This window comes from Melospiza georgiana, chromosome 15 (assembly GCF_028018845.1).
Source record: "Melospiza georgiana isolate bMelGeo1 chromosome 15, bMelGeo1.pri, whole genome shotgun sequence".
NCBI lineage: Eukaryota > Metazoa > Chordata > Aves > Passeriformes > Passerellidae > Melospiza > Melospiza georgiana.
Window position 1 is genome coordinate 2028229 of NC_080444.1, and position 113927 is coordinate 2142155.

Consider the following 113927-nt stretch of genomic DNA (forward strand, 5'->3'; position numbering starts at 1 on the left):
CCAGCCAGGCTGCACAGGCAATTAACAGCCCGGAACAGACACGAGATGCTGCTCAGAATTCATGGACAGCATTAATAAGATGATTTATGAGTGTGATTTCTGCCCAGAGAAAATGTGCAGGTGTTCGGTGCTGTCTGCCTGTCCTCTCTTCCTGTCTTCTTCTCCCACCCCACCACTGGAGGGAAAAAAATACTTTTCCAACCAACCAGAAACACTCAGAAAACCCCACATTTTTCTTTTGAAAGTGTCACTTTTAACAACTCTTTTCAGTCCTTAGGGCAGCGCAGAGGAAGAACCAAACCAGCTCCAGAATTTCAGTCAAACTCCCCCAAATGTGAACACAGAGGACAAACTGCCCATGCTAAAAAAACTAATCTGCAGCTTGGGCTGATTCTGCCACCCTTAAATCTCTGCCAGTGGGAGAAACCTGTGGGAAGAGGGATCATTTGGGCTGGAACACCAAAAACACCTTGAAAATATCTTCAAATATATTGAAGAACTGCAGCATCAGGTGGGGAAGTGCTAAACCAGAGGGTGAGGGCTTGCAAAAAGTCTCATGTGGAGGACTTTTTGCAAGAAACCAAAAAAATGCTTCTGAACATGAGCATGGCTGGGTTTGGGAAAGGATTACATGTGCAGCACCCAGGAATGAGCTCAGAAATGCCCTCTTGCCCTGTGCTGCTGACATCTGGCACAGCTGGAAGGATTCCTGCACTGCTGGCTGGGGTTTTCTCACATGGATTTTGTGTTGCCTGTGCCAGGACCTGGTTATGGTGTTTGGACAGCCTGGCCTGGGGGTCTCACACCCTGCAGGGACACAGGGGACAGGGATGGCATCAGTGCAGGCAGGGCTGGAGCTCTGTCTGTCCCACACACAGGACAAGGAGGATCTTCAGGCAGAGCTGGGGTGGATCTGGGTGGCTCTGCCCCCTCCCCTGAGCCCCAGGGAGCAGCCAGGCCATTGTCACCTCCCAGAGGGCACAGAGGTGTGTCTGAAACCTTTCTGGGGAATTGCCAAGCCCTGAATTAACCAAGCTGCTGGCTAATTAATATTACAGAGTGAACATCCAAAGTGCAATGTTTGTAGTGCCGCTGATGCCTGGCTTTAAATCCCAGGTGATGCAGAGGTCTGTGTGTCCCTTCCCAAAACATCACACAGAGCATTTGATGGTTTTAATGCCAATCTCGTTTTTTAGGAGCATTTTTTCTTGAAGGGCAGAGAGGCACAAACACCTGAGCCTGCCAGGGCCAGGGAGCCCCAAAAAAGCTCCAGGTGTGATTGTGGATGGAAGCTCTGGGACAGCTTGGACTTTTCTTGAAGGTGATTCTTTCAACGAGCATCTGGGAGCTGGAAATACTCTGCCAGGTTTTTGGGACATTTTTTTAAAGCAAGGATAGGGAAAGATGACAACCAGCCCAAGGTTTTAGTGAATGATGTGTCAGGGAACTCATCGCTAAAATGAGATGTTCTGAACGAGGCAGCCCGTGCTGGGTTTTGCTGGAATTATCCTTCAGGATGGAGTGTGGAACCCCCCCTGTCCCTGTGCCCCGGGCTGCGCTCTGGGATCTGGATTTGGGGCAAAACCCGCGTGGTTCGGGTCCGTGCGGGGCAGAGCGATGGCTCCGGCTGCACCGCCGGGGGGGTCCCCTAGGTGTCCCCATTCCAACGGGATTCCAGCTGGCTTTCCATGTCCCCATTCCAACGGGATTGCCAGCCGGTTTATGTCTCCATTCCAACGGGATTCCAGCCGGTTTATGTCCCCATTCCAACGGGATTCCAGCCGGTTTATGTCCCCATTCCATTCGGGATTCCAGCTGGCTTTCCATGTCCCCATTCCAACGGGATTCCAGCCGGTTTATGTCCCCATTCCAACGGGATTCCAGCCGGTTTATGTCCCCATTGCATTCGGGATTCCAGCCGGTTTATGTCCCCATTCCAACGGGATTCCAGCCGGTTTATGTCCCCATTGCATTCGGGATTCCAGCCGGTTTATGTCCCCATTCCAACGGGATTCCAGCCGGTTTATGTCCCCAGTCCATTCGGGATTCCAGCCGGCTCTCCAGAGGCTTTGAGCCGCCTCCATGGGGAGGATGCGATGTCCCAGCGGACACGGCCTGGTCCCATCCCCGAAGCAGCGGCGGTGCGGGGTCCCCGCAGTTCCCGCAGTTCCCGGCGGCTGGAATCGCCGGCTCCGGCTGCTATCCCGGGTCAGGGGGAGCAGCATCGCGGCTCTGCTGCCCAGGCACGGCGGGATTCGGGTTTTTCGTGCGAGGCCGGGCCGGGCCGGGGCCATGGCTCCTTCCCTGCCTGGCTGGGCCGGGGTTTGCTTTCCTCGGCTCGGGATTGCGATCCCCTGGCTGGCTCCGCGGAGGGGCCGAGCCGAGCCGGGCCGTACCCGGGCTGAACCGTGCCACGATGACAGGGCAGAGCCTATCACAGCTGAGCCGTGCCGGTCAGGACGGACCTTGACCCGGCTGGGCAGTGCCGGGCCAGGGCAGAGCCGCGCCCAGGATGAACCGCGACAGTCTGGGCCGTGCCCTGTCTGTGACGTGCCCAGACCGAGCCGAGCCGTGCGGGGCGGTGCCGTGTCTGGACCGTGCCCTGTCTGTGCCGTGCCATTCCTGGACCGAGCCGTGCCGTGCCCTGTCTGTACCGTGCCATACCCGGGCCGAGCCGGGCCGTGCGGGGCCTTGCCCTGTCTCTGCCATACCCGGACCGTGCCCTGTCTGTCCCGTGCCATACCCGGGCCGAGCCGAGCCGTGCGGGGCCGTGCAGTGTCTCCGCCATACCCGGACCGTGCCCTGTCTGTCCCGTGTCATACCCGGGCCGGGCCGTGCAGTGTCTCTGCCATACCCAGACCGTGCCCTGTCTGTCCCGTGCCATACCCGGGCCGGGCCGGGCCGTGCGGGGCGGTGCCGGCCGGGCGGGCGGAGGGCTCTGCCGGCCAATGGCTCGGTCGCGGGCAGCCCAGCCCAGCCCAGCAGGTGGAGCGGCTCCGGCTCCATGTGCGCGGCTGGAGGCGGCCCCGGTGCCGGTCCCGCCTCGCCGCTCCCCGGGCGCGCAGCGAGCGAGCGGCTCCGTCCTGCCGGGGCGGCGGCTCCGGGGCCGCTCTCCGCGATGGCTTTCGCCAATTTCCGCCGCATCCTGCGCCTCTCCGCCTTCGAGAAGCGCCGCTCCAGGGAATACGAGCACGTCCGCCGCGACCTGGACCCCGGCGAGGTGTGGGAGGTGGTGGGCGAGCTGGGCGATGGAGCCTTCGGCAAAGTCTTCAAGGTGAGAGCTCCGAGGGCTCCGGGAGCAGCCGCGGGGCCGCCGCCCGGGCTCGGGGCGGCTCCGGCACGGCGGGGCCGGCTCCGCATCCCGTTAGCCGGGATGGGCACGGCACGGCTGGGCTGGGATCGCAGCGCTCCGGGGAGGAAGGGGAAAGGAGGGCGAAAAGCTTCCTGCTTTTTTTATTTCTTGCCTTTTTTTACTTTTTTTTTTTTTTTTTTTTTTTTTTTTTTACTTATTTTTTGTGGGGTTTGGGGTGTTTTTCTGTTTTTCGGTTTTTTTTTTTTTTTCTGTTTGTTTCTCTTTTCTGGGGTTTTGTTTTCGGTTTTTTGTTTCGTTTTGGTTATTTTTGTTTTGTTTTTGTTGTTGTTGTTTTTGAGGGTTTTTTATTTTATTTTTGCGGGGGGGGGGGGGGGTGTTTTTTTTTTTTTGTCGCCCCGAATCGCCCGGTTTTCAGAGCGATGCTTTTGTGAGCAGCCCCCGGCGCTCCCTGCCAAGCCCGCCGGTGCAATGAATGGAGGGAGGGAGGTTTCTTGGAAGTCGGCGCTTCCAGGGCTGTCTCCAAGTGTTTCCCGAGTCCTCGTCGCTCACAGGGGAGGAAAAGCTCCGCTGCCGGCAGGAAAAGCTCGGGAGGGCCGAAGGAGCCGGCTCCGTGCTGTGAATGTTTAACCCCGGCTTTAGGGACGGGGGCTTGGAGGAGCAAAGATCCCCCGAACTTTGCTCTCCAAAGCAGCGCTGTCCCTGCTGTGTGCTGGCAGGGGACGGGTCTGGGGTGCAGGACCCTGAACACACCTGTGTGACAGGAGCCGCTCGGAATGGGGATGGGAATGGGAATGGGAACCGCCTCTCGGGCAGCCGGGGCTGGATGGCCTCCTTAGATCACCTGAGAAGGCATTGCCTTTGGAAAAATGAGAAATAAACAGGGCAGGAAGGGAGGCAGGTGACTGCGGGTCAGGACAGGGGGATTTCGTGTTTGTTTCTCGTCTCTGTCACGGTATTTGACAGAAACTCTAAAAAACTGAGTGCTAAATACCCATTTTTAGTGAAGGATCCTATCTTCTAATAAAACACAGTTCCTAAAAATGGTATTTAAATCCCTTCTCCATTTATCCTTCCGAAAGCAGCATCAGTAGAAATTCTGTTGCCATTCTGCTCTGTGAGGTGCATTGGAGACACATTTATGTGTAGCAACACTCACTCATGGATGATTCCGTGCTTTTATTTGCTCAAGTTTCTCAAACAGTGACAGGAGCCAGGTAAACAGTGTAAAATAACTTCAGTGGCCTCTGAGAGAAAGGAAAATTTAAATAATTATTTAAATGCTTTCTATTTAAAACATGTACAATGTACCCAAAGTAGGTGACTTAGAGAATAAAGCTGCTTTAGAGGTGGCTGGTTTGGTTTTTAGCCTGAATGCCTCAGTTATTAACCCCAGCCTCACAAGAAAAGCATTGTCAGAGTAACTTTATTACTGTAGGTAAAGAATGTCAGCCTGTCAGGCAATAACAGCTCATCCCCAGCTCTTTTCATCCCCATTTTGACACAAATGAGAATGAAAATGTCCCAGTGGACACCGTGTGTTTACAACCAGAAGTTGTAAACCTTCTGGAATATTCAGGCAAATTTTTGCTTTTGGGGAGTTTTAACCCTGTCAGGCAGGGTGGGGTTTAACATCGTGCCAGAAATCAAAGGGTTACTTTATTGTATTTAGCAACATTTTACTTCACCATTGCTTTGATGTTTTCTCCACCTGTTCTCCATTCCATCTGGCAAAAGGTCATGGCTAGATTTGGAATTCTCATCCAAGAGTTTGTTCATTTAAAAACCCCAAGTTATTTGGGGGTGCTGTGCTATAAATCTTTATTTTATAATGATTAACAATCCTTATAAATCCTTATTTTAGGATTATTAACTGGAGACATATTTTCCCTTCACCAAAAGTGTTTGTTTTTGTTGTCTCCTTTTGCTTTTTTATATCTGGGGTGGGGATGAGTGTAAGGTGGGATGTGAAAGAAGGGGTTTGCCCTCTTGTGCTGCTCAGATGCCAAAAAATCAGCTTAAAACTCACCACAAAATCAGCTGAATAGCTCACCAAAAATTGCAGAATAACCCCCCAAAAATTGCAGAATAACCCACCAAAACCACAGCAGCTGAACAACCCCCCTGTGCTCCAGGAGAGCGGTGGCACCCAAATTCAGAGAACAACTTGAATCATTCTCTTGACCCTAAAATCAATTTAATTTTCTCACTGAAGGCACTGCCTGGAGCGAGGCTGAGTGTCTACAGGGCCCCGAGGTTTCCAGGATGTTGGAGTGAGTTCCTGCCCATTTTCCAGCCCTTTTCCACGCCCGGAAGCGTGGGGAGGTGACGGGATCCTGAGCTGCATCCTGCCCCGTGTGCCATCTGCTGTGTCCCCTTGGAAAGGGCTGAGCAGGGCTTTGTTCTCTGGGCACTCAGACCTGGCACAGGCCGAGGTGTGGAGAGATGGAAACGCGGGCTGGGTTTGGGAGGATTTGGGTTTATGGGGCTGGGTGTGAGCAGAGCTCGGGGATTTGGGGTATTCCTGCCCTGTGGGATCCTGTCTGGAGCTCAGACAAAGCTGAGCTGGCTTCTCACAGTGTTTCCAAAAGTAGGACAGGCTGCATTTAAATACTCATTAATTAAAAAGAATGAAATTTATAGTGGAGTCTGGATCCTACACAGCAGACCTAAAAAACCTGCGGCCAGCAGAAACTGGGCCTGGGATTTCCCTGTTTTTATAGAAAGTCTTTTTGCAGCAGAAGAGGATCTGCCTGCGTGAGGAACCAGTTGAACAGAGGGCAATGAAGCTGAAAAGTACAAGGGGGTGGGGAGGAAATGTTCCTTTCTAGCTCCTATTCTGTGAATGCCGTGGCCTTGGCAGGGCCAGGGGTGCACTGAGGACAGGGTGGCAGCCCAAAGGTGACCAAGCTTTGGCACCACCTCATCCCAAGCTTGTTAAATGGATGATCCTAAATCCAATAGTCAGGATCTGTGGTCAGTGGGAAGGCTCCAGCCCACCCAGGGTTGGGGTCTGTAAAGTTCCTCAGACTTCCCAAGCTGCCTTAGAAGAAAAACAGAGTTACTTTCCTGGAAAGACACCTAAAATACTGTTTATAAACCCAGAGGATCTGTGCTGCCACTTCAGAAAAGAAAAAAGCAGAGTTATTTTCCTGGAAAAACGTCTAAGATAGCACCCATAAACCCTGAGGATCTGCGTTGCCACTTCAGGAAAGAAAAGAAAAAGGCAGAGTTATTCTCCTGGAAAAACACCTAAAATACTGCTTATAAACCCAGAGAATCTGTGTTGCCACTTTGGAAAAGACAAGAAAAGAGAAAAAAGCAGAGTTATTCTGGGAAAACACCTAAGATAGCACCCATAAACCCAGAGGATGTGTGCTGCCGCTACAGAGCTGTCATCCTTGGAGGCACAAGTGGCAGTGGCAACCCCTGGGCTCTCGGGGAAGATGCTCAGGGTGGAACCAGCAGTGCAGGAGCCCCTGCATCCCCTCTCAGCCCTGCAAACTGAGCATTCCCTGCCCTGTTAATGCCCCCAGGAAGGGATGCCCATGTGGGCATGGGCAGCTCCTGGCTTGCAGGGGCTCCTCTGGCTGCTGGGGCACGGCCTGAGCCCCCCTGCTTTTCCCTGGGGATTGTTTTGGTTCCAGAGCCCCCTGCTTTTCCCTGGGGATTGTTTCCCCTGCCTTTCCCTGGGATTGTTTCCCCTGCCTTTCTCCTGGGGATTGTTTTGGTTCCAGAGCCCCCTACCTTTCTCCTGGGGATTGTTCTGGGGTTAGAGCCCCCTGCCTTTCTCCTGGGGATTGTTTCCCCTGCCTTTCTCCTGGGGATTGTTTCCCCTGCCTTTCTCCTGGGGATTGTTTCCCCCTGTGTCTCTCCCAGGGATTGTTTTGGTGCTCCTGAGAAGCGCTATCTGCCCTGCCCAGGGCTGCCCATGGGAACAGTGGCTCCGATAAGGCAGGGTGGGGACAGGCTGCCCTGGGGGGGGTTATTCACTGCATCCCTGCAAATCGCCTGCACACAGCTCCATCCCCGCTCAGCAGCGCCTCTTTTGTGCCCTGGGTGTCCTCTCCCCTCCAAAAAAAGGCGAGTTTTGGGTTATCTGATGTGCTGAGGGCTATCGGTGCTGTGCATGCTGCGGGCTGGAAATGTGGCTTTGAAAAAGGGGTCATGAAAGGCTGATTGTTGGGTGGCGCAGCTGCTGCAGCAGCACTGGGGCTGTTTGTGGGCACCAGGGTGGCCCTGGCACCACAGACGCCCCTGCTCATCACCCCAGCCTGCCCCACTCGTGGTTGGCTCAGTGATGCAGGCTCAGCTCTTGGTTTGATCCACAGAGGAGCAGGGTTAGGTGGGATTTTGGGAAGGGATTGTTCCCAGAGCAGCTGTGGCTGTCCCTGGATCCCTGGCAGTGCCCAAGGGACACCTGGCTAGGGCTTGGAGCCACCTGGGACAGTGCAAGGTGTCCCTGCCCAGGGCAACAAAATGAGCTTTAAGGTCCCTTCCAGCCCAAATCGTTCTCTGATTCTGCACTTTAATTCCTGGAAAGGGTGTCACAGAGATGTTAATCAGAGAGTTAACTTTGAGAAAGAAAAGGGAAGGAAAACAGAAACAGGGGAAGTTTGAGCTGATTGGCCATAGAAATGTAAGATCAGATCGTGATCTTGTCCTTTAGAACTGCTGAAGGGTTTGCTTAAAATGTTTTTGCTCGGTAAGGAGGAATGGGAAGGTTTAACAATGTTAAACCTGGCTGAGCTTTAAACCTGATTTTTCACTTGCAGCTGATGGGAACGTGGGATGCTGTGTCCCTGCTGCAGCCCTGTGCTCTGTGCCTGTCTCTGTGTGACAGGGGACAGGGACAGCTCTCCATGGCCTAAATATTTGGGCAATGACTTCAGTGGCACAGCCCAGATCCTGGCAGTGCTGCTGCCAGGAGAGCTCAGATCAGCCTTTCACCCTCAGCACGTGGCAGTCGCTGCCCAGAAAAACTCCTCCCTGATTTTGTAAATGTTTTGTCTCCTGAGAATCCAGTTTCCCTGGACAAGAGGTTCTTGTTCTGTCCGTGGGGTGCTCCTGTAGATGTGGGGCTCTCAGGTGTCTGGGTGTCCCCAGGGGCTCTGGGGGTGGCCGTGCTGTGTCCCCATGCCCTGGCACTGCCAGCCTGAGTGCACAGGGAGCAGAGATGGAGCAGGGCACGCTGTGCTCCCGTGGGAAAGGAGGGGGCAGCTCCCCAAGGGCAGGCTCTGGATGTGCCACCCCGGGCTGGGGCTGGACGGGGCAGCGTGTCCCTGGCACAGAGCACAGCCAGGGCTCTGTTCCTGCTGCAGCTGCTGCCTCTGCTTCTCTCTGGCTGGGGAAAAGCCCCTCGGTGCCACCTCCCTCCCAGGCAGCACAGGGACCTCGTGTGACTGTGCTCGCAGGGCTGTGAGGATGGGGGACGAGACGAGGATCTCACTCCACGTTTCAGAAGGCTGATTTATTATTTTATGATATATATTACATTAAAACTATGCTAAAAGAATAGAAGAAAAGGTTTCATCAGAAGGCTGGCTAAGAATAGAATAGCAAAGAATGATCACAAAAGTTTGTGGCTTGTACTCTCTGTCTGAGCCAGCTGACTGTAATTGGCCATTAATTAGAAACAACCACATGAGACCAATCCCAGATGCACCTGTTGCATTCCACAGCAGCAGATAATCATTGTTTGCATTTTGTTCCTGAGGCCTCCCAGCTTCTCAGGAGGAAAAATCCTGAGGAAAGGATTTTTCATAAAAGATATCTGTGACGACCTTGCTGGCATTTCTCACCTCCTGTCCCCAGGGCTCCTGTCTTGATTTGCTCTCTGTGGTGTCTGGAGAGGTGGCACAGGCAGAGAAAGAGGAGGCTGTGCCCATCACCTGCTCTTGGTTTTCCCCACAGCTGGCTCTGCTGCTCCTGCCCTGTATTCCTCCTGCCAAGGGCAGTGCCAGCAGTGCTGGGCAGCGCTGGGGACAGGGAAGAGCTGAGTGTTGTATTGCCCTGCCAGGACCTTGCTGAGCTGGTGCTTTCCAGCCCAGTGAGGGAGGGCTGCCAGGGCCAGCCCTGCCAGGGCCAGCCCAAACCCCTTCCCTGGGTGTCTCAGCCATCCAGCCCCTGCTCCCACAGCCCTCTGTGCACCAAGCTTGGAGCAGGGAGTTGCTAGGAAACTCAGAACTGCCTGAAAGGCTTTTCCCCTCTATTTTTTAGTTATTTTCCCAATGTTGTGGTGTTGTCTGCATGCAGACAGGGCCAGGAATGCTCCCTTGGAGCACAGTGCTCTTCCAGGACTGGTGATTTGAAGGATGCTTGGGCCTCTCAACTATCAGGCATGAGAAAATTCACTTTGATTTGAGAAATGAGGGGTTAGCTGCTGAATGATTGATTATGTTTATGGCATTTGGATGGAAGGGGAAAACTGGAAATTCCTTTTTGATGCACAGAAGGTTGTAGGTGCAACAGGAAACATTTGATAAATAATGTTTACTAATTTGTTCTAATGAACAATAAATATTGCAGAATCACTGCAATCAGAACCTTTTGTCCATGCTGTAAATCCATCCATTTTCATTAGAATAAATTCAGAGCAAAATTGGGCATTGTCACTCTTTAATTTTAGGCTGAAGATGCTGGGTCGGGGTGGAACTTCCCTCTCCCCAAACCTTGCCTGTTTATTTGCACGGCCCAGGAGCTGTGCTGCTTTCTGTGGGTGTTCCAGCAGCCCCAGCCCCCTGTCTGTGCCTCTGTGGCCTTTGGGTGCAAGCTCTGGAACATCACGTGCAGCTCTCTGGGCTTCTCCTCTCTGCCCCCTTTGCTGAGGGCCAGCAGAGGTGTTTGTGCTGAGCTTTGGTCACACTTTTGTTTGGCAGAGCTGCCCAGGGGCTGTGGCTGGAGCTGAGCTCTTTGCTGGGGCTGCTTTACTGCCCTCAGCTTCTCTAACCAAAGGAAGGCATTTCTGCTTTTCAGTGTTTTTTTTATTTAACGGTTTTTGGGGTGTTTCATAAGCCACTTCCCCTTCCCTCTTGCTGAAATGTTGCCACAGCTGCCGGAGCAGCAGGGCTGGGCCTGGGCTGTGCTGGGCCTGGGCCTGGGCCCGGGCTGGGGCTGTGCTGCTGTGCCCTGCCCAGGAGTCACCAACTACTCTTTGGTGGCACCTGGGCATGAATCCAGCATTTCAACAAAACCCCAAATAGGATTCTTTATGGTTCTAGGGTGCCTGATAGGCTTGGAAGCCATGGAATGGTTTGGGATGGAAGGGACCTTAAAGCTCATCTCATTCCACCCCTGCCATGGCAGGGACACCTCCCACTGTCCCAGGTGGCTCCAAGCCCATCCAGCCTGGCCTGGGGCACTGCCAGGGATCCAGGGGCAGCCACAGCTGTGCCAGGGCCTGCACAATTCCTTCCCCAAATCCCATCCATCCCTGCTCTGTCAGTGTGAAGCCATTCTCTGTTTCCATCACTCCCATTCCTGGGGAACACTCTCTCTATTTTTAATTTTTTTTCTGCCCTTCAGGCACTGGAAGGCCCCAATGAGATCACCCCAAAGCTTCACTCCTCCAGGTAGAACAGCCCCAGCTTTCCCAGCCTGTCTCCATTCCTGCTCCATTGATTATCTGACAGCACCACGAGCACTGACTCAAGCCTGGCCATTCTGTGTTTGTTTATTGATACAGGGAGGTTCATGAGGAGGCAATTAATCAGGGGCAATTAACCATGATGTAATCCCTGGGAATCACATGAGGGATCAGGAGTGGGGTGGGACAGGCCCAGCTATCACCCCACAGTTGAGCATCCCTGGTTTCTCCAGGTTCCTCCTGGGGCTCCAGCCTGGTGACATCTGCAGCATCAGCTCTCCTGGCATGGGGACAAGGAGGGGAGGAAGAGCTGACACAGAAATTTGGTGGCATGGCACCTGTGGGGATGACCCCGTGGCCTGGGGTGCAAAGGAGCTGAATGAGGCCCTTGGGGAGCTCTCAGTTCTGCTTTTTGTGCCAGTGAGAGTTCAGGGAGGGTTTTCCTCTGCCTCACCTAGAAACTGGCCGTGCTGAACCCTCCAGCCTTCCCCTCGTGGGTTCTTGCAGGGCTTAAAATAGTTCCTGTGTTTGTCACGCTGGGATTTCACAATAGCTGCGGGGTGAGTCACAGGCAGAGGCCAAAGAGCCACTTCTGTCACCTGGGCAGGCACCTCTCAGCCCTGGGATCCACAAAAACCAGCAGAGCTTTCCCTCTGAGGAGCAATCCTGCTCATCCCCTGTCTCCTGGTGTTCCAGGGGTTGGGCAGCACCCCCTGTGCCCCAGGGCTCTCAGGGAAATCCTTTCCCTGGTTCCTGCTGGATTCCTGTGTGGCTCTCTGCTGTCTCTCAGTTTACTGAGTAACTTTTATGTGACGTTTGTGGAATGCACAAATTCCAGCCCTGCTCCTGTCCCCGTTCCCACTTCTGTCACCTGGGCAGGCACCTCTCACCCCTCAGATCCACAAAAACCCAGCAGAGCTTTCCCTTTGATGGGAAATCCTGCTCATCCCCTGTCTCCTGGCATCCCAGGGGTTGGGCAGCACCCTCTGTGCACCCTCTGTGTCTCCCTCTCAGGGACATGCTTTCCCCTGTTTCCTGCTCCTCTCTCTCAGTTTACTGAGTAACTTTTATGTGACATTTGTGGAATGCACATTCCAGCCCTGCTCCTGCACTGACCTGTCACCATTGACTTGCTCAGGGGCTGCTGGTGGCCACGAGGGGATTTTGGGGTTGAAATGACTGTAATGAACCCCCTGGAGTTGAGCAGCGCCTCCTGGGCACTGTGCTGGCAGCTCTCTGCTTGGGTTTCTTATTTTTGGCGCTAATTAGCACCCTAAGGACAAATTATCTGTGGGTTTGAAATGTCCAGGAGTGGAGGAGCTGAAGATGGAACTGGCATCCAGCAGCCTCAAGCTGCACCAAGGCTTGGATATTAGGTTGGACAGGTTGGATATTAGGAAAAAGTTTTTACAGAAAGGGTGATAAAGTTCTGGAATGTTCTGCCCGGGGAGGTGGTGGAGTCACCATCCCTGGGTGTGTTTAACAAAGCCTGGATGTGGCACTGGGTGCCAGGGTTTGGGTGAGGTGCTGGGGCTGGGTTGGACTGGATGGTCTTGAAGGTCCCTTCCAACCCGGTGATTCTGTGAATTCTGTGTGTGATTGTGTGAATTCTGTGTGTAGTTCTGTGTGATTCTCTGTAAATTCTGTGTGTGATTCCACGTGTGATTCTCTGATTCTGTGTAATTCTGTGCGTGGATTCTGTGTGTGAATTCTGTGAGTGATTCTGTAAATTCTCTATGTGCATTCTGTGAATTCTGTGTGTGGATTTTGTGTGTGATTCTGTGAATTCTGTGTGTGATCCTCTGTGAATTCTGTGTGTGATCCTCTGTGAATTCTGTGTGATTCTATGAATTCTGAGAATTCTGTGAGTGATTCTGTGAATTCTGTGTGTGATTCTCTGTGAATTATGTGTGTGATTCTATGAATTCTGAGAATTCTGTGAGTGATTCTGTGAATTCTGTGTGATTCTCTGAATTGTGTGTGAGTTCTGTGTGTGATTCTGTGCATTCTGTGTTTGATTCTGTGTGATTCTGTGAATTCTGTGAGTGATTCTGTGTGTGATTCTGTGCATTCTGTGAGTGATGCTGTGAGTGATTCTGTGAATTCTCTGTGACTCTGTGCATTCTGTAACCCCTGTCCATCCCAGCTCACACGATGCAGAGATGCAGAGGTGCCTCTGCCCTGGCCCCTGCCCCAGGCGGGCACAGGGGGCTCCCAGCTGCTCCCCAGGGGTGCAGCCATAGCAGCGAGCCAGGCTGGGCTGTGGTCCCCCCCCCAACCCAATGTGCAGCCCCTGGCCCGGCCCAGCCCCCTGCCCTGCTCCCGGCTCTCCCCAGCATCCTGCAGGGCTGGGCTGGCAGGGCCCCTCCGCGGGGAGCAGAGCTCCAGGGGAAGCCCCACCTCTTCTCACAATATTTACTTCCCCTGCTTGGAGCTCTCCCAGCTCTGCGAGTGCGGAGCGAACACAGTGGGGCACTTCTGGCTGCTGTTTGGAAGGGCTGAGCTTCTCCCCGTGCCCCTTCCACGTTTCCCCCTGCCCTGCCCTCTGTGTGAGAGCCTCTGCTGCTGGCTGGGTGAGAACCCAGCTGGGCTGAGCTAAAGAAACCCCCTAATTTCTCCCGAAAGCAGCAGGATCTGCTGGCCTGAGCGTGGGCAGGGAGCCCAGATGGAAATGGATTTGTCCCCTGTGTGAGGACAGGGCTGTCCCTGCCAGCTCCTGGAATGCAGCAACGCTTCAAAACACAGCACAGATCCCTCGTGTTCCTCCCTCTGCTGAATGATTTGCCCGATATTCCTTCCTGCCTGCCCAGCTGTCCCTTGGTGCGTGTGGCAGTGTCACCCAAGCTGTGTGAAGCTGTTCAGGGGGGTTTGTGGTGTTTGCAGCAGGGATTCATCCTCCTGTGAGCTCCCCTGAGGGTTTTCCAAACACAGAGATGGAAACTGCAGAGTGGGGAGAAGGGTCACGAGCAGAGCTTTGTGACGGTGTTCACAGGGGTCTGAGGATGAGGGGAGAGATGAGGATCTGACTCCATGTTTCAGAAGGCTGATTTATTATTTTATGATATACATTACATTAAAACTATACTAAAAGAATAGAAGAAAGGATTTCATCAGAAGGCTGGGTAAGAATAGGATAGCAAAGAATGATAACAAAGGTTTGTTATCATTCCAAGCCAGCTGACTGTGATTGGCCATTAATTAGAAACAACCAAGATGGGCCAATCCCAGATGCACCTGTTGCATTCCACAGCAGCAGATAATCAATGTTTGCATTTTGTTCCTGAGGCCTCTCAGCTTCTCAGGAGGAAAAATCCTAAGGAAAGGGTTTTTCATAAAAGTTGTATGTGACAGAGCTTGGCTGGCTCCTCCAGGGGTTCCATCCACAGTGGGAATTGTTGCCCTGGGGGAGAGGGGAGGAAAAGATGGGAGGAGGTGGAATTGTGGGGAGCAGTGGGTGAGCTGCTGACTCAATGAGCTGCTGGGAATGTCTGGATGCTCCTGAGTCAGCAGCTCCTGTCTCACCCCTCTGCCACGGGTGACACATCTCCTGCTGCAGCTGGGCTGTGGATTTTACAAATTTTACACAATCACTTAGGTTGGAAAAGGCTTTCAGCATCATCAGATCCAGGCTGTGCCCCATCCCCACCAAGTGCCACCTCCAGAAATTCCTGGGAAACTCCATTGATGGGCTCTCCAAACCTCCCTGGGCAGTTCCAGTGCCTGAGCCCCTTTTCCATGGGGAAATTCCTGCTGTGCCCACCCTGAGCCTGCCCTGAGCCCCCTTTCCATGGGGAAATTCCTGCTGTGCCCACCCTGAGCCTGCCCTGAGCCCCCTTTCCATGGGGAAATTCCTGCTGTGCCCACCCTGAGCCCCCTTTCCATGGGGAAATTCCTGCTGTGCCCACCCTGAGCCTGCCCTGAGCCCCCTTTCCATGGGGAAATTCCTGCTGTGCCCACCCTGAGCCTGCCCTGAGCCCCCTTTCCATGGGGAAATTCCTGCTGTGCCCACCCTGAACTCCCCTGGCCCAGCCTGAGCTGTTCCCTCTCCTCCTGTCCCTGTCCCTGGGAGCACGGTGCCATCCCCACCTGGCTGCACTCTCAGATAGATCTTGGTTGGATTATCTGCATGTTCAGGATTTCTAGTAATTCACCTGTGGTATCATCAGAGAACTTCTGCACTTTGAGGTTTCCTTGCTTCCTTTTTTCTCCCCATGCTACAGACAACAGGGTGCATCTCCTTCCCTCAAGGCTTCCCTCTCCCTGTGATGGGAAGTGGTTTGGCTTTGGAGCCCGGAGGGAGGAAGGAGGACCCGGGCACTCTGTGGGCAGCTTTGGGAAGCAGAAATGGCCCTGCAAGTTCCCTCCTGGTGAGATGGCTGGGGCCAGCCAAGCTGAGCAGGAACTGGAGCTCTTTAATTTACAGGAACCATCCATGGAATGGGCAGTGTTAAAAGCCCCCTACACTTTAGAGCATTTTGTGGCAGATATTTCTGAGTTGCTGTGCACATTTCAATCCTAATGCTTGGCTTGCTGGGCTGTGAGCGCACACAGACAGCTCAGCTTGCCATCACCATAAAATAAAATAATTGGACTCAATAAATGGAAGTTTTCTTCAACATCAATAAAAAGGGAGTTTTCAACATAGCAGAGGGCAACTTTTTATATTGATAAATTAATTTATCAACATATTGTAATAAATTAATATTTATAACAATAAATATTAATTTATGGTGATAAATATTTATTATTAAATTTATCACATTTATCACATATATTGTGATAAATGTGATAAATGTTAAAATACCAGTGATAAATGTTAAAAACCCACAACCCAAAGCTGCTCCAGGGTGGAGTGCCCATCCCTGGAGGAGTCCAGGGAGCAGATTCCAGAGCTCAGCAATTTGCTGCTCCTCACTTTCTCTGCACTCACCCCGATTTCCCTTCCAGGCCAAGAACAAGGAGACGGGAGCTCTGGCAGCTGCCAAGGTCATCGAGACCAAGAGTGAGGATGAGCTGGAGGATTACATGGTGGAGATTGAGATCCTGGCCACCTGTGACCACCCCCACATCGTCAAACTGCTGGGAGCCTTCTACTGGGATGGCAAACTCTGGGTAAGGCTGGGCTGGCACATCCTGCCCCTGGCATGGTGAACAAACCCCTGTCTGGAGCTGCTTGAGCATCAGAAATGAGTCAGGAGCTCACTCTGTGCTCAGGGCCTGGATTTTCCCTGATGTCCTCATCACCAAACTCTCTTCTTGCTAAAGCTGCTGGTAAAAACCCAAGGGAGGGCCAAGGGATTTCACAGGGAACTCGGAGTTGGGTTTTTTTCCCACCATGAAGAGTTTGTAAAGGGAGAAAAAGCATCACCAGTAAGTTCCCCTCTCTTTTAAAGCACCAGCTGGAAGGGAGACTCTTCCAAGTGATTTTCAGGATTTGGGGCTGATTTGGGGCTCAGCCCCTGCAAAGCAGAGGCACCTGATAGCCAGAGCTGCATTGTGGAGGGGCAGGAACATAAAATGCAGTGGAGTGGGTTGGTGCAGGGGCTGGAACAGCAGGTTCCTGCAGCTCTCTCCCCTAGCCCAGCAGGTTTATAGATGGTTTTTGATTTCCCCTGCCTGCTGTTCTCTCAGAGTGGTGAAAGCTTCAGAGGAAGCCGTGTGTGAGAGGCAGCAGAGGAAGCTGAGTGTGAAACGCTCCTTCCTGTGCTCTGTGCAGGGCATGGAGGGGCTGGGGGAGTGAGCCCTTGGGTGCTCAGCTCTGTGCCTGGGTGAGGATTGTGGAAATCAGGTGAACAGGAGCATTTCCAAACCCATCTCCTCAGTTCATCTGCTCCTCCTTGAACCACAGGAAGTCAGGAGAGTGGCAGAGGGTGCATTCAGCAGCTCTGCTGCTTCTTCCTTCCTGTTTTTAACGTCTCAGATACCTCTGTGGCCTCCCTGGGTAGATTTAACAGAGTTAAAGAGGAGATCTCAGCTTGTGGGGCTTGCCTGGTGTGAGCTGGGCTGTTGGAGCTGCCAGTCCCTGCCTGTGGTGCCAATCCCAGCCTGGCTCCAGCAGTGCAGGAGGGGGATGTTTCATTGGGCTGGTTCAGCAGCACCTTCTGCACTGTCAGCACGTGTTTTCTTGGTTAAAAATCCATGGCTGAAGACCCTGAGCCCTGTGGAACACCCAGCTTGCAGTGCTGGAGTGTTTCTGCTCTCTCTTCTGCTCTCGAGGGAGCTGAGCTGTCCCGTTGGTATTTTGGATGGATTCTGAGCCCTGGCTATGTTAAGAGCAAGGTAAATATGTACTCTGTGAGGAAGGGAAGGACAAACATCCCTCCTAGGACTGGGATTTGGATGGATTGCAAGTGCAGCAGGATTAATCTGGGCTGAAGTAAAAAGGCAAACACAGCCTGAGCCGGGGTGAGAGATGAGGCTGCTCCAGCTGCCACCCTCTCTGGCTTCACCTCCCTGCCCTGCTCTGAAATGTCAGCCCCATCCCTGCCACGGGGAGCTTTGCCTTCCCTCCTTCCTTCATTCCTGGAGGAACAGGGATCGCAGAGTTCCTTTGTGACCTGCCAAGATTAAACTCTGCCACAGGAGCCTCCTGTCTGGGGCTCCCCACCAGGGCAGGCTCTGGGCTTCTGTCAAACCCTCCCTGCAGCCCCAGCATTGTTCTGGGAGCAGGATCCTTCTCTTTATCTCGTTTTTGGAGCAGCATTTGCATTTCAGTGCTCAGGCTGGTTTTATTAATGCTCCAGTGTTTCCCTGGCTTGGAGGGGAGTCATTAAGCCAGGCTGGTTTATTTCTGCAGGGCTTTTAGTCCCCACCAGATTTTCCCTGAAGTCAGAACCTTCCTCTGCTTGGTGACCAGTGCTGCTGGGGAAAATCTGCATCCAAACATAAAGAGCAGCTTTTATTGCTCTGCCCACATCCCTTCCTCGTTGCTGTCTGTGCAGTTGTTTGGAACAGCATTTTCCTGCAGCATTTGCATGCTGGATTCTCAGATAAAACCTCTGGGGGTGCCTGTCTGGTCAGGAACCCTCTGTGGCTCCCTTGCTCCTCACAGCCCAGCGTGGAAAGGGAATATTCCAAGTGAGCAGCTCCAGATGTGCCCAAGCTCCTGGGCGGCAGCAGCTTGAATAATTCACAGTGCCACAAGCTCTTCCTAAATCACTGTGGCTGTTCTTTCCTTGGGGAAATGTGTGAGGAGCCCTCTGCTCCCCCTCTGAGCTGGGTCAGGTCCCCCTGGCTCTGCCAGGCTCCTCTTTGTGCTCCAGCAGCCAGGAGGGGAGATGAAATGAAATATTTATGGAGCAAAAGACCTTTCTGTGCAAGGGGAAATGGCTCATCCTCCTGCAGCTGCTCAGAAATCCTCAGCACTGAAAGGAAAGCACAAACCAGAGAGTTTCTCTGGGTTTTATGCCTGGTTTTTAAGTGTAAAAGGAGGAAAACCCCAATTCTTGTGTGGGATGGAGCACAGCCCACTGTGAGCAAGGGTTGGGAGAGCACCAGTGAGTTCCCAGGGATAAATCTGGTGGGATAACAGCATCCAGCATGAACTTTCTTGGCATTTAAATCCTCAGCAGAGAGGCTATGCCCTGCCAGCAGCTCCTATCTCGTTCCATCCCCCTCCACCTCCTTTCCTTTGCTCGTGGCAGAGGCCAAGGAGTCTTGTGCTGCTTGAAAACAGCCCAGGGGAGCTGCAGAACTGCCCTGGTGGGAGCTTTCAGGATTTTATTTTATTTTTATTACAAGCCCCGTGGCATTTCATGTTCTTTTGCATAAATCCTGGCTGCTGGAAATGGGGGCACTGAATGAAAGCTGAGATTCTCATGCTTGCTTTTAAAGAGTTGGTTTGAGTCCTTGTGGCTGGGACACATTTTAAATTCTCTTTTCCTGCACTGTGATGCAGGACTTGGAAACACAGAAGCAAATCCCCCTCACCCAATATAACACAGCTTTTAAAATGGACTTTTTAAAGTTATTTGTGGCTTAGGAACGGGGCTGAGAGGGGGTTTGCTTGCTTTGAACAGGATTTTCCCTGATAATTATTACAGCATGGGAAAGGAGCACAACAACAGCTCTTGTGTTTTGTGTCCCTCTCGAGGGCTGCGTGGTTGGGAGTCTTTTTTTCCCCCTTCCAAAACAACAACAAAAAGCCAGGCTGAGAGCTGGGAGGAAGGGAGGAACTTCTGATGTGCTGCTGCTGCTGCAGCATTCTGCAGTTCCCAGTGTCTCCTCCCGCAGCCAGAGCACTGATAACACACAGGGGAGGAGAATTCTGTTTGTGTGACCTCTCCTGCAGGAAACCTCTGCTCCCAGGGCATGGTGGCTGTGCCCAGCCAGCCCAGCAGCAAACCCAGGAGCCTGAGATGCTGCAGCACTGAGGCTGCAGGAACCGCTAGAAAGTCAAGGTATCTCTAGAAATTCCAGGTATCTCTAGAAATTCCAGGTATCTCTGGAAATTCAAGACATCTCTCAAAATTCAAACATCTCTAGAAATTCAATGGTATCAAAACATCATTTGGCCCCAGGTGTTGAAGCTCTGTGCTGGTGGTGGGACAGCTTTTCCAGGGAAGCCCCGGGGAGTTGTCTCCCCCTTTCCTGCTTCTCCCTGCCCCAAGGTTGCCATGGCAAAAGGGTTTTTGAATAAACAGCATTTTCCTGGAGATCAAAGCAGGGGTTGCTGCTCCGTGCAGGTAACCCTGCCTGCCTGGGCCTTTTGGGGAATGGCTCATTTAACCAGCTCAGGGTTTCTCCTGTGTGGGTACAGACTCCCACAGCTGGCACAGACACTCCAGCTCTGTGCTGCTCTTTGTGCTCACATTAAGAAAGCCCTTTGCATTTGCTGTGGGCAGGCCCTGACCTGCCCAGCCAGGCACTTTTGGGATTGCTCCCCCTTTGATATGGATGTTGACTGGAGATTTGGGCATTCTTGAAAATCCTGTAGCATAAAGAAATGCTCATTATCCCATGCACTCGACTGCTGGGCTATGTAAAGCATCTGCAGCCTCTGAGGCTGGCAATACCTTTGCTTTAAAACAAGCAGAAAAGGGAGCTGGTAGCAGGCTCAGATTCCCCTCAGTTTTCCTTAGCAGAGGGAGGTTATCACAACTTGCAGGGATGTCTTGCAGGGTGAGCAGCCTGAGCTTGGCTGAATGCCCGTGGGGATGTGTTTGTGTGAATGCTGCACCAGAGCAAGGCTCTCCAAGCTGCTCCTCTCCATTCCCCGAGGAATCTCGTGGCTCTTTGTGTCCCTTTAAAGCTCCACTTGGCAGCAGAGCTGCAGCCCTTCCTACTTGGCCTCCTGCTCCTGGAGCTTTGTACCAAACTTCCCCCAGAAGTTGTTGAACTTTGTTGTTTGAGCTGGCGGGACTCGAGCACAGCCCAGGGAAAGCCCAGGAAAACAAAGAGATCCCAAACTCTGCTGAACAGCTCACCAGAGGAGCAGCAATCCCTCCCCTTCCTCAGGAACATAAATCCCAGTCCCTGTGGGATCTGGCAGGGCTGGGGAGCTGCTGCAGGATCAGCCCCGCTGGGAACAGCAGCACTGAGGGGGTGGGGTTGGCTGGACCGGTTTCCAAATTCCTACCAGTCCAGAATTCGGGCAGAACTGCAAAACACCCCCAGGAGCTCCAGCAGGGTGGGTAGGAGAGGAGCAGGTGTGGGCAGAGAGCAGCAGGGCACTGCCTGGCCCTGGGAATGCAGCAGGGACATCACAGTGTCCCCTCCCTGGCCTCAGGGGCAGCTCCTCAGCTCGGCCAGAGCTGCAAAGTGGAAAAAGTGATGCAGCCCAGTGGGGTTTTGGCGCTTTGCTGCATTTCCTGGGTCAGCAGTTTGCTGCTCAGAGCAGCACAGTTGAAGTGGGTGATCACTCCTGCTCCAGCTTTGGGGCTGTGTCTCTGCCAGCTGGGATGAGATGGGTCAGATCTCTGGTGGCATCTCCTTCCCTTCTCTCTGCCTGGCCATTCCCAAAGGTCTGGAGGGAATGAATGCTCTGGGTCAGATCTCTGGTGACATCTCCTTCCCTTCTCTCTGCCTGGCCATTCCCAAAGGTCTGGAGGAAATGAATGCTCTGGGTCAGATCTCTGGTGGCATCTCCTTCCCTTCTCTCTGCCTGGCCATTCCCAAAGGTCTGGAGGTGTAAATCTTCTTCTGTTGGAAATCTGGGCAGCAAGTTCCCCCTCTGTGCTGTGAACGTGAGCTTCAGCATTCAGCCTCCTGGCAAGTGACCCTAAATCCTATTCTGGGTAAAACTAGGGGGTTTCCCTTAAAACAGAGAGAAACCCGATGATTTTTAGCAACCCCCAAAATGATTTATGTATCAGGCAAATTGCCACAGCCCAGGTGAGTTCAGGAGTGCTCCTGCAGGTACCAACAGGACAGCCTAAAGGAGAACAGAAACCTTTGTCTGCCACCCTTTGCACAGGATAACGTTGCATGAAGAGGTTATTGAGGTAATAATTCCTTGTGATTGCACAGCCTTGTCATCTGCACACCCTGGAAGGCTTCAGAAAAGGCCTGGTGTCATTATCCTGGCTCTGAGAGTGAAGGCACAGACAGGGATTTGCCTAAAGTTTCCCCAAGGGTAAATGGCACTTGGGAATGAGTGCTGGGTGCTCGGTCCCAGTGCAGGGCTGGAACGTGAGGCTGGAGCTTCATGAAAAGAAAAGCAGAGCAGACAAGAAGCCTTGTAGGCAAATCAGCTTTCAAAGCACCTGAAAACTTTGTTTAGGACTGAATTGCAATGAGCCACGTTCCCACTTGGCTGGATCTCCCAGGGAATGCTAAGGAGCAGGGTTTGCATAGACAGGAATATTCATGAACTCCCTGTGGATAGGAGACAGTGCCTTGAAACCCAGCTTCAGCAAGGAGGGATAGCTTGCAGGTTTAAACTTTATTCTGTGTCAGATATAGCCTGAAAGTTGTCATTTGCAGGGAGGGAGGGATGTCCTTTTGCAGACCTCGTGGCCTGGAGTGATCCATTGACTTCAAAGCCCTCACTGGAACTGTTCAACAGCAACACTCAGGGTTGTGTGATGGATCCAGGCACCCTGTGCTGGAAATTGGGCATGATTAGGAAAAGTAGTTGTTGTTTCTAAAAAGCCCTGGAACCGTTAGACAGCAACACTCAGGTTGTGTGGTGGATCCAGGCACCCTGTGCTGGAAATTGGGCATGATTAGGAAAAGTAGTTGTTGTTTCTAAAAAGCCCTGGAACTGTTAACCAGCAACACTCAGGTTGTGTGGTGGATCCAGGCACCTCGTGCTGGAAATTGAGGTTGATTAGGACAAGGGGTTGTTTCTAAAAAGCCCTGGAATTGTTAACCAGCAAGACTCAGGTTGTGTGGTGGATCCATGCACGTCATGCTGGGAATTTGGGGATGATTAGGACAAGGGCTTGTTGTTTCTAGGGAGATGCCAAGCAGGAATGGAAAACTCCTCAAGCCCTTTGCCAGCCCTTCAGTGCATTGTTCTCCTCCTGGCCAGGTGAGGCTCTGGGGCTGTGCTGGAACTGCTGAATCCATAAAAGCCACCAGGAAACTTGTGCTGGGTCAAACTCCAGCTCTGCCAGTGAGCTTTGCCCTCTGAGATGCCTCATCTCCCTCAGATGCTGACACAGGGCACTTGGGGCATCTTCCCACTGGAGCAGCAACTTCTTCCTTTTTGCTATTTATATCTGAAACGATTCTTGGAGTTTTGCTTCCCATCCCGTAACAAAGTGAACTTAGTGGCCTCCAAATGCTGATAACTTGGTGAGAAAAGGGATCCCACTCACAGCCCTCCGAGCAGCACAAGGAGCTTTTTGCAACATCAAAACCATTTGGTTGAACTCAAAGGAGTTTCAATTTGTGCTGCCAACATTGCAGTAGGGATGGGAATGTTTCTGCCATCTGTGGGGGGCAGTCCAAGGAAACATTTTGTCATCTTGCAGTGATTTAAATGTGCAGAACTCATCCCTAGTTTCCTTCAGATCAGCAGGGAGCCCTGCACTTTGCCAGGAATATTGACTTTGTTCTCCATAAAGTTTTCTTACTCTGAAACTCCCTAAACTTTGTGTCCCTTGTTTCCTGCCCTGCATCGTCTTCCCCCCACCCTTTATGGGGACAACATTTTTTCATTTCTGATTTCAAATATTTTTCTCTGTAGGTTATTTTGTCCAGAAAAGGGGGGCAGAAAAGGTTTATTATATTTAAAGTCTGTGAATGGTGTCCTTGTCCGTGAGGGAAAATTGGCAAGCTTGGAGCCTTCTCTTACAGAGAGGGAATTATTTCACTTCCACCTACAGCATATTTGCCATGTCAGGCCAGCTTTTGACATTTGTGCTGCTCTGGGGCAGCCAAGAGGCTTTTGGCGGCTTCTGGATTGTTCTGTGCCCTCTCTGTGGCTGCTGAGGGCTGGCTGCAGCTGGAGCTGGTGGCTTTTGCAGATCACAGTGGCCTTTGGGTGTTGTCCCCTTTTGTCTTGGTGCTGCTCTCGTCTCGTGGTGTCGCAGACATCTTTTATGAAAAATCCTTCTTTTAGGATTTTTCCTTCTGAGAAGCTGAGAGGCCTCAGGAACAAAATGTAAACATTGATTATCTGCTGCTGTGGAATGCAACAGGTGCATCTGGGATTGATCCATGTTGGTTGTTTCTAATTAATGGCCAATCACAGTCAGCTGGCTGGGACAGAGAATCTGAGACAGAGCCTTTGTTATCATTCTTTGCTATTCTATTCTTAGCCAGCCTTCTGATGAAATCCTTTCTTCTATTCTTTTAGTACAGTTTTAATGTAATATATATCATAAAATAATAAATCAGCCTTCTGAAACATGGAGTCAGATCCTCGTCTCTCCCCTCAACCTGAGACCCCTGTGAACACCGTCACATCATGGGGCTCCAGGAATGAGCCTGGGATGGATTTTGTGGTTCAGCCCCCAGCAGAGAGCAGGAGCAGCTCAGCCTGGCTCTGGGTGAGCCTGTCTGGTGGAGCAGTGATTTCCACCTGGGTGATTTCCAGATTGGAGCAGGGCTTGGCAAAGGAGTGTCCCAGCTGGCCCCAGCCCTGCTGCACTGCAGGGACACCACAGGGACACCCCAGTGCTCCCTGGCATGCAGAGGAAGGAGCCAGATGTGCCCACAGGGGTGCCCAGCAGGGCTTTCCTGGCACCACCACCCACTTACAGGAAAAGCAGCCAGGAATCCTTCACATTCAGCAGAAACACAGCAAAGGGAGAAGGGAAAGAGCCCGAGGAGCTGGGGGGCCCTGGCTGCTGCAGCTGTGCTGGTGCTGCACACAGGGGTGAGCTGTGGGTGTGAGGGTGGCAGTGAGAGGGGCACAGAACAGGTACAGGCACTGCCAGCTGCAAACCCCTCTGCTCCTGGAGCTTTGGGCCAATTCCCTGCTCTGGATGCTGAGAAGGTGTGCCAGGTGTGATGGGTGGCAGTGAGAGGGGCACAGAGCAGAAACAGGCACTGCCAGCTGCAAACCCCCTCTGCTCCTGGAGCTCTGTGCCAGCTCCACATCTGGATGGAGAGAAGGTGGCCCAGGTGTGATGGGTGGCAGGAGGGAACCTGCAGCTCTCTCTGCAAGTGCAGCACGGTTTCCTTTATCAGGTTTGGTTTCTCTTATCTCCGCAGCCCTGTGTGGCAGCACAAGTCTGTGCTTGGGGTGCTTTCCACTGTGGGTGACAAGGACACCTCAGAGCCGGCCCAGAAACGTGGCAGGGCCACGCGGGTGCAGCAGGATGCTGTGGCTTCCACACAAACACAGAGGGCCCCACTGCTGCAGCCTGGGAGGAAATGGTGAGGGCTGGAGCTGTGCTCAGCTCCTGGGCCAGGCTGGGGGGGTCTGGGGGCATGGCAGGGCCCTGTGCCCACTGGGGGCTGCAGGTCTTGTCACAGTGTCACAGAATCACCTGAGGGTACCCTGAGCTGGAAGGGACCCACCAGGATCACCAAAGTCCAGCTCTGACCCTGCACTGGGACCCCAAGTTAAAACTAACTTGTTAAGACAGATAAAACCCAAAATCTGAGATGTCCCCAGAGCCAGCCTGGACAATCCCAACCCCTGCAATCTCCCACCATGTGAGAGAAGGTGGGGCAGATGGGATGGGTGGCAACCTGACAGCTTTTCCTTCCCCAGCTCTCTCTCCATGTGCTCCAACCCTCCCATTTCCCCCTCCTGCCCACACAACGATCCCACAAAGGATGGGCAGAGGGGTCTGAACCCTTTCCATGACCTCCTGAAGGCAATTAAGGAATCTTAATGAGATTCCTGACTTGCTGCAGGGCTGCACTGCAGACCCAGCACAGCATTTCCCCATAACCCCATGTGTGTTCACAGATATTCAGAACACCAACGGGGAACAAATCCCCCCCCACAGGGATGGCTTTTGCTTTCCACCCCCTGGCCCCTCCTGCCTGCCAGGGAAGGTTTGTGGGCACTGCCCTCGGGTGAGTAAGAGCCAAACCCTGCTGGGGCCAGCAGCTGTCCCACCCTTGGCCACTGGGCACTGTTTGGTGCCATTATCTCTCCAGATAAGCTTTGCGTGTGTGGTTTTGCTCTTTGTTTTAGCCATGGAGAAAGTTCCAGACATGCCCAGAAGGCAGGAGCTGTCCTGCCCATGGTGGCAGGAGTGAGCTGGGGCTCGGTGCCACCTCGGGGGCACCTGGGCACGAGAGGCTGCTCCTTGGTTTTTGTCACCCAAAATGCCTCCAGATCCTGCTGTGGTGAGCACAGGGTCAAGATGAGCCATGGGAAAAATCGAGGTGACCACCATTTAACTTGAGTGGATTTTCTCTTATGAATTTCAGTTTAACGTTGCCCGTTGCAAAGGCTTTTTGGAAAGGAAAGCTTTTGTGGTGTCTGCATGCAGAGCTCTGTGTTTTTGTTTTGTTTCACATGTTTTATTGAAACCGTCACAAAGGTTTTCACAGGTAGTGACCGCAAGTTCCTTTCTATTTCAGCCCAAATCTGTTCTGTGTGTGCAGCCAGGGCATCCCCTGGAGCTGGGATTGAATGAGCCCAGGGGGTTCTGAGCCCCTTGGCTGGGGCTGATTTGGGGCTGGGGGCTCTGTCTGTGCCTGTCACTCAGATAACTCAGAAATTGAGCTAAATGTGATTTTCGGGGTGGTTTTATGGACTGGAAGCCAAAACATGGATGGTGGATTTGTAGGAGCTTTGATGTGGCACAGGAACCCTGTGTCCCCCCAGCTGCCTGGGCTGAGGAAGTGCCTGGATTTCCTGGGACAATGATTTCCTCCGCACAAAAATCCTGGAAGCCCCTGGGTTTGTTGTGCACAGGAAATCATTAGGAACAGGATGTTTGCTGCCTGCACACCCACAGGGCCCCGAGCAGCATCAGGAGGAGGAGCTGTGGGTGCTCCCAGCCCTCACACAGCTGCTGCTGTCACCTCCATGGCAGAGCCCTCTCCGGGCTGGCCCTGCTCCTGAAGGAAGTGTGGACGATCTGGGACATTGCCAGCTCTGTTTGTTTAAATTGCATTTTGGGGCTGAAACCAGCTCGTTGTTTTTTTAGCTGCTCTGGCCACACCCACAATTATTCTTTGGCATCTCTGCTCTTGTTGAAAATGCACATTTGGGAGTTGAAAGTGCATATTTGGGAGTTGCAAATGCCCATTTGGGAGTTGAAAATGCCCATTTGGGAGTTGAAAATGCCCATTTGGAAGTCTCCCAGTGCCCAGCTGCATTCTGCTGTGCCTGGACGCGCACGCAGGGTCACGCTGCTCCAGAGGGACTGGTGCTGCTCATTTCCTCATTGCCAGCTGCAAACCTGGCTGGAATTTTGTGAGGTTTGCTCTGAGCAGCCCAGGAAGGGCTGGTGGCCACTGCTGGTTTATCCTGCTCTGATGAATGTGGTGAGGAACACCACGAAAACAATGGGTGGGAATTCTGCTCCTGGGGATGTTTGGGGTGGCAGTGGGGCAGTTCTGTGCCTGGGGACAATTCCTGCCTTTCCATGTGCTCAGGAAGCTGCTGGTGCTCTGGTTCAAGGCATTAAACAACAACCAAGTGTTGGTATGTCCCATTGATGCTCTGCTGGCCCCATCTCTCCTGTCAGGATTCACCTGCATGGGTGGTCATTGGTTCTCCTGCTTTGGAAGGGGTTCTGCTGTCTTATTCCCAAATATTTCTCCTCACCTGCCTGTTTCATCCCTGGCCCTGGTTATTCTCCTCCGGTGGTGCCTCTGTCACCCCTGGCCAGGCTTGTCCCCTCAGTTTGTCCCTCTCTGGCTCCTTGGCCCTGGGCTGATTGTCCAAAGCAGTTCCAGCTTTGCTGCAGCCCTGTCCTGCTCCTGCTCCCCATTGTCCCCAGGCAGGGGATCTCAGGGGTGGGATGTGGCTCTCCTGGAGCTGCAGGATCAATCCATGAGAAATGGAGCCTGAACCTTCTTCCCTGAGCTCCTGGGTCTGTGTTTGGAGCTGCTCTGAGTGATGTGACCCCCGTGGATGGGTTTAGAGAGCTGAGCTGTAAACAGTGCTCAGGGCTGTCCTCAGAGTCACCTCTGGCATTTCAGCACTCTGTGTCACCTCCACGAGGAGCAGAGCTGCTTGGAGAGGTGAAGCACCTCTTGTAATCCCTGGCTGCTTGAAATTGTAATCAGTTGGTCTGAGCAGCCCCAGAGGGGAGCAGGGAATGGCTGAGCCTGTGCAGAGCTCAGGGGAGAGGATCTGCATCCCTGAGGTGCTGGGGACAACTCATGGCAAGCAGATGTGTGGCACTGGCAGGGCTCTGCACGTCCCTGGGGAAAAGGCAGCATCTGGGGAATGTGCTCTCCCTGTTTACTGACACGCTTTCCCCTCAAACTGCTCCAAATCCGAGAGCAACGAACTGCTGAGCAATGTGGGGAAATAAAAACAGCTAAAAGCCCTTCCCTAAAGGCACGAGAGCCCTCCCCATCCCTCCCTTGGCAGGGAAAGCCCTTTCTGAAGCCTCTGAGCCACGTCAGCTCGCAGCTATGGCAGTCATCCCACCCTGCTGGCAGCGCTGCCCTCCGAGCCAGGGGAGGGATGGCAACGGGGGCAGCCCCGAACCCTGAGGCTGTGCTGGGGTGGGCACCGGGCACGGGGTGCTGGGGGTGCCCCAGCCCCGGGAGGGTCCCTGGGAGCCGGGCAGGGGGTGGCACCTGGGCAGGGGGTGGCACCTGACAGAGGGTGGCACCTGGGCAGAGGGTGGCACCTGACAGAGGGTGGCACCTGGCAGAAGGTGGCACCTGGCAGAGGGTGGCACCTGCCCCCGGGGCTGGGAGCTCCTCGCAGTGCCCAAGGGGAGCTCTCACAGCTGGGCAGGGAATCAGGGAATCCAACCCAGCTCTGCTCCTCTGATCTCCCCTTGCCCAGTGGGACCCAGCCTGGCTTTAACCCTCTCTTTGCCCCCCCAGATCATGATCGAGTTCTGCCCGGGCGGGGCCGTGGATGCCACCATGCTGGGTGAGTGCAGCTGTGCCCAATCATAATATAATATAATATAATATAATATAATATAATATAATATAATATAATATAATATAATATAATATAATATAATATAATATAATATAATATAATATAATATAATATAATATAATATAATATAATATACTTTTCAATATATTATTTTAATATATAATATATTATAATATATTAAATATATATTATATATATTTATATTATATATTATATAAATTAATATATTATATTATTATCATCATATTAATATAAATTAATATCTGGTATTATTATATATAGCTGTATTAATGTATTGATACATTAAATCTATATTATAATATATATTGAATATATATATTATATATTCAATATAATATGATATGCTATTATATAATATAATATTATATGCTATAATATGCTATAATATGATATAATATAATATAATATAATATAATATAATATAATATAATATATTCAGATTAAGAATGAATCTGACTCCATGTTCCTCTGAGAACATGAAGTCAGATTAATTCCTTCCAGCCATGGGGGACCCCGGAACATACCACACCTGAGTGTGGTGGCATTGAGGGATGCTCTCTGCTCCTCAGCAGGGAGGTCACTCCTGTCCCTGTGAGCAGCAGAAATGGAATCACTGAATCACAGAGCATTCCCAGCAGCTCCAGGAGGTGGAAATCCTGCTGCAAGTGCTGGTTTAGGAATAAATCACCTTTACAAGCTGATTTCCATCATCCCCCGCTGCTCTGGCACAGGGACAGTGTCTTTGCCACGCCCTGCTGGGTGACCTGGCCCTTCCTGCTGCTCAGGTGAGCATCCCCTGATCCCTGTCCTGTGTGACCCCCTGTCCCTCCCTGCAGAGCTGGACAGGGCCCTGACTGAGCCCCAGATCCAGGTGATCTGCCGCCAGATGTTGGAAGCTCTGCACTACCTGCACAGCAAGAGGATCATCCACAGGGACCTGAAGGCTGGCAACGTGCTCCTCACCCAGGATGGGGACATCAAGCTGGGTGAGTCAGTGCCTGGCACCTCCCCAGGGACAGCTGGAGCTGGATCTGTCAGGTTTGGATGTCCCTGAGTGTCACTGTCATATTTTCTGAAAAATCCCTTCACCAGGATTTCTGCTCCTGGGAAGCTGAGAAGCCTCAGAGAAAAATGAAAACAATAATTATCTGATTTGCTTCTCCTGTGTTTTGCTGCTTTGGAGTGTTGTTGGACATTGTTTACCAACAGGTGGTTGTTTCATTGTTTTCACGTGAATTGTTTTGACTCAATGACCAATCACAGCCAGCTGTGTTGGGACTCTGGAAGGGTTTTCATTATCATTCTTTGTAGCCTTCTGTCTGTATCCTCTCTCTATTCTTTAGTATAGTTTAGTATAGTAATATCATATCATATCATATACTATACTATAATATAATGTAATGTAATATAATATAATATAATATAATATAATATAATATAATATAATATAATATAATATAATATAATATAATATAATATAATATAATATAATATAATATAATATAATACATTTTAATATAATATTATATAATATATTTTTAATATAATGCAATATATTAGCCTTCTAAGAAAATGGAGTCAGATTCATTCCTTCCTGCCACAGGGACCCCAGAAAATACCACCCCTGAGTGTTGGTGTTGGGATTGAGGGATGCTCTCTGCTGCCCAGCAGGAGCAGCAGCACAAGGAGGGGAAGGTTTTGTTCCAGGGAAAGGCAAATGGAGCTGCAGCCCCCAGGGCACAGCCAGCTCAGCCCCCCGATGGATTTTTCCTCCCTGAATTTATTTAATCCCTCTCTGAACCCGATTTCTGTGGGTTTTGGCCTGCTGAGCATCCTGAGCAGGGGGTGCCAGCTGGCAGGGCTGGGAGCTGGAGGAATTCCTCTTATCTGCACAGCAGCCTTGGTGGTGACAGGGGCAGCCTTGCCAGAGGGTTCCTTTGCCAGCTCTGGAGTTCAGCTGGCACCCAACGAGTGCTGCTGAGGGAGGAGAGGCTGGGTTTGTGTGCAGGACAGGCAGGGACACCCTGAGCTCGGGCTGGGGATGGGTGACAGCTCCTCCAGCTGCCCCCAGGGCTGTCCCAGAGAGCAAACCCACTGTGTGGGCTCTGAACCCCCTCCAGGTCTGACCAACTTAACCTGGGCTGAGCTCACAAGGGACAAATCAGGGACAGAAGGAATGGAACAGCAATTTGGTTTTTCTGCTCTAAAATCAGGCTTTTTGCTAGGAAATAGGTCCTGAAATCTGCTGTGGATGAATGTAGCACATTGGTTTTTCTGCTCTAAAAATCAGGCTTTTTGCAAGGAAATAAATCCTGAAATCTGCTATGGAGGTATGGAATAGCACATTGGTTTTTCTGCTCTAAAATCAGGCTTTTTGCTAGGAAATAATCCTGAAATCTGCTATGGAGGAATGAAACAGCAATTCAGTTTTTCTGCTCTAAAATCAGACTTTTTGCTAGGAAATAATCCTGAAATCTGCCATGGAGCTGCTTTTTTCCATTTCCTCACAGACATGTAGGGTTTGGCAGGAGGGGGTTGTGCCTGTTTTATAGCACATGGGAGAGGAAAATCCCGGGGGTCATGTTCCCCAAACCGGGTTGAGTTCCTGATGCTCAGCTCAGAGGACACAGCCCATGGCATCAGTGTGTGCTGTTTGCTCTCCAGTCTGTGTCTCAGCCAAGTGTGCTAACTCAGAAGGCTTTTCCAGCTTCCCTCCAGCCTCTAATGTTACTGCTCTTTGCAGCTGACTTTGGAGTGTCTGCCAAGAACATGAAAACCCTGCAGAAGCGAGACTCCTTCATCGGGACCCCTTACTGGTGAGTGCCCTGCTCGTGGAGGGCTTCACTCCTGAAAATCAGCTTTGCTCTGGAGCTCTGGGGGGTGTTGGGCCACTCTGCTTTAGGGTGGGAGGATCTGAATGAGGATTCTTGGCCGTTTTCTTGCACATTTCAAGGGTTTTCCTTGAGCAGGGCTGTGAGAGCTCTGTGTGCTGCAGAGGGGTCACAGCGCTCCAGGCTTGCAGCGAGGGTCACACGAGTGTGCTCTCCCCATCCCGGGGGTGACATGGGCTTTGAAGCCACTCCAAGCGCATGGGAACGAGGCCCTGCCCCAGAAACACAACCTCTAAATCACCCAGCTTGCTGGAGGAGTGGAACTGCCGGGATTAATTGATGCTCTGAGGCAACATCCGCGCCAGATGTCAACGGCCTGGGGGTTTTCTGTGGAGCAAGGAGGGGGCTGCACCCCGTGGAAAAGATGCTGAAACCCAGGGCTGGGGGGGAAAGCTGTGTTTCCTGCAGCTCTGGGAGGAACAGCTGTGTTTCCTGCAGCCCTGTGGGTTATTTGTGGGCGTGGGTTATTTGTGGGTTATTTAACTGCTGCTGCCCTGCCCCTCACAGGATGGCCCCGGAGGTGGTGATGTGTGAGACCATGAAGGACACTCCCTACGACTACAAGGCTGACATCTGGTCCCTGGGCATCACCCTGATCGAGATGGCCCAGATTGAGCCGCCCCACCACGAGCTGAACCCCATGAGGGTCCTGCTGAAGATCGCCAAGTCCGACCCGCCCACGCTCAGCTGCCCCTCCAAATGGTGAGGGGGCACCTCCCAGCTCTCACACGGAGAAAAACCAGTTGGTTTTAGCAGTTTTCTTGCATTTGGGTGGGGGTTTAGCTGTTTTCCAGTTCCAGCTGTGTGCAGGGGGCTGGGAAGGCAGTGCTGGCTGAGGGCTGGATGCTCACACTGTGCTCACAGGGTCCAGGCAGCACAGGGAGAGCTGCTGCTCACCCACAGAGCCCCCAGAACCAGAGAGCTCCTGCTCACCCACAGACCACCCCAAAAAACAGGGGTGACCCCTTGGCTGTTCTCAGAGCAACCCGTGTGTATGAAAGGCAGATTTTTCTCTAAAGCTGGAGATGACCGTGAGCTCCAGAATTGCTTTCCCTGAAGTCTGGAAAGCCACTTCTGCATGTAAAAGAAAATTACCCAGTTAATTTAAAGAAAACAAGCCACTAATTTTCATTTATTTATTTATTTATTTTATTAATTTACTTATTTCTAAATTATAAAAGCTGCAGCAGGTCAGCCAGCAGCCGATGTCTGGCAGAGCCCTGGAGTCACAGCCCTGTCACAGCACTGTTACAGTCATTGTCACAGGCAGCAGCCAGGGTGGGAGCTGCCTCTGGAGCTGCCCAGGAGTGACACCTCTGCTGCTCAGAGCTGCACTTTGCAGGCTGAGGGTGCCCTCCTATGGGGCTCCTGCTCCTTCACAGCCACTCGTGCCCACTGGATGGCTCCTTGTCCCCAGGCAGCTCCTGCTACCATGGGCTCCTTTGGGGACAGCTGCCGTGTCCTGCCTGTGCCTGGGGCTCAGTCCCCACCATCTGCTGCCAGCACAGGAAAAGGCAAAACCTGGTCCCTGCCCTGGCCCTGGTGCTGCTTCTCATACAAATAATCAGAATTACTGAGCACAGGGTTTCCCATGGGAGCAAAATGCTGATTGTGGCCAGTTGCAAGCTGGGGCAGAACCTGCTGAGGGATCAAGCTGATCCCTCTGCTATTTGGGGCCTTTCCTGTGCTGGGTTTCTCACCACCAGCTGTGTTTGAAGGTCCCTGGAGTTCAGAGATTTCCTGAAGAAGGCGCTGGACAAGAACCCAGAGACCCGGCCCAGTGCTGCCCAGCTGCTGGAGGTAGGGCCAGACCAGAGACCCCAGACTGGATTCTGATTATTTCTGTCTTGTTTAGAAAGTTAACAGCACTTTTCAGCCATTAAAACTCTCCAAAAAGGATCAGCAATGTTTTCCCCCTTTGGAGCAACCTGCAGAGCCCCTGTGGACACCATGTGGAGCAGAAGCAGCTCCTGTAAACACCCCTGTGGCAGCCAGCTTGGGCTGTACCTGGTTAGCCCTGATTGAAACTCAATTCCTTTCCTCCTGTCCCTTCCCAAAATCGCAGCAAAAACTGGAAGCTGCTGTGAGCAGTGTGTTCCCACTGTGAGCACTGAGTGATCCCAGTGCTGTGGGCACTGACTGATTCCAGCCCCATTCCAATTTAACCTCCCCCAGGCTCTCTTTGTCCCAGGGATCCTGCCCTGCTCCTGGTGACATTCTGTGGGCAGATGTCCCTTGTCTAAATCCCACTGCTGCTTTTTTGGTGGGGGGAATTGCTGCCATAAAGCAGCTTTGGGGAGCGCCTGAGGTTCAGTGTGCCCTGAACCTCACCCCAGTTCTCTCCTGTGAATTCCTCTGGGGGTAAATCCCAGTGACACTGCAAGGAACTACCCCCTCAGGTCTCTGAAAGCCCAAAGTCCTCCTTGGGCTCACAGGGTGTGACTTGGGCCAGCTGACACTGTCCCTGTGCTTGGTTTTCAGCATCCCTTTGTCAGCAAGGTCACCAGCAACAGGGCCCTGCGGGAGCTGGTGGCCGAGGCCAAGGCTGAGGTGATGGAGGAGATCGAGGACAGCCGGGATGAAGCAGAGGAGGATGACTCCTCCGAGTCTGCCTCGGTGAGCAGCTGGGGCTGTGCTGGGGGAAAGAACCTGGTGCTTTCTTCACCTTCCAAAAACTGGTTTGGGTCACATCAGGTGGAGGGGAAGTGGTTGATTAGCCAGGGAGGGGCTGGGTTGTGGTGGCTGCCAAGGGCATGGGGAAATAATGGTGCTCAGTGCCCACTCACAGGAGGGGCTCTGAAAAGTGGTTAACAAACAAAAGGAAAAGGGAAAATAAAAAGGGAAGTAAGCCCTGATGCAGGCTGGAGAAACTGGAGGGGAAGCAAAGGGTGGGAGCAGCACGTGGAGGGAGCTGGGCAGATCTGCCCCTGGGCTTGGCTCTTTGCAGGGGACATCTCAGAGCTGCTTGGGGACACATCTCAGCCTCCCTCCTCTGTCACAAAGGGAAGTGGCTCCTCCACAGTGGTGTTAGCCATGGGAAAATGAGTTATTGTGCAAATTCCTCATCTGCCTCTTAAGGATGTGCAGGTTCTGGGGCTTTTTCATTGCTCCTCTTCCTCCCCCCCAGGATCCCTGGGGCCACCAACCTGGGGCAGGATGGAAGCATCCCAGGGCAGACGTCCTAAAAGGGACATTCCTTCCCAGTTCAGTTCAGGGTGACCTTGCTGTGCCTTGTAGCCCTCGCAGTTGTGTTGAGTGGTGGTGCCAAACCCAACATCTGCCCTTGCCTGTCGTTGCAGCCCCCTGGGAAGCACAAGAGGGACTCCTCTGAGGTGAGCCAGCTGAGCTTTGATGGGGAGAAACCTCCAGACTCATCCTTGCCCAAAGCCCTGAACGGCTCCATGGGCACTGGCCGGGACACCACAGAGAGCCAGAGCCACAAAGCCTCAGACAAAGGGGTGAGCAGTGACAAACTGGAGAGCAAACACTCCACAAAACCCAGCTCGGCCCCCTCAGCCACCCAGGACAAGCCAGACATCATCCTGCAGCCAGGACACTTGGGAAACTCAACGGAGGGGAACAAGGAGCCCAGGCCAGGCAGGGAGCAGAGGAAGAGCCTTGGGGAGAGGAAGAGCATCGGGGAGGGGAAGAACATCGAGGAGAGGAAGAGCATTGAAGAGAAGAAGAGCATTGAAGAGAGGAAGAGCATCGGGGAGGGGAAGAGCCTTGAGGAGAGGAAGAGCCTTGAGGAGAGGAAGAGCATGGGGGATAGGAAGAGCATGGGGGAGAGGAAGAGCATGGTGGAGCGACCAGAGAGCGTTTTCCTGGAGAACTTCAGTGAGGAGAAGCTGGCCAATGGAAGCCTGGAGCCCCTGGGGCCATTCCCCCGCTCCAAAAGGGACTCAGACTCCGGCAGCACCTCGGCCTCCGAGAGCATGGACCTCACCATCTCCCTGTCTGCTGACCTGTCCCTCAACAGGGAGAGCGGCTCCATCTCCCTCAAGGTGAGAGTGCTGCCAGGGGGTGCTGGAGAGGGTTCAGCAGGGAGGAACCCTTCCCTAGGAAAAGCTCTCCAGGGTTTGTTTCCATGCTGCCTGTCCCAGCTGGGCTCAGGCCAGCACAGCATGCACAGCTGGGCTGAGCCGTGCCAGGGGGATGTGGCACGTCCTCAGGTGAAGGAGGAGCTCTTGGTGGAGCTGCTGAGGGTTCATGTGTCCTCTTCTGTGCCAGGCCACTGAAATCCAGGGGAAGTCTGATGTCTTGGGTCTATTTTGTGTGCAGTAACCACGCCATGACCCTGACTCGTCCTTGCTCAAGGGTGAAACCCCAAATGGGGCTCCCTAAACTTTATCCATAGTGCATCACTCTGCTGCTCTTCCTTGGCACTCCTGATCCCAGGGAAAAGCTCATCTGGGCCTGTGCCTCTCAGTTTTCCCAACACCTGACCTGGTTTGTGTCAGCAGGGACTGCACAAAGACCTCCCAGGCTTCTGGGCTTTTGCTAAAGCTTCCTGGAGGCTGGGAATGCTTGACCTGGAGCTGCCCAGGCCAGCAGGGCTTTGAGGAAGAGGCAAAATAACTGGAATGGTATTTGCTGAGCTCCAGGAGAAGAAATGCTGTGCCTTGAGGGGGGCAGAGGGAAGTGTTGCACAAGATCTTTGTCACGTTGCCCGCATGAGTGAGAAGTTCCCGGCACAGAAACGTGCCTGAAAACCTTTCTTGGCAAACCCTTCCCCACCTCCTGCTGGGAGCTGGAGAGCCAGCATCCCCCAGAGCAGCCTGCAATCCTAATGGCTGGAAATGTGATGCTCTTGCACAGGAATTTCCTCCTCCTCCTCCTCCTTTCCAGGACACCTGGAATCCTTGAAGAGGATGCCACACAGAGATTTGCTCTCTGAGTGGGTCCTTTAGAAGGGGAAAGGAGTTTTTTGGGTTTTTCAGGGGGTAAGCCATGTGAGGAAGGTGAGGAAGGGTCTTTGGGAGGTGGCTTAGGTTTGTTCAGGGTGGAAGTCCTGCTGCTCCATGGTTTGGTAGCCAGGCTGGATCTCCAAACTCACTGATGGTTTGTGCTCCGTGTGGTTTCCTTCTGTATGTTCCTCATGAATAACAGAGCGCTAGAATTGCTCTGAGGGCTCCAGTGCAGCTCTGAGGGCTCCAGTGCAGCTCTTGCAGCCCTGGGGAGCTGCTTCAGGGCCCTCCTCTCCCCCTGCCACCCCAGGACTCGCGGCTGCAGAAGAAGACCCTGAAGCGCACCCGCAAGTTCGTGGTGGACGGCGTGGAGGTGAGCGTCACCACCTCCAAGATCATCAGCGAGGACGAGAAGAAGGATGAAGAAATGAGGTTCCTCAGGCAAGTGGGGCACTGGGATGGGGGAGAAGCAGGGTTTCCTCTGTGTGAGCTAATCCAGTTAAAATCCTCTTTGTTGTCTTGGTCCCACTTGGGCAGGGGAAGGAGGGATTCAGCTCAAGATGCAGCAAGGCTGTGGCAAGGGGAGGTTTGTTGTGGCTGGCTCTGTCCTCTGGGGATGACTGAATGTGTCCCCAGGGCTGCAGATGCCTGGCTCAGTGGAAATTAGCTGGGAAATCTTCTCAAGATGTTCCTCTCGCTTTTGTTCTCAAATCTCCTCAGACTTCATTAACAGAATGGCCAAGGGAGTTGTAAACTCCTGGAGCATTATTTAATATTCATGGGTGTATCCTCCCTGCTTGATGACTCCTTTGCAGATCTTGCAGCCTTCAAACCTCCCTGACTTATCCTCAGAAAGAGGCGCTGCTGTTTCTAGCACTGAAATGAAAAGGCCCTTAAAATAATTAAAATACAAATTGTTTCATTTGATGCCCAATTCCAGGCTTCCTCATGCTGCTCTCAGGGACTCCCTGAGAGGATAATTTGTCCTAAACACTGTGTCCCTGTGGCTGCCTTATTCCTCAGCCCCAAGATCAGATTTATGTAAAAGCTCATTAGCAGAGCTCATTTACTGAGGTGCTTTTGGGTGGTTCCTGAGGTGCTTTTGGGTGAGCTGGATGAGGGGAGGGATGCAATGTCATCATAGATGGGTCAGAATTTGGGAAAACTGCCTTTTTTTCCACCCAAATATGAATAAGAACGGATACAGAGCACAGAGGCCAGGCCAGAGCAGTCCAGCTTGGGATTTGGGGAGCAGTGAGCACTAACCCAACTGGCACAATGGGTATGTGGGCTGCTGAGGGACACCAGTGCCTGCAGACCCCCCTCAGGAGCTTTGCCATGGCTCATTTGGGGAGCTGTGAATGCTAAAGGGCCCTACCTGTGGGAGCTGTGAATGCTAAAGGGCCAACCTGTGGGGGCTGGTGGTTTTCCAGCAGTTGCCATGAGCAGCATCCCATGCAGTGTCCCAGCAGCTGGAGCACATCAGGCAGCTGGGATCTCCCTCCTGCCTGTGCTCACAGCAGCCCAGGGTGCTCAGAGCTGTGGGCTGCAGTTTCCACTCCCTGCTGAAACACTCTGCTCGAGGATGTGCCCATCTCTGCCCTCTGAGCCTTCCTGACCCCGCACCTCTGTGTGCCCCTGCCCGCCGTGCCCCTCTGCAGGCGCCAGGAGCTGCGGGAGCTGCGTCTGCTGCAGAAGGAGGAGCACAGGAACCAGGCCCAGCTGAACAGCAAGCACCAGCTGCAGCAGGAGCAGATGCTGCGGCGCTTCGAGCAGGAGATGATGGTAGGAGGGCAGGGAGAGCCCTGGGAATCAGCTGGGAACCCAGGGGATGCTCTCCGGGTTGGAACAGCCTTGGGCATCATAGGAACCCCTTTGGGATGTGAAGCATGGATGGAGGATGGAGGTTTTGTGGGCATTAAGCACCCTGGGAAGCACTGGCAGCCTTTGCCTGGCAGGGTGTAGCAGGGAAAGGGTTGTTCTGGACTTTCTCTCTTTCATGATCTTTTCTTTGATGTCTGTTCATGGCTACTGTGAGAAACAGTTTATAGTGCTGTTGTAATTCACAGGGAAAAAAAAAAACTTTAAATAAGAAAGCAGCACGGCCTGAGTGTGACAGCAGGAAATCTGGCAAGGCTCTGGGTGTAAATTGAATAAACCGGCCTCACACATTTGGTCCCTTCTGTTGAAGCAAAATAATATTGTAGCTAATCACACAACGGTGTGGGTTGGAAGGGACCTTAAAGAACTTCTCCTTCCATTGCATGGGGGCAATGTTGGAGCACAGAGCTCCAAACCTGAGGTGCTGGTTGGAAATTTTGCTCCTCTGTGAAGAGGCTCAATGTGCTCCAAAGTTTGTGAGATGTTGGTTGGAAGTTCCCCTGCTCTGTAAAGAGGCTCAATGTTGGAGGACAGAGCTCCCAACGTTGAGAGGGGTTGGTTGGAAGTTTCCCTCCTCTGTAGAGAGGCTCAATGTTGGAGCACACAGCTCCAAACGTGAGGTGCTGGTTGGAAGTTTCCCTCCTTTCCAAAGAGGCTCAACCCAAGCAGGAACAACTCCCTGCCCCCTTTTATATTTTTCCTCTTTTCACTTTTCTTTTTAAACTTTCAGAAGGCAACAAAGCAGGAACCCTAACCCTAACCCTAACCTTTCCTGGGCAGGCCAAGAAGAAGTTCTACGACACGGAGCTGGAGAACCTGGAGAGGCAGCAGAAGCAGCAGATCGAGAGGATGGAGCAGGAGCACGGGCTGCGGCGGCGCGAGGAGGCCAAGCGCATCCGCCTGGAGCAGGAGCGCGACCACGCGCGCTTCCTCGAGCAGCTCAAGCAGATGAAGAAGGAGGTGAAGATTGGGGATGGGAGGGAGGGAAGGTGATGTCCCGCAGTTCTTTCTTCTTGGGAAGTTCGGCATTTCTCGTGGCAGAACGTAAGAGGAAAGCAGTTGGTGGTTTATGAGGAAAGTGTTGATTTTGGGTGGTTCCTGGGGTGGTTTTGGGTGATTTCTGAGGTGGTTTTGGGTGATTCCTGAGGTGCTCTTGGGTGATTCTTGGGAGCCTTTTGGATGATTCCTGAAGTGCTTTTGGGTGATTCCTGAGGTGATTTTGGGTGGTTCCTGAGGTGATTTTGGGTGGTTCCTGTTCCTGCTCTGCCTGCAGCAGGAGCGCGACCACACGCACTTCCTCAAGCAGCTCAAGCAGATGAAGAAGGAGGTGAAGATTGGGGATGGAAGGGCGGGAAGGTGATGTCCTGCACCTCTTTCTTCCTGGGAAGTTCAGCATTTCTCATGGCAGAACTTGAGACGGAAGCAGTTGGTGTTTTATGAGGAAAGTTCTGCTTTTGGGTGGTTCCTTAGGTGTTTTTTGGGTGGTTCTTGAGAGTCTTTTGGGCGATTCCTGAGGTGCTTTTGGGTGATTCCTGCGAGCCTTTTGGGTGATTCCTGAGCTGTTCAGTGACTCAAGGGAGGGTTGTTCCTGGCCTAAAGTGCCCTACAGGAAAATTTAATTTCCTCCCCACAGGTGAAGAACGAGGTTGAGAAGCTGCCACGGCAGCAGCGCAAAGGGAACCTGAAGGCGAAGATGGATGACTTCACCCAGAAAAAACAAACCATGGTGAGACTCAGGGAACATCCCCCAGCCCCAAAACTGGGAAATGTGCAGCAGAATAGAGCATCCTTCCTGCTGCAGGGACTGGCAGGTTCTGCAACACCAGCAGCTGCTTCCCAAGCTGCAGCAGAGGGAGAGCTCATGGTGGCACTGCTGGTTTGTTAACAGGAACAGGAGTTTTTGGCCAAGCAGAAGGAGGACCTGGAGCAGGCCATGAAGAACATCATTGCCCAGAACAAAAGAGAGATCTGTGACAAGGAGCGCGAGTGCCTCAACAAGAAGCAGCAGCTGATGAGAGGTGGGTGGCAAAGGCTGGGAGGGAGGGGAGGCAGTGCTGCAGCCATGGCTTTATCCAGCCCTGGCTCTTCCCACGCAGCAGATGCTGTGACAGAGCTGCAAGCTGCCAGGATGGGATGTGGAAAAAACCAGCCTTGCCAGGTCCTGTCTAAATGTTTAACAATAATAATACTTAGTGCTTTAATCTTCAAAGTGCTTTACAAATATGAACCAATTAGGCTTCATAATTGCAAGAAATCAGGTTCCAATATGGTTTGCAACCAGTTTCTCATGGAAAACAGGAGATGAATGGTCACCCCCAACATCTGCTGTGCTGTTGGTGTGCACAGAGGTCTCTCGAGCTTGGGACACTTTGTGTGACCAGGATGGGAGGCCAGGGTGGGTGATCTCCTGCTCCTGCTCCTCCCCACAGACCGAGAAGCTTCCATCTGGGATCTGGAGGAGCGTCAGCAGCAGGAGAAGCACCAGCTCATCAAGCAGCAACTGAAGGACCAGTATTTCCTCCAGAGGCACGAGCTGCTCAGGAAGCACGAGAAGGTGAAGGATTTACACCCTCCCACGCTGGTGTGGGCCAGCAAAGTGTCCAGGTGTCCTTGGGTGTTTCCCTTCCAGGATGAAAGGGAAGGGAATCACCAAGGCTGTGTGTTCAGTCCCTATATGGGCCATTCACTTAAGAGCTGGCCTCAATCCTTGTGGGTCCCTTCCAACCGAGAATATTCTGTAATTCTAAGGGTGGGTTGGGAGTTAAAGGGCTTGGTGATTATTAATGAAAAGGGACCAGAGTACAGCTGGTGTCAAGAAGGCAATGAAGCCTTCTTGCCTGGGACATGTGCTCTGTGTTCTGTGCATTTAACATGCAAGAAGTTGCGAATTCTGGGGGGAAGTTTTTCCCCCCAGAAAAATTTTCTGGAAATCTGCCACTGCCCAGGATTTGCCATGGTTTATTCCCAGAGCATGGAGTGAAGACTGGCACTTCCAGCCCTTCTCCTCTGCTATCCCAGCACGTTCATCCCCTCTTATCCCTTTGGAGTGTCACCAGCCAGCTCCAGGCTACTCCCAAATGTGCCCTCCAGCTGTGCCCGTTCTGCTCAGGGCTCTGGGGAGGCGACCCTCCCTCTGAGCCCCGTGTGCCTGCAGGAGAGGGAGCAGATGCAGCGCTACAACCAGCGCATGCTGGAGCAGCTGAAGGTGAGGCAGCAGCAGGAGAAGGCCCGGCTGCCCAAGATCCAGCGCAGCGAGGGCAAGACCCGCATGGCCATGTACAAGAAGAGCCTCCACATCCACTCCAGCGGCACTGCCTCCGAGCAGAGGGAGAAGATCAAACAGGTCAGGGCCTGAAGAGGCACCAGGAGTTGAGGCTTGGCTTGGTGAGGGGGGAGAAAGCTGCATTTTCCCAAATTGCTGTTTCCATATTCTAACTTACTGCTGGGTTGGAGGGCTCTGTTTTGTGGTGCTGCATGTGGTTTTCAGCGCTGCCTCCATCGTGACAAAGCAACACAAATATTTTCTTTGCTGTGCAATAATGGAAGCTGGGCTGGTCTCTCAGGCAGCCCCAGAGGCCAGGGCAATGCTGCCTACATGGGCACCTGCTTCTCTGTCTTCCAGTTTGCCCTGCAGGAGGAGAAGAGGCAGAAGGCAGAGCGGCTGCACCAGCAGCAGAAGCACGAGTCGCAGATGAAGGACATGCAGGCCCAGTGTGAGAGCAACACCAGCGAGCTCCAGCACCTCCAGGTACTCATCTCTCATGGCTTGGGCTGCCAGAGCTGCCTGTGCAGGGCTCAGCCTCTGCAGGAGTGCCTGCAGAGGACTCTCAGGGGTTGATGTCTCCTTGCTCTTGCCTTGAGAGGGTTTTGTTGCCGTGTCTGAACGTGGAGCTCAGAGCTCCGAATGTCTCTGCCCACAACAAGTCCTGTTTGACTGTAAGAAATAGATATAACTGAAGCTGATAAGCCAAGAAACACTAATAATGTATTACAATTAAGAAATAATTAGCTTCTGATTGTAATAGCATGAATTATAACGTCTGCATTGTCTCACCCTTCACATGAGACTGGAAATGGAATAAAAGTTTTTAAAACACCTCGCAGTTACCCCATCCCTAAGTCAGAAAAGAGCTTAATCCAACATTTGCTCACTGGCTGTACAGTTCCAGCTGCTGATGGCTGTTGTGTTTGCTGATGTGTTTTTAGAATGAGAAGTGTCACCTCCTGATTGAGCATGAAACGCAGAAGCTGAAGTCCCTGGATGAGAACCACAACCAGCACATGAAGGAGTGGAGGGACAAGCTGAGACCACGGAAGAAGGTGGGGCTGTGAGCAGGGTGTCCTGGCTGGCTGGAGGGGACAGTGCCCATAGCTCCAGAACCATCTCAAACCCTGCTCTTGTGTTGTTCTCTTTGCTCAAGGCCCTGGAGGATGAGCTGAACCAGAAGAAGCGTGAGCAGGAGATGTTCTTCAAGCTGAGCGAGGAGGCCGATGGACAGGTGCCAGTGTCGCCAACCAAACACGCCAAGTTCGTCCCCTTCAGCTCCTCAGAGAGCTTGTAACACCTGGCAGGCCACCAGCTGGGACTGGCCGTGTCCTCCTGGGCTGCAGGGACAGCTTGGACTGGGAAGAGCCTCTCACAGCCTCTTGCCACCACAGCCTGGGATAAACGTGGCCTCTGTGCTGAGGGACGCTGGCTGGAACTTGGGGTGGCTCTCCCAGGAGCTCCAGGCTGGGAATTGGGGCAGGAGCCTCTCTGGATTGCACTTGCACTGATGGCTGGATGCTTTTGGGGTGAGCCTGGTGCTCACTGGGTTTGTCAGCTCAGGCTGGAGCAGTGCCCGCTCTGATCGGGGGACACAGCCCCTGGGGCAGGGCTGTCACCTCCCTCTGCAGCCTGGCTGCTCCTGTCCCTGTCCTTTGTAAGGCCTGGCCTGGGGCACAGCAGCTCTGGCATTGTCTTAAACTCACCTTGGCCTTAGACTTACCCCTCTCCACCATGGCCCTTTTATTGCCACAGAGGGACACAGATTTGGGGTTTTTTGCCTAGGGAGGGCTGGGTTTTTTCTTTCCTCCTGCTCCCCACACAGCCTGTGCAGAAAGGGGCTGGATGTCCTCCCAAAGATGCTCCTGCTCTTCCTTTGCTGTGACCAGTGGCACAGAAATAAACACCACAGCCCCTCTGGCACTAACTGTGTTCTCAGAGGCCGGTCTGGGCTGGTTGCACTGCCCAGCTGTAGGTTCTGAGGCAGTGCAGGTGCAGAGGGGACATTGGGGACATCAGTCCTGCAGTGACACAGTGACTGTCACTGCCATGTGCCTTGGGGATGAGTGGGGTGAAGGGTGTTACAGCCAGAGCTCTCACATCACACAGCTGCTTCAGGCTGGATTTTCAGTCTTTCCTGCGTGGGGCCCTGTGGGTCAGGCAGAGGGTGATGTCTGCACAGCATCGCTGGGGAGGAGCACTGGGACAAGGGAAGAGGAGATGCAAACTGGGCTTGTTGCTCCCAGCACCTCCTTGTCCCCTGATGTCTCATCTCCCTGTGATGTGCCACAGCTTTTTTGGGTGTTTCTCCTGGCTGGGAGTCGTGGCAGAGGGGCAGAGCAGGTCCTCTGTCCTTTCTGTCCCCTCCTGGGGCACAAGGCAGGGCTTGGCTGAGCTTGGGTGGGATTGGGAGCACAGAGCTGGGGAGGGCTCAGGGACCTCACTGGCAGCACCTTCTTCTTTACACAACCCAAAGGTGTAAGGCAGCACTTAAGTATTTTTTTCTGGACAACAATGTTTGTTTTAGACCTGTTTCTTTAGCAAGAAAAAAAATATTCCTGCTTAAAAAGAAGAGAAAGAAAATCTAAGAAAAAAGTTGTTATTTTCAAGTCCCCTCTGTTGATTCACTGGCATTTCAGGGCAAGGTGGTATGCGATGTGCCTCACTTCTGGGTACTGGGCTGAAGGAGGCAGCCCCCAGGTCTTTAACTGTGGATCTGAGGGTTCATTTCCTACCCTTTTAGAGCCCCTAATCCATATTTATAAACTTCCTGCAGGCCGGCAAGGCTCTGTCTCTTTGGGCCATCCCAGGTTACCTCTGATTTCACAGCAGTCATGTCTCTGTGAGTGAACACAGGAAGGTTCCTGCCCCACCTCCAAAATGTGGATTGTGCCTTCCAGATGTGCTAACACCTGGCTGGGAGCTGATGGAAGGTTAATGAACACCGAGGGATGTTCTGAAATGGGACAAGGGCTGTCTGGAGATTGTATTCTGTGTTCTCTCCCTGGTGTGCCAGGCTCCAGTACCTGTCCCTACCTACAAGGGGGGCACATCATCTGCTGTCATGTTTACAGCATGGTTATCATTTTCCCTCCTTTCAAAAATGGATTTTGTTGTTGTTCCTGTTCAAAAGGAACCACAATTAAACCCAGCTTGCTTTTCAGGGAGGGGATGGGACACGATTTTAAAAATTGTGGCTTCGAATAAAAAGGGTTTTTTTTTAATATTTTGTAAAATATCTTCAGTGGGGCCACCACCATGATGTAAAGACTTCTCTAATAAAGTAACAAACTGAGAAACCTGGGCATGGGTCTGATCTTGTGCCTGCTTGCCAGCTGTGACCTCAGCTCAGCTTTGCTTCTGCTCTGGGTTTTGCTGACTGGGAGAAACTTCTGGCATTTGAGCTTTGCAAGGCTGGATGAAGGCGGGCTGGAGCCTCGGCTGCTGGGTGAGCTCAGTGCAGGCTCAGATGGTGCTGGGCTGACACTGCTCGGTCAGCAGCGAGTACTGCACCGAGAGCAAAGCATTTCTGCAGGCTCCTTTTCCTTTTCATTAACGCCAATCTCACACAAACCCTTCAATTCCTTTCAGTTCCCTTCAGTTCTCCCAAGGAGATGCCTCCCTGTCCCTCCCCATGCTCCCCTCTGCTCAGGAAGAGAAAAAAATTCATTTTCTCCTGGGAAGCTGAGAATCCCCAGAGAGGAATGAAAACCAAAATTATCTGATTGCTGCTCCTGCGTTTGCTGCTTTGGAGTATGTCTTGGACATTGTTTACCCACAGGTGAATGTTTGATTGGTTCCATGTGAATTGTTTTAAATTAATGACCAATCCTGGTCCAGCTGTGGAGAGGCTCTGAGGAGTAATGGGTTTTTATTATTCATTCTTGTTAAGCCTTCTGATGTATCCTTTCTCTTTCTTTAGTATAGTTTTAACATAACATAACATAACATAACATAACATAACATAACATAACATAACATAACATAACATAACATAACATAACATAACATAACATAAAACATAACATAACATAACATAACACATAACATAACATATCAGCCTTCTGAGGACCTGGAGTCAGATTCTCATCCCTCACGTCGTCCTGGGGACCCTCACAAACACCACACCCTTTGTTCCCTGCTCACAACTTTTATCCTGCTGCTTCCAATGACTCCTCCCAAGGAACTCGCATTAAATTAGGGCAGCCCATGGAGCTGCTGTGGGTTTACCCTCAATTTTGGAAGGTTTGCCAGGAGCTGCCAATTCAACCTTGGATTTCCTGCAGGAAATGGCCTGGCTGGCAGTGCCCACCCCAGGTAAGTGCAGCACCTGAGTTCAGGTGAGGTACTGAAAATGAGATGGAATTGGGAGTGTGAGGTGGTGCTGGTGAGGTTTTAAATGAGCAGAGAGAGGGATGAGCAGAGCCTGAGGGTTCCTGTCTCCTTGCTCCACAGTATGGTAAGGAATGGAGTAGCTGAGGACACATAATTAATCATTTTGTTTATGTATAGCAGGACTGCAGTGGTCTCAGTGTGTCCCAGGGAAGCAGGAGATCTCCTGGGAATATTTAACTTCATCTGCATGTCCTTGGCAGTGCCTGAGGGGAGCTTCAACCACGAGGATTTAACACATATATAAGTATATATATAAGAACTGTATATTCCAGAAATAACTGCTAACTACCATTTCCTCCCGATGCTCGGTTGAAAACGGAGCAAAAGTAAAAATATTCCTTCATTTTTCAAACCAGAGCTGACAGCCCTGAGCAGCTCCTGGTGCTGCAGCAGCTGCAGCATCCCCTGTGGGTCAGCTCCTGTCACATCTGGGCTCCAAACCCCTCTGGGCTGCCCAAGGGCTTTGGCAGCTCCTGGTGCTGGAACTCTCTGGGGGAAGAAAAGCAGGGCAGGCCTGGAGGGTTTGGGGCTTGTGCCTGAGTGCTGTCCTCCCACAGCTGCATTCCTGCTCCCCTGGTGTCTGCAGGGCTCCTTGAGAGTCCTCTGGAGCCAAATGCTGCTCCAGTGGCCAGTGGTTTATTCTCCAAATAAACTCCCCCCCAGCCTGAGCAGTCCAAGCAAGCCTCCCTGGAGGTGCTGGCCCTGCTCTGCTGCTGGTGTTTGCTCTCCTGGCTGGATGGGGATGGATTATGGGGGCAGTTTGCCCTGGCAGCCCACCCTGCACTGCTCCAAACCCGACTGATTCCAGGCTGGCAGGAGCTGGATGCTCGCTGCTCTTCCTCTCCTTCTCTTCCTCTCGCTCCTCACTAGATGGCATCACCCGGAGCTCCTGAAGGGTTCTCTGCCTCTTTCCCTGCATCTGGCACTCTCTGTGACATCCCTTCCACCAGATCTCTGCCTCTCCTCGGGCTTTCAGTGCTTTTCCAGCCTGGTCCTCAGGATTTTCACTGTGTTCCCCCATTTTAGGGGCTGAGCATCCCCTGTGTGAGTTTTGCTCTGCCTGGGCAGGATGGGTGCTGCCAGCCTGGCTCTCATGGGTGACACCTAAACCCTGCAACTCAGGGGTCACAGCAGTGGAAAATCATTCCTGCTGACTGCTGAGAATCAGAGAGGTCTGGAAAAATGGGAAATCTCTGCTGGGCTGGGCTCCAGCTGCAGGGATGTGTCCTCTGTGGGGGCAGGAGCATCATTTTGTGAGCTGATTTTGGTGAGGTGATTTTTGTGAGGTGATTCAGGGAGGATGGATGGATGGATGGATGGATGGATGGATGGATGGATGGATGGATGGATGGATGGATGGATGGATGGATGGATGATGGATGGATGGATGCATTTGTTCCGTACACAGGGAGGACCAGGACATTCAGGCTCCTGGCACAATCTCCCAATTCTGAAGTGGCCAAGTGAGGAGCAGAGGCTCTCCATGCCAGGATGGCTCAGTCAGTGTTCCCTCTGCAGTCAGGGCTGATGGTGGGGCTCTGCCTTCTCATTCCACTCCACTGAGAGGAACAGCAGATTTGCCTTTCCAAACAAGCTCTGAGTCTGCTGGTAGATTAAACCAGCTCTGGAAGATAAAAGAAACAATGGGAAGGATTCCACTGATTGATGAATGGGAAAAGATATTTGCTTTTACAAATAAACTTTAGGTTTGCTGATAAACAAAATTAGACATTGAGAGATGAAAAATAATGGGGAAGAAAAACCCCTAAATTCCATAAGAATTAAAAATTAAAAGGGAGGATGATACATCAGAGGGAGATCTTTGGGAAATATCTGGTATCAGGTGTTTTGGGAAGTCTGAAGCTCTCAAGTACCTCAGCCAATGGGGAAAGAGAGAAGGGAAATGTGGCTGGAAATTGGGATAAAAAGGAGGCTGCATCCTCCAAAAATGTGAGAGATCCCAGCGGAATGCCCCATGGCCTCTTCCTTCTGTTGGAATAGAGTAAAAAGACTCCTCTGTCTCCTTTTTGGACATAAACCTCTGGTGTTTGTGGATTCATTTTCCTGACACCCCCTGACACCAGGCAGACCTCAGGGACTGCCCAGCTGTGCCCCAACAGCTGGAGCCCACTCACAGCTGTGCAGAAACCCATTTGTCCATTGGAGCTGAGGGATGGATTTTCAGAAGTCGTTCACCCTCTTGTTTTAAATTGCTCAGCTGATCCTGACAGGCACGAGGGAGAGTGCACAAGCCTGACTCTTGTGTAGGTCATGACCTCTCCTGTGCAGTTATTTCAGCACAGTTATTTTATTTTATTTGGCTTCAGGAAGCTTCAGCCTGCGGTGAGGGCAGCAGGGGATGAATGTTTACCCTGAGGCTCCCCAAGCTGCACCTGCAGCACCCAACATTTCTGTGGGACGTGCTGCTGCCACATCTCTGCTGTCCTGCAGCAGCATCCCCGGAGGTGTGGGTGAGCACAGGACTGCCAGGCCACTCACAAACCCCTAATTTGGGCTCTCTTCAATGCCTTGGCAGATTCCTTGGCAGATTCCTCTCTTACAATGCCTTGGCAGATTCCTTCAGGAATGACCAGGGCACAGCTCTGTCTCCACAGTCGATTCCCAGCGTTTCTCCCAGGGGAGGTGATCTGGTCAGCATGCAGAGCCACTCCCCACTCCTCTCTACAGCCCTCATTAGACTTGTTAATTAAGCACAGGAACCATTTTGCAGCCTGAGCTGAGATTCTCTCCAAGCCCTGCTGGTTCCTGGGTGCTCATTAGCTGTGAGGCTGCCAGGGCCCAGGAGTGATGGAACCCCTTCAGGGGAGAAGAAAATGCTGATAATGAAGTGCTTCTCTACCTTAATTCTTCTTTTCAGCACGTGAAGACCAGAAATTGTTTCATTCCTCTCTCAAACAGCTTTCTGCCTTGCTCCACATTTCAGTGTACACTGCCTCTCTTAGCAGCTGCTTTGGGTGTTTTCTCCTCCATCCTCTGGAGGATTTGTGCATTTCTGAGGGCTTTTAAACTGGTAAAGCTTCCTCTGCTCCAGCCTGGACACTCCACACAACAGCAGGAGCTGCAGTTGCAGGTGTTGGTGCTGTCCCAGGCTCTTCGTGAGCACTTCCAGTGCCAGCATCCCACAGGAATGTCACCGCGACAGAAGGAAGGGAGGATTCCACAGCTCATCCCCACTTCTCTCCAGATCACATCTGACTGAGCATGGTGGTGACTGGGGCAGGAGTGGGGGTGACGTGCAGTGACCCAGTGCTGTGTCTGCACCCCAGCAGCCACCAGGGAGGTGACCAATGGCCCCCAGGGAGGTGACCAGTGGCCTGGTGTCCCCTCCAGACAGCCCAGCCACCTCTGCAGGGGCTGGGGGCTTTGCTGAGGGGGAGGAGGATGAAGACGAGCCCTTGGGGAGGGGCAAATAAGCCCTGGCAAAGTGCCTGCGCCTCCATTAATTCTCGGGGGTGGCTGTACCAAAGTTAATGGTATTAAAAAAGCGCCACATTTAAGGAGCTGCGAAGGAGTGAGATGAGTTGTTTATGATTAAATTAAATTCATATGAAAACTAATGACCTGCCAGTGTAAGCCTTGAGTAACTTTATAATGTAATTAAAAGCCCAACGGGGGAGAGAGCTGTGGTTATGCCACGTGTTGAGGAGCTGCTGGGAACAGAGGCCACGGGTAAGTGCTGGTGCAGAGAAGGGCCTGGGCACTGCCCTGGCTGCTCTCTTGGCACAAGGGCACAGCTGGGCACAGGGGGGCTGCCAGGAGGAGAGGTGGGTGCAGGGGAACAGCTCCTGGCTCACAGGGATAGAAACATGGACTGGTTTGGGCTGGAAGGGAACTTAGAGATCATCCCATTCCGTGGACAGGGACACCTTCCACTGTCCCAGTTTGCTCCAGCCTGGCCTTGGACACTGCCAGGGATGGAACTTCCCTGGACAACCTGTGCCATGCCTCAACACGCTCACAGTGAAGAATTCCTTCCTGATATCTGATCTCAGCCTGCTCTGGCTGGAGCCATTCCCTGCTCCTGTCACTGCACGCCCTCCAAGCAGCCTCTCCATGCAGGTATGCGGCTTGTCCCGGGCAGGGCAGCTCTGACCTGAGCAGGACAGCCCTTCCTTGTTCATTCCCTGCTCCTGGAGGGACGTGGCTGCTGCCAGCAACCCCAGGCACTGCTGTGATGGGACAACACAGAACCACCACAGGCACTGCTGTGATGGGACAGGAGCAGAACCATCCCGGGGGCACTGCTGTGATGGGACAGGAGCAGAACCACCCATGGGCACTGCTGTGATGGGACAGGAGCAGAACCATCCCGGGGGCACTGCTGTGATGGGACAGGAGGAGAACAACCCATGGGCACTGCTGTGATGGGACAGGAGAACAACCCATGGGCACTGCTGTGATGGGACAGGAGCAGAACCATCCCGGGGGCACTGCTGTGATGGGACAGGAGCAGAACAACCCATGGGCACTGCTGTGATGGGACAGGAGGAGAACAACCCATGGGCACTGCTGTGATGGGACAGGAGCAGAACCACCCTCGGGCACTGCTGTGATGGGACAGGAGGAGAACAACCCATGGGCACTGCTGTGATGGGACAGGAGAACAACCCATGGGCACTGCTGTGATGGGACAAGAGCAGAACCACGCTCAGGTAAGGGGAGCAAACCGGGACCCGTTCCCGGGAGGGGCACCGCGCTCTCCGGACCATCTCGCTGCGGCAGCGCCGGGCCGGGCACGCAGCGGGCACCCCGGGCAGGCTCGGGCCGGCCGTCCCTTTAAGCGGGCGGCGGTGGGGCCGCCCCTCCGGCCGGGATAGGCCGGGCCGGGCCGGGGCCGCCTCCCGCCCCCGGAGCGGGCGGCGCGGGGAGGCTCGGCCGCGCTGCAGCCTCCGGTGCCGGCGGCGAGCGGCAGAGCGTCCCCGCTCCCCGAGGGGCTCGGCAGCGGCGATGCCCAGGCGCAGCATCGCCGAGGTGAAGGTGCTGGACGTGCAGAAGCGGCGCACCCCCAACAAGCACTATGTGAGTGCCCCGGCCCGGCCCCGGGCGAACAAAGGCCGGGCGCTGCCGGCCCCGCTCCCGCGCGGAGCTCCGGGAAGGGAGGACGGACACAGAGGAGGAGGAGGAGAAAGAGACCGAGGGCGGCAGCGCTGCCGGGGTGCCTCTCTGGGTGTGCCGGGGGTGCCTCTCTCGGCTGTGCCGGGGGGTCCCGCGGTGCCCCTGCCAGCCTGGGGATGCCCCCGGCCCCGCGGGATGCCCGGGGATGCGGGCGGTGGTTGCGGCACCGGGCATCGGCCACGGGCACCGCGGGGAAGCGCCCCCGCTGCTGCAGCTGGCGCCGGGACCTGTTGGTCGCGGAGTCCCGGGGCAAAGAGACCGCCCGGCTGCTGCTTTCGGTCCCTGGGTAGTGCTCCGTCCCTAGGAAGGATCCCTCGTGTCCCCTGCCCTCCTGCGTGCTCCAAACTGTTGTGGGTTTGTCTGGTTTTGAAGGTGGTTTTTATTTTTTTTTCCTTTTTTTTTTTTTTATGATTTAAACTTTGGTGTGTTTCCAGGCACACCCGTGGAGAGCTTGTGGGTGAATCCTGGCAACAGCCTAAAACAAAGCCCGAAATGTTCTTGCCTCCCGTGTTGCCGTGGCCCGGGGTGACCCGGTGACACACTCACTGCTCGGGGCACATCTGGGCTGTGCAGATGTGCTCTTTGCTCTGGCTGCAGTCAGTTGCCACAAGGGCCAGGCTTTCAGAGCTCTGGGAAGATCGAGGGCTTCTCCAGCTCCCCTCGGCTGTTTCGTGGCATTGAGCAACAATTGGAGGAAAGCTGAGGGCAGGAGGCGAGGGCAGCGGGGTCTCTCCTCGCATCAGCGATGCGGCGTGGCCGCTGCCACCCACCCACCTCCCTTATCTCCCCTTCCTCCTGCTGCCCTGCCTGGAGCTTTGCCAGCCCTGGCAGAGCCCGGCTCGGGTTCCAGATGTGCGCTTTTCCTGCCATCGTGTCCATCGTGCCTTACTCGTCGCTCCGGAGCCGTGCGGAGCTCTGCGCGCCGCTGTTTGTCTTGGCGGATCCGGGGCTTGGCCGCCGTGTCCCGTGCCGAGCCGAGCCGGGCCGGGCTGGGCTGGCTGTGGGATGGCTCTGCCGTCCCTGCCGTGCCCTCGGAGCGGTGTCCCCGCGGTCCCCGCCTGTCGCGGCTGGAGTTGGGCAGGGCACAAATAATCCCTGCGAGGCTGCAAAGCTGGGCCGGCGATGTTTGCTGAGCACAGAGCTGGATGGAGGGGCGGTGGGTGGGGATGGGGAGCGGGAGCGGTGACAGCTGTGAGCCCTCTGCCTCCCCAGCCCATCCCAATCCCAGCCCGTCCCGGTGCTCCAGCCTCCCCAGCCCATCCCAATCCCATCCCTGTGCTCCAGCCTCCCCAGCCCGTCCCGGTGCTCCAGCCCTCCCCTGCTCCGGGCTCGGACCCAAAGGCAGCGGCGGGAGCCAGCGTGGCTGCTCGGGGCTGAGCAGGGAGGGGCCGGCAGCCTGCAGGCAGCGCTGGAGTCAATGGGAGCGCTCGCCTTGCCGGAGGAATCGATAGGAGCAGGCAGATTCACAAAGCCAGTTAATTATATGAAACCAAAGCGCTTTTTTTTTTTCCCTTTTTTTTTTTTTTCTCCTGCAAAGAGAAGGAGAGGCAGCAAATCATGGCTGAATCATTTGTAGGCAGTGGCTGCTGGCACAGCGTGAATGCAAGGCTAGCACCGAGTGTCTGTGTAAAACCTTTGCCCTTTGCCTTCTCCCATCGCACAGATGTGCTCTGCCCCGGCCCTGAGACAGCTCTCCTGTCCCTGGGGAGGCTGCAGGACCACGCTGCCTTTCCCTCCTGCTGCCTCCGTCATGACCTGCCCTGCTCGGGCTCCTCTGCAGCAGCCAGAGGTTTCCCTTTGCTGGACAAAGCTGTGATTGTGCTGCTCAAGATGAGGCCACAGCACAAAGTTATGAATTCCACTTTCCCAGAAAAGTGAAATCAAAGTCCTTGTTGCACCTGCAGTGGGGAGGGCTGGCTCTGTTCAGGCTGCTGTGGTTTGCCTTTCACCTGGGTAACTGATACTACAAGAATTGCAATGCCTGAGACAGAAAGTTGGTTGTTTTGCAGCTCTGCTGTGGAGCAGGACGCACAACATTTCCCCAAACTGCAGGGCAAGCACCCAGCAAGGTGCTGGGCAGGGTTTGGATAGCTGGGTACAGGTGCTGGGCTGAGTTAGGGCTCAGCACAGCCCTGTGCCCTCACACTCCACTTGTGTTTTTAAGCTTTTCTTCATGGGCACCACCTGGCAGGGGCACTGAGGAATGATCCTTGTGCAGGTGCTTGTTGCAGGATGCTCTGGCTCATTTTCCAAGGGAAAAGGGGGCTCCATCCTCCAGGCAGTGGCTGAGGTGACATTTTCAGTACATTTCCCACAAAATCCTGTGTGAAGTGATCCCAGCTCAGGGCTCCAGGGCCACCCTGCGAATCTGAGCAAAGTCCAAGAGGAAAGCTTAAAAATAATCATTGTGAGAGACAGAGGAGCAGACTGTCATTTCTCTGGTCTGGCCAAGTCTCTGATAAATGAATGTTTATTCAGAAAAGACCCAAAACAAAGCCATAGTAGAAACAGACTGGATTTTTCTTAAAGGACTCCACTCAGGACCTTGTTATAGTATTGTGTTTGTTATTCTCGAGCAGAAGCCCTAAAAGAAAGCTTTTTCCTACTAAATCCAGATTGGGTTTTCTTTCCCTTGGGCAAGCTTCAGGATGTTCCATTTTGTTACAGCTGCAATGTGTGTGTTTTCTATGTGTTAATAGCAATGCCATTAAATCCCAGCTCCATTTCTGCCTACCAGGAACATTTCCATAGTTATATAGGTTTAAATGGCTGTTCTGGAGCACCATCCAAAATTATATCTGTCCATTCAACAGCATGCTGTTTGGGTGGGTTAGATTTTTTGGGAAAGCTGGATTATGTTCTCTCAGGACTTCCATTCCCAACCTCCATGTATCCCTGAAAAGGGGGAATTTAAATAATATTTGCAGCATACATTTATTTTGCAAACCCAGTGAACAAGATGGCAAAACATTAAACAAGGTGAAGACCTCATTTGTGGCAGCTGGGTTGTGAAAGTAATTAACAGTGAGTGGTGGAATCTGGCTAATGGGACCTACAGGTGTTTGAAAACAAATTTGAGGAGAACCACGTTCAAAAAGTGAAGGTGCTGTTACGTTTTTGATGTGGAATTTGTGATGTGGTGGTGTAGGTGTCCTCTCTGCTCCCGAGGCCATTTGTGGTTTCATTCCTCGTGTAGCCCAGCCCTACTGAGCTTATCTGGAGCTGATTGAGGAGTGTTTGAATGGCAAGAGGACAGAGCTGCCAATCCACAGCTTCTTTAGTGCCTTATATTTGTGAGCTGAGGGTGTTTCTGAGGAGCACCATGGATGTTGCTTTGTGGTCCCAGCTGGAGCAGAGCTTGGTGGCCCTGGCACGGTGTCACCTTGAGCAGGCTGAGTTATTCCCCTGGATTTTGGGAGTTATTTCTGCCCTTGTGCATCATCCAGGTTGTTGGGGTGTCAGGGATGACTTTTCCCCATGCTGTCTCATGGCAGGGTGACCATGCCCTTGGAATGTGGGAATGTCCTGTGGGCAGCTGAGGGAGGAAGGAGGAGGCTGGCATGAGTAGTGTGGAATCTATGCAGTGTGGTGTCCCCAGATAACCAAACTAGGAGTGGGAGAGAGCCAGGGGAAGCTGCAGTCTCACTCCTGGTGGCCTCTAAAGCTTTGAGGGCTTTCTCAGCATCCTCAGTGGTGGTTTGCTGCTGTATCCTGTGGTTGTGCCTTGTCTCATCCCATTTCCTGTCAGCTGGATGATGCCGTCCCAGCAAGGCAGGGAATTTGGTTGGAATTTTGCCCTGTCCTTGTGCCTGACCCTGCTCTGCTCCAGATCTCACCAGGCTTTCCTCCTCACCTCTCAGCAGAGCTGAGCATGGAGCACTCTTATCTTTGTGGATGAAAACCAGCACTCAGACTCCAACTCTGCTTTGTTTTCCTTCCCCAGCCACTTTTCTCAAGGCTGTTGAAAAGCTTGAATGTGGAAGGGCCAAATCCTGCCTGGCCCCTGGCTGCTGTCAGGAGCAGCTCTGTGGGGGAAGCTGATGCTCACACTCAGGTCCAGCTGATGCTCACACTCAGGTCCAGCTGATGCTCACACTCAGGTCCAGCTGATGCTGGTGCTCACACTCAGTGCCAGCTGATGCTCACACTTAGTTCTAGCTGATGCTCACACTCAGTTCTAGCTGATGCTCACACTCAGTTCTAGCTGGTGCTCACACTCAGGTCCAGCTGATGCTCACACTCAGTTCTAGCTGATGCTGATGCTCACACTCAGGTCCAGCTGATGCTCACACTCAGTTCTAGCTGATGCTGGTGCTCACACTCAGTGCCAGCTGATGCTCACACTCAGTGCCAGCAGCTCTGGGGCCATCCCTGGCCTCTGCCTGCCCCCAGCTCTCTGACCTTGATCCCCCAGCTTTGTTTGCAGGGTGTCTCTGCCTTCCTGTGGCAGTGGGGGACAGGAAACAGGAGAATCCATCTGTGTGACCTTCAGAGGGGCTGGGGCAGGCTGGCTGCATCGCTGTGTGCCTGAGGGCTCTGAGCAGCCTCTGCTGGGCTGTCCTTGGGGCTCCCAGCCTGCTGGCTGTGCCCTGGCCATCCCAGCAGTGCTGTGCCCTGCCAGGCTGTGCAGCAGCTGGGGGAAAGAGGGTACAGAGCAAAAAATCCAAGGGATGAGCTGGGGAGAGGGGAGAGGAGGCCGCTCTGCAGCGCTGGCTGTGTGCTCAGGCTGCCTGGGCTGGTGATGAGGATCTCCCTGCCCTGGTGCTCCCTCCAGCCCTGTTTCCAGCCCTGCCTTGGCTGGTGCTGAGATTTTGCCTGCCCTTTTTCCAGCCCTGCCTTGCTGTTTCTGCCTCCCCTGTGCCACAGAGCCCAGGGCAGCATCCCTGGTGCCCTGCAGCAGCTGGAACACCTTCCCATGCCAGCCTGTCCCTCCTCCCAGCTCCCCGGGCACAGAGCAGGGGTGAGGGGTCCCGAGCTGTCTGCCCACCCAGCTGGGCCTTGGCTGTCCCTCTGCTGCCCCCAGCTTTGGCATCCCCTGTCCCCTCCCCAGCCCTGCAGCAGTGAGGGCTGATGGACAGGGGCCAAGCACAGCAGCAGCTTGGTGCCAAGAACTTTCTTTGTTTCCAGCCACCTCCCTCCTTTTTTTTTCTTTTTTTTTCTTTTTTTTTTTTTTCTCTTTTCCTCTTACAATTTCCCACTCCCTTTTCTGTGTTAAACCCACTCTGGCTTGGCTGCCTCGCTCAGCTCCTGTGGTTTCTCTGCCCCTTTGGGTTTCCAAAGGGAGGGTGAGGCTCTCACATCTCCCCTCATTTCAGGGTCACCACGTTTCAGCGTGGGTGAAATCAAAAGCCTGACGCCTTTGACTGATGCTTTTCCTCTTTGCTGCTGAAAGATGCTTTAAATATGTGCAGTTTTCCACAGAGAGGTTCATTGTGCAGAGTCCCCCCGGGCCCGAGACCACACAGCCTCTGAGCCTTTGGAAACAGCCCTGCAGACAGCTCAGCCCCCGCTGCAGGCTGCGGTGTCTGGAGCTGCTGCAGGAGCCCTGCTGGAGCCTGGCACCTTCCCTGGTGTCCCTGGAGGCGTCATCCCAAGTGACCATGGGGTTGCTGTGCCTCCTGCCCATGTCTGTGTGGGGGAGCTCTGGGATCCTTCAGGGAAGGCCCTGAGCTGGTGCTGGGGTGGCCGAGCTGATGCCGGGGTGCCTGAGCTGTTCTGTGCTCAGGGAAGCTCTCAGATCCTTCAGGGAAGGCCCTGAGCTGGTGCTGGGGTGGCTGAGCTGGTGCTGTGGTGCCTGAGCTGTTTTGGGCACAGGAAGGCTCTGGGATCCTTCAGGGTAGACGCTGAGCTGGTGCTGGGGTGCCTGAGCTGGTGCTGGGGTGCCTGAGCTGGTGCTGGGGTGCCTGAGCTGCTCTGGGCACAGGAGAGCTTTGAGATCCCTCAGGGAAGGCCCTGAGCTGGTGCTGGGGTGCCTGAGCTGCTCTGGGCACAGGAGAGCTTTGAGATCCCTCAGGGAAGGCCCTGAGCTGGTGCTGGGGTGCCTGAGCTGGTGCTGGGGTGCCTGAGCTGCTCTGGGCACAGGGAAGCTCTCAGATCCCTCAGGGAAGGCCCTGAGCTGGTGCTGGGGTGCCTGAGCTGTTTTGGGCACAGGAGAGCTTTGAGATCCTTCAGGGAAGGCCCTGAGCTGGTGCTGGGGTGCCTGAGCTGATGCTGGGGTGCCTGAGCTGTTTTGGGCACAGGAAGGCTCTGGGATCCCTCAGGGAAGGCCCTGAGCTGGTGCTGGGGTGCCTGAGCTGCTCTGGGCTCCACCTGCATTCTGGATGCTGCTGAGTTTGGGCTGCACTCGCTGCCTGGTGCCAGGCAGAGTTCCCAGGCTGCTGCCCCCTCTCCCACATCCTTCCTTGTGGGGTTTTTGTGTGTCCCCTCCCCAGCCAGGGCACCGTGCAAATCTCTGGGAAAAACTTCGGAAAACTCCTGTAGGAGGGGAGAGAAGCTGAAAGTGCAGCTCTAGGTTTTCCTCTCCTTCACCCTGCCTTTTTCCTGCTCGCATTTGAGCAGTCCAGGCTGCTCCCCAGCTTGTCCTGGTGTGTTTATGCAGGGAGTCCAGAAGTGATTCTGCTGCGAGGTCACACGGCCTCGTGTTCAAGAATGGGAAACTGGCTCTGTTATTTTATTTTTTTTTTTTTTCTCAGTATCTGTTCTTAATTTCCTTGCCTCGAGTCAGCAGTTTGAATCAGCTCCTCTCTCTCTCCCCGTGCTGTTGTGAGGGACTTTGGGCAGGGCAGGATGGAGGATTTGGGGATGGATCCTTGGTCCCTGAGGGCACTGGGAGTCACCAGGAGCCACTGCTGGGTGCAGCACCAGGGATTTCCAGCAGTCCCTGCAAAAACACTGCTGGGCTCGCTGCTCCCAGGGCTGGCTGCTTCATCTCTTCAAGAGGAAAAGAAAGGAAAAAAAAAAAATTAAATCTCTGGCTGCCCTTTCCCGATTCTCACTGGCTCCTCACCCCTCTGTCCCCGTGACTCCTGCGGCTCTGCAGCCTCCAGGAGCTCCCTCCCTGCCCACGAGGGATGTCCTGGATCCCCCTGGCTCTCAGTGTTCCCCTGGGCTGCTCTGACAGCCCTGCTGTGTTTGGCCAGCTGCCATCTGCGTTTCTTGCAGCAAGCTGTCATTTCCTGACACTTCCCTCCCAAAGGTTTTCAGCCCCATTTTCCAAGGGCTGTTCTCCCTCTGACGGAGGTGCTGGGCAGGGGGCAGCAGTGACAGATGCTGGGTGGTGATGGAGGGCACCAAGGGAAGGCTGCAGGATCCCCTGAGTGCAGTGCAATGCTCACGGGGTGAGTGCAGTGCTCAAACCTTCCCAAACCCGCACTTGTTAGGTGAGGGGAGCACCAGGGTTGTGCTTTCTGGTGGATTTTTTCATTTCTGAGACAGCAGGGACTGGATTAGATATTGGGAGACACCAAGATCTGGGATGGGGCTGTTGGAAGGACGAGGAATATCCCCCAGCAGAGAGGCAGCTGGCTTTCCCCAGGTTTGATGGATGCTGAGGAGCTCCAGTTCCTGTGGTTCCCCCATCTTCTCTGCTGTCCATAAGCAGGTTAAGGAGAAACCCCTGGAGACCTTTCTGCTGCTGGAAAGGGATGTGCAAGAAACTCTTCTCTGACCCCTGGGAGTTGTGCATTTCAGCACGGCAGCAGAGAGCAGAAATTGCTGCAGAGGGAGCCTGGGGTGCCCTCGTACCTTCACTGCCCTCAAGAGCTCTGAATGACTCTGGCTCCGTCTGTCCACATCCTGATTACAATCCCAGTCTAATGAGCTGTTGACTCCAAATAAAGGCAGGGTGGGAATAAACAATGAGGAGGAGCTGGCTGCTGCTGCTGCCCCAGTGGAAGGCTCAGCGCAGGCAGGCAGCCAGCAGTGATATAACCCGAGCAGGGCTGGGGACTGCTGACAAAACTGGGATACGGCTCAGCTCCCAGCCCACATGAGCTCATGCTGGCCCTGCATCGGGTCCTGGGCAGAGGGTAGAGGAGTTTGAACCTGTGTTAGCACCAGGTTAACCCTTGGATTGCTGGGGGAGTGCTGCCTCCCTTGGAACACAGCATGGCCTCCACAGCTGGAGCAGATGTTGTCTTGGAGAATCCATCTGTCTTCAGAAGGAGGAAATGAGGGTTCTTCATCTCAAAATAAGAGTTTGGGAGTGAAAGCAGAGCAGGGAATGGCTCCAGACTGAGGGACTGGGTTTAGGTGGGATATTGGGTGCGCAGGCCCTGGCACAGAGTGCCCCTGGATTCCTGGCAGTGCCCAATGCAGGTGTTTGATCACCCTGGGACAGTGGAAGATGTCCCTGCCACGCAGGGAGATCTTTAAGGTCCCTTCTAACCCACCCCAAATTCAACAAAAGTGGACCTTGAATTACTGGTTTGAAATAGGGAAGTTCTTTATTTTAGCAGTAAGAACTTGGTCCCTCTTGCTGCCTTGTTTTCTGTCCACTTTTCTGTGGGAGTGATTGCTCGGGAAAGAGTCTGTCACCCTCAGGAGTGCCCCCACCTCGGTGGCTCAGGCTGTGCCAGCCCTCTGAGCAGCAGAGTGAGATTTGAGGTGAGATTTTCAGTGCAGCATTTGAGTAGCTTTGATAAACTCCAATAACTGAGTGTTGTGCTGTCCTGGTGTTTAAGTCTGGATACTGGCTGAGGATGTTGGTCTCATTCCAGAATCTGGATAAATGGGCATCTCAGTGGGCAAAACCTGGATCCTGAGGGATTCTCTTTTAAATAGCAAACCATCAGCTTTTAAGAGCCTTGATGCTTGATTTTGCTAGCAGCAGTTCCAGCAGGTCCCTTCACCTGAGCTTCTGAACATTTTGGTCCTTCTTCAAGGAATTGATGCTTGAATTTCTGATGGAAATAAGGACTTGAGTTAGGAGGGAAAAAAATACCCTGGGTTCTGCTCAGTCAATCTGTTATCAATTTGAGATTTGTGTCACTTGGGTGTTACACTGGCACCTCACCAAGGGTTATCTCTGCTTTCTGTGAAACACAGAGGGGACATGAGATCAGTAATTGCCTCATTCTGTGATGTGCTTGTTGTCTTTCACAGGAGAATTGGTCCTGCAATGGGCTGGGTTTGGTGTTTGGTGCTGGAATGGGCTGGGTTTGGGGTTTGGTGCTGCAATGGGCTGGGTTTGGTGTTTGGTGCTGAAATGGGCTGGGTTTGGTGTTTTGTTTGGTGCTGAAATGGGCTGGGTTTGGTGCTTTGTTTGGTGCTGGAATGGGCTGGGTTTGGTGCTTTGTTTGGTGCTGGAATGGGCTGGGTTTGGTGTTTTGTTTGGTGCTGAAATGGGCTGGGTTTGGGGTTTTGTGCTGGAATGGGCTGGGTTTGGGGTTTTGTTTTGCATTCATCACCAGTTAGAGCCTGGTCCTGGGGTCTGTGAATGACCTGCAGTGAGTGGGGCTGGTCCTGTGGCATTTTAGGGATCAGGACACTGATTTCCACCCCTGCAGGTGTCAGAAACCCAACCCCAAGCAGGTGGAGTTGCAGACCCCGGGGCTTTGGGCTGTTGCAGTCCCATTGGCAGGAGCCAGGCTGGTGCCCTTGGATCTCAGCATCAGCTCTGGTGCTGCAGCTGTAAATGGGGTGCCCAGGGTTTCGTTTTAATTGGGTTTTTAGTGCTGTCTGGAGGGATTTCTGCTGTGTTTTTACACAGAATTGTCACCTCACACTCAATGTGTGCCCCTCTCCGAGGCCACAGAGTTCAGTCCACCACCAGAAACAAACATTTGGTTAAGCTGCAGCTCAGTCATTTCCCCTCACCTCTGTTGTGGTGTGGCTGAATCGATCTGAAGCATTCCCCTGCTCGTCACCCAGCTGTGGGGGGACAGATTTTGGGTTGTGGTGGGGCTTTTTTGGGGGTTCCCCACGCTGATTTGTGCCTCTGTTCCCTGCAGGTGTACATCATCAAGGTCACCTGGTCCAATGGAGCCACCGAGGTCATTTACAGACGGTACAGCAAGTTCTTCGACCTGCAGGTGGGGAACCCTGGAGGGGTGACAGGAGTGCTGGGGGTGTGACAGGAGTGCTCTGGGGGTGACAGGAGTGCTCTGGGGGTGTGACAGGAGTGCTCTTGGGGGGTGACAGGAGTGCTCTGGGGGTGACAGGAGTGCTCTGGGAGTGACAGGAGTGCTCTGGGGGTGACAGGAGTGCTGGGGGTGTGACAGGAGTGCTCTGGGGGTGACAGGAGTGCTGGGGGTGTGACAGGAGTGCTCTGGGGGTGACAGGAGTGCTCTGGGAGTGACAGGAGTGCTGGGAATGCTCCTGGGCTCTGCCTGGAGGGGATGAGAGTCTGGGATGGTGGGCAGATGCTGCTCCCAGCCCTGTCCCTGCCCTGCAGGACATCTGAGTGAGTGGCTGTGAGCACACTGAGGTGACAGCTCAGCCTGCCCTGCCCTGCTGTCACCCACCCTGCCCCAGCCCTGGCAGTGCAGGGGTTAAAGCTGTGAGCAGCCGCTTGTGTAACCAAGGAAATATGAAAGTAAATAAATAAGGAACAGCTGTTGGGCAGCAGCCAGGGCTGGAAGGAAATGGAACTCGTGCTTCCTTCTCTGCAGCATCTCCTCTTCATGGTGCTCCGGGCTCATTCCTCTGGCTGGAGAGCAGAATTTGGGGTGTCTGTGTTCCCAGACCCAGTTTGGGCTGTCTGTGCCCCAGCTCCCTTTGGGGTGTCTGTGCTGGTTCCCTGGGCTGGGGAAGGGCTGTGGGGAATCCTGGCTGTGCTCCCTCTGTCCCTCCATCCTGGCTGGAGCTGTGCACACTCCTGGGGTGGAAAACGTCACAACTGGAGTCAGGCACTCTGCAGAACACCTTTAGAAGCAGTGTATATCCTTTATAAACACATGTAGGTGTGTATCGTGGTGGAGGTGGGAAAGTTGAAAGCAAACATCTCCTCCCTTTGCTGTTCCCTGCAGTTTTTTCTTTTAAAAAATGAAAAAAAAATATTATAGCAGCCACTCCTTTTTGGCTCTGTTGAAGGAATGAAAGAAGCTGTGGTTTTTCCCTTCCTTCCCCCTTATCACACATGCTTCCTGGTGTCCTTGTTTTAAACTTGTGCTGCAGGACAGTGCAAATTGGGAGGTGAGGAGTGAAACAGATCCTCTGAGCACAATGGAAAAAAATGCTCTGGGTAGGCTGGGTGGCATGACTGGTGCCATTGCTGGAGGCCTCTCTTGTGTGACTCTTGCATGATTCTGGGCCAGTTTTAGCTCTTCAGGCAGAAGTTTTCCATGCTGGAAATTATTCGTGCCTCTGGTTATTTAAAAAAAAAAGGGAAAATTCCACACAGCCCCCCACCAAAATGAGTGTGGGACTGAAACAGTTCAGCTGCTTCTGAAAACAGCAAGAGGGGAAAATATTTTTCCTAGGTCCAGTTCTGATGATCTTTTTGATGTGCTGGAGGGAGAACTGGAAATTTGAGTGCAGGTGAGCTCTGTGTCAAGAATCTGTCTGTCATTGTTATCCAGGGAAAACCCATCCAGGCTGATTCAGGCTCACAGCCTTGAGCAACCCCAGTACGTGCATGTTGGGGTCAGGATATTTGTTCATTTAATACCAGTGTTCCCAGTGGCTCTGGCTGCACTTTCCATGCTCCTGCCAGGGGCTGAGCAGGGTTTGTTTTGTAAAAGAGCAGGGGAAAGGTTGGTGCACCCTCCTTGGCTGTCAGGGATGTGGAAACTTCTGGATCCGAGTGGGAGAGAGGAGCTTGGTGGGGCTGGGGAGAGGCTGGGGAGTTCCTCCTGGTGTTCCCAATGAATCCCCAGCTGAATCATTGGGCACCTTCCATGGTGGCTGAACAATTATTGCAGGAGCAGGGCCAAGGAAAACACGGTGAGTGCTGAGAGCAGAGCAAAGTGTGTTCCCATCCCAGGCAGGCAGGGAGGACACTGCAAACACAGACTGTGCAGGAGTGAAGCCTGCAGGCTGCATCCACAGCATCCTGGAGGTTGGAAAAGAGCCCCAAACTCTCGGTCTGCCCCATCCCCACCTTGTCCCCAGCCCAGAGTGCTCGTTATCATCTACAAAGATAGACGATACTCAAGAAACCTTGAGTATCTAAAACTGCTCATGGAGCACTAAATCCTCCAGGGATGGGCTCTCCAAACCTCCCTGGGCAGTCCCAGTGCCTGAGCCCCCTTTCCATGGGGAAATTCCTGCTGTGCCCACCCTGAGCCTGCTCTGAGCCCCCTTTCCATGGGGAAATTCCTGCTGTGCCCATCCTAAACCTGCTCTGAGCCCCCTTTCCATGGGGAAATCCCTTTGCCTTGGAGCCACCAGAGCAGCTGCACTCACTCCCCATGCTGGGATGAGCAGTGTCAGAAGCCGCCCTGCTGCCCACAGTGATGCCACAGATTCCAGCCAGGAGCATCTGGGGCTTTTCCTGAGTACTGTGGCCTTGCAGAGCCCTTCCCTTTCCTGTCCTTGGTGCCCAAACCTGGCCATGTCCTGCACAATTCCAGCTTCTGTCCTGCACAATTCCAGGTTCTGTCTTGCACAATTCCAACTTCTGTCCTGCACAATCCAGGTTCTGTCCTGCACAATCCAGGTTCTGTCCTGCACAATTCCAGGTTCTGGCCATGTCCTGCACAATTCCAGCTTCTGTCCTGCACAATTCCAGGTTTTGGCCCTGTCCTGCACAATTCCAGCTTCTGTCCTGCACAATTCCAGGTTCTGTCCTGCACAATCCAGGTTCTGTCCTGCACAATTCCAGGTTCCCAGCTCGTGGCTGCTGCACCTTTCCAAGCACCACCACCCTGCCTTTCTCTTCCAAGGGTGGCAGGAGCTCCTCTCTCTGCCTGCTTGGCTGTTTCCATGCCTTGTGCCACACCAGTGTCCCACAGGATGCTGTCACCTCTCCCCAAGGGCTGGTGGCCCTGCTGACCCTCAGCTGAGCCCAGCTGCTTCCTCCTGGAGCCGAGCCCGCAGTTTGGGCAGCTGCAGTCAGTGGTGGCTCTGATCCCTTGGGAAGTGCTCAGTCTGTGCCTTTTCCTGCTCTGGGGTCACCACTCCAGTGCTGAAATCAGGGTGAGATCCTGGAGCTGGGGGTCAGCTCCACCCTGGGCTCTCTCCTGTGCCCAGGAGGGGTTTTGCTCTGCAGCTCCGCTGCCTCTCCTCCTTTTCTCTGTGAATATTTTCTGTCAGGTGGCAATTTACGTCAGGGCAGTTTTTTAGGAATAGAGGAAGATAAAATTGTAATTCTGAGCTTTAAAACCTGGTGTAACTGCAGGATTTGTAGTAAATTCGTAACTCCAAATGCTGAACTCAGTTCTGCATAAACCCCTTGGCTGGAGGAATAATTTCCTTCCAACAAGACTGAGGCTCTTTCTCAACATTCACAATTCCAGATGTGAGCTGCTGGCAGCAGATGGAGGCTGCTCCTGAGAAGCAAAGGGATGGGACTGGGGCTTGCAGGGTGCTGGGAATGTCAGCTGGCATGGAAGGGGGAAATGAGGCACCGGAGTGGCCTCTGTGGTGGGCAGGGAGAGGGTCAGGGTCTGCTCCTGCCTGGGAGGTGCAGAAGCTCTGCAGTGCCTGTGGGATGCTCCCCTGACGAGTTCCTTGGAAGGATCCTCTTGAACCACAGGCTGCCAGCAGTGCCACTGCTGCTTAGAGAACAGATTCTGGCTGGTCTCTTGTGGTTTCTCGTGGAAACCCCCAGAAGGAAGCATTTTTTCCCCCCTTTGTCATTGTGAGTTCAGCAGGCACGGCTGGCAGTCACTTGAGCTCTTCATGTGACCGAGAGCCACTGTTGCCTTGCTGCTCTGCTAAAACACCCCAACCCTTTCACACCTTTCCTGCTCTTGCCAGCCCCCATGGAGCCCCAGTCCATGTCCTCAGCATCTTCTGCCTTTTGGCTGCAGCCACATTCTCAGAATCCCAGAATTATTGAGGTTTGAATTCTCAGAATCCCAAATGTCTGAGGTTGGAAAAACATTTCTGATACCATCAAACCCAAGCTGTGCCTGATCCCCTCCTTGTCCTCAGCCCAGAGTCTGAGTGCCACCTCCAGGGATGGGGATCCAACCCTCCCTGGGCAGTGCCAGTGCCTGAGCCCCCTTTCCATGGGGAAATTCCTGCTGTGCCCACCCTGAGCCCCCTTTCCATGGGGCAATTCCTGCTGTGCCCACCCTGAGCCTGCCCTGAGCCCCCTTTCCATGGGGAAATTCCTGCTGTGCCCACCCTGAGCCTCTCTCAGGTTCCCTCTCCCCCTGTCCCTGACCCCCTGGCTGTCCCCTGGCATGTTTCAGGGTCCCCCTCTTTGGCACAGGTTGCCCCAAGGCTTTTCCCCTTCAGTCAGACCCTTCAGCCCCTGAGGATGATGATGTTCTGTGGCTGCTTCTCTGCTCAGAGCTTTCATTGTGAGGCCAGGGCTGGAGACACAGCCCAGGCTGGGCTAAACGTGCTCCCTGCACAATTCAGGGACAGAAAAACTGGGAATTTGAACAAACTCTAGAATTGGCTCTGGCTCTCCCTCCCATTCCTGTCTGTCTGTGCATCCATCCAGTGTGTTTCCCAGCTCTCTTGTTTGTCCATATGTTCAACAGCTCCTTCAGGTTCTTTGCTGGAAGCTCTCAGCTCTGACCCACCTGGAGCTGTGTCATCTTGGAGCGAGTCCTGCAGCCCTGGGGCCAGCAGCTTGGTGTGCAACACCAGAAAATAAATGGTCTGTGGAAGTGTTGCCTGCTTCCACGAGAGAATTGGCAGCAGGCAGTGGCCTGTGCCTGCCATGTGCGTGTGGAGCAGGGCCTGGTGCTCCTGGAGGGGTTCCTCACCTGTTGTGTGCACACGGGCGCCAGGCAGAGGGGAGAGTCTGGCCCTGAGGGAGCCTGAGAGGCTCTGGATAATCCAGCACACTCAATGGGCTCTGAAGGCTGCAGCTGGCACACAAAGAGGAGTTGTTCTCATCAGCTTGTTCCAGGCACTTGGAGGCTTGAAAAGTTAAAATGAGCCTCTTGCTTCCATTACTGTGAGCTCAGAGCTTGCCTTCCTCTGTCTCCTTCCCTTCCTCCTCCTCCATTATTTACCCCAGGCTCCTAGGAGTGCTCAGAGATGAAGTGAGTTTTATCTTCATGCTCCTGATGTGGAGGGCAGAGAGCAGCAAGCACTGGGCTCCAGCAGGAGGAAATGCCAGCCTGGATCCCTTCTCCTTGGCCATTCCTGCCCTGGCAATGCCAGCCTGGATCCCCCTCTCTCTGGGCTCCAGCAGGAGGGAATGCCAGCCTGGATCCCCATTCTCCTGGGCTCCAGCAGGAGGGAATGCCAGCCTGGATCCCCATTCTCCTGGGCCATTCCTGCCCTGGCAATGCCAGCCTGGATCCCCTCTCCTGCTCTGGGCGGCCTCTTTGATGGCAGAGCCCTGTGGCAGCTCAGCCAGGCAGGGTTTTGTGTGTCCAGGCACGGTAAACAGGGCTCTCTCAACAGTTCTTTCGTAACAGGAATCTTATTTCAACACTTTGGGGATTTTTATTTTTTTTTTATTTTTTTTCCCCCCCCTCCAGGGTTTATGGAGTTCAGCACAATTCTGGGCAGTTGCGTGTGCAGTGAGCTCGGTGGTTTCAGCCTCCCACAGAAATAAATCAGCAGGATCTCTGTCTCTCTCTCAGGCAGCTGGAGCAGGACAGGCCCTGCGTGACTGAGGGCAGGGGAGAACCCACAGCTTCCTCCAGGAGAGCCCCAGCAACTGCTGCGTTCAGAGCCAGGGGCTCCAACACCCCTTGCACAAGGGCAGGAATAGTGAATTCCCATCCTGGAGCTCAGGAGAAAACACTTTCCATTAAATAAGGCCTTTTTCTGTTTGCAGAAGGAAGAGCCAGTGTTTTTCCAGCAGTGCATCAAAGACCTTCAGCACTCTCCTCCACAAAGAGCATGCACAGCCCAGTGCACTTCAGCCTAGTTACAAGTTGGCTCCTTTGTGTTTCCTCTCTCCAAATGTCTCCCATTTATAGCGTTCCAGCCCTTGGCAGAGCAGCCAGCACATTCCCAGAGCCAGGGCAGCTCAGGGGCTCAGCCCGGCCTGGGCTGGCACCTCCTGGGCCTGGCAGAGCTGGGGCTGCCCTGGCATCATCTCCCTGGATGGGGCTGGGGGAGCATTCCCAGAGCCAGGACAGAGCCAGGACACGCTGCAGGGCTGGGCAGGCGGGATCAGCTGCACGTCCCTGAGCTACAGCCTGCCTGGGGCAGGGCTGGGAGCTCCATGGCTTATTCCAGACTGGGAACAGCTCTCCATGGCTTATTCCAGGCTGAGACAGCTCTCCATGGCTTATTCCAGGTTGGGAACAGCTCTCCATGGCTTATTCCAGACTGGGAACAGCTCTCCATGGCTTATTCCAGACTGGGAACAGCTCTCCATGGCTTATTCCAGACTGGGAACAGCTCTCCATGGCTTATTCCAGACTGGGAACAGCTCTCCATGGCTTATTCCAGGTTGGGAACAGCTCTCCATGGCTTATTCCAGACTGGGAACAGCTCTCCATGGCCCATCCCAGACTGGGAACAGCTCTCCATGGCTTATTCCAGACTGGGAACAGCTCTCCATGGCCTATCCCAGGCTGAGAGCAGCTCTCCGTGGTTTATTCCAGACTGGGAACAGCTCTCCATGGCTTATTCCAGACTGGGAACAGCTCTCCATGGCTTATTCCAGACTGGGAACAGCTCTCCATGGCTTATCCCAGGCTGAGAGCAGCTCTCCGTGGCTTATTCCAGACTGGGAACAGCTCTCCATGGCCCATCCCAGGCTGGGAACAAGACTCCATGGCTTATTCCAGACTGGGAACAGGACTCCATGGCTTATTCCAGACTGGGAACAGGACTCCATGACCCCTGATTTATTCCAGGATAGGAATAGCACTCTGTGGCTCCTGGTTTATTCCAGACTGGGAACAGCTCTCCATGGCTTATTCCAGGTTGGGAATAGGAGTCCATGGCCCATTCCAGGGAGGGAACAGCTCTCTTTGGCTCTTGGTTTGTTCCTAGCTGGGAACAAGACTCCATGGTTTATCCCAGGCAGGGGACAGATCTCCATGACTCCTGATTTATTCCAGGTTGAGAATAGCTCCCTATGGTTCCTGACTTATTCCAGGTTGGGAATAGGAGTCCATGGCTCTTGGTTTGTTCCAGGCTGGGAACAGCTCTCCTTGGCTCTTGATTTGTTCCAGGCCGAGAACAGGATTCCATGACTTATTGCAGGTTGGGAACAGCTCTCCATGGCTTATTCCAGGCTGAGAACAACATTCCATGGCTCGTGGTTTATTCCAGGCTGGGAGCAGTTCTCCATGGCTCTTGCTTTGTTCCAGGCCCCTCTCCCAGTGCAGCCCAGTTTGCTGTGGGTCCCTCTCCCCCTGTTCCCTTGGGCTGGTGCCTTGTTCCAGCTGCAGCCAGGGCAAAGCAGGGCTGGCTCTGAGCCTGCTCTGTGCCCATTCACCCCTCCTGGCACCCCATGGCTCCTTCTCCCTGGAGCCTTGGCAGAGCAGCTGCAGGACAGCCCTGCCAGCCCTGGGGAAGCACATCCCAGGCAGGCTCTGATCCTGAGAGGAACGAGCCAGAAAGATGGACGGGGTAAAAGTTCCACCCTTGGGGGCTTGTGCTGGCAATGCAGTGTGGATTTCTGGGGGGAGCCCTTGCATAATGCAATGGTTGAAGGTGTTCCTGTTCCTCTCTCCCTGAGCCAGGGTGAGCTGACGCCCTTGCACTCCCCAGATATTTATTATTGGAAAAGCTCTGGAAATTCAGCTCCTGCCTCCTGCCAGGGCCCCTCTCCTGGCCCTGGGGAGGTTCCTGCTGTGCCCTGGGGCTTGCTGAGGTTCTGTGGCTCTGGCCTGAGTGAGACCCAGCATCTCCACGTGCTTTTAATCAATCCAACACAGCCACTCTGCTGGGGGAAGGACCTGCAATTTATATCATGTGGCAGCAGGCCTGGCTCCAAAATGAGCCAGTTTGATCTGATTGATGCTGCCTGGGGAGAGGCTGAGGATGAGCAGTAAATCAGTGTGAAGGAGTGCTGTGTCCCAGAGTGGGGGATTTTTAGTGAAATGGCCAGGACCTGTTTCTGTTGTTAAATGTTCTATTGTTAAATGCTCCTGGTGCAGCACAGACTGCTCTGAGAACCACCCACACGCCCAAGGAGTGCATCTGTGCACTTGGATGGGCGTGGGAGACAGAAAGGAGAGCTGGGCTGGTCCTGCCCTTGCAGGGGGAGCCGATGAAGCTGAAGGGATCCAGACAGGACAAGGCAGAGTCTGAGCTGAGCACGAGCTCAGGGCAGGAGCAGCAGCCTCATGACCCTCTCCTTGCATCACACTTCTTGCTAAGCACCCCAACCATCCATTTCCCCTGCTGTCCCACGCTCCAAGGCAGCAGAAAAGCCAATATTGAGGGATTTTTGTCCCCACATGAGGGAGGATTTCACAGTGATGTCACCAAGAGCAGCTCCAGGGCAATGCAGGGATGGAAAAAGGGGGCACTGCAGACCCTGAGGGTCTGCTCAGGAAGTTCCACCTGAACACAGGGAAGAGTTTCTGCCCTTCTCAGTGCCCAGTGCTGGTGTCACTGGAGCCCTTTCCCAGCACTGGGCACTGAGCAGGGCACAAACTCTTCCCTGAATTCAGGGGGAACTTGCTGGGCATCAGTTCCTGCCCGTTTCTCTTGTCTCATTGCACACATTTGGGATCTGAGCTTGTTCCCTGTTAATCCCTCTGTCTTCTGAGCTGCTGTGGGGATTTTTTCACCCCCTGTTTGTTCAGACAGCCCTTGGGGATGCAGGGAAGGTGCCTCTTGTAGCATCTCAGAGAGACCAAACAGCCTGCGAGCTGCTGCCAGATTTCCCTTTCCCAGACTGTTGCTTGGCAGAGCTTTCCCAAACCAGCTGATCCCAGTGCTTTGATCTGCAGGAGCACTCTGAGAGGTCCCTGGTTCCCAGCCTGGACCTGTGTCCCTTTCCCAGCTCCCCAGTGGGACACTGGTGGCCCCAGTTGGGGTCAGGGTGGCAGTGCAGGGCTGTCCCCTCTGAGCTCACCCTGCAGGGATGGGTTCTGGGGAGCTGGGGATGGGATGGGATGGGAGCAGCCTTGGCCCTGCTCCTCCCTGGTCCACGGCACTTTGTCCTTCTCACAAAGAGCCTCTTGTGGTTCTGCCCCCAGACTGGGGAGCCTTTTGCTGAACTCCTTTTGTTGAACTCCTTTTGTTGAACTCCTTTTTCGCCCTTTTCCCTGCTGGCTGCTCTCTCTGGGTACCAGGGCTTGGGGCAGCTCTCCCTGCTGGAGCACACAGCAGCAGTAATGTGGTTTGAGGCTGAGCCTCTGCCAGCCAAGAGAGCGAATCCCCAAATCCCAGCGTGGGTTGTGACCACACAGGGTCCCTGGTGCCACCTCCCAGGGCGGTGTTATCTTTTTATACTAAAAACTACGTGTACAATATTTACAATTACTTTCCAACACCCATCACCTATGCTAGACACTGAGCTTCTACTCTAAACCAATCCAAAAGTGCCACCATCACCCAGAAGATGGAGGCCAAGAAGAAGGAGAAAGGCTGGACAGATTCCTCCATCTTTCCCCCTGAACCCCCATTCTAAAAACTCCAAAAATCTATTTTTCACCCTGTGATAAATTCACTCTCGTTCTGCTTAAACTTCCGTGGCTTGTAACTCTTCATATAAGGTTGGTATTGTTGGAATTGTTTTTTCCAAGGGCTAAATCAAAGGCACAGGTGTCCTGGGCTCTGTTCCAAGGTCCCTGAGCCCCTGGCAGGGTCCTGGCACTCCGGCACAGCCAGAGGGATGTCCTGAGTTCCCACAGCTGGGTGTGCCATGTCCTGCTGCAGGGGCTGTGCAGGGTTCAGGTCCCTGGGGTCACCCTGTGTGCGTGCTGTAACCCCCCTGGCACTGCTCCACAGCTCCTTCTTGGGGCAAAACCCTCTGCTTGCCAGGATCCTGCTGGGCAGGGGCGCTCCCCTGTCCCCAGCATCCCCTGCAGCACTCCTGATTGCTCTAATTAGGATTTTATCTCAGGGCTTTCGTGCTGCTACAGCAGCTCTCTGCCAGCCTGCTGGTCCAAAGCTGCTTTTCCAGGCTGCCCATTCCTGGGGGGTTATCCTGGTTTGTTTTTCCTGTATTTCCCTGTTAATGGACAGCTCGGGATGGGGACAGGGAGTTCTCAGAGTCTGCCTCGCTCCAGACTCGCTGCCCAGACATTCCTGGCTAAGGAAAACAGCTCACTGATAAGATTAGTTGGTGGTGCAGATAAATGTGGATGAATGTGCCCTGTGCTGGTGTGGGAGCCTGGGCTGGATCCCCCACTGGGGTCTGTGTGCCCCAGCCCTGGCTCCAGGGCCTGGAATCCCTCTCCCTGCTGCAAAGGTCAGTGAAAAATGGGATACAGAGCTTCCCTGTCACAGCAGACACCAGAATTCCTCAAACTCATCCACTCCAGCCTTTTTCTTTCTCCTTCTCTGTCACAAATACTTAAATATAATCTTGGGAAGGGGAGAAACAATAGATTAATTGTTGCTGGGGGTTTTTTTTCTCCCTGGGTTGGCTGGGTGCATTGCTGAGAGCAGGACTTGGCCCCTGTGTGCTCTGCTGTGTTTGGTGTCTGGCTGCATCTCTGCTGCCCTGGCTGCCCCTGTCCCTGGGAGCCTGGCTGGGCCCTCTGGGGATGGGATTTATATATTATATATTAATTATATATTAATTATATATTATATTATATATTATATAATATATAATATATTATATATTATATATTATATATTATATATTATATATTATATATTATATATTATATATTATATATTATATATTATATATTATATAGGGATGGGATGGGAGGGGAGCAGCCCTGTTTGGGGCTTGGAGAGGAACCTTTGCTGCAAAGAGAATTTGTGGGAGTACCCCCACGCCACCCTCCTGCCTCTCTACGTGGAAAATCTGGCACTGGAACGTGCAGAGCAGCCTCTGCTGCCTGTCCCTGTGTCCCTCCCCCAGGGTTTGTGGGGTTGCTGCACTTTTACCCTTTTCCCATCCCTTTTGCAGAGCTGGAGCTGCTTTCCTTGGCAGGAGCAGTGTGACAGCCTGTGCTGCATCCCCGTCCTGCAGGACAGGGAGGGCACAGAGGGAAGCCCAGAGCCTGGAGCCCTGCCAGCTCTCCCTTGTCTCTGCTGGCATCCCCCGCCTCTGTCTCTGCTCTTTTCCTCTGCTCTTTCCCTCTTTCTCTGCTCTGTTTTTTGTGTGTGTGTGCAGCTCAGGAGGATCCCCCAGCCCAGGCTGTGTTTCTGTGGCTGTGTTCTCCTGGCTGTGCCATCCCAAACTGCCTCCTGTGCTCACAGCCAGCTCTGGCTTTGTTTGGCTTGGAGTGAGGTTTTCAGCAGTTCTTCCCACAGGCTCATGGCCAGCAGAGCTGCTGGGCTGGTGTTGGCTGTGCCTCCTCCAGGGCTGGGTGATGTGGCAGCCAGGCTGGCTGGGATCCATGGGATCCCCCCTGCCCTCTCCTTCCCCACCTTCTCCTCTTCCTGGCCATGCCAGAGGCTGCTCCAGACACTCTGCAATCCCTTTTCCTCCTTTATCAAGGAAAAAATGAGCAATTTGTTCCTTGCAGGCTGCCTGGTGCAGGTCTGGGGGTGGTACTGGCGCCCCTGGGCTGGGCTGGAGCAAGGAGAAGGGTCCCCACACTGAGCAGGGCACAAGGGGAGCTGGAGATGGGCTGGGCTGCAGTTCTGGATGGCTTTGGAGGGATCACATGGCTGGGGAGGGATCTGGCCAGAGGCACAGCACAGGCACGTGCTGCTGGGACAGCACAGCCTGCAGCTCTGCCTTGAGCACAGGGAGATCTGCAGCCAGGGATGCTCAGCTGGGGCTGCAGCAGGGGCTGGAGGGCTCCCAGTGCCTCCAGGAATGCTCTCAGTGCCTCCAGAAATGCCCTAGTGTCTCAAAGGTTGCTCCCAGTGCCCCCAGGGTTGCTCAATAATTTATCCCAGGCTTCGGGATAAATAAATTTATCCCAGAGATCCAAGGACAAAAAGTGTAACTGCTGCAGGTTGGGCTTTCCAGGTTTTCAGGGCACTTCCTTGGCAGGTTGTCTGCAGTGCCTCCATAAATGTGAATTCTTTGGGCAGAGAGCTCCAGCCAGACCCATTTCAGCACCTGGGCACCAGGGAGCTGCAGAAATCCTGGCAGACACTTCACACCCATGCCCTGGGCAAACCAAAGGAGAGTTTGCATCTCCCTCCTCCTCCTCCTCCCGAGGAGGGAGCGTTGGAGTCTCTGCTGTGTTCTGCCTCTCCCTGGGCAGTGCCTTTGTGTCCTGCCAGTGAATCCCTGACCCTCCTCACCTCTCTTGCATTTCCTTTCCTAGATGCAGATGCTGGACAAGTTCCCCATGGAAGGAGGCCAGAAGGACCCCAAGCAGAGGATCATCCCCTTTCTGCCAGGTAGGACAGGGGCTGCAGCAGGATCCAGAGTGGATCTGGCATGGCAGGAGCTCTGTGGGACTGGGAGCACAAACATGTGTGGGAATACACAGATTTTACCTCCTATCCCCTGCACCATCTGAGCAGCATTGAGTTCTTGGCCTGCAGTGTGTCCTTTAAAAGCTCAGATTTGTCAGCAGTGTGCTCGTTGGGTGTTAAACCCTCCAGGATTTCTGCGAGCCTCCAGAATTGTTGAGTGGAAGCCCAAGGATTTCTCTGAACTGTCACAGACATCTTTTATGAAAAATCCTTTCCTTAGGATTTTTCCTCCTGAGAAGCTGAGAGGCCTCAGGAACAAAATGCAAACATTGATTATCTGCTGCTGTGGAATGCAACAGGTGCATCTGGGATTGGTCTCATGTGGTTGTTTCTAATTAATGGCCACTCACAGCCTGGCTGGCTCAGACTCTGTCTGAGCCACAAGCTTTTGCTATTCATTCTTTCTTTTTTTATTCTTTTCTAGCCTTCTGATGAAATAATTCTTCTATTCTTTTTATTATAGTTTTAATATAATATATATCATAAAATAATAAATCAGCCTTCTGAAACATGGAGTCAGATCCCCATCTCCTCCCTCATCCTGAGACCCCTGTGAACACCACCACAATGAACCTCCAGAATTGTTGAGTGGAAGCCCCAGAACTGCTCCCACTCTGCTTTGCCTGTCCTGTGCAGCTCCAGGGGACACGAGAGGAGGAAAGAATGTGGAATTCAGCCTTGGCTTCCTGCCCTGCTCAAAGCCAGCAGTTCTGTGCCTTGTCCAGCACCAGTGGTTTTATGCCCAGAGAGCAGATGTGATAATCTGGGGCACTTTGTGGTGTGGGGATTGCTGCTGTGGGGGAAAAAAGAGCCCTAATGTGCCTTGGGAAAATAAGCAGCCTGTGGGGAGTCTCTGTGAGCACTGAGTTGTCTTTACCCCCACCCCCAGCAGCTAATGAGGATATTTAGGAATGTCACAGCACCATAATCACTTCCAGTGGCTGTCAGGTCTGTTTAGTGCAGCTCTTTGTGCTGTGCTCTGCCTCCTGGCTCTTCTAGACACATAAAGGCCTTTGTGGGGTTTGCTTTGCTCTGAGTGCTGTGGAAAAAAAAATAGAAAATAATTTAATTTCCACCCCTTTCTGAGCAAGAGGATCTGCTCTGGGTTTGTGATTCTGGCTTGTCCTGGCATTGTAACTTCAGCAAAAGCAGAGCTCAGCAGAAAAGCTCACCTAGGGTTAGACCAGAAAAGCTCACCTGGTGAAACAGCAGAAAAGCTCACCTGGGGTTACAGCAGAAAAGCTCTTGCTGTACAAATGCTCCTGCCTGCAGGGAGAGATGGAAGCCAAATTGGCAAAGGCCATCACTTGGAAAATTTGGATTTGTGCTCTGCAGAAAATTCCCACCAGAACTCTGCTATTTTTGGGAGGGAAGCCTGGTCAGAGCTCTGCTGCTCGCGCTCACCAGTGCTTGTTTCTCCCTGGTGTTGGAATGGTTTCCCTTTGCTCGGAAACGTGTCACTGGGATTTCCACTGTGGGAAAAAAGGGGGTGGAAATTGCTGGAAAAGAAAGGCTGTGCCAGCTGCAGGGGCTGTGCTTGGGGGAAGGGGGTGTTGGAGCTGGGGGTGCCGTTGTCCTGCAGGCTCCTGGTGGCTGCCCCTGGACAGCTCAGAGAGCCACAACTCCCCAGGGACAGGGGGGCAAGCTCTGCTTCTGAAGAGGATTTCACCTGGTGGGGAGGAAGGCTCTTTTCAAATTTGCTGGCTGTCCTGGAGCCTGATTCCTTACTGGAATCTTTTCCCAGTTTGGGGTGACTGTGGTGGTGTTCACAGGGGTCCCAGGATGAGGGAAGAGATGAGAATGTTGGCTCCATGTTTCAGAAGGCTGATTTATTATATATATTATAATTTATTATATATGCTTATTATATATATCATATATTTATATATATATATTATATTATTTATATTATATATACTTATTATATATTATCTATTATAAACATTTTCTTTTATATATTATATTAAAACTATATATAATATATAATATATAATATATAATATATAATATATACTACACACATTATATATGATATATGATATATGATATATGATATATGATATATGATATATTATATATTATATATTATATATTATATATTATATATTATATTAAAACTATACTAAAAGAATAGAAGAAAGGATTTCATCAGAAGGCTAGCAAGGAATAGAAAGGAAGGAATGATAATAAAATCTTGTGACTGAGCAGAGAGTCCAAGACAGCTGGGCTGTGATTGGCCATTAATTAGAAACAACCGCATGAGACCAATCAAAGATGTACCTCTTGCGTTCCACAGCAGCAGATAATTATTGGTTTTCTTTTCCTCTGAGGCTTCTCAGCTTCTCAGGAGAAGAAATCCTTAGGAAAGGATTTTTCAGAAAATATCATGGCTACAGATGACAAGCAGTTTTGTGCCAGCTGACCCCCAGCTTTGTCTCTCTCAGCCCAGGGTGCCATCCAGGTGAGCCTGGGACTGGTTTTCTGCACAAAGGTGGTTCCATCTCCCTAGACTTGCTGGGGTTTAGGTTCTGTTCAGCTTCTGGGAATGCTGGAGTTTGTTCCCAGTCCCATTTGGAGCATCTGAGTTTCATTAGCAGGGGAGCTTTGGCTGCTGTGGTTTCCTGCCAGCCCTCTGCTTGCTGGGAAGCCCTTGCAGAGCAGCACCAGCCCTGTGGCCACTGCAGCTCTCCAGAATTCTGCTTTTGAAAACAACCTCCCCAAACCCCCTTTGTCCTGCTGAATGCTCCTCCTGCAGCTCTGGCTCCCTCACAAACCCCAAAGTGTCCCAAGCTGGGGTCAGCACCATGACCTGGGGAGGTGTCACAGGGTTTGTGTGTCAGGCTGGGTTCCTGGAATGGGAAGGAGCTCCAGGACTGCCCCACATCCCAACCCCAGCCCACAGGAACTCTGCTGGCTCTGCATTGCCTCATTTTGTGAGCGCCTGCCTTGAGGATTTGACTTTTTATGGGAAATTTCTGCAGGCTCTGGCCTCTCTGAGCAGGTCTGTGATGCTCTCAGGAGGGGATTTTGTAAGTGCAAAACTCCTTCAGCTCGTGTGGAGCCACAGAGCTGGGTCCTGCAAAGCAGAGCAGCTGCACTTGAGCTTTGGGGCCAGGGCTTGAGCTTTGGGGTCAGGTTTGAGCTCTGAGCTTTGGGGCCAGGGCTTGAGCATTGGGGCCAGGCCTGAGCTTTGAGCTTTGGGGCCAGGGTTTGAGCTTTGGGGCCAGGGTCTGAGGTCTGGGGCCAGGGTTTGAATTTAGAGCTTTGGGACCAGGATTTGACTTTTGAGCTTTGGGGCCAGGGCCTGAGTTTTGGGGCCAGGCTTGAGCTCTGAGCTTTGGGGTCAGGACTTGAGCTTTGGGACCAGGGTTTGAGCTTTGAGCTTTGGGGCCAGGGTTTGTCCCTTTCTGTGTGTTGGCACCACCTTCATCCCACAGAGCAGAGCCTGGTGGTGTTTGGATTTTCCTGGCAGTGCTCCTGCTCTGTGCCTGGAAAGCTCTTGAGGGGAATCTGAAGTGCTTTTTGAGCTCTCTTAGCTGGCCACGAGCCCCTGGCAGAGCTTTGCTGTGGTGCTGCAGCAGCTGTGGCAGCACCCAGCCCCTGGCTGGCACCAGCTGTGCCCTGGCAGGGCTCTGGGCAGCTGCAGACAGACAGAGGGACAGAGCCCTGCTGGGACATCACCCCAGGTCCCACCCTGGCACGGGGCAATGGAGACCCCAGGAAAGAAGGAAAGAAAGGAGAGGAGGAGCAGAGCAAACAAATGAGCTCAGCTGGGAGGGCTGTGCCAGATCCTTCAGGAAACAGCTTTGCTGAGGAACGTGGAGCTTTCCAGGCTCCCTGCAGCCCCAGGGGCTGGAGCAGCTCCTGGCCAGCTCTCCTGCCTGCCTGGAAACGTGAGCCCCAGCAAGGAGGGCTTGCCTGAGGCTGAGCTCACTCTGGCTGTAAAATTGCTTTTCAGGAAGATTTAGCAGTGAGGTTCTGAGCGAAGGGAGCAGGACAAAGAGGGGTTGGGGAGGTTGTTTTTAAAAGCAGAATTAGCCCTGCTTTCTGCTCCCTCCCCAGCCCATCAGCCTGGCTGAGCTTTGGGGCCAGCACAATTCCCAGCGTAACTGTGAGGGTGCTTTGGCTCCCCACAAAACCTCTGTCAGAGCAATGGGAGAAAACTTGTTGCTTGTCGAGGCAGTCATGACACAAAGCAGAGACCACAAGCAGTCTCAGATGGCAACTCTTTATTATTGAACGTGGCTGACTTTTTATACACTTTTTAATTGTTTGTGCTTCTTCTCCTCTAACTATTGGCTGCAATAAGTCAACATTATTGGTGAAAGTTACAATGACTTCAACTAGCTTTTTAAAATTCTTCATATAGTTGCAAAGTTCTCTTATCTTTCTTCAATTCTTCACTTCTTTCAGTCTCTTTAGTTACAACTTTAAAAAGAGCTCTTTATCAGCTTTTTCTTGCTTCTTAGCTTCTTCTTACTCCTTTAGCTAACAAGCCTGCTGTTAACCCTTTCTACAAAAACTCATCTATTTGCCAGCTCTGGTTCCTGACTTTGCTCAGTGCTGTTGCATCTCCCTGTGAGCCGGAGATGGGGCAAGGGTCCTCATTGTGGTTTTGTGCTCTGGTGAGGTGGGATCTGCGCTGCAGCAGGTTTCAGGGCAGGATGAGCCCCTGCAGAGTGCAGAATCCTGCAAACCCCCTCTCCCATGCCAGCAGTGGCTGGCAGCTCCAGGGGCTGGGGTTCATTCCGTGTGTGTGCACCCAGGGCTGCCTTTGCTCTGGAGCCAGCCTGGTGCCCGTGCTGGGGAAGGGCTGGATGTGATTGGAAGGTGCAGAGGAGAGAATTCTTTCCATGGGGAGGGGGGGACTCCTTCAGCTGCTTTTCCACCCCTGGAACCCCTGCCTGGCTCGGGCTGGGCTGCCCTGGGGGTGTTTGGGGTTCTCAGCCTGCTGCACATCCAGCCTTTGGCTCCACTCTTTGGCTACTTAAGGTCCCTCTGCCTGGTTTTTTGGATTTTTTTTTTTTGTTTGTTTGTGTATTTTTGAGGGATTTTTTTGTTGTTGTTGTTTTTTGGGGTTTTTTTTGTTTGTTTGTTTTTTGGATTTTTTTGGGGGGGTGAGGTTTTTTTTTTGTTTTGGGGGTTTTTTGTGGTTTTTTTGGGGGGGGGGTTGTTTGTGTATTTTTGGGGGGATTTTTTTGTGTTTTTTTTGGTTTTTTGATTTTTTGGGTTTTTTTCGTTTGGGTGGGTTTGGTTTTTTTTTTGTGTGTGTTTTGGTTTGTTTTTGTTGTTGTTTGTTTGGGTGTTTGTTTGTTTGTTTTGGTTTTGGTTTTTTCCATCTCCTTGCTCCCAGTACAGCTCCAGCTCTGCCTGGAGAATTCCCCCAGGAGGAGGGAACCATTTGCAGAGCCCTGTGTCCCTGTTTCTGTTTGTTTGGACAGATTAACCCCTCCTGTCACCTCCCTGCTCTGGCTCACACTGCTGCAGACCCAAATTCCTGCTCAGCCTTGTCCCCAAGGTTCCTGACACTGCTCAGTCCCAGTGAAACCTGAGGCAATGGGGACCTGGCTGCATTTTTTTCCAGCCCCCACTTTAAGACCTGCTACATCAATTTTTGCTCTGGATCAATCAGATAAAGCAAATGAGCCTTGATTACCCACAGAGGAGTTTGGTTCTTCCCCTCCTGGGGAACAGATCCTTTCTGGCACCAGAGGAATTTTCATGGCCAGACAGAATCCCTTCAGTGGAGCATTTTTTTCCCTTTGTAGGGATTAACAGGTTTTTAAAGTCCAGAAAAAGCAGGCAGCATGTTCTGGAGCGTGGGTGCTTGCACAGCCATTGTGTGTTGGAGCCTTATCTCAGCTGCCTTTTTCCAAAATCAACTTGTTCGACACATTCCTGGGTGATAAATGTCCGTGCTCTCTCCAGCTTTGTTTGTTTCTGTGGAGGACAGTGCATTTTCAGGGTGTTGTTACAGTGGATTTTAGCACACTTCCTGCTGGAGGGAATTCCTGCTGCCAGCAGGGATGGAGCCTCGCTGCTCATTGCTCATGCATGACATTATCTATGTAAATAAGAAAATCTAATTATTTCTGGCTCCTGGCATCGTGACAAGAGAGGAAAGCTGGAGCAAATGGAGCCTGCAGCATCTCTGGCCTTTGCAGCTGATGGAAACCCATCCCCAGCAGGGCTGCCCCCTTCACCTCTCTTGTCCTTGGTGTTGCTCATCCTGGGGCAGCAGCAGTGCTGGGAGGGGAAAATGGGTTTGGAATGTGGAGCCACGGGATGGTTTGGGTTGGAAGGGACCTTAAAGGTCACCTCACCCACCCTGCCATGGGCAGGGCACATCCACTGTCCCAGGTGCTCCCAGCCCTGTCCAGCCTGGCCTTGGGCACTGCCAGGACCTGCCTGAGCATCCTTCCAGGCTCTGGAAGCAGCCAGAAAAGCACCAGGGAGAGAGTTCTGGGAATGAGGAGGGGGGAGCCATCCCCTGGAGCTGCAGCATTGTTCAGGTGCTGTCTGCACCCCTCAGTCTCCTGGGCTCCCCTTGTGGGTGACCGTGCTCACAGGGGTTCTCGGGTTGGGGAAGAGACAATAATGCTGACTCCACGTTTCAGAAGGCTGATTTATTATTTTATGATATATATTACATTCAAACTATACTAAAAGAATAGAAGAAAGAATTTCATCAGATGGCTAGCTAAGAATAGAATAGAAAGGAAAGAATAATAACAAAAGCTCTGTCTCAGATTCTCTGTCTGAGCCAGCTGACTGTGATTGGCCATTAATTAGAAACAACCACATGAGAGCAATCACAGATGCACCTGTTGCATTCCACAGCAGCAGATAATCAATGTTTACATTTTGTTCTGAGGCCTCTCAGCTTCTCATGAGGGAAAATCCTAAGGAAAGGATTTTTCATGAAGAGATGTCTGCGACACTTGTGCTTTGTTGTCTTGGGCCATGGGAAAAGCCCCACTGGACAGCAATCCCTACTGGAATTTCTGCTGAAATTTCTGCCTAAATTCCCAGATTTAGGTGTGGGCCAAGGCAAACCTGCCCAGGGAAATGCTGCAGGCTGCCCACCTCTCCCTTGCAGAAGGGAAGCGGTTTCCTGCTCTCTCCTGCCTGTCAACTCAAGGGTTTCTATTGCTGGATTTGGCAGCACTGAAGGGGCTGCAATTATGTTAATTAGGCTTTTTGATTAAAGTCAGCTTTTTTGTTAGAAAATAAACTTCCTTGTTGAAAAATACCAGCTCTAGCGCAAATGGAGAGAGGAGCTGGGTTTCCTGCTGCTTCACATGCTCCATGCCTGGGCTAATTTAAGATCGCTTGTGATGAATTTATTCCCCCAAACTGTATTCTTTTTATTATTACTCACTAGCATATGTTTGTTAAACATTTCAATATTCCCACACCCAGAGCTTATTATTTCAGCCATTTGTAACCTACCCACCCAGCAGTGATTTCACTTTGGCAGGCCCAGAACCAGAACAGCCATTCCTTACCTCTGCCAGCAGAACTGGTGTGATCCATTCATCTTTTAAGCAAACATCATTCAGGCACAATCCTCAGCAGCAAACACGCTGGGATTGCTGATGCAAAGGCAAAACTTGATCATTCTCTTGCCAGATGGGAAATAATTGCTCAGGGCAAGGAGTGGAGCTCCAGCCTGGGTGCTGGTCCCAATCTTCCCAGAGAAATCCCCTGTTCCAGGCTATCCACCCTCAAAATAGGAGAAGATTGAATAGAGGGGGGTTTTGTCACAAAGGCTGCCAGATTTGGCTCTTCTTGGCATGTCACAGACATCTCTTCATGAAAAATCCTTTCCTTAGGATTTTTCCTCCTGAGAAGCTGAGAGGCTTTAGGAACAAAATGCAAACATTGATTATCTGCTGCTGTGGAATGCAACAGGTGCATCTGTGATTGGTCTCATGGGGTTGTTTGTAATTAATGGCCAATCACAGTCAGCTGGCTTGGACAGAGAACCGAGCCACAAACCTTTGTTATCATTCATTCCTTTCTATTCTTAGCTTATCCAGCCCTCTGATGAAACCTTTTCTTCTATTCTTTTAGTAAAGTTTTAATGTAATATATATCATAAAATAATAAATCAGCCTTCTGAAACACGGAGTCAGATCTTCATCTCTTCCCCAATCCCAGAACCCCTGTGAGCACTGTCACATTGGCACACTTTGAGAGGGAATGCACTGCAGATCAGAGCATTTCCCACCATCAGTGTCCCAGCCCTGCTGCCAAGGGCCCAGAAATGAGGAGAAATAAGGAGCAATGCTGGGCTGAGCTGCCTGACCCCCTCCCTTCCCCTGCAGGGCAAGGATGGAGCTGCCTCTGAGTGGATCCAGCCCTGCTCCAAAGCATTCACTGAGCCTGGCAGGAGATTTGGCTTCTGCAGAAGGTTCTTGCTCGTGCTCTTTGCAAGCTGGAGTTGGCTTGGCTCTAGCTCATCTCTCTCAAAAATGCATTGGCAGCTTGCTCAAGTCACCCGTGATGCAGCCCCTGGCCAAGTCAGGGAGAGGCACAGGGGGTGACCCAGCCCTGTATTGCAAACTGGGATAAATCACCCAGCCCTGGAGTTCACATTCTGATCAATGACTCAGCCCTGGCTTTCAAATTGCCAGAACCATGTGACCATTTTCCTGTGCCCTGCTCTTGGTAGCATCCAGGGCCTGGATTCGGTAATTCCAGGGAAAAGGGACAAAGGGACAAAGCCATGGTGTGGCTCCCCAGGGGCTTTTTCCCTGCTCTCACGTGGTTGGCAAGGGTGCAGTGAGGGGAATTTGGCTTCTGGCTTTCCCTTTGATAAATGAAGGGGTTGTTGCTCTCCTGGGGTTCAGGGATGGGATTGGAAACCCAAACAGGCACGGAAAAGACTTTCCTGTGGTATTGGAGCTGCCAGGAGGAACTTGAGGGACCTTCATTGCCACAAAGCTCAGTTTTGCAGGTGATGGTGTTGCAGAGCAGTTCCTGGAGCTTTGGGAAGTGCTCTGAAAGGCTGCCAGCACCAACCCTTTTGATCAGGGATCTGTTTCACTGTCTGCTAATGGCTTTTGTCTCCTTAGACCAGGGAGGCTGTTCTCTGAGAGAGCAGCTTGAAGCATTTAGGACTCATTAGGCTTCAAAGGAAAGAGGCCTGTACCATAACCAGAGGGGAGGAAACGGAGTGGCAAGAGGATCCCATTAATGGAGAACAAAAATAAACCCCAGACAGGAAGGAAAATTCTATAGGTCTGACTCAGAGCTGCAGACACTGTGGCTTCCAGGAGCTGCACAGGGAAAAACCCTCTGGGCTTGGCTGCTGCCACTCTGGAGCTGGGCACCCTGGACAATGGGACAAGGGATGTCCTGCAGTGTTTGCCAGGGATTCTGTCCAGCCCAGGCTTGCACAGCAGCGAACAGAGGGTTGTGATTTGTGTGGGGGACACTGCTCATCACTGGTGAGAGACCAGGGGGATGCAGTTTGCTGGGAGCTGTTTCCTCTTGTCTCTCCTGGAATGTCCTTGCACTTGAACTGTGCCCGATTCTGATGAGGTATTTAATCTGTGTGTGGGCTTTTTTTGGGGTATGGTGCTTTTGGGAACAAGAAGGGGTGCGGGGAAGAGGTCCTGACAGAGTGATCCCAAAGGGTGCAGAGCTGACCTCGTGTCCCTGTCTGCTCTGGTGTTTCAGGGAAGATTCTCTTCCGCCGGAGCCACATCCGCGACGTGGCGGTGAAACGGCTGATCCCCATCGATGAGTACTGCAAGGTAAGGGCATCCAGATCACGGGGTCACACAGGATCACACAGGATCACACAGAGAATCACACAGGATCACACAGGATCACACAGGATCACACACAGAATCACACAGGATCACACACAGAATCACACAGAGAATCACACAGGATCACACACAGAGTCACACAGAATCACACAGAATCACACACAGAATCACACAGGATCACACACAGAATCACACAGAGAATCACACAGAATCACACAGAATCACACACAGAATCACACACAGAATCACACACAGAATCACACAGAATCACACAGGATCACACAGGATCACACACAGAATCACACAGGATCACACACAGGATCACACACAGAATCACACAGAATCACACAGGATCACACACAGAATCACACAGGATCACACAGAATCACACAGGATTACACACAGAATCACACACAGGATCACACAGAGAATCACACAGAGAATCACACAGAGAATCACACACAGAATCACACACAGAATCACACAGAGAATCACACAGAGAATCACACAGGATCACACACAAAATCACACAGGATCACACACAGAATCACACACAGAATCACACAGAGAATCACACAGAGAATCACACAGGATCACACACAGAATCACACAGGATCACACACAGAATCACACAGAATCACACACAGAATCACACAGAATCACACAGGATCACACAGGATCACACACAGAATCACACAGAATCACACAGGATCACACACAGGATCACACACAGAATCACACACAGAATCACACAGAATTCCCAGAATCACTGGGTTGGAAGAGACCTTCAAGACCATCCAGTCCAACCCAGCCCCAGCACCTCAACCAAACCCTGGCACCCAGTGCCACATCCAGGCTTTGTTAAACACACCCAGGGATGGGGGCTCCACCACCTCCCTGGGCAGAACATTCCAGAACTTTATCACCCTTTCTGTAAAACACTTTTTCCTGATATCCAACCCTTGGTGCAGCTTGCACCTTCCTGCTGGGCTCTGCCTGCCTCCTGCCCCTTCTCCAGCTGCAGAGCAGAGCCAGCTCTGGAAGGGCTGGGCAGGACCTGGCTGTGTCCATCACCACAGGTCTGCACTGAAATGGCTCCATGCAGGACTTGGATTGAAGCTCCTCAGAGCCTTTCCTTTCCCATCTTTTGGGAAAACTCCTCCTGTTTGATGTGGCAGACAGCACTTGAGGCTGTGGGATGGTGGGGTGGCTCCAAACTGGGATGCAGGCTCCAGTTACTGGTTACAAAACCAGGGTAAGATGAGTTGTACCTCAGAAATTTATTGGAACAGAGAGAAGGCTGAGACAATTTGCTCCATACCCTTGAAGGATATAAAACTGGGCTGAAGTGTAAGGGAAATTATGATTTTTAGGGCAGATTTTTTTTGGCAGGGGAAACAAAATTCTAAAGTCCACGACGAACTATTTTCACACAAATCCAGTGTGTCACATCTCATCATGTCAAAAACATGCTTTGGTGCTGGCAGCAGCCATGGTAGGACTGGCACCTCCAAAATCCAGTCTGAATGCTGCTGGAAATTTATGCCAAGACTGTAAAACCCATGGGAGAAATGGGGAAATGGTAAAATCCCCACGGCATCCCTGAGGTGAGGGAGGTGTGGCAGTGCCTGTGTGTGGTGGGGGAGGCTCTGGGGTTTGGGGCTCAGCCAGGGAGGAATAACAACCCCAGGTGTGATGGTGTTCACAGGGGTCTTATGTTGAAGGAAGAGATGAGCATCTGACTCCATGTTTCAGAAGGCTTGATTTATTATTTTATGATATATATTACTATATATATTAATTTTATATTTATTAATATAAATTTTTTATTAATATAAGTTATTTCTATTCAATAATATAAATTATTTATATTTATTAATATTATTATATTAAAACTATACTAAAAGAATAGAAGAAAAGGCTTCATCTCAGAATGAAACCTTTGCTAAGAATAGCAAAGAATGATAACAAAGGTTTGTGGCTCGGACAGAGAGAGAGCCAGGTGACTGTGATTGGCCATTAATTACAAACAACCACATGGGCCAATCCCAGATGCACCTGTTGCATTCCTCAGCAGCAGATAATCAATGTTTGCATTTTGTTCCTGAGGCCTCTCAGCTTGTCAGGAGGAAAAATCCCCAAGGAAGGATTTTCCATAAAAGATGTCTGTGACACCCAGGGATGGAGATGGGTTGGGAAATGCATCCTGACAGCTCTGCAGAGGGGCTGCAGCTGAGAATCACTGCAGGCCAGGAGAGCAGAGGAGTGCTGGGGGTGTGGTGCAAGGTGTGCTCTGAGCTGTCCTGGGGCAGCTGATGGTGCTTGGCCACTGAGCTGTGTCACTGCACAGACAGACACAGCCACAAATCCCATTTTGGGCAAGAAAACGTCCCTCAGTGATGAAATGCTGCAGCTGCCTCTTGCAGAGCAATGCCATTAGTGGCATCAAATATAATGAAGCCATTTTCCTTAACAAGAGGAGGGTAATGGCTGATGTTCTGTGACCCACTTAGGGAGCTGTGCTTTAATGCATCACCCAGCAGTGCCCAGCTCTCCCCTGGCCTTGAGCTGCTGCTGCTTACCCGGAAAGCAGCTGGGCTGAGCTGGCTCTGGGGCTGGGCAGAGATGGGAAACGAGCTGGGGGTTAGCAGGAGGAAGCTGAGAGAGGAAGGTTTTCTTTATTGCCATCGTCTCCTCGGGGGGAAGTTGGGTGTTTTCGTTCTCTGGGAGAGCCCTGCAAAGAGGATGGGTGAGATTTGGGGTGGAAGTAGGGAAGAGGAGCAGGGAGGAAAGCACTGCTTTCACAGGGCTCTATTCCAGCTCCTTGTACTTGAAAATGTGGCAATTTAAGGTAAAGTGCAGGAAAAGCAGTGAAGGAATCAGAGCAAACTGGTAGGGGCAATGAGTTGCTAAATGAGACTTGGACAGCCATGGATTGGCAAGGAGAGGGAGCAGAGGCCTGAAATGTCTTCCCATTGCTCCAGTTTATTCTCTTTGGTCCTTCTCGTGGTGTGGGATCTGCCTTCCTTCTGTCTGAGGGATTTTGGGAAAGTTTCAGAGGGGGTTGATGGAGGAGTGGTGATGCTCTACCCCAAAGAGACTGGGTGGCCCACTGAGAATGCTGCTGCCCTGAGAAAGGCAAGAAAATCTTTTTTCACTGCCTGCAGAATGGATTTTAACCCAACAAGGATCCTCTATCTTTGGTCCTTTCCCCTCGGGCCTGCAGGAAGGGTGGGAAAGGTGACTTTGCTGTGGCTCCAGCACCAAAGCTGTGCCCTGCTTTGGGTGGCAGGGCCAGAGGTGGGACAGACAGACACCAGGCAGGGCCAGAGGTGGGACAGACAGACACCAGGCTGTTTGTGCCTCTGTTTCTGTGGCCAGCAGGACAGCTGTGGCCTGCTTGGCTCAGCAGAGCCAGCTCTAGGTGGGCTTCCTTCCAAACGTGCTGGAAATGAGCTGTGGGCCCTTTGTCTCCTCCTTCCAGCCCAGGGTGTTCTCTGGGATCGTCCCCTCCTTCCAGAAGGCACAGAGCCTTCTCCAGGCCACAAAACCCAGGGATTTTGGCAAGGGGAAATCACTTAAATCATGGGATGCTGGAGCTGGGGAGTGGTACCACATGGGAATGGCATGCACACAAAACCTGATATTTGAATAGCCCTTCCCTGGGCCCAGCAGCCATGGAAGGAGTGGTTTTCTCTGTGCTGTGTCTCACATGATGCTGTTCAGTCTGGCCCATGATTAGTGGGCTGACAGGCTGCTGTGCTGGCACTGCTGCTCGTGGCTGGAAGGGCTTTGGGCCAGCCCTTGGGCAGTGAGGAGCCACATCTGATCTCTGTGGTCACCCCAGGGCTCTGCTGCTGTGCTTTTGTGTGCAGGACAGAAATGAGGGGAGGTTTGCTGTGCCCACGCTGCTGTCACAGGACTGCAAACAGAGGGGAGGGGGAATTGTGCAGAAATCTGGTTATAAATCTGCTCCAGCTCAGGCTGCAGCTCTGCTCCCTGATCTGAAATACTCCCTTTTCCCACTGCCCTCCCAGCCAGGCACTCTCACCCTGCAGTCCCACTGTTGAAGCTTTTTTGCAAAGATGCCTTGAAGGGAAAGAAGCAGAGGGAATTTTACATCTCCTGCAGCACAGCAGCCTCCAGCCCTGGTGCCTGTGCTCTTGCCTCTTCCTTCTCTCCCTGCCCCTTCCCAAGTTCCCATTGCCCTAAGGAGCATTTTTAGGCTGTGCTGAGGTGGCACTGAGAGCCTCCCACGTGTGAAGTGCCCAGCCTTTCCCAGGGATGGGAAATGGGACTGGGAGGCTGCATGGGCACCCTGGGGCTCCCAGCCTCTGGCACAACATCTGCCCCAAAGGTGGAGCTGGCTAAGCAGGGCCTGGGCAGTCTGTGCTTACTCTCCTTTAGTCTAACTGCAGCAGGGTGGGGTGCTGGGTGGGAGAGGGGCTCTCTGGGTCTGGTGCTGGGAACCCCTTGGGTGCCACTGGTGTCCCAGGGGTCCTCCCAGGGCTCCTGGCACAGTGTGGATGCTGCTATCAGCAGTGTGTGTGCGTGTGTGTTTGCTCCCCAGGCTCTGATCCAGCTGCCCCCATACATCTCCCAGTGTGAGGAGGTGCTGCAGTTCTTCGAGACACGGCCCGACGACCTGAGCCCCCCCAAAGAGTGAGTGGGTGGGTGTGCCTCTGCTGGGGGGGACAAACTGGGAGGGTGAGAGACACACTGGGATGGTGAGACATGAACTGGGATGGTGGGGAGAGACTGGGATGGTGGGGAGAGACTGGGATGGTGGTGAGATACGAACTGGGATGCTGCGGAGACAAACTGGGAGGGGGGGAGACAGACTGGGATGGTGAGACATGAACTGGGATGGTGGGGAGAGACTGGGATGGTGGTGAGATACGAACTGGGATGGTGCAGAGACAAACTGGGAGGATGGGGAGAGACTGGGATGGTGAGACACAAACTGGGAGGGTGGGGAGAGATGAACTTTGATGGTGGTGAGGCACAAACTGGGATGTGATGAGACACAAACTGGGATGGTGGTGAGACATGAACTGCCTTGGGCTTGCTGATCCCCAGCACTCTGGTGTTCGTGAGCAATTCCCTTGTGAGTCACAGGTCTGGGATTTGGACACTTTGGTCCCACTCTGCAGCTCAGTGTGGACACTTTTCTCCAGTGGGGAAGTGGAAACACTTCTCTGTACCCCATGAAGTGTTGTTGGTCTCTTCCTGAGCCTCTTTCTCCTTGCAAATAGCACTCAGGAGCACGATCAGCCTGAAGAGCCTCACTTCACACACTTGCACCAACTCTGCCTCGTTGGAAGGGCATTTCCCTCCCCAGATCCGTGAGCCCCATCCATAAGAACACTCCAGAGCCTCTCCATGCAAACCCAGGGAGGTTTGCAGGGAACCTTACACAACTCAGTGTGGTTCTGAGTCTTGTGACTGTGAGCTGCTCTGGCCAGGAGCCACCCATCCATCTCCTGCTGATCACGAGCAGCAGGAATCTGAGCAGCCTCCTCCGTGTGCTGCTCTCCCTTCCCTGCTGCCTGTGACGGGGCTCTGAGCACTGCAGGAGCCTGACTGACTGTCAGGGGAGAGGCAATAAATTGATTTGACACCACTCTCAATTGGCAGGCTGTGGAGGTAGATAAAGGGATTTTGTTTTTCCCCCCTGAGCAGCAGCTGAGCCTGTCAGGTCTCCAGCTCAGTGCTGTGCTTGTGTGTTCTACATCTTCTCCCTGGGTTTTTGATTATTTTATTCCCTCTCTTAATTCCCCCTTCCCCCATCCCTGCTTTCCTCCTTTGGCTCCTGTTTCTATTGCCTTGGCCTGTCATCATTTCTCCTGCAGCTCGTGGTCACTGATGAGATTGGTCTGAGAGCCCCAGAGCCCATTAACTAATTGCTCGCTGTCTCTGATGCTCTCATCTGTCCTGCCCAGCTATTGCTCACCACTTAACCTGCTGCTCCAGGGGTCATCATCCCTCAGGGAAGGTCATCCATCCCTCAGGGAAGGTCATTCCTTTGGGAATGTCATCTCTAAGGAAAGGTCATCTCTCAGGGAAGATCATCTCTCAGGGGCAAGCAAGGGACACCAGGACAAGATGAGCTTGCAAGGACATCAGAGGGAGGGTATCATAGGGTGAGGCTGTTTTGGGATGTCTCTGCAGGGATGTTTGAGCCCTGCATGAGGAGGAGGAGCTGCTCTGCAGTAGGAGTCAGGTCTTGGACCCACCTGCAGTGTGGGACCTTCAGCCACAGGGGATGGAAGGGCAGCTTCAGCCTTGTACCCCCTCTCCTCACCTTTATTTCGTTTTTTAGGCTCAGCCAGAAATGAGGCAGGGTGGGCACTGTGGCCAGAGCATTCAGGTGTCTGGGGACACCTTTGGGGCAGCCCTGGGAGCTGCTGTGCTGCAGAGAGCTCCCAGCCCTCTGTCCTTGCAGCCCTCAGTGCCAGTCCCCTGTCACCTCCCTGCTTTGGGTGTGAGACACAAGGCACTGCCTGGAGCCCAATCCTAAACATGTTTTGTGGTGGGACAGTCCACAGGGGCCTGGGTGCCGAATTCTGTGAGTTTGTGACACAGTTTTGAGCCCTGCAGGGTGAGCAGTTGATGCTGAATCCAGTGGTGCTCATGTTGCCTGCCCCTCTCCATTGGGAATGTGCTGCTTCCCTGCCTGTCCCCCTCCATGGGGAATGCACTCCTTCCTTTTCTCCCCCTCTCCAGGAGGAGATCCAAGCTTGCAGCCCACAGAGGGACCCCGTGGGTGCCCCTTGTCCCTTTGCCTCCAGCAGCCAAGCCCTGCAGCATCTCAAGGACATCCCCGTTGTGTCCCCCATCCCATTCCAAATGCCAGAGGAGTATTTATTAGCTGCAATTCAAAATGCTAATGAATCCAAGTCCTTGGCTGTGTCCTCTGGAGGGGCCGGGAGCCCATTCCCAAGGCCTGGAGTGCTGCCAGCTCAGCACTAAGGAGATGGGAGCTGTGATAGACGGCTGGGCTGGATCAGACGTGATGGCGTGTCTGGGGCTGGCCCGGATGTCATCCCTCATCCAGCACAGAAACATTCTGCTCTGCGGGGCTGAAAGGGAGCCAGGCCCTGAAAAGAGTGGGGGAAAGGGGAAAAAAAGGGAAAAAATAAAAGGATAATATTTTTATGCTGAGTGGGTGAAAGGTGGGGATGAGGGAGGGGAAAAGGACCAGTCAGCCACTCTGATGGAACCCTCCTGCTCCCTGTCCCTTCCCTGGGCATCCCTGGCTGGCACCTCTGCTCACCCCTGCCCACGAGGGTGGCAGCTGGTGACAGAGGAGGGGATGTGCCTGTGAGTGCTGCTGGATCCACCCTGTGCTTGTCCTGTCTGGGGACAGGTGAGGCTTCACCCAACTCACTGCACCCCAGGGTGTCACACCCTGCCAGGGCCACAGCTGGCTGCAGCCCTTGGAGCTCTGCTGAAATGCAGCCCTTGGAATTCTGGTTCAACTGAAGTTCATGGAGTTCTGATTTAACTGCAGTTTGTGGAATTCTGGTTTAACTGAAGTTCATGGAGTTCTGATTTAACTGCAGTTTGTGGAATTCTGATTCAACTGCAAGTAATGGAATCCTGGTTTAACTGCAGTCCTCGGAATTCTGGTTTTAACTGCAGTTTGTGAAATTCTGATTTAGCTGCAGCTGTTGGAGCTCTGCTTTAACTACAGTTCATGGAGCTCTGGTTTAACTGTAAGTCATGGAATTCTGATTTAACTGTGGTTTGTGGAACTTTGGTTTAACTGCAAGTCATGGAATTCTGCTTTAACTGCAGTTTGTGGAGCTCTGATTTAATTGCAGTTTGTGGAGCTTTGGTTTAACTGCAGTTCATGGAATCCTGGTTTAACTGCAGTTTGTGGAATTCTGATTTAACTGCAGCTCTTGGAGCTCTGGTTTAACTGTAAGTGATGGAATTCTAATTTAACTGCAGTCCTTGGAATTCGGATTTAACTGCAGTTTGTGGAGCTTTGGTTTAACTGCAGTTTATGGAATTCTGGTTTAACTGCAGTTCATGGAGCTCTGCTTTAACTGCAAAGGGTGAACTGAGTCCTTGGTTCTGGCAGTGTTTGGGAATGGAAAGAGGAGCTTGGACAGCCCCAGCCTTTCTCTCCAGACCCCTGTGGTGTTGTTTTCCCCAGAGCTGGGGCTCTCCTGCTTCTCCTGCTCCCTTCAGCAGCTCTGTGCTGAACATCACGAGCAGTGCTCAGCCCTTCCAACCTCCCCCTGCTCTCCAAGGGAGAGGAAAAGGCTCAAACTCTGGGTTTATTCCTCCTCCTTGCACCACTGCTCCCAGCTGGGCAGGATGTCCCAGCCAGGAGGGGAGTGAGACAGGAATCTCAGCATTTGGTGGGTGGAAGATTGAGATGGAAGCTCACCTCCATCCCCTCTTTTCCCCCAAATTTTCCTGTGTCCTGGAGAGACCACATCAAACAGGAGAGCAGGGAGAGGTGGCAGGGTTTCTACTGGCAGTGACAATTGGTGGCTTTTGTGATGTGGATCCCTGACTGGGATTACCCCAGTGCTTCCAACTCACAGGGCTGCCCAGTGAGGGGCAGAAAGAGGCTGAATCCAGAGGAATTTGTGAAGAGCAGTGAGGGGAAGAGGAGAGGAGAAATGCTTATGGAAAAAGAAACCTCTGGAAAGTCAGCAATCTGGGGGATGTGGGATTTTTCTCCTCAGTGCTGGATGGAAGCCCTGCAGCTTCAAAGAGCAGAAGTCATCAAATTCCTGCTCCCCACATCTCTCAGCAGGTCTGAGCAGCACGGGATGCTGAGCTGGGAGGTGCTGTGTGCCCCCCTCAGCTCCCCCCAGCCCTTTGCTGCTTGTAACCACAGCAGAGGTGCTGGAAAAGGCTGGGGAGGTCTGAGGGGTGGGCACGGAGCCACTGCTGAGTCAGGGCATTCAGCTGCTCCCTCTCCAGCTCAGTTTCAGCTCTGGGACATCAGGGAGCCCAGGTTAACTCTGCAGAGAGGCAAGACCCTAATAGTTATTAATATTATTAATATTAATGACTAACTGGTTATTTTACTCTTAGCAAGCAGTTATTTATTCACTGCCCACAATTACAAGTGGTTAACTCTGTAGAGAAGCAAGGCTCTAATAGTTATTAATAAATTATTAATATTAATGACTAACTAGTTATTAATATTACCAAGCAGTTATTTGTTCACTGCCCACATTTACAAGTGGTTAACTCTGTAGAGAAGCAAGGCCCTAATAGTCATTACTAAATTATTAATATTAATGACTAACTAGTTATTAGTATTACCAAGCAGTTATTTATTCACTGCCCACAGTTATGAGTAGGGTGTGGTGGGAAGGGGCTGTTGTGATGTTCCCACCCTGGCCATGAGAAACCTCTTCAATTAAAAGCGTTTTTCTCTGGGATTTCTGGTGAGCTGAGCAGCCCATCGTGTATAAAACACTTGTAAAAGTTGTTGCTTTGAACTTTGTCCCTGCTCAGGGATGGAGGGGCTGCAGGAAGCCACTCCAGGAGCTTTTGCTGGTGGAGCAGAGATCCATGAGCTGGTGGATGTCAGTTTGGATAAGGATTCTTGCTGGTTTGCGGCTTTGGGGTCGTGTCCTGCTCTGCAGACAGATCCCAGCTTGTACACAGAGTTGTTTGTTTTGCATTTCTGCTGATCCCCACCAGGAGCTCAGGCTGGATCCCAGCTCCAGAGCAGCCTCCTCCTTTCTGTGAGAGCTGCCTGTCCTGGCTGACAGCAGGCAGAAATACCAATTTCTGCAGAGCCCTGCAGAGTGCCAGCTCCTGGGCAGGCTCTGGCTTTCCTGAGCCCCAGGGCTCAGCTTGGCCAGCCCTGCAGTGGCCCTGCAGTGTGGGGACAGGAGCTCCTTTCAGGGCTGCTGGAGCATTTGCTAAACATCACTTCTCCCCAACAAGGGCTCTCTTGTCCCCTGCTCCTTGCCTCCATAAATCTTGCAAACATCTCCAAGCTGGCTGGATGATCAGGAGGTGAAGCCCCTCCTGACAGCTATTTTGGTGGCATTACTGTGTTACAGCACGACTTTTTTTACAAGAGAGGTTTGGGGTTTTTTTTTTATGTGAGGGAGATGTTTTCTTGGAATGCTGACCTCAGATCCGTCCTGTTTGATGTGGCTCCTGTGTGGGTTTGCAGCAGCTGCAGTTGTTTTCCTCCTGTTTGGTTTCCAGTCCTTCACCTATTCCACCAGCAGGGCCAGTGCTGAGGTCCCCAAAGCCAATTTGGGGAAACTTTTCTGCTGTGAGTCCCACTGCAAGGTGGGTTTTTCTGGGTGACAACCTCAGGGCCACCTCCCTGCACCTCTGGGACCTGCCTGGCCCAGCAGCCACCAAATGTGCCTCAGGAAAAACTTTATAAACTCAAGCCAGCTTGTTACAACTCTTCTTTAGACCTGGCTTTAGAATTAATGGCTTTTAGTTAACATTTCTTGCCTGAATTACGACCCTGTAAGTCCATGAAGAATTTCAGTGTCCCCAGCATCCTGCAGTGAGTAGTTTAGCAGTTGTCTTACAGGTTGTTGAAAAGCAGCCTCTTTGTACTTGCTTTTAATTTATTTTTAAAGTCTGCTCACTTTGCTCAGCCTCTGTGCTCCCCCTCTCACTCCTTCCCACCCCTGGATCCTCAGGGATGCTGCCTAGAGAAGATGCTTGAGAAACCTGACTCTCTTTTCCTAAAAAAAGCGTGGCATGTGGATTATTGAATGTGCAAAGAGTTCTCCATGTGTCAGAGTTTCCTTTCAGGGCATTGTGAGGTTCTTGAAGGACACTGAGCTGAGCCCACTGAGCCTGTGGTGTTGGCCCAGAGCTTTAAGTGAGGCTCCAGTCACACAGCAACCTTTGCCTTCAGCGCTCTGGGAAGCAGCTGGAGAAGCATTCCTGGCCTTTTTCCACCTCTGTGGGGCTGCTCGGTGTCCCCCTGTCCCAGCTGGGCAATGGTGCTTTGTAACTGTGCTGTGGCTGCTGGGGGCTGGAGCTAAATGGGATTTACAGTGCAAGGCAGAGAGGTTTTTCCTCCCCTTCTGCTGCAGCCATGAGTTTCCATGGAGTTGTGCACATGAGCTCTGCTCTTCCCTTCTCTGCTCCACGGGGATCTGAGGAGGAGGAGGAGGAGATGCTGCCAGGAGTTTATTGCTGTTTCCTGTCTTGTCTGAGCTCCTGTCCCCTCTGAGGTGCTTGGGCCAGGCTGCTGCTCCCCAGACCTGCAGCTCTTTGTGTCCCTGCCAGGAACGTCCCAGCAGCAAAGTGGAATTGCAGCTCCTTCCTTGCCCCCTCGCTCCGAGGGAGCAGCCAGGGGATGAGTTACAGTGATGGCTTTAGCAGAAGGCAGGGCAGGAACTCCAGTTATTCCCATCCCCACCTGCTGGTCTCCAGCCTGCCTTGCTTTGCCTCCCTTCCCTGGGGCACCTCTGAACTGGGGGAATTTTAATGGGGATTATTAATTAACTCTGATTTAGCTCTGCAATGAGAAATCTTTGGGATGCTCTGTCCCAGATTCCCCTGTGGGTCTCTGCGCCTGGGACGTGGTGCTCAGGTCTCTGCACAGTCTGTGGTCTCTGAGCTCCACAGGCTCCAGTTTCTGTAGCAATGTCCTGCTTGTTTCCACTCCATCTTGGCTGCATTTTATTTTATATTTTATTTTATATTTTTTATTTTATTTTATTTATTTTATTTTTATTTTATTATTTTTATTATTTTTATTATTTTTATTATTTTTATTATTTTATTTTATATTCTGTATTTTATTATTTTATTTTTATTTTATTATTGTTTATTTTTCTTTTTCTTTTTATTTTTCTTTTTCTTTTTATTTTTATTTTTATTTTTATTTTTATTTTTATTTTTATTTTTATTTTTATTTTTATTTTTATTTTTATTTTTATTTTTATTTTACTGACACTCCCATGGATGAGTGCCCAAGGTGGTACCAAGTGCCTCGGTGGCCTCGGTACCAAGGCCAGGCCAGCAGCCAAGCTCAGCCTGGGAAGGACAAAACATTAAATTATGAAATGAAAGCAGGGGGCAGGGGCTGTTTGCAGGTGGGTGATGCCCATGGAGACAGTGGCTGGGTGAGGAGGGTCAGTGGCCCCACCAGAGCCAGCCCTGTGTGCACTCCTGGGTGGGTTTGTCACTCAGCCAGCACCCCAACTGTCCCCTCACTCTGCTGACACTCTTCTTCTCTTTTTCAGGGAGCCCATTGGGAAGAAGAGGTCTGGTAAGGACTCCTTTCCTCTCTGGTGCTTACACCAACTCCTGCTCCCACCCACAGGCCAGCTGTCCTGCTGTGGGGCTCCCAGCCCCATGGCCCTCATCCCATGTCCCTGAGGCTCTGTGGGGCTCCCCAGGATGGGTCAGATGCCCACAGCCCCCAGCACTGCCCTGGAGGTGCTGTGAGCTCTGCTGGACCCCCAATTCATCCCCTCCCTGCCTCATGCCTTGTCTCCCCTCCTTTTGTTCCTCATCAGGGATTATCCAGAGAACGGCCTCTTTCCTGCACAGAGGTACTAACAGCTGCTCCTGCCCTGCTCTGCTCTGCCTTTCTCGGGGACACTGCTCAGCTGGGGGGGCAGGAGGCTTGTCACCCTTGCCAGCAGCTGTCACATCCCCTGTGCCTTTCTGTGGTGGCTGGTGGACACGGGGTGGTGGCACAGGGGCTGGGCTTGGCTCTTGGTGCAGCTCCACGGGCAGGGGAGGTGCCCCAGGTCCTGCTGAGGGTCTGCAGGGCTGGGGATGGAATATTTCAGGGGTTCAGGGTTCAGTCTGAGCTGCCTGGGGGGCAGTGTGGGGCTGGAGGTCTCCTGGTGCAGCTGGATGTTCTCCTTCACCATGGCACCAGCTGGGAGCCCTGGGAAGGTGGTGGGGTCTGGGATGCTCTGCCCTTGCTCCTCAGGAGAGGGGGACATCTCTGAAAAACCCCCTGGTTGGGGTTTAGGGTTATTGAGCTTCCCAGAAAGAGCAGGAGACAGGAGTGGAAGGGCCTGTGGTCTGTGGGTTAAGGAGGGATCTTTCAGCTCTGGAGCTGCAGAAGGTATAAAAATGATGTGAGGTTCTTTGGGAAGGAAGGTCTGAGCTTTGGCTGCATGGAGATCCTGCTGAAATCAGTGCTGGGAAGGGTTTTGGGCAGAGAGCTGGCACTGCCATCGCCTGTGTGAGCAAACCCCCTTGTGGGTGAGTGGTTCCTCTTGCAGGAGGCAGGAGAGGCACAGGAGGACTCAAAGGCTCCATTCCCTTTCCAGTGGAGCTGCAGCTCACCCTCCTCCAGGGGCTGATGTTTTCACTGAGGCTGGTGGTAGGATGTGGTGGTGTTCGCAGAGGTCCCAGGATGAGGGAAGAGAGGAGAATCTTGACTCCATGTTTCAGAAGGCTGATTTATTATTTTATGATATATATTATATTAAAAGAAAATTATATATTAAACTATACTAAAAGAACAGAAGAAAGGATTTCATCAGATTTGCTAGCAGGGAATAGCAAGGAATGATAATAAAATCTTGTGATTGACCAGAGAGTCCAAGACAGCTGACTGTGATTGGCCATTAATTAGAAACAACCACATGAGCCAATCACAGATGCACCTGTTGCATTCCACAGCAGCAGATAATCAATGTTTACATTTCATTTCTGAGGCCTCTCAGCTTCTCAGGAGAAAAATCCTAACAAAAGGATTTTTCATAACATATGTGACAGTAGGATGCAGGTGGGAAGCTCTGGTATTGTTAGGGCTGCTGGTTTTGATCTGTTCTCATGACCTGACTGCTCTCCTGTGGGGCTCACAGGGATTTAACCTGTTCAAACCTTTGACAGCATTTTGTGCTCAATCTCTGACTGCTCCCTGTCCAAGCAGGACATTGGGATGGGCATTTGCCAGCACAGCCTGGCTCTGTTCTGAAGTGCTGGGGACAAGAGAAGGGGAGGCCTCTCTTGGAGAGGAAAAAAATTTCTGCTGCATAACTCAGTTCAATGAGGGCAAAATTCAATTTAAGGACGCTGCCTGTTAGAGAAGCAGGAGTTCTCCAGTGAGAAGGAAGAGTTTGGATAACATCCAAGCTCTGGCAGGGCAGGATGTGCTGTTCTGCCCTGGCAGCAGCCACCAGGGAAAGGTGTTTGCTCCCAGTAACCTTACACAGGGTTGATGCCTCGTGCCAGACATGTTCAGAGATTCATCTCACTGCCTTGCATTTCCTGGCAGCAGAAACAGAATTGGGTTCAGCTGCTGTCACCCCAACTCCTAAACCTTGAGGAAATCCCTGGTGGTTCATTGGGTCCTCAGGCCAGGCCTGCTTTGAGGTAACAAATGTGCAGCAAGGCGCAAAAAATACTCCTTTAATCCAGGATGTCCCTGAGGAGGGGTCATCCAACAGCTGCTAACAAACAACAATCACGAGGATTGTCCAAAAAGCAATTTCCCAATTGCCTGAGAGGGGCTGAACTGCTCTTGTGCAGTGCTGGAAGGAGCTCTGAGGCACTGGCAGTGCAAGCTGGGTTTGGAAATGGGATTTGAGCAAACACTGGGATGCAGAGTGGGTTAAAGTGCTGCTCCTGTGGTGACCACGGGACTCAGTTGACACTTGGAGTTTTGAGGAGGGCCTGGTGTGTGTGAGCACTGGAAATAAATCTGCTTTCTTTGCTCAGCTTTTTGTACAGCACTTGCAATCCCACCTGGCTGAGCCTGAGGCGTGGGCTCTGCACAGCTTGCAGGGGGTGGATTATCCCAGATTATCCCAGACTTTGGGGCTCAGCCTTGGCCCCTGCTTTAGGTTTGTCTAAAAGCAGCCACGCCATCAGTGCCCTGCCTGTTGGAGCGTCTCTGTTCTCTCACAGAAAGCACAGATGGAGAGCCATGGCTTGGTGCAGGCGAGCCTGGAACTGCCTCCAGAATTTCTATTTGGGTGGAGCTGCCCAAGGAGGCTGGCAGAGACCTCAAATGCCCCTTTGCCAGTTTGCTTTTAGCTGCTTTCTTGTGTGCCCACGTCCCTTTTGCTGTGCTGGGGAATGTCCCTGCAGTGCTTGGGCTGAGGAGAGGCACTGAAGGAGCCTCAGGGGAGCTGTGTGAAGCCCCACTGCTGGACGGGATTTCCATGTGATTGTTTTCCACATTCTGCAAGGATCCCTGGGGAGATGAGAGGGTTTGCAAAGAATTCAGCAGAGCCTTCAGGGCCCATTTCAGTGAGAGCAGGAGGAAGGTCCATCCCCCTTGCAGTTCTGATCTCTGGGAGAAGAGGGGCTGCCCTCAGAGCTCCGGATCTGATCCACACAGGCAGAGGAGGAAGGGACTTCATCCAAAAAATGACATTTTTGAGAGATGCCTTGGAGATTAGGCCAAGGCTGGAATGTACAACAGGTTTCAAACCCAAATACCTGTGCCCCTAATTCAGTGCTGAGCTCTTTGTTCCCTCTGGGAGCATCAGTGGCCAAGCTCTGTCAGGAATTCCTCACTTTTGGAGGAAAGGAAAGGAAAGGAAAGGAAAGGAAAGGAAAGGAAAGGAAAGGAAAGGAAAGGAAAGGAAAGGAAAGGAAAGGAAAGGAAAGGAAAGGAAAGGAAAGGAAAGGAAAGGAAAGGAAAGGAAAGGAAAGGAAAGGAAAGGAAAGGAAAGGAAAGGAAAGGGGAAAGAGGAAAGGAAAAAGGAAAAATCACAAGCACTCCCATATCTGTGAGATTTCCTGCTGGGTTTGTACATCTCAACCCTTGTGTGAAAGGCCAAGCTTCTGGCCAAACAAAACCTGCAAGGATTTTTGGGCAGGCTGAGGGTGAGGTCAGTGCTGTGAGCATTCCTGGGGTCAGCTCTGGGATGTGCTGAGTGCCCCTCCTGCATCCAGGGCGAGCATCACTTCTGCCAGCCCAGCCCAAGGCCTCAGTGGTCCCTTGCCTCGATGGATTCCCCCTCTCTAGGCCACATTTGTGTCACATCCCAGCTGAGGATGCCCAGCTCCTGCCTGAGCTGCCTGCACACCCTCTCTGGGGGATGAATTCCTCCTCCCCTCCCCAGCTCAGAGCTTTGGTGCTTCTCCCACCTCCCTGGGCAGCTTTACACCGGTGCTATTTTGGGGAGCCCAGGTGTGGCTGTGCTCAGGATGCTTTGCTCCCTCCAGGCTGTGTTTTTGTGGTTCAGGATGATTAGGGCAGGTGAAATGCTCCCGAAATTAACGCCTACCTCTTCCTCCAAGCTGGGTTTACCACTTCTCTTCTGGTTTAATGGGCACATTGGAGGATCCAGAATTGGCTGCTGAAACTACAAATAGCCTCAGAGGCACGGGTGGGAGGCAGAATTACAGGAGGGAGGCAGAAAGAGGAGTACTTATCCTTTCCTGCAGTTGTTATTCTTCTCTCAGGGGCTGGGTAGATCCTCAGATCCCTTTAGGCACAAACCTTTAATTGAGCTGCTAGAAGAGATAGTCCCAGCATCCCCCATTCACTTTGGAGGGCTATTTTGAGCTCTGTGTGCTGCCCCACCTTTGGGTTTTGGTGTGGAGGAAGCTTTCCTGGGCAGGAACAGATCCTCTGCACTGGCCAGCTCACCTGGAGCTCTGCAGGGTGCTGTTTGTGGACACAGACAATTTCCTTCTTTTCCTTGAAATAACACTGCCCTGCAGACACATTTCAGTCTTGGTTGTGGTCTGGCATTGTCAGGAGCAGCTGGGAGAGGTTGTGACCCTGTGAACAAGAGAACTTCTCCAGGAGGCAGCAGGACATCCTGGAGTGCTGAGAACCTGCTAGATCTCGTCCTTCAGGATGGGGATGGCACCTTAGCACACGTCTTTCCTCTCAACCCCTCCTCCCATCTCTCAATTTGTCATTACAAACTCTACTTTTTAACCCCCTGGAACATTTGAAACTCCCCCTCCTGACTTTTCCTGGTCTCTGCACCAGGTGTGGCAGGTAAATACAGAGAATAAAGTAGAAAATGAGAGTTCATATTAGCCCAGTAATCTTTGGAGATGGCTCCTGATAGCCAAGGTCTCCCATCCTTTTCTTCCAGTTGGGAAGCCCAAATCTGTGGGGCATTAGAGATCAATTTAAAAGATCAATTAAAAAATACTCCAGTGACCTCAAGTAACCCCTGGATCAATTTAAAAATACTCTAATGACCTCCAGTAACCCCAGATGAACTAAAACAATACCTCCCAGGGACTCCAACGACCTCTAGTAATCCCAGATGACCTCTAGGAACCCCAAATGACCTCAAGGAACCCCAAATGACCTCAAGGAACCCCAGATGACCTCAAGTCACCCATACCAGGGCCTCCCATGGCCTCACACACAGATTCACCAATAGTGGTTGAATGAAATGCACCTGCTCATCTTTCCCCCTTAGCAAAAGAGCATTTGAACAATTGTTCCCCCTTTGGTATAAAATTCAAATCAGACAGAGAAGTGTCTGCTAGGAAACACAATTCTGGGTCCAGCAGGGGCTCTAGGTACAGCAGCAGACCCTGACACTCTTAACAATCCCTTTCTGAAGTTCTTTTTTCCAAATGGCACATACAAATGCTGTCCCGGTGATCCCGCAGTGCCCCCTGCCGCCGCTCCAGCTCCGTTCCCCGGCAGCTCCCGGCTCTCCTCTTGCTGCCACAGCAGCGCTTTGTTCCTGCTGTGTTGTGCCCCCTCTGCCCCTCCTCGGGGTGTTTTCCCCATTTTTTGCCAGGACACCGGGATGTACAGCTGGGCAGGCAGCAGAGCAGGCCAAGGCACTGAGCACAGCGGGGCTGGGAGGACAGGGGATGTGTCCTGTCCTACGAACACCTCCATCCTACAAACCCTTCCCCTCCGGGGCTCCTCAGCCCAGCAGAACCCGCTGCAGGCTCTGTGTTTTGGGGCACCCGACGTGCTCAGGAGGGTCCCCAGAACCCCAGGGAGATCCAGGCTGCTGTGAGCTCCTGTGCTGGTGGAGGTTGCTTGGATGGCTCTGGTGGGCAGCAGCAGGTCTCCCCTGGCTGTCCCCACCTCACCTGGCTGCTGGTTTGATCTCTGTGCCCCTCACTCTGCCCCAAGCTCTGGCTCACCCCTCTCACGCCGGGGTCCCCGGGGTGTCCTGGAGCTGCTGGGTGGCGCTGGCCGTGCCCTGGGGACAGTGCTGACCTGGCACACGGGTTGGTTTTGTCCCCCTCCCTGTGCAGGAGCTGACTGTGCCTCGGCTGAGCCCCTGGTGCTGGAGCAGTATGTCGTGGTGGCCGACTACCAGAAGCAGGAGAGCTCGGAGATCAGCCTGAGCGTGGGCCAGGTGGTGGATATCATTGAGAAGAACGAATCAGGTACAGGGACCTGGGCTCTGTGCAGGCTGCACAGGAGCACTCCTGGGCTGTCAGTGTTCTCCTGAAGCAGAACAGCCCACAGGCATGCTGAGGTGGGATGTGAAGGAAGCAGCTCTGCTCTGTGAGTGTGGATGAGGCTGCAGGGCTGATTCCCCCCGTGCCGAGCGCCCGGCGCCGTCCCCCTTCCTCACTCTTGGTGCTTCTTGGTGCTGAAAACTTGGCTGATGTGTGCTGAGGACAACAGCCATGCCTGGGCTTGGCAGGCTGGGTTTAGTGAGTGACAGAGGGGGACACTCTCGTTGTGGCCATGAAAGGCTCTTGGTGCATTCACAATTCCTGTGGGTAGCAGCTGAGCGCTTTGCTTGCTTCAAAACTTAAACCCGCTCTTAACCTCTGCAAAGGGACTGAGCCATGGCATGGAGAATTTATTCCCTGCAAAGGGACTGAGCCATGGCATGGAGAATTTATTCCCTGCAAAGGGACTGAGCCGTGGCATGGAGAATTTGTTCCCTGCAGCTTACAGAAGTTGTTTGTTGGGGGGAGTTAAATGAAAATGGATTTTAGCAGCTCTGGAGAGCTGGTTGCCAGAGGATCAGTTGCACCAGCAGCTCTGTTTGAGAACGAGAGAAATAAAAGCAACCCTGAAGCAAATGAAACGATTAGCACAGCCAGCTCAAAAGCTGTGGAAAATCATTTATTTATCAAAGGTCAGCCCTGCTTTTCCCTCCCATGCAGGTAGCTGATTCCCTCCCTGACAATCTAGTTGTCTTTCTAAATGACTCACTGGGGGGGTTCTGAGGGTAACGCTCAATCTTTATTTCCCCCCCCTAAAGACACAAATTGTGCTTTTAATAACGAGCAGCAAGCGCTGGTTTTGATTGGACACACAGGGGGGCCCAGAATTGCTTGTGGCCTCTCTGGAGCTGGCTGGGCTTCCACTGGGAGAGCTGATGTTTTAAATCCTGCATTTGCTCGTGGCTTTTCAGTTCTGCTGTTTCCACAAACGCAGAGAAGGCGAGCGCAGCAGGGCTCAGCCATCGATTCACACACAGGGTATTCATCTCTGCTAATTAGCCCAGCCTTGCTGACCCACACTGAGGGAAAATGAACCATGAAGGGGCAGAAAAATCCAACAGCAAATGCAGTGGCTGGAGCCATTCAGCTCTCAGAGCCTCTCCTGCTTTTCCTGGGGAGGGAATTGTACTTTTAGATGTCACTCAGCTGCAGTTCTCCTGTGCTTGGCTCTGTTGCTTTTGGGGTCACCCCAGCTTCCCGTGGAGATGCAAGAAAGGGGTCCCAGCCTCCCAGGCACGTGGTTTGGAGGGAGGGAGGGGGTTTTTGGCTGGTGTGAGCCCTTGGCTGAGCCTCCTGCTGTTTTCTCCTCAGGCTGGTGGTTTGTGAGCACGCTGGAGGAGCAAGGCTGGGTGCCAGCCACCTGCCTGGAGGCCCAGGATGGAGTCCAGGATGAGTTCTCAATGCAGCCTGATGAAGGTAGGAAGCTGCTGGAGGCATCTGCCCCAGCTTCCTCTGCTGGAGGCACTGCATCACCCTCCCTGAGTGGGGCAGGGCACGGGCCTGGGGGAGGCAAAACCCAGGAACCAAACCTGGGAAAAGGGACAAAACCCCAGGAATGGTCCTGCAGCAGGACTGGGGCAGCTGCACACGGTGGTGCATCCACTGGCCTCTCTGATCCTGCACAGAGGTGCCAGCTCCCAGGAATGCTCCCCCCAGTGCCTCCCTGCAGCCCAGGGAGCTGTTTCACCTGCCCTGCAGGAGGAGCAAAGCCCAGCTCCTTGGACAATGCATGTGCAGGACAAAGAGCACGCAGCGTGGGAAAGGCAAGGGTCCAGCCTGTCCTTGGAGCAAATCCCAGTGGATAACAGATCCTGGCCAGTGCCTCCATGTGCCCAGAGCAGAGCTGGCTCAGCCCCTGCTCTGGGGGGCTCAGCCTGGGGAGGGCTCCAGAGTCTCTGCACCACTCTGTGTGTCAGCCCTGTCTCCTCCTGGGCATGAAGCGCCACCTCCTCACGTCCTCTCTCGTCCTTCTCCTGCTCTCCCCGTGCTGTCCCAGTGCCATGGAGGTACTGGTCCCTGCCCAGGCACCTCGGCCGCCGCCGCACCCTCGGGGACTTGTACACCCCTGGATGGGCTCAAGGTGGAGCACAGAGACTTTCTTGGTGCCCCTGTGTTGTGCTTGGAGCCTTGTGTGCATGTTGGTTTGCTGTGCATGTGTCAGCCCACCCCTGCTCCTCAGCCTTCCCTTCCCTTGTGCATGTCCCTCTCCTCTCTCAGCTCTCCCTTCTCATGTTTTGGGCTCAGAAACTGCAGTTCCTGCTTTCCCCAGCACACATGTGCAGAATTCCTGCAGCTGCTGCCTCAGCTCCTGCAGTAACCTGGGTTGGTGGCTCAGGGTGGGGTCAGGAGAGGAAGGTCCTGCTGGATGTGACAGGACATTCTCTGCTTGGTCCCCTCTGCATGGAGGGGATGGGAAATCAGAGCCTTCCAGAAGACAAATCCAGGAAAGCTGCATGGTGGGGATGTAGGGATGTCAGAGGGGTGGATTTTGGAGGCAGAATTTTCCCCAAATGGCCTTCACCCTGTTGTGAAGGCACTGCTTAAGCACAGGCAGTTATTTCCCTGTGTTTCTTCCAGAGAGGAAGCTGAGGGAGGGGAGGATGGATGGACCCATTTGTCTGACATGGCTGCACGGCTTTTAGGATGTTTCTCCTTCCTCCTGAAGAGAAGAACATTCACATTCCTGCTTAACATCCCTTGTTCTGGTGGTCAGGACATCAGGTTCTTCTCCAGGCTCCGCACGTGGCTTTGAGCAATGTCCTGGGGATTAAATGGTGATGTTCCTGCAGATCTGCTGCTCTGGAGCAGTTTGAGGGCACCTCTGTGTGCATGGGGTGGCCCCCTCATGCCTGTGGGATTTCTCTCCCCTTACAGAGGATGGTTCCTCTTTAAAGACTCTGAGAATGAAATTTGAGCTGAAATGGATGCATGGAAGAGCTTCTGTGATGAGCTGTGAAAAGTCTGTAGTCCTAAGGGAGAGGAGAAACTGTTTTAGAGAACTTCTTGGGCCAAAGCATCTCACCAAAGTTTACATTTCCAAATACATTTCACTGTCATTTCCCTTTGAATGGTCATGTATCTCTGTGTGTTTGCACCTCAATTACAAGAATTATCATTTTATAAAGCACCTCATAGCCATTGTCCAGCTGGGGCCAGGTTTCCATCAAACAGCTCCTCAGTGAAGCTGCTCTTTCTTTCCCCCAGAGGAGAAGTACACAGTGATTTACCCCTACACTGCAAGAGACCAGGATGAGATGAACCTGGACAAAGGGGCCGTGGTGGTGGTGACCCAGAAGAACCTGGAGGGCTGGTGGAAAATCAGGTACTGTCCCAGGCACTGCAGCTGGGGCTGTGGGGTACCAGCCCCAAGGCAAGTCTGTGAGCTGGGGAGGGCAGAGTTCCAGAGCTCATTTCTCTCCATCCTCACAGATTTGATGTTCAAGCACAGCTTTGGCTGAAAATCTTTGAACTGCCCAGGTTTCCTGTGCTGGGAGGTGTGACCGTGTTCACAGGGGTTCTTGGGTGAGGGAGGAGACGAGGACCTGACTCCATGTTTCAGAAGGCTGATTTATTATTTTATGATATATATTACATTAAAACTATACTAAAAGAATAGAAGAAAGGATTTCATCAGAAGGCTGGCTAAGAATAGAATAGCAAAGAATGATCACAAAAGTTTGTGGCTCGGTTCTCTGTCCGAGCCAGCTGACTGTGATTGGCCATTAATTAGAAACAACCAAGATGGGCCAATCCCAGATGCACCTGTTGCATTCCACAGCAGCAGATAATCAATGTTTGCATTTTGTTCCTGAGGCGTCCCAGCTTCTCAGGAAGAAAAATCCTAAGGAAAGGATTTTTCATGGAAGATGTCTGTGGCAGGGAGGTGGCTGTGTCCTCCAGCAGAGCTTTAGTGGGTGTCACATCCTGCTGATGGGGAAACCCAGGAATGTCCCAGGCCTGGCTGCATCCCCTGGCTCTGCTGGAGGCTCCTGCAGGGAATGGCCAGGTCTGGGCCAGCTCTGCTGTGTGCCAAAGGCTCCAGCCCATCCCCAGCTGAGGCTTGTTTTCTGCTGGAAGCTCATTTTCTCTTCTCTGTGGTGGAGCAAACGGCTGGGCTTGCTCAGGGTGGGAGCACACGCTGCAATTTTCATAACCTCACACTGAACCTGTGCTCCTGGCAGCAGCACAGCCTCAGAAACACATCCACTGCTGTGTGAGGCACAGGAGAGCTGCCACCGGAGCTCCAAAGGCAATTACAGGCTCGGTAGTTGGTGCCATCTGAAGGAGGTGGCTGCAGCCCAGCCAGCAGGGAGGGTCTGGCATGGCAGGGGCACTGTGCATGTGGTTTTTCAGTCAGGTCACAGGGCTGGTTTGTGTCGTGAAAAGATTTAGAGCAGGGAAAGGATGCAGGCTGCCAGCAGGGACAGGGCTTGTGCTCTGCAAAGAGCAGGTACATCAATCCCAGCAGCAGTGCTCTTGTTTTTCCCTCTGCCTTCCCTGCCAGAGCTCTTCCCTCCTGAAGTGGTGCCATTGCTGAGGTGAAAACTGGGCTTCACAGCATTCCCATTGCTTGGCCTTGGCTAGGGCCAGCTTGTGTGGGAGCATCGGCCACGAGGGAGCTCTGCTGGTGCCATGGAGAGCCTGGCAAGCTCCTGTTGCCCAGAGCTGCCAAGGTGTGTGCTGAGCTCTGGGCTCACATCCTTGGCGTGTCCCAGGGGCTCTGTGCAGTGACCCTGCTGTCCTTGTCCCCACAGGTACCAGGGCCAGGAGGGCTGGGCCCCTGCCTCCTACCTCAGGAAGGGCAATGGAGACGGCTTCCCACCCAAGCTGGGCTCCTCGGCTCACTCCAGTGCCCTGGAGCTGGATGGCATCTCCAGGCAGCAGCTGCTGGCCAGCAGGGACAAGGACGGGCTGGGGGGCCAGAGGGACAGCAGGCTGGAGAGCCGGGCCCTGCCCAGCGCCGACATCCGCCGCAGTGAGTGCTGGGCAGGGCAGGTGGGGCAAACGTGGCCTTGAGAGGGCTCAAACATGGCCTTGGGTGGGCTCAAACACAGCCTCAGATGGGCTCCAAACATGGCCTTGGGTGGGCTCAAACACGGCCTTGGGTGGGCTCAAACATGGCCTTGGGTGGGCTCAAACACGGCCTTGAGTGGGCTCAAACATGGCCTTGGGTGGGCTCAAACACAGCCTCAGGTGGGCTCCAAACACAGCCTCAGGTGGGCTCCAAACACAGCCTCAGGTGGGCTCCAAACATGGCCTTGGGTGGGCTCAAACACGGCCTTGAGTGGGCTCAAACATGGCCTCAGGTGGGCTCAAACACAGCTTCAGGTGGGCTCCAAACATGGCCTTGGGTGGGCTCAAACACAGCCTCAGGTGGGCTCAAACATGGCCTCAGGTGGGCTCAAACATGGCCTTGGGTGGGCTCAAACATGGCCTCAGGTGGGCTCAAACATGGCCTCAGGTGGGCTCAAACATGGCCTTGAGTGGGCTCCAAACAGCCTCAGGTGGGCTTCAAAGACAGCCTCAGATGAGCTCCAAATACGGCCTTAAGTGGGCTCCAAACAGGGCCTTGGGTGGGCTTGAAACATGGCCTTGAGTGGGCTCCAAACACAGCCTTGGGTGGGATTGAAACACAGCTTTAGGTGGGCTCCAAACACAGCCTCAGGTGGGCTCCAAACATGGCCTTGAGTGGGCTCCATACAGAGCCTCAGGTGAGCTCCAAACAGCTCCTCCCTCCCAGGCTGGGGATCCCCTCCCTGGCTGCAGGGTGAGATGTTCTCCTCTCAGAAACTGGGGCACCTAAAGGGAGCCTGCCAGGAAGATTGAGAGGATGTTTTACAGGACAAGGGAGAATGGCCTCACACTGACGGAGAGCAGGTTTAGATGGGATATTGGGAAGAAATTGTTCCCTGTGAGGGTGGTGAGGGTCTGGCACAGGGTGCCCAGAGCACTGTGGCTGCCCCTGGAAGTGCCCAAGGCCTGGACAGGGCTTAGAGACACCTGGGATAATGAAAGGTGTCCCTGCCATGACAGGAGGTGGAATGGGATGGGCTTTGAGGTCTTTTCAAACCCAGCCAATTCCATGATTCTGGGTCAGTCCTGCAATGCAAAAGTAATTTCACGTGGCCACCTCAGCTGCATTTCCCAGGAGAACCTGAAAGCTGGGATACCCTTGAGACCTGGCTAAGCTGTGCCACTCAGGATTCTGGGCTGATTGGTTCTGAACTTTGGGTTCTGGGCTGCTGGGTTCTGGGCTGGCGGGTTCCTCCTTCAGGTTCCTTTCCCTGGGACAGGTTTAGTCCTTGCCTTTCTGTTCTGTCTCTCCCTTGTCTGTCATGAACACATGCTCAAAAGCCAGAAACTCAGCAGCATCTGGAATTCTTCCTCCACAGAGTCCCCAAAGATGAGGCAGAGGCCACCTCCTCGCCGAGACCTCACCATAGTAAGTGCCGGCTGGTGTGGGAGGGCAGCAGTGGCACAGAGGGAGGGAGGGGAGCCCTGCAAGGAGCTCTGGTGGCTGGTTGGGATCATGTCCCAGTGCCTGGATGTGGTGTTACACCTGCTCTACAAACACACTGATGGCTTTTCTGTTTTCCCCAGCCCCGTGGTCTGAACCTGCCCAAGCCTCCTGTTCCCCCTCAAGTGGAAGAGGAATATTACACCATTGCTGACTTCCAGACCACCATCCCTGATGGCATCAGCTTCCAGGCAGGAATGAAAGTAGAGGTGAGGCTGTCACCTTCCCTTCACACACTGTCACTGTCACTTCAGGGCAGTGCTCCTGGCTCCCATTGCCCTGGCACCTTTTGGGCAGGGCTCCCCTTCCAGGCCAGGGAGATCTGGTCCCCAAGGTGCTCTGGGTGCAAAGCAGGCATGGTTTTGTCTCTGTTAACATTCCAGACTCTGAGAGTGGGATAAAAACCTGTAGGAGCTCAGGAGACTCTGGCCCCACACCGTTCTTGGTGGCCTCCTGTCCCCCAAGTGTGAGTTCTCTGTTTGAGCAAATGGAAAATAAACCCACACCACAAATGGCATTGGAGATGGGAGTTTTTCCTCTTAGTTAGGCCAGGTGTAAAGTTAAAAGCCCTTCCAAGTTCCTGGACCACCCTCTTTGCTGGCAGAACCCCTCCTGCAGATGGGATTTTGCTTTCTCCATGTGCAGATGTGATTTACGCCTCTCTAAGAGGATTTTTCCTTCGGGGCTGCCCCACTCAGCCCCTGCCAGGCCCCAGCCCCACTCCTGGAGTTGCAGACAGGCTGGGCAGGGTGGGATCCACACGGGATCGCTGCTGCTGCTGCTTCATTGCTCCAACAGTGCCACGCTGTGGCCAGCACCCAGCATCCCGCTCCGGGAGGGACAGAGACAGCTCGGCAGCTCTTCCTCAGCCCTCTTCCTTCCCTGGCAGCCAGTCCCTCCCCTTAGGATGCCACTGCTGGGATTCCATGGCTTTTGGCTGGAGCAGCACAAGGCCATGTGTCACCCTGCCATCATTCTGAGACCCCTGAGTGCAGAGCGGTATTTCTGAGGTCTCCTTTCCCCCTGGCAGGTTATTGAGAAGAACCTGAGTGGCTGGTGGTACATCCAGATCGAGGAGAAGGAGGGCTGGGCCCCTGCCACCTTCATTGACAAGTACAAGAAAACCAGCAACGCCTCCAGGCCCAATTTCCTGGCTCCCCTTCCCAACGAGATGGTGCAGCTGCGGCTCGGTGACACCGATGGCAGCAGCGCCGGCGAGGAGGTGACAGGGCCTTGCCGACCCCTGCCAGAGGCTCCTCCCAACGGCATGGACTGCACTGGCAGGTGGGGCAAGGACTGGAAGGGGAAGGAGGCTCCTGACAGCGGGGACCTGTCCTTTGCTGGGGGCTACGAGGAGATCTCAGACCGTGACATGGAGGAGAAGCCCAGCCTCCCACCCAGGAAGGAGTCCATCATCAAATCAGAAGGAGAGTTACTAGAGAGGCAGAGGCCTCCCCCCAAGCCCCCAGGCATGATTTTGCCCATGATCCCACCCAAGCAGTCGGCAGCCCCGAAGGACAGCAAGAAGCCGGAGCTCAAAGCGGAGAAGGCCAAACTCTTCCAGCTGAAGAACGAAATGGGGCTGGAGTGTGGACACAAGGTGTCGGCCAAGGAGGTGAAGAAGCCAAACCTCCGGCCCATTGCAAAGCCAACCAAGCCAAAAGCTGAGCCCGTAGAGGACAAACCTGAGCCCATCACCCAGAACCCCTTCTTGAAGTCAAGACCTCAGATCAGGCCCAAACCCGCCGCGTCCCCCCGGCCTGAGCCACCCCCAGCCGATGACAGACTGGACATTTGCAGCCTGCGGAGCAAGCTGAGACCTGCCAAGTGCCCGGAGAAGCCCTCAGAGCAGGACCCTGCTGCTGGGGAAAGCTCCTTCAGCAATGCCATGCTCTCCTCAGAGCCTTGCGGGCGCTTTCCGGAGCGGCCGGGCACGGAGAGCAAAGCCCTTCCCAAGCTGGACATTGGCCCCAAAGAGGCACTGCCCAAACCTCCCCTGGGCCCAGCCAGCCCCCCCTGTGCCAGGGACGCCCCTCAGCGCCCCGTGGTGCCCCCTCGCAGGCCTCCCCCTCCCAAGAAGATGGGGGCTCCTGCCTTGGTGCCTGCCGAGCCCAGGGCCCCCTCACGGGAAGCCCCCGAGGCCAGGCCCTCAGCAGTGCCAGGCAGGCCCATGCTGGTCCCTCCCAAAGCCAAGCCCTTCCTCACTGCCTGCATGCAGGACGAAGCCAAAGCCAGAATAAACCCAAAGGTCATCTCCAAACCCGTGGAGAGAGGGGAGGCCAGGGAGAGGCCCTCAGCCGCCATCTCCGGGCCCGACGTCTCCAGGGAAGCTCTGTACGTGGCGGTGGCGGATTTTGAAGGTGACGAGGAGACCAACAGCTTCAGAGAAGGGACTTTGTTTGAAGTTCGTGAGAAGAACAGCAGTGGCTGGTGGTTCTGCAGGGTCCTGGCTGGGGGGCCGTGCTGGGAGGGCTGGATCCCTTCCAACTACCTGCGGAAGAAGCCGTAGCTGCTCCATGGCTGGAGGCTCCCTGGTCTCTCACCTGAGTATTTAATGAGCAGATTAATTTATAGTTTTCTGTAAGGCTGGCTTTAAAAGACAAGATAATAATTGGAGATCCCACACCTCCCAGCTGGAGGAAGCAGCTCAGCCTCCCCTCCTCACCCCTGTGCTCCCTGTACCCATCCTCCTCCTCACATTCCCCAAAGGACTTGGCTCCCGTGGTTCTCTGTGCTGGGGAGATGGACCTTGAGTGACATTTTGCGACCTCTGTGGTGAACTGGAGAGAAATCCAGCAGCAGCCAGGTGGAATGGTACCAATGCAGGAAATCACAGAAGGATTTGCCTTTCCCTGAAGACCAAGAGTTGCAGGTCATGTTGCTTAGTCCAGGGGTTTAGCAGAGCCACGAGGAATGTGGCAAAAAGGAGGAAGTGATTGCTGAGAACGGGTTCCTGTAGCTCTGTCTCTGGTTAAGGGCTGTGCCATGCTCTCCGTGCACGGGGATCATCCCTTGGTCTTCCCTGCTCTACAATGACAAGTGTTAACTTCAACATCCTCCTGATGGAAAAAAATAGGGAAAAATACCCCCTCATTTACCAGGTCCTGCTGTGCTGCTCCAGGACAGCTCTCAGGCTTCTCCCCTGCAGTACTGCAACCAAACATCAGAGGGGTTTTGCTTCCGGAGCTGAGGAATTCTATGCAAGGCACAGAGGACCAGAACGACCCCAAAGCCCCTGGAAAAGGGAATGCTTTGCTCTCCTCCCCACACAGACTGCCCTGCCTGTTGGACTAGGAGGGGACCACCCCTTCCAGGACCCACTGAGCTCCCCGGGCTGGCGGGAGCTGGGTCCTTCCCTCGGTGCTGATTTATCAAGTGCAATCCACAATGTGGGAGCTCAGCTCCTCATCACCACCAGTTCTGAGGTGTGTCTGGTGCTCAGGGGCTGCCTGCCTTGTTTGTCACCCCTCCAGGTTCTTGCATTTCACCCTGTGGGCCAGGTTGGCTTGGAGGGGCTGCTGGGCAAGCAGAGCCTGGGCTTCCTCCATGCTGACATTCCTGCCTTGCCTTCAGTGCTGCTTATCCCAGCAGGAGGATGAGCTGTTGTTCCTCAGTGCTGCTTTCTTCCTTTCTGTCCTTGGCTATTTGCAGCTTCAGGGCCACATTTCTCTCCAGAAGAGCTTTAAACCCGGATGTCTGTGGGTTTCACAGAGTCACAGAATTGTCGGGGCTGGAAAGGACCTCTGGAGATCATCCAGTCCAGCATCACTGCCAAGGCAGGGTCAGGTTTGGTGTTGACCAAGCCCTGTTGCCCTCTCTGGTCTAATTGCAAGTGTGAGCAATGCAGCCACATTGTTTTGCTGCTGAAAATAATGACAGTTTTCCCTCTAATTTGAGGCTGGCTGAATTGAAGGAGCATTCTCCACTCCCCCAGATGCTCACTTCCTTTTCTGTCCATATTTTTCACCCTGGGAATGTGAAAATCCCTCTGTCTGCATACAGAAAAAACAGTGGTCATTCTGGGAGGGCAGTGGAGCAGGTTGATCTGATAGAGAAATCTGACCATCCTCATATCCAGAAGGCCCAGAATTCATTTTTGGTGATGGGAATTCACTCACCCGGGTGTGTGGCTGATTCCTCTCCCTCCCACCTGCGGTTTCCTCCTGTGGCACACCAGCCCCTGATGGGCTGACTCACCTGAGCTGGCAGAAGCAGCAGAGCACTGCATTTGCAAGGCAGTGCAATAACAAAGCTCCTTGCTGGCACACCGGGAGGTGTTGATGTGCTCCTAGGTGGGTTGGGACAGCTCTGCCTTGGCTCTGCCTGGCTCCACTCAATCCCTTCTGCTTTGGAAAGGAGTGGGGACAGGATGAGTTAAAGCAGAGCTGCTCCACAGCCAAATGCAGCTCCCACAGTATGTGGGAAGGGCTGGACCTGTATCCCTGCTCTTGACACGGGATGGAAGGGCTGTGTGTCCTTTTCCCAGGCACCGTGTCCTTGCTCTGCCTTTGCTGAATGGCCTTTTCATCTCAGCTCTGTCTCAGAGACCTCCGTGCCCTGGCTCTCCTCAGAGAGGGCTGTGCTATTTGTGTGGTCTCATCTCTGGAGGAGGGCTGTTCCCTCTCCCCTCCCAGCCTGAGCCTCAGAACTGGTCGTGCTCCATTTTCCTGACACAAGTACTGTATTGGCTCACTGAGCATGGGGCAGGAGCTCTCCCTTCTTCCCAAAGAGCTTCCAGGAGGGAGTGCCCGGTGGGATCCCCCTCAGGAGGTGCCCACACCTGCAGCCTTACCCCTTTTCCACCCTCCTGCCTGCCCAGGGGCTGTGGGGAAGGTGCCAGGAGCCACTGGGCTGGCAGGACTTTGTCCCCCCTCTGGTTTGTGCTCCTGCAGCCACCTGTGCCCCAAGCCAGGCTGCCTCTCCTGCCTGGGCCTCCCTGCCTACCTCGCGAGGAGGAGGAGGGTGGCCAAAAGCGCCCCAAATTCAGGGGCAGCCCCGCTCCAGGCACAGCCCAGCCTCCCAGAGCAGGGGCTGTGCCAAGGCTTGTGGCCCAGGGGCTGGGATTTGGGGACAGGCCAGGCTGGGCACATCCTGGGTGGGCACCAGCCCTGCAGTGCCCAGCTCCTGCCAGGCTCCCAAAGCCCTGGGTGGGCACCAGCCCTGCAGTGCCCAGCCCCTGCCAGTCTCCCAAAGCCCATTTGTCTGTCCACGTGTCTCTATATTATATAACGTGTATAAATCTCCATTACTGTGGGTGGGTGGGGGGCAGCAGAAGGTAGATGTAGCTGTGTCCATGCCCTGTCTATACCTTCACCTTTAAGGGATGGATTTTTTTTATTTTTATTTGCTGGGTTTGGGGTTGATTTTTTTTTCCCTTTTGTTTTCTTTTTTTTTTTTTTAAGAAACAAAAATAAACTGCTTGACTGGTTTCAAGCACCCTGGTGAACCCGTGTGTATGGCTGGTGGAATTCTGGGGTGCTGCTCTTGTGTTCAGGGCTGGTTTGGGGTCTGTCTGTCTGTCTGTTCATCCTGTCAGATGTGGTAGGGAGGCTCATGGGGACCTTGACAGCTCCTCGTGTCTTCCTTGGTGCCCAGACTTTATATCCCACCAAATGGGGCAGTGGAGTGTGGAAGTTTTTACTGTGGGCTCAGACCAGCAGAGTTTGGTGATTTTGGAGAAGTGCAGAGAGAGAAGGAGGCGCACGAAGGAAAAAAGGAAAGGGAAAAGGAAACAGGAAAAGGGAAGAGGAAAAGGGGAAAGAAAAAGGAAAGAGAAAAGAGGAAACAGGAAAAGGGAAAGGAAAAGGAAAATGCAAGAGGAAAAGGAAACAGGAAAAGGAAAGAAGAAACAGAAGCGGGAAAGGAAAAGGAAGAGGAAAAGGGGAAGGAAACAAGAAATGGAAA

The 113927-nt window shown here is 53.0% G+C and overlaps 2 protein-coding genes across 3 annotated transcripts; both read left to right on the plus strand.

Moving 5' to 3' along the window:
* The first annotated feature begins 3047 nt into the window (after positions 1–3047).
* STK10 (serine/threonine kinase 10) lies at positions 3048–44576 on the plus strand. The gene is made up of 19 exons (XM_058034674.1): positions 3048–3274; positions 15843–16007; positions 28266–28314; positions 29187–29336; positions 31094–31166; positions 31749–31943; positions 32960–33041; positions 33723–33857; positions 34541–35245; positions 36459–36589; positions 37810–37933; positions 38810–38989; positions 39663–39755; positions 39918–40047; positions 40459–40583; positions 41184–41372; positions 41652–41777; positions 42236–42349; positions 42451–44576. The coding sequence occupies exons 1-19, from the start codon at positions 3119–3121 to the stop codon at positions 42589–42591; spliced, it is 3063 nt and encodes a 1020-aa protein (XP_057890657.1). The 5' UTR covers positions 3048–3118; the 3' UTR covers positions 42592–44576.
* Positions 44577–50633: 6057 nt separating this feature from the next.
* Positions 50634–113451, plus strand: SH3PXD2B (SH3 and PX domains 2B). Of its 2 annotated transcripts, XM_058034944.1 has the most exons (14): positions 50634–50729; positions 60776–60856; positions 73223–73298; positions 83064–83140; positions 87729–87820; positions 95371–95396; positions 101297–101431; positions 102818–102922; positions 103503–103586; positions 104711–104828; positions 106261–106481; positions 107899–107948; positions 108107–108232; positions 109054–113451. In XM_058034944.1, the coding sequence occupies exons 1-14, from the start codon at positions 50658–50660 to the stop codon at positions 110530–110532; spliced, it is 2742 nt and encodes a 913-aa protein (XP_057890927.1). In that variant the 5' UTR covers positions 50634–50657; the 3' UTR covers positions 110533–113451. The 2 variants fall into 2 exon arrangements, with proteins under 2 accessions (XP_057890927.1, XP_057890928.1); XM_058034945.1 differs by lacking the exon at positions 103503–103586.
* Positions 113452–113927: the final 476 nt, after the last annotated feature.

Bases quoted from the DNA above. Each gene is read 5' to 3' on its own strand.
- SH3PXD2B (XM_058034944.1), top strand. From the start codon at position 50,658: ATGCCCAGGCGCAGCATCGCCGAGGTGAAGGTGCTGGACGTGCAGAAG. The intron at 102,923-103,502 runs GTAGGAAGCTGC...GTGCTGTCCCAG, and splicing joins CTCAATGCAGCCTGATGAAG to TGCCATGGAGGTACTGGTCC. The intron at 108,233-109,053 runs GTGAGGCTGTCA...TCCCCCTGGCAG, and splicing joins AGGCAGGAATGAAAGTAGAG to GTTATTGAGAAGAACCTGAG.
- STK10 (XM_058034674.1), top strand. From the start codon at position 3,119: ATGGCTTTCGCCAATTTCCGCCGCATCCTGCGCCTCTCCGCCTTCGAG. The intron at 35,246-36,458 runs GTGAGAGTGCTG...CTGCCACCCCAG, and splicing joins GCGGCTCCATCTCCCTCAAG to GACTCGCGGCTGCAGAAGAA. The intron at 38,990-39,662 runs GTGAAGATTGGG...TCCTCCCCACAG, and splicing joins TCAAGCAGATGAAGAAGGAG to GTGAAGAACGAGGTTGAGAA.